The 129,972-nt window shown below is 51.7% G+C and overlaps 35 protein-coding genes across 35 annotated transcripts in view; 18 read left to right on the top strand and 17 right to left on the bottom strand.

Annotated features, from left to right (window-relative positions):
- Positions 1–489, top strand: part of STEHIDRAFT_94388 (uncharacterized protein) — a 5,393-nt gene extending 4,904 nt beyond the window's left edge. The window contains exons 16-17 of the mRNA XM_007302056.1: positions 36–135; positions 215–489. Of these exons, the coding sequence (XP_007302118.1) occupies positions 36–135; positions 215–279 (165 nt within the window). The 3' untranslated portion in view covers positions 280–489. The remainder of the gene's footprint in view (positions 1–35; positions 136–214) is intronic.
- Positions 490–566: 77 nt separating this feature from the next.
- On the bottom strand, positions 567–3,496 carry STEHIDRAFT_94387 (uncharacterized protein; the record flags this gene model as incomplete). The annotated part of the gene is made up of 4 exons (XM_007302055.1): positions 1,759–3,496; positions 1,542–1,698; positions 841–1,481; positions 567–768 (listed from the first exon to the last, which is right to left on the bottom strand). Exons 1-4 carry the CDS (start codon positions 3,411–3,413, stop codon positions 567–569), a joined length of 2,655 nt encoding a protein of 884 aa, XP_007302117.1. The 5' UTR covers positions 3,414–3,496.
- A 121-nt stretch (positions 3,497–3,617) lies between these two features.
- On the bottom strand, positions 3,618–4,019 carry STEHIDRAFT_53350 (uncharacterized protein; the record flags this gene model as incomplete). Its single annotated transcript, XM_007301494.1, has 1 exon — positions 3,618–4,019. A coding segment is annotated over one exon (402 nt), but the record flags the coding sequence as incomplete, so codon positions are not given.
- A 1,421-nt stretch (positions 4,020–5,440) lies between these two features.
- On the top strand, positions 5,441–6,841 carry STEHIDRAFT_167107 (kinase-like protein). Its single transcript, XM_007302054.1, has 4 exons — positions 5,441–5,500; positions 5,580–5,864; positions 5,945–6,179; positions 6,275–6,841. The coding sequence occupies exons 1-4, from the start codon at positions 5,447–5,449 to the stop codon at positions 6,817–6,819; spliced, it is 1,119 nt and encodes a 372-aa protein (XP_007302116.1). The 5' UTR covers positions 5,441–5,446; the 3' UTR covers positions 6,820–6,841.
- A 460-nt stretch (positions 6,842–7,301) lies between these two features.
- On the top strand, positions 7,302–12,614 carry STEHIDRAFT_119941 (uncharacterized protein). The gene is made up of 4 exons (XM_007302053.1): positions 7,302–7,699; positions 7,758–11,665; positions 11,739–11,974; positions 12,055–12,614. Exons 1-4 carry the CDS (start codon positions 7,360–7,362, stop codon positions 12,128–12,130), a joined length of 4,560 nt encoding a protein of 1,519 aa, XP_007302115.1. The 5' UTR covers positions 7,302–7,359; the 3' UTR covers positions 12,131–12,614.
- A 343-nt stretch (positions 12,615–12,957) lies between these two features.
- STEHIDRAFT_76174 (kinase-like protein) lies at positions 12,958–13,987 on the bottom strand (the record flags this gene model as incomplete). The annotated part of the gene is made up of 4 exons (XM_007301562.1): positions 13,894–13,987; positions 13,554–13,832; positions 13,260–13,485; positions 12,958–13,193 (listed from the first exon to the last, which is right to left on the bottom strand). Coding segments are annotated over exons 1-4 (795 nt in total), but the record flags the coding sequence as incomplete, so codon positions are not given.
- Positions 13,988–14,711: 724 nt separating this feature from the next.
- On the top strand, positions 14,712–17,740 carry STEHIDRAFT_154925 (uncharacterized protein; the record flags this gene model as incomplete). Its single annotated transcript, XM_007302052.1, has 2 exons — positions 14,712–15,091; positions 15,160–17,740. The coding sequence occupies 2 exons, from the start codon at positions 14,712–14,714 to the stop codon at positions 17,738–17,740; spliced, it is 2,961 nt and encodes a 986-aa protein (XP_007302114.1).
- A 2,240-nt stretch (positions 17,741–19,980) lies between these two features.
- STEHIDRAFT_129729 (TATA-box binding protein-like protein) lies at positions 19,981–21,180 on the bottom strand (the record flags this gene model as incomplete). Its single annotated transcript, XM_007302051.1, has 6 exons — positions 19,981–20,095; positions 20,182–20,254; positions 20,415–20,478; positions 20,545–20,802; positions 20,873–21,093; positions 21,162–21,180. The coding sequence occupies 6 exons, from the start codon at positions 21,178–21,180 to the stop codon at positions 19,981–19,983; spliced, it is 750 nt and encodes a 249-aa protein (XP_007302113.1).
- An 869-nt stretch (positions 21,181–22,049) lies between these two features.
- Positions 22,050–26,573, top strand: STEHIDRAFT_24006 (uncharacterized protein; the record flags this gene model as incomplete). The annotated part of the gene is made up of 12 exons (XM_007301403.1): positions 22,050–22,216; positions 22,338–22,506; positions 22,566–22,831; positions 22,899–23,349; positions 23,422–23,619; positions 23,678–23,894; positions 23,957–24,331; positions 24,394–24,792; positions 24,913–25,172; positions 25,689–26,210; positions 26,282–26,380; positions 26,436–26,573. Coding segments are annotated over 12 exons (3,261 nt in total), but the record flags the coding sequence as incomplete, so codon positions are not given.
- A 5,705-nt stretch (positions 26,574–32,278) lies between these two features.
- Positions 32,279–32,515, bottom strand: STEHIDRAFT_42932 (uncharacterized protein; the record flags this gene model as incomplete). The annotated part of the gene is made up of 1 exon (XM_007301419.1): positions 32,279–32,515. A coding segment is annotated over one exon (237 nt), but the record flags the coding sequence as incomplete, so codon positions are not given.
- Positions 32,516–37,945: 5,430 nt separating this feature from the next.
- On the bottom strand, positions 37,946–41,365 carry STEHIDRAFT_154920 (uncharacterized protein; the record flags this gene model as incomplete). Its single annotated transcript, XM_007302050.1, has 10 exons — positions 37,946–37,962; positions 38,028–38,157; positions 38,223–38,375; positions 38,450–38,680; positions 38,747–39,301; positions 39,361–40,489; positions 40,543–40,610; positions 40,670–40,810; positions 40,862–40,926; positions 41,020–41,365. The coding sequence occupies 10 exons, from the start codon at positions 41,363–41,365 to the stop codon at positions 37,946–37,948; spliced, it is 2,835 nt and encodes a 944-aa protein (XP_007302112.1).
- Positions 41,366–41,679: 314 nt separating this feature from the next.
- Positions 41,680–44,513, bottom strand: STEHIDRAFT_154919 (uncharacterized protein; the record flags this gene model as incomplete). Its single annotated transcript, XM_007302049.1, has 5 exons — positions 41,680–41,901; positions 41,995–42,169; positions 43,298–43,389; positions 43,444–44,080; positions 44,155–44,513. The coding sequence occupies 5 exons, from the start codon at positions 44,511–44,513 to the stop codon at positions 41,680–41,682; spliced, it is 1,485 nt and encodes a 494-aa protein (XP_007302111.1).
- A 1,711-nt stretch (positions 44,514–46,224) lies between these two features.
- Positions 46,225–55,691, top strand: STEHIDRAFT_109479 (uncharacterized protein; the record flags this gene model as incomplete). Its single annotated transcript, XM_007302048.1, is given in 28 exon segments — positions 46,225–46,524; positions 46,616–47,133; positions 47,292–47,420; positions 47,480–47,592; positions 47,654–48,866; positions 48,922–48,975; positions 49,075–49,171; positions 49,406–49,565; positions 49,830–49,948; positions 50,017–50,074; positions 50,290–50,345; positions 50,417–51,062; positions 51,121–51,189; positions 51,254–51,332; positions 51,521–51,867; positions 51,937–52,124; positions 52,187–52,300; positions 52,370–52,440; positions 52,496–52,728; positions 52,798–53,043; positions 53,103–53,276; positions 53,356–53,780; positions 53,836–54,021; positions 54,077–54,227; positions 54,281–55,240; positions 55,260–55,285; positions 55,421–55,444; positions 55,593–55,691. The coding sequence occupies 28 exon segments, from the start codon at positions 46,225–46,227 to the stop codon at positions 55,689–55,691; spliced, it is 6,855 nt and encodes a 2,284-aa protein (XP_007302110.1).
- Positions 55,692–56,655: 964 nt separating this feature from the next.
- On the top strand, positions 56,656–58,751 carry STEHIDRAFT_154915 (uncharacterized protein; the record flags this gene model as incomplete). The annotated part of the gene is made up of 4 exons (XM_007302047.1): positions 56,656–57,675; positions 57,736–58,376; positions 58,444–58,576; positions 58,719–58,751. 4 exons carry the CDS (start codon positions 56,656–56,658, stop codon positions 58,749–58,751), a joined length of 1,827 nt encoding a protein of 608 aa, XP_007302109.1.
- Positions 58,752–58,856: 105 nt separating this feature from the next.
- Positions 58,857–60,167, bottom strand: STEHIDRAFT_45584 (calcium-dependent phosphotriesterase; the record flags this gene model as incomplete). Its single annotated transcript, XM_007301427.1, has 5 exons — positions 58,857–59,118; positions 59,186–59,245; positions 59,314–59,466; positions 59,547–59,782; positions 59,892–60,167. Coding segments are annotated over 5 exons (987 nt in total), but the record flags the coding sequence as incomplete, so codon positions are not given.
- Positions 60,168–60,188: 21 nt separating this feature from the next.
- On the bottom strand, positions 60,189–63,156 carry STEHIDRAFT_138260 (calcium-dependent phosphotriesterase). Its single transcript, XM_007302046.1, has 7 exons — positions 62,603–63,156; positions 62,121–62,507; positions 61,814–62,049; positions 61,599–61,751; positions 61,482–61,544; positions 60,356–61,414; positions 60,189–60,272 (listed from the first exon to the last, which is right to left on the bottom strand). The coding sequence occupies exons 1-6, from the start codon at positions 62,846–62,848 to the stop codon at positions 61,111–61,113; spliced, it is 1,389 nt and encodes a 462-aa protein (XP_007302108.1). The 5' UTR covers positions 62,849–63,156; the 3' UTR covers positions 60,189–60,272; positions 60,356–61,110.
- A 525-nt stretch (positions 63,157–63,681) lies between these two features.
- STEHIDRAFT_53709 (NAD-P-binding protein) lies at positions 63,682–65,099 on the top strand (the record flags this gene model as incomplete). Its single annotated transcript, XM_007301517.1, has 7 exons — positions 63,682–63,742; positions 63,800–63,971; positions 64,050–64,057; positions 64,143–64,392; positions 64,475–64,490; positions 64,560–64,677; positions 64,741–65,099. 7 exons carry the CDS (start codon positions 63,682–63,684, stop codon positions 65,097–65,099), a joined length of 984 nt encoding a protein of 327 aa, XP_007301579.1.
- Positions 65,100–65,719: 620 nt separating this feature from the next.
- On the top strand, positions 65,720–66,941 carry STEHIDRAFT_167101 (uncharacterized protein; the record flags this gene model as incomplete). Its single annotated transcript, XM_007302045.1, has 2 exons — positions 65,720–66,234; positions 66,297–66,941. Exons 1-2 carry the CDS (start codon positions 66,055–66,057, stop codon positions 66,939–66,941), a joined length of 825 nt encoding a protein of 274 aa, XP_007302107.1. The 5' UTR covers positions 65,720–66,054.
- Positions 66,942–67,200: 259 nt separating this feature from the next.
- On the bottom strand, positions 67,201–68,208 carry STEHIDRAFT_154910 (uncharacterized protein; the record flags this gene model as incomplete). The annotated part of the gene is made up of 4 exons (XM_007302044.1): positions 67,201–67,331; positions 67,408–67,477; positions 67,587–67,811; positions 67,903–68,208. The coding sequence occupies 4 exons, from the start codon at positions 68,206–68,208 to the stop codon at positions 67,201–67,203; spliced, it is 732 nt and encodes a 243-aa protein (XP_007302106.1).
- A 722-nt stretch (positions 68,209–68,930) lies between these two features.
- Positions 68,931–75,886, top strand: STEHIDRAFT_76162 (uncharacterized protein). Its single transcript, XM_007301561.1, has 29 exons — positions 68,931–69,009; positions 69,080–69,249; positions 69,302–69,709; positions 69,762–70,075; positions 70,133–70,276; positions 70,349–70,580; positions 70,667–70,910; positions 71,023–71,295; positions 71,399–71,740; positions 71,809–71,868; positions 71,931–72,123; positions 72,186–72,277; positions 72,335–72,712; positions 72,774–72,910; positions 72,971–73,111; positions 73,183–73,282; positions 73,346–73,408; positions 73,467–73,528; positions 73,584–74,171; positions 74,227–74,332; positions 74,390–74,485; positions 74,552–74,895; positions 74,952–74,988; positions 75,053–75,131; positions 75,186–75,220; positions 75,275–75,301; positions 75,360–75,372; positions 75,430–75,488; positions 75,556–75,886. The coding sequence occupies exons 2-29, from the start codon at positions 69,110–69,112 to the stop codon at positions 75,805–75,807; spliced, it is 4,959 nt and encodes a 1,652-aa protein (XP_007301623.1). The 5' UTR covers positions 68,931–69,009; positions 69,080–69,109; the 3' UTR covers positions 75,808–75,886.
- A 146-nt stretch (positions 75,887–76,032) lies between these two features.
- Positions 76,033–78,820, top strand: STEHIDRAFT_119936 (alpha/beta-hydrolase). Its single transcript, XM_007302043.1, has 6 exons — positions 76,033–76,250; positions 76,322–76,627; positions 76,688–77,743; positions 77,811–78,014; positions 78,071–78,274; positions 78,372–78,820. Exons 1-6 carry the CDS (start codon positions 76,166–76,168, stop codon positions 78,773–78,775), a joined length of 2,259 nt encoding a protein of 752 aa, XP_007302105.1. The 5' UTR covers positions 76,033–76,165; the 3' UTR covers positions 78,776–78,820.
- A 3,906-nt stretch (positions 78,821–82,726) lies between these two features.
- STEHIDRAFT_119934 (HIT-like protein) lies at positions 82,727–83,875 on the bottom strand. Its single transcript, XM_007302042.1, has 7 exons — positions 83,741–83,875; positions 83,629–83,654; positions 83,514–83,553; positions 83,386–83,444; positions 83,179–83,288; positions 83,082–83,105; positions 82,727–83,022 (listed from the first exon to the last, which is right to left on the bottom strand). Exons 1-7 carry the CDS (start codon positions 83,767–83,769, stop codon positions 82,879–82,881), a joined length of 432 nt encoding a protein of 143 aa, XP_007302104.1. The 5' UTR covers positions 83,770–83,875; the 3' UTR covers positions 82,727–82,878.
- Positions 83,876–84,588: 713 nt separating this feature from the next.
- STEHIDRAFT_94360 (SAICAR synthase-like protein) lies at positions 84,589–88,690 on the bottom strand. The gene is made up of 4 exons (XM_007302041.1): positions 87,456–88,690; positions 87,326–87,405; positions 85,819–86,893; positions 84,589–85,757 (listed from the first exon to the last, which is right to left on the bottom strand). The coding sequence occupies exons 1-4, from the start codon at positions 88,467–88,469 to the stop codon at positions 85,650–85,652; spliced, it is 2,277 nt and encodes a 758-aa protein (XP_007302103.1). The 5' UTR covers positions 88,470–88,690; the 3' UTR covers positions 84,589–85,649.
- An 884-nt stretch (positions 88,691–89,574) lies between these two features.
- STEHIDRAFT_167095 (uncharacterized protein) lies at positions 89,575–91,243 on the top strand (the record flags this gene model as incomplete). Its single annotated transcript, XM_007302040.1, has 7 exons — positions 89,575–89,592; positions 89,668–89,919; positions 89,988–90,497; positions 90,607–90,623; positions 90,687–90,855; positions 90,948–91,099; positions 91,183–91,243. Exons 2-7 carry the CDS (start codon positions 89,782–89,784, stop codon positions 91,241–91,243), a joined length of 1,047 nt encoding a protein of 348 aa, XP_007302102.1. The 5' UTR covers positions 89,575–89,592; positions 89,668–89,781.
- Positions 91,244–91,593: 350 nt separating this feature from the next.
- Positions 91,594–93,203, bottom strand: STEHIDRAFT_52744 (uncharacterized protein; the record flags this gene model as incomplete). Its single annotated transcript, XM_007301445.1, has 8 exons — positions 91,594–91,793; positions 91,922–92,013; positions 92,102–92,239; positions 92,329–92,407; positions 92,643–92,722; positions 92,802–92,883; positions 92,953–92,987; positions 93,121–93,203. The coding sequence occupies 8 exons, from the start codon at positions 93,201–93,203 to the stop codon at positions 91,594–91,596; spliced, it is 789 nt and encodes a 262-aa protein (XP_007301507.1).
- Positions 93,204–94,264: 1,061 nt separating this feature from the next.
- Positions 94,265–96,144, top strand: STEHIDRAFT_76150 (DUF706-domain-containing protein). The gene is made up of 8 exons (XM_007301560.1): positions 94,265–94,339; positions 94,463–94,599; positions 94,669–94,803; positions 94,888–95,012; positions 95,082–95,234; positions 95,313–95,474; positions 95,555–95,634; positions 95,720–96,144. The coding sequence occupies exons 2-8, from the start codon at positions 94,518–94,520 to the stop codon at positions 95,904–95,906; spliced, it is 924 nt and encodes a 307-aa protein (XP_007301622.1). The 5' UTR covers positions 94,265–94,339; positions 94,463–94,517; the 3' UTR covers positions 95,907–96,144.
- Positions 96,145–97,005: 861 nt separating this feature from the next.
- STEHIDRAFT_53519 (uncharacterized protein) lies at positions 97,006–97,457 on the bottom strand (the record flags this gene model as incomplete). Its single annotated transcript, XM_007301506.1, has 3 exons — positions 97,006–97,052; positions 97,161–97,255; positions 97,366–97,457. Coding segments are annotated over 3 exons (234 nt in total), but the record flags the coding sequence as incomplete, so codon positions are not given.
- Positions 97,458–97,827: 370 nt separating this feature from the next.
- STEHIDRAFT_154902 (uncharacterized protein) lies at positions 97,828–100,341 on the bottom strand (the record flags this gene model as incomplete). Its single annotated transcript, XM_007302039.1, has 9 exons — positions 97,828–97,987; positions 98,049–98,263; positions 98,320–99,056; positions 99,112–99,227; positions 99,292–99,458; positions 99,518–99,749; positions 99,809–99,888; positions 99,968–100,168; positions 100,231–100,341. 9 exons carry the CDS (start codon positions 100,339–100,341, stop codon positions 97,828–97,830), a joined length of 2,019 nt encoding a protein of 672 aa, XP_007302101.1.
- A 279-nt stretch (positions 100,342–100,620) lies between these two features.
- On the top strand, positions 100,621–101,767 carry STEHIDRAFT_129720 (uncharacterized protein; the record flags this gene model as incomplete). Its single annotated transcript, XM_007302038.1, has 7 exons — positions 100,621–100,903; positions 100,963–101,009; positions 101,062–101,259; positions 101,327–101,383; positions 101,445–101,511; positions 101,570–101,667; positions 101,732–101,767. 7 exons carry the CDS (start codon positions 100,621–100,623, stop codon positions 101,765–101,767), a joined length of 786 nt encoding a protein of 261 aa, XP_007302100.1.
- A 2,000-nt stretch (positions 101,768–103,767) lies between these two features.
- STEHIDRAFT_76141 (uncharacterized protein) lies at positions 103,768–110,565 on the top strand. The gene is made up of 20 exons (XM_007301559.1): positions 103,768–103,872; positions 103,939–104,260; positions 104,321–104,691; positions 104,750–105,292; positions 105,368–105,568; positions 105,638–105,940; positions 106,010–106,346; positions 106,400–106,489; positions 106,555–106,662; positions 106,725–106,911; positions 106,976–107,132; positions 107,190–107,818; positions 107,880–107,956; positions 108,015–108,100; positions 108,161–108,254; positions 108,310–108,555; positions 108,608–109,236; positions 109,305–110,020; positions 110,083–110,247; positions 110,310–110,565. Exons 1-20 carry the CDS (start codon positions 103,774–103,776, stop codon positions 110,548–110,550), a joined length of 5,601 nt encoding a protein of 1,866 aa, XP_007301621.1. The 5' UTR covers positions 103,768–103,773; the 3' UTR covers positions 110,551–110,565.
- Positions 110,566–110,853: 288 nt separating this feature from the next.
- STEHIDRAFT_119931 (SWIRM-domain-containing protein) lies at positions 110,854–113,790 on the bottom strand. The gene is made up of 3 exons (XM_007302037.1): positions 113,741–113,790; positions 113,004–113,685; positions 110,854–112,613 (listed from the first exon to the last, which is right to left on the bottom strand). Exons 2-3 carry the CDS (start codon positions 113,676–113,678, stop codon positions 111,045–111,047), a joined length of 2,244 nt encoding a protein of 747 aa, XP_007302099.1. The 5' UTR covers positions 113,679–113,685; positions 113,741–113,790; the 3' UTR covers positions 110,854–111,044.
- A 375-nt stretch (positions 113,791–114,165) lies between these two features.
- STEHIDRAFT_154898 (uncharacterized protein) lies at positions 114,166–116,778 on the top strand (the record flags this gene model as incomplete). The annotated part of the gene is made up of 1 exon (XM_007302036.1): positions 114,166–116,778. One exon carries the CDS (start codon positions 114,166–114,168, stop codon positions 116,776–116,778), a length of 2,613 nt encoding a protein of 870 aa, XP_007302098.1.
- A 1,242-nt stretch (positions 116,779–118,020) lies between these two features.
- Positions 118,021–121,169, top strand: STEHIDRAFT_76135 (polysaccharide lyase family 8 protein). Its single transcript, XM_007301558.1, has 10 exons — positions 118,021–118,235; positions 118,293–118,405; positions 118,461–118,663; positions 118,721–119,064; positions 119,126–119,276; positions 119,333–119,376; positions 119,442–119,607; positions 119,665–119,748; positions 119,805–120,689; positions 120,765–121,169. Exons 1-10 carry the CDS (start codon positions 118,162–118,164, stop codon positions 121,041–121,043), a joined length of 2,343 nt encoding a protein of 780 aa, XP_007301620.1. The 5' UTR covers positions 118,021–118,161; the 3' UTR covers positions 121,044–121,169.
- Positions 121,170–123,975: 2,806 nt separating this feature from the next.
- STEHIDRAFT_53347 (Pkinase-domain-containing protein) lies at positions 123,976–125,069 on the bottom strand (the record flags this gene model as incomplete). Its single annotated transcript, XM_007301493.1, has 2 exons — positions 123,976–124,071; positions 124,137–125,069. Coding segments are annotated over 2 exons (1,029 nt in total), but the record flags the coding sequence as incomplete, so codon positions are not given.
- A 1,415-nt stretch (positions 125,070–126,484) lies between these two features.
- Positions 126,485–129,398, top strand: STEHIDRAFT_167087 (uncharacterized protein). The gene is made up of 3 exons (XM_007302035.1): positions 126,485–126,864; positions 126,942–127,126; positions 127,540–129,398. Exons 1-3 carry the CDS (start codon positions 126,559–126,561, stop codon positions 128,459–128,461), a joined length of 1,413 nt encoding a protein of 470 aa, XP_007302097.1. The 5' UTR covers positions 126,485–126,558; the 3' UTR covers positions 128,462–129,398.
- Positions 129,399–129,972: the final 574 nt, after the last annotated feature.

Raw genomic sequence — 129,972 nt, 5'->3', positions numbered from 1 at the left:
GCTAGTTTACTGACTGGTATTCTCTTGTTACACAGATCCTTGAAGAACATAAGCGACAGGGCGAGGAGGATCATGAGTTCGAAAAGCGGGTCGCAGGCAAGAAGAAGGCTGCCGCTAAGAAGCGCTCGACGAGGGGTGCGTATTGGACTCACGGCCTCTTCTTCATGTGGCGTTGGCTTAGCTGACGATTGGTCACTGCTTTTATTCGATCTAGCTCCTCCAAAAAGGAAAGGAAAGCCTTTGAAACAGGTGCAAGAAGAGGACGAAGAAGACGAGTAGATGACTAGTCATACACCGTTCCCGCTTTCTCGTCAACCATTATCCCTATATACCTTTATGCAATCTGCCTGCTGTTCACTCCCCTCTGCTGTCTGTTCTTTCCGTAGTACTTTGGTGTAATCACTAATTCGCTGTCTCCATGTTCCACGTTCCCCTTTCTTTTGCCTCATTTGTATGGTTCAATTACTATGTATTGAGTGATGTATGTTTATCCCGTGTTTTCCGTGCGACAGACATCGAAACTGGTTGACTCCACATTTCTGACGATCACCACGTCAGTTAACTACTTAAATTCCGTAATGTACAAATGTAGCCCATCGCTCAGGCCGTACTCCTTCCTCCCGTAACTGGCGCACGGCTTCATCAAGCCCATATGCAATTGAATCGAGGTCAATGTCCTGAGTAGAGGTCGATTCGTTGTCCTCTGTCTTGAATATTGCTTCATAAACAACGCGAGCCACCTTTGGTCCATCCGCATCAGCCATTGGCCTGAAATTATTCGATTATTCGAGACATCGTCATCAACATTAATAGTGACCAAACAGCAAGTTGAATGCGTACCACATCGTCGCAAGCACGCTTCTATACCCTACGAAGAGCATCGAAGCAGCCAGGTGCACCGTCTCATGAGGCTGACGCCTGTCGCCCATCGCAGACCCGCATGCGCTTAGAAATGCGAAGAAGGCATTAGGCATCTCGATCTGCATGAGTTTAGATATTGTGAGAAGACCGTCCTGCATAGCGAATCCGCTTTCCAGCGCATCGCGAGGATCTTGCTGTCCGTGGCATGCAAGGTGAAGGATGGAGGGTGATAGAGATGGATCGGAAGCTGAAAGGCCTGCGATGATACTACCGACGGTGGGTGTAGCACTGTCTTGTGGAAGTATTGATGATGGAGGTACTATGCGTGTTATTATGTCGATTTCGACAGACGTATTCTTGAGTGGCAGTAGGTTGGGTGCATTCGGGACTGCCACAGGCATGACCTTGACTTCGAATAGAGGGATCTTCTTGAGATTACGTCTTGCAGAAATTAGGGCAGCCAGGGTGGGCGTATAGGAAGAGACCATATAATCTGAACACGATTCGGTGACGCTGTCTTTTCTCTGAGGATGATATACGCCGGCAGCGTGCAGTGGGAGGAAACTAAACTCGGCGGTTGGACACCACCAGACCCTTGGACGATGGATACCGGATGATTTCTGGAAAAACACTGTTCAGTTTCATATGTAGGGAGAGCAAATAAGAGGTGTGAAACATACCGTGAGACCAAGAGCCTCGACGACGGGCTTGACGATCATCACCCATAGCTTAGCTAGCTGTTCAAAGTATGGGTCGAGGGCTTTCGGTCGGTGTTTCTTAATATATCGGTCTGCAGTCGATTCGTTTGGATCGTCAGAGAATGTTTGCTGCGTTCCGCTAAAAGTGTGACTATCAAGACCGGCTTGTAGAAAGTGAAAGATGGAGGTATCGACGTACTGCACATGTTCAATCCCTTCTCGCGTCATCGTGGCGCTTCTATTTTGAAGAGTATTTCTTGGGTTTAGCACATTCTGGAGTTTCTGAAGATCAACCTTTGGTACAGAGATTCGCACATGGATAGGCTTTTGGTCTGGAGATGCGACAACAATGGCATACTGGTGTACAAGCATCACAACCGGCCCGCACGAAGCTGCTTGAGAAAGACTGCTATACGTCTCGTTGAGCATGAGGCGCTCGAACCTAGGTATGCTGCGCGCTTCCGACAAAGTCGCGGAAAACGAAGCACTGAGATCACGGCGCCGTGCAGCCTCTCGGTCACTACGCAGGGCCTCATCCTGTGTTCTGTAGTACTCTTGATCCATAGCAGGCAAGATGGATGATGCGTCGTCTGTGGACAAGGTCTGACTTCCTCCAATAGGTGCCTTCAATTGTTGGCTTATAGAACGAAGCTTCTCTGCAAGGTCTGCGTTGACGAGCTCAAGATCGTCAACTGATGTCCTGAGGCGAAGAGCCTGCGTCCATATGACTGCACGGCCTGCTTCGAGTATCTCGATAGCTTCCTCCGATCGACCAAGGGCAAGCAGATGATTAGCACCGTACGCGATAATATCGTCCTCTTGCAAGGTTTCCCTCAAGGCGAGAAGCTGCGCGCTCGTACCCAGGTCGAAAGCCGCGATCTGAGGAAGGAGACCGATGGCATGCTTGTAAGCCGTGACAAGCTGCTCCCTTTGGTCAGCAGAGAGGACAAACTGCGACGCGATCCAGGACTCGGCATCGGCCAACCTACGTATGGCCATCTCAGCTCGTAAACGCGGAGTCGTCACCGAATCTTGTAAGTATTCATTTATGAGTTGTAGCCCGGACGTGAAGTCGGCCGCATCTGATTCCCGAGCGAGGTGGAGGCTTGCCATGGTGTCCATGACTGTTGCACGCATCGCGCTTCCAGTCGGTACTTCTGCAATCAATACCTTCTGCAACTCCAAAGCTCTGAGATAGTCACGACGTTCCCTGGTGATCTCAAAACGGGCAATCAATAACATGGACAAGAGATGGCGCAAAGTGTTCATAAGGGAATGATCATGAGGTAGTTCTCGTACAAGGCCGTCAGTGAGGCTGATAGACTCGTGGAGATCCTCGACATTGGCCCCCTTGCGCAAGTACTCGGTGTATAACACACTCGCGAGGTTCATGACTGATGTTGGATGGAAGACATGTCCACGAAAAAGGTCGGATGCTTCTCGCAAAAAGTCGATAGCTTCAGCAAGCTCCTCAGCTTTCTTCGATATCTGGTAGAATGAGCATTTGGCAATGGCAAAGTTCGTCAAAAAATGGGCTCGAGCTGAGTGCTCCGGAGCCAAGCGACCTAATGCCTGCTTGTAGAGTTCCAGAGAGACATATAGGTCCTGATGATCACCAGCATGTGTATACCGCACATGGAGTGAATCAGCGAGACCACGAAGGTAGTTAGGGTATTCGACATGGAACAGTGGCAGAACACGCAGCACCTCCCGACGAAGCTCAATAACCTCGTCGAGATCGGCCTGCTTCCGGAAGAGACGAAACTGACTGGTCAGAAATACGGAAAGATTGTACTGGTAGATTGGACGTTTCGAATGGCCCCTCGGAGAGAGTTCGATAGCCTCGCGACACATATCTATTGCAACGCGTAGGTCATTCTCTTGCCCGTGCTCGAGGAAGCGAGCGCGTAAATGATGTGAATATTGGCAGAGTACCTGTGGGCGATCCGGATGGTGGATATCGCTGGTCGATGACAGAGCTTCTTGGTCCAATAGGAGACACTGTTCGAGAAGTTCATACTTTCCACTCGTTTCGAATGAGAGGAAGACCAAGACTGCAAGATTAGAGACAGAAGACTCTCTGTCCGGGTTTCCGGGAGGTCGAAGGTGCAGAGCCTCTTGTTGTAGTTCAATCGCTTCCTGCAAGTACGGCTGACGATCACCTGGTGCCATGCGTTCGTATTGCAGACGAAGGGCAATCGCCAAGTTGTTCAGGCTAATATCGCGCGAAGTATGCCCAACAGGTCGTTGATCGAGTGCGGCACGGTGGAACTCTATGACTTCAGATAAATCCTCGGGCTGGCTAGCAACATGAAAGCGGGCAATGAGCGCCTCTGCATGAAGATTCAGCGCGCCCGGCCGGTCTATATGGCGTTCTGGGAGGAGGACTAAGGCCTGCTGGGATAGTACCACAGACTCGTCGACGTCGTCGATATTTCCGTGGTAACGGAAGCGTAGCATCAGGGCACAGGTCAGAGAATTAAGCGCTCTAAACCGATCGATACCGGAACTGTTTGAGAACAGGCTCAGGGCCTCCCTCAGAAGACGAATTGACTCGTTTATATCTCGAGGGCCGTTGAATCGTTCGCAACGAACCCAAAGAATGGCCCCGAGAGCGCGAAGAGCGTGCGGATATCGTGGATGTCCGATCGTGCGAATTGTTGCAACCTCACGGTGCCTATGAATCAAACGGATCAGTCAGGAGCTCGACGTGTCACAGGAATAGATAAACTTTCCTACTGATGGCCTCTTCGAGATCTGAGCGGTCTCCGCGATGTTCGAAACGGTCTGCCAGAGCTATTGCGAGATTATAAAGGCCTATAGCACGATAGTTATCCTTCTCGTGGAAGGAGTCCAATACCTCTCTATGCATAGAGATCGCCTGGTCCAGGCTATCAAGGTCAAGGACTTCGTTAAAATGGGTGTGCAAATCAACGGCCAGCTTACTCAATGCAGTGGCACGGCTGCAATGGCCTAGAGAGCTGAGATGCAGGACCTCCCTTCGGTAAGTCAAGACTTCATCCAGGCTGGCCAAGTCACGACTTAACTCGAAGCGGTCACCAAGGGCATCTGCCAATTTGCCCAGACTGACTACTCGTGAGAAGTCTTCCGATATACGAAGGGAAAGTTCCTCCCGATATAAAGAGATGGCCTGCTCGAGGTCAATTATATCGTTGGTCTGGATAAAGCGACCATAAGATGTCATCGCGCGGTCGTGGATGCTGTCCATCAAGTGATTGTCCGCGAGCCCTCGTCTTGATGATGAAAACCCATCCATAATCTTTCTGCTTAAGGACCTCACTGAATTAAATACCTGTACGTGTCAAGCCGTTGTTGTGACTCACAGACCTACAAAACAATGAAGAAATCGCTACTCACCGGCTTAGTACGTGTATGTTCTCGGTTCGGGTGAGAGCCAGACATATCGTTAAGGTCTAAACACTGATATCTTAGGCAGCAGATAAATCAAGACGAGGAAGGACGTGAGGGTAGCAGTAAAAGTGCAACTCTGGAAGGAGAGTTTCAAGTCGGGCTCATCGGACTCGCATCCGCGAGCGCTACTTTCGTGGGAAGTTGGAACCCATCACACGGCATCATCCGGACCACAAACGACGGCACCGCTTTTGGATGATTCCCTGGCACCTGGCCTGTTTCGCAAACACTTGCCTTGTAACCCTCGCCTTTGTACCAATTTCATAGGAAGGTGGACTTGATACTCTCGACGGCGCGCTCGTACCCACTTTGTTAATTCCGTATCGCGTTAGCCCTGTACCCTATCGTTTCAAGTTCGTTCCTCTACTTCGTCGGTACTTTGGCATCCTACGTGAGGTACTTACCTGAATATCTCTCGTTTTCGGGCTGCACGGAAACTCCTCGAAATTATCACTATGCCTGGACCGAAGTACAACATTCAGGAGAGTCAACTCGGTACAGGAGGCTATGTGAGTAGGCTCAACCAATATATCTCGATGACACCTCATACATACTAATAAGTACCTCGCTCACCATGCATCGTTACAGAGCCGTGTTTTCCCTGCAACAGACATGGACTCCGGCCGCGCCATCGCTCTCAAGAAATCTCGCTGCTCGCTCATCATAAAGAAACCACATCTCCGGCACGAAACTCGTATCCTTCAGCTTCTTCAGTCTCCGGGCCACCCCGCCATACCCATCATCTATGGATACGTCCATCTTCCACACTTTGAGTATCTGGCCATGGAGCTCCTTGGGCCAAGCGTTGCCAGAATGCAGCCGGACGGGACTATGATTGCGCCTAAGACGGTTGTTTCTGTTGTACTGCAGACTGTGAGTGTGCATTGTGATGTTCTGTGTGGTGTCATTTTCTATTTGATTCTGTCTATTTTTTTCTGTTCTGCGAAACGCAGATATCAGCACTTGAATATGTACACAAGATGGGGATCATGCACCGCGACGTAAAGCAGGGCAACTTGATGTGCACGCTCGACGACCCCTCGAAGATCAAACTCATCGATTTTGGACTCGCGCGCATGTTCTACAAAACCGAGCCTCGGAGAAATGAGTCCGACACGGCCGCTGAGGGACCTCCTAGGATAATCGGAACTTTGCAATTTGCTAGCTTGAATGCTCACAATGGTCTGCGTGCGTAAAGTCTACAACTGTCCCTATTCATCGACGCCATCGAATTGACGAGAATACTTACTTACATGGCTATGACTCTACTATTATTTATACAGCACTTTCGGCACGAGATGACCTCGAATCGCTGGCCTACGTTGCTCTGAACATACTCCGAGGCGATCTCCCATGGAGCAATCGGCCGTGGCTCGAACCTGAAAACCTTGCCCAAGAGGGTATTTTTGTTTCAAAACGCAATCACACGGCGGAGTGTCTAGGAGCTGGATTTCCTCCCGAGTTCGCGTATTTACTGACTTACAGCCGTTCCCTCGCATTCAATCAACTTCCGGACTATGATCGTCTCACAGCGCTGTTCACGGCTTTGGGTAAAAGGCTAGGACTGCGCCCTGACAGTGCACTCGACTGGACTCCCCAGCCTTACTCTCGGCCACCGCGCAAGACTAAGAGGTATTCCGGGCCGTTCGAAGAATGGGTCGACGACGGCGAGCCGCAGAGGACGCCTAGCTATATGGCGCCGGACTATGAGCTGTGGGATACACAGGGTGCAGAGTGCGAGGAGGACCTTATGTTGCCGGAGGATGTGGAGGAGAGGATGGATGCTTTGATTCCGATTATTGAAGATGTTCAGCCTCGCTGGTTTTGAATCATTCCTTGCGGCGTTTTCGTTCTGCTTTTGCTTTACCTACGGTTTATTTGTGGATTTCATACCTTGTCTCCTACGTTTTCTTTGAACAAAGTTATGGACCCGACATTGAACGTGAGGCGCAATACGTCCAATTATTTGTACTCTGGCCATGCCTGTGATTATTGCATTCATAGTCAAAGCAAGCAGAGTGCCGTAGATGAAACGAGCAGAGGAGAGACTCGAAAAACGAGATGCTGGAGTGGACCATCGAGACTATTGCTCGGTCTCAGGAGGTGCTTGAAGAAACATCTCCTCCATTGAAAGGACCGTTGATTTTTCGCATGGACAAAGAAATGTGTCGAGGAACCAAGATCTTATCTTATCTTCTTTGTTTGACCATGTTTATTTTTGTCATTTGGGTGTGGCCCAAATAAGCGCCCATAAGCGGAGAAACGGACATGACGCAGGTGGAAGACCGGAAAAGGCAGGCGGTCAAATGCTTGTGCAGGACGACTGCAGCATGCCCTGTGGCCTGCTCGCTCTTGCTCCTCAACGTCGATGACTATGCTGCCCTCAGATCATAACCAGCGTATATCTGGCGCAGTTCGCGTCGCGCCCTATCTCACACACGAAATTCGCCACCACGGCCAGGTCACGCTTATTCCGCCAGACAATGCAGGCCGGGTTCGAAAGGAGAAGGAGAAAAAGGCAAAGTCGTCTTCGAACCCACGGCCGAGATCTCAGCGTGCCGGACGAAGCAACGAGGAGCCTCGGTTCAACATTGGGCCTCCTGTGCGGTCGACTAGGCGAGCACAGGCAGATAGAGATAGACCGTCGAGAGTGGCGAGGAGGGGTAGTGCTGAGGAAAGGCCGAACAATGTAGCGCCCTTGGAAAGCGGTGGGTGCAATAAATTACTAACTTTCGTGACTTGTGAACTGATTGCTCGCATGTCTAGATGTGGCCATCCCAGACTATCCGCCGCCTTCGTTCGCAGAGGCCATGGCGTCTGCCGCGAGTACGAGCACCTCGAATCTGTCTCTGCCACCTGCCTCCCCTTTGCCCAGCACTCCCACACACCCTTGTCCATCTCCGACCTCCTCGCCTGTCCCACCTTCCATTGCACCCCAGCCCAGCCAATCATCGGTCGACTCCGATCGAAGTCAACCTCTCCCGGTCACCATTCCTCCCGTCGTCTCTCGCAGTCAGCTTGATCTTTCTCTTCCAGCAGCCACACCAAATCATCTTCGTTCTAGAAGCCAAATCAACCTATTGGGACCATCCCATCCGGAGCAGCCAGATGTCCGTTTCAGCACAGAAGCGGAGTACGATTCCGGGTCGGACGAAGCCTCAGAGCCAGACGTAGATCTCGTCTCGAGAGAAGATACAGGCCCCGAGGCCAATGAGTGGGAGCGAGACAGAGTCATGGGGTTCTCCCTCGAGGAGCGTGTCAGGCGAGAGAAACAACGACAGGTGGAAAGAGCAGGAACTGCGACCGCCACACCGGCCATGTCCATGCGGACCCTTGGTGCCTCTCGTTCTCAACTTACTCTCGCCCCCTCTGCTGCACGAAGTCCGAGCGGAGATGATTCTGCGGAGAATAACGTCCCGGCGTCTACGCCGTCGAGTCCTGGCGCGTCTGCAGAGTCTTCGTCCTCTTTCGCTGTTACACAGGAGAGTGCCACAAGTGCCACACATAGCGAAAGCCCTCTCAAGAAGAAACTACATCTGTTCTCCGGAGGCGGTGCCAGTAGCTCGTTAAAACATAGAAATCCCTCGTCTTCGCCTTCATCTCCCACCTTCTCAGCCTCCCAAATTTCTCTTCCTCTACAACAATTCTTATCTCGTCCAGGTAGCCCCGGAAACAAGTCACCCACGGGCGAGAGCTTCATATCGCGCAAGCTCTTCGGACACAAAGGGAAGGAAAAGGAAAAAGAGAAGGCGCAGAGTACCGAAACGTCTGAGGCCCTCGAATCATGGGAAATATTGGACGAGCCGGAGCCGTCTCCGATTCTCTCGACGCCAATCTCACAATATCCGCCCGGGACATCATACGCAAACTACTCCGCCCCCGCCCCATCATCCACCTTGTCCTCATCGGCTACACCAACCGCCCCGGCTCTCTCGTCATCGTCATTTTCCGCTCCGGCCTTCTACAATCTCGGCCAATCTTCTCACCCGGCTGGTCGTTCGACCGTTACGCTCGCCCCTGCACCGACGCCACGCACGGTCGCCAGTACTTCGAACCTTCACAAACGGCATTCGATGCTCGATAGACCTGTACCTACACCTGCTCCTTCTTCGCCTACCACCCCATCTTCGCGTCGACCGCCTCCCCCTCCACCACCGCCACGGAGGAAACCCCAGATGGCTCCCCTCTCATCATCTCCCTGTATTAATACAGACACGTCCAACACCACCGCTACATCGCCGTCGACAGCACCGACGACGGCGGTATCGGTATCGTCTAGTACAGACGAGCCCGCGACGCCCACTACGTCTACTGCGGCTACTACGCCCTCCACTTCCACGCCGACGATGGAACAGCAACAGAAACAGAAACCTGGTCTGCCGTATTCACCTTCGCCTTTTACGCGTTCGTTCAGGAATTCGGTGCAGAAGCCCCCAGTGTCTTCTACGCAACAAGCTGCTGCTGCTACACTTCCATCCCAAGGACAAGTACAGTCGAACCGGGATGTTGGTAAAACAGAATCACCAAGGAGCGTTCCGACTGCTGCTACTGCTATGGAGAAGGACGCGAAACAGTTCCCGGGCGATGTCAAGGTGCCCCCAGACCAACCCGCTCGGACTGCCACATCTCCTCCTCCTACTCCTACTCCCGCAGACGCTCATCCCCTTCAACCCTCTTTCTCCCCTCACCCCTCAAGGTCCCGGAGCCCAAGCCCAACAAGTCCCTACCCATACACCCCAACAACCCCAATCTCCCCTTCCGCAAGCCTCTACTCTAACTCTAAATTCTCCCCCTCATCGCCCTCATCTGTCCGGTCCGGCGTCACGTACATAGACTATCGCTCGTCTACGCCCGGGACCGGGACTGGGAATATGACCCCGAGGACGTCGACGCCTAGTACGCCTATGAGCGCGTTTTCGGTCGATAGCGTTGGGGGGGTGCCGAGGTTTGGGTTCGGGTATGGGTATGGTGGGGAGATGAACGGACCTGGACATGGGCACGGGAATTATGTGATTGGGAGTTCGCCGTTGCGGCCTAGGTCGAGGTCTGTGTCGCCTACCAAGGAATCGCGCGGCGCGGAGGTGGATCAGGATCAGGACGCTGATGGGATGGAAGAGAAGAAGAGTCGGATGGAGGGACAAGTGAATGAAGCGGAGGGCCCGCTGGCCGTTCCGTTCCCTACTCTCTCTGCTATTCACCCGCATCCATACCCACAGTCGCAGTCGCGCCCACCGTCCCAGCCACAAGTCCAAGCGCAATTAAATCCGTTTTCTCTAGGCCACAAACACAGCCAAAGCTTCGACCCCACCCTCTCATTCTCGCCGCCTGTAACGTTCCAGAAACCTTCTTCCATCCGTCGGTTCTCCCCTCCGAGCTCGAGTCCTTTGGCACAGAAAGCGATCAGTGCGCCTGAGCTTTCTGACCCGCCTGCACCACCATCCCCAGCGACCCCAAGTCAGAACGACGAAGACGAAGAGGAGGAGGAGGAGGATGATGATGACGATGACGGGTCATTGTTCTCGGCGCTGGAGGTTCCTTCGAGCCAATTAAGGGGGAGATCAGGAAACCGGGATTCTGCGGACACGGATTCGTTAATCGATCTCTACGACCATACGCCCTCTGTGAGCGATACGGAGCCGGTAACGTCCCAGATTCAGACTCAGAGCCAGAGCCAGAGTGAGAAGGCTGCGGGGAAGAGGCGAGGATACGAGGTGGCGGATGCGAAGGATATGGGTGGCCATGGTGCGGGTGGCGTGGCGAGAGAACATCATTATTCTGGGAGGCCGCTTCCACTTCCGCCTGGTGCGTCGGCGGATGTTCCGCAGACGCCGTTGGTGGTGGAATATTTCAGGGGAATTAGCGATGGGAAGGAGCTCGGGATGGACGACGAGAACGGGGATGCCAGCCAGGGTGGCGAACCTGAAGAGGATGAGGTAGATTTGATGTCGTTGGATGGAGAAGAATTCGTTACCGCGTCTTCGACTCTGAGGGAACAAGCACAGGCGGTTCTGGAGAGAGTGAAGAGCGAATCTGCGGGACAGGATGGAGAGAGGTCACCATTTGACGACGATGAGGACGACGATGAGGATGATGGTGGAGGAACGAATTCGACGATCATGGCGACGCCGTTGTCGACTTGGAAGCCTCTCATCCCACCGCCCTCTCCCTCTCCTCCGCGCACACCTTCTCACAACCAAACTCCCAATTATGCCAGTCATGGTTTTGGCATTCACACGCCTTCTTCTCCCTCTCGACCACCTTTGCCACCGCGCCCTCCATTGCTCAGCCCACAGCCTTCTGTATCCACGATTGGAAGTGGAAGTGGAGCTGAGACGCCTCTTCCGTCAACTCCCGGAGATCTCGAGGGCGAAGTCGAAGAACTGTTCCAGCTTCATCATCCCGCCCACTTTTCTCGCCCTCAGCGACAGGATCAGTCCCAATCGTCATACACAGAATCTCAGGTGTCTTCTGCGACTGGCACCTCTTCTCCAATGGTCAATTCGCCCTCTCTTGGACCTAGATACGACGTCCATGCTGCTGGGGCGAATGCCGTAGGAGGAGCTCAGCCGCAGCGTACTCCACCCTCGCCGAGGCCGTATATTGATTATACGGATCTGGACGTTCTAATTTCGAGGCTCGAGGAAGGGAACATGAGGGCTGGTGATAACTACGATGTAGGTTGTCTCTCCATAATCTCGTTCTCTTCCTATGGCTCACTTCTGTTGCTCCTTATTCTGATATATATAGAACCTCCTTCTCGTCGAAGATATCATCGGTCCCGCCAATAACAGCAACGAGCCTCCCCGTCGGCCTCACAGCCCGCCTATAGGTCGCATCGAGCTCATTCGGCGACGGGTGACGAAGGACGGGCGGGTCAAATTGAAGTTGGAATTGTTGGGCGTGCCGGTGGATAGGTGTACGATTTGTATGACGCAGTTTAGAGATGGGGAGTATGCGGGGTTGGGTACGGGGTGTAAGCATGCGTGAGTCTATTTTTCTTTCCCTAACCGATTTCTGTGTCGGCAATTGGAATTGGAATTGATATAGTTTGGTTATGGGATAGGTTCCATGAAACATGCTTGAGTCGCTGGTTGGCGCGGAACAGGACGTGTCCGGTTTGCAGGCTACCCTTCGCGTGATTCGTTTCTCTGTCCTTCGACTCTTTAGCGGTGTCCAAGCTGCCAATTAGCCTCACTCGTCCTCTTCCTCTCCGAGTGTAATCTTTGTGCTTTTTTTCTTGACTTGTATTCTGCAGGGCAGAACCGGTCGTGTCTTGTTTCTCTGTGTTCCAATTCGTAGTAGTAGTCAATGCCTTCGCTCGTGCTTTTCTTCTTCTCTTGTATGTCTTGTACGCTTGCTGTTGTACCCCGTCCTTTACGTTGATACGTCTCTCTGGAACACTCTTGTACAATGTCTCATTCTGCCGGCCCTTCTTTCCCTCATGCATACGTTGTCCGTGTATCATCGCCTGTGTCTGTCGTAGTATATTTTCCATTGTGCTCATCACTCCACCCTGCATCTCCTCATTCGACTCATGGACAATCAACTCCCTGTTATACTTTCTCTCAATACAACATCTGGAATGTACATATCTACTGTACACTTGTCTACGACATACACGCCCTTCGACGCAGCCCAGAGATAGAAATAGCGTGTCAAAACCAACGAGGCTGAACATCCGCAATGGTCGGGACCAAGCGGTCCATCCTCTTACATCGATTGGCAGCGTAAGATCCGAATCGCGCTCTGTATGTTGAGTGTCCCATAGCTCATAGTCCGGCGCCATGTAACTCATGCTGGGCTCTCTATAAGCTCCCTCATCGTCGTCTGGATCTTCGTCTGGTCCGGAGTACCTCATAATCTCGCGCGGTGGTCGAGACGAAGGCTGAGGGGACCAGTCGAGTGCACTGTCCGGGCGGAGTCCTAACCTTTGACCCAAAGTTTGGAATAGTGCTGTAAGATGACTGTAGTCTGGGAGTTGATTGAATCGGAGCGATCGACTGTAAGTGAGTAGAGAGGAGAATTCAGGGGGAAATCCCGCTCCTAGGGATTCCGCCGTGTGACTGCGCTTGGAGGCTCGCACTTCTTCTTGTGCAATCCTACGAGGTTCGAGCCAAGGTCGATAGCCCCATGGGAGATCCCCCCGGAGTAGATCGAGGGCAACATGGGCTAGTGATTCGAAGTCATCGCGTGCGGAAAGTGCTGTGTATAATCAAATATTCTCTTTCAGTATGATATCGACTAGAGAGTACTGTAATATACACGTACCTATGCCATCGTGCGCATTCAGGCTGGCCCAATCCAAAGTTCCGACCATTTTGTATCCCTTGGTCGCCGGGTCACGCCGCTTCGGCTCGCCCTCGTAGAACATCCGCGAAATGCCAAAATCGATGAGCTTAATCCTCGAGGGGTCGTTGAGGCTGCACATCAAATTTCCCTGCTTGATGTCACGGTGCACAATCCCCAGCTTGTGGATGTGTTGAAGTGCAGACATCTGTGTAAGAAGATACAGACAAACGGAAACATATCACAATCGAATTGAAGACTCGAAAGCGCGCTCACGGTCTGTAGCACGACGGAAACTACCGTCTTGGGAGCAATCTTTGTCCCATCCGGCTGCAAATCGGAGACACTTTCGCCAAGGAGCTCCATGGCCAGATATTCAAAGTGAGGAAGGTGGGCGTATCCATAGATAGCGGGTATGGCGGGGTGGGATTGAAGAAGCTGGAGAATACGGCTTTCATGCCGGAGATGTGGCTTCTTTATGACAAGCGAGCAACGAGATTTCTTGAGAGCGACGGCTCGACCACACCCCATGTCTGTCCCACGAAAAACACGGCTCTGGAATGATGGACCAAAGATTAGTAGCCGTCATCATATTCCTTCGGATTAACCAACTCACAAAGCCGCCTTTACCAATTTCGGGTTTGTGAATGGTGTACTCCATAGTAGGCATAACGACTATTTCGAAGAATTTGCGAGCGGCCAGAAACGGGAGAGGTTCTACCAGATTGCACGGTGCGAGGCAGGTGATAGAGTAGAGGGACGAGCTCTAAATGTCGAGCGCGGCGAACATTCAAAAGTTCCCAGCCGAGTCACGAGGCCGGCACCTGCCGAACTTGAACACACGAGCTGGCACGAGCCTGCGAGTGAAGGTCCAAGTTCTTCTTTACTACTACCCTCACGTCTGTCCTCGTCTAGATCTGTCCTCGTCTCGATTTGTCTGCTGCCAAAAAAACAGTGTTCAAACTCAACGCTATGTCTCGCTCTCACCCAAACCGAGAACACATCCGTAATCCAGTGAGTAACAAATTTGCCCACTGTTCCGAGGTAACGCGGCCGACCCAACCGCCTTCCTTTCTTGGACGCGCCCAGCCGCGCGGCTCCCGTCCGCCACACGCCTTTGCCACGCGAGCGCGGACTCCGCCTTTGTCTCGACGACGCCGCCTCGAGTCTCTCAATGCCTGACAATGTGCTCGCATATCTGTATATACTCCATACTACTGTATAAGAAGGAATTCCATAGTAATAAACATAACTCTGAGATAGTATGACAGCCTGCATAGTGAACACTGCAAGACAGGACCACCGGTACTGAGAAGTTTCAAATTTACCTATACAAACCGAGACATCTGGTAAGGCGTGCTCGTCCTCTTCAGCTTCAGCAGCCAGGACTACCCCTCACTCTACCCATCTTTATCTACCCTACATACAATCACAATGACCGCACCATCCAAGGCTTCAGCAGCATCTAAGCGAGGGGCGACCTTCGTCAACTACACACCGGCAGAGGCGCAGGGGGTCAAGAGCAAAAAAGGGCACGCACGCTGGCTCGCGACAGACATCCCTGTTGAGCAACTAGTCCAAACCGAAGCACAGCGTAAAGAAATCTCCGCAATTCACCAGCATGACCAGCTAGAAGACCATAGCTTTGAGGCCTCCGACTCGAAGGACCAGGTGATCGCCAATGCACTCCTCGCTCGCTACGGTCTTGACACGGCATCCTTGAACGATCTCAAGGCTCGTTGGAGTAGGCGGTGGTTCTGGACATCGAGAGGGTCCAAGGCTCATGAGCGCTACAATAGAGTTTTGTATCAATCGTGCGTACCTGTTTGTTTCGATAGTATCGAGCCCGAGGGAAACCTAACTATGGTATCTCGTTGTCCAGCAAATGTGGCTACGCCGAGGGAGAGGCAGGGACGAAGGAGAGACAGGTTCCTTTACCGTTCACCGAGTGTCTCGGACATGTAGAGGTCGCCAGGATGGAGTCGACCGGCAATATCATTCGCATACGTGGATACTTTGCCCACAACGAAGGATGTCGTATTGCAAGACTCGTCCGAGAGCCTACTCAACCCGTACAGCCCATCGTCTGGGATTTCGCACTTAGACAGCTTCGTGAGGGTGGTTCTTGGGATGATATTTTGGAAAGGAATCGAGAGATGGTGGAGGGGTGCTCTTACCCAGGGCAAGACACAGACTGGGCTCATTCCCGATTCCGCTGGATCCTAAACCCTAAGGATTCGAAGTCACTATACCGTCAACACCATCGGAAGGAGGGCGTACAAGTTCGCACCAAGCCACATCAGAACGTAGATGCCTGGCTCGACCCCAAATCCCCCGACTACAACAAGACATTCGCCGCCGCAATATTCCACTACAAAGCAAGGGTCGAGAAACATGAGCGTTTCGAGGCCTGTATTGCGACGGAGGAAATGAAAAGCGCGGCGTGGACTTACGGTCACGGTTCCCAACTTATCCTTGATGGGACCTTCGGTGTCTGCAACGACAAGCTTCTGCTGTTTATTCTCATGGCCGTGGACGAAGATCGGAAGGGCGTACCTCTCGCATTCCTCCTGTTCTCAGCACCATCAGGAAACCGATTCACAGCGGCTGGTTATGACACATCCATCCTCGCTCGTCTTCTCGCCAAATGGCGAGACTCGCTTGGTAAACAAAGTGACGAGCCGTTCTATCCTCCAGTCGCCATCACTGACACGGACGACAAGGAGAAAAATGCCCTCGCACAGGTTTTCCCCGGTATTTGGATCCTCAATTGCCGATTCCATCTGCGTCAGTGTTGGAGGAATCATCGTCGTCGAGAACTTAAAGGCGACTCACCCGCTCATTCGCAAATCGCTGGCCGCCTTCGTCGCCTGGAGGATGACCTCATCGAGACCGAAGTCCATTCCGATGCTCTCCAGAAGATCGAGGATGAACGCGCGGTCCTGCACCGCTTCAAGGTGTTGGATTCATCAGCGACACCTGCCGTTGAGGGAGGCGAGAAGCATCTGACGTACCTCATGGACTATTGGGTCAAAAAGGAAACAGTGTGGAAGAGCTGGTCGAAGCATGGACGTAAGGTTGCGGCCCAGCTGCTCGGATGTACCTTCGATTTTGTCCTTCCCACAACGAATCACCTCGAGCAGTTCAACGGCCTTCTGAAGAATAAGCACCTCAAACGGTGGCAGAGAAATAATCGACGCTTACGATTGGATGTCCTCATCCATCTCCTCATTACGAGGGTTCTTCCCGGCATCTTCAAGCAACGCACTCTTCAAGGAAAGCAGCGCCGGGGTTGGGACGATCTTCTCCATGCGGCCGGTGGAGCAGGCTTGATCCTTCGGCGAAAGACCGCGAGTGCAAAGACGAGCCCACCGAGCATCGCGTACATCATTCCCGATCCAAATCGTGATGCCGCCGCCACCACCATCTTCGCACAACGTCAAATCGGAGATCCAAAGCTTGAGAACAATAACAAACTCACCCTGACCTGTCATTCTTCAGTCGCATTCGAAGGAGATGACCGTTCCGAATCATACACGGTGACTCTTGAGTTTGATGGGGCAGGGAGCTGCTCGTGTCCTGACTTCTTCCACCGAGGCGGCGCCTGCAAGCACATCCGAGCGGCCATGTTATATCTGACAGCTTTACGAGAAAGCGGACGCAACGTACCCAGTATCACACTCCCCACAAGTGTTGAAGGGGCTCGTGCTCTTCAAGCCGCGCGGTTCTCCACCAATGTTCAAGCTCGAGCCGCAGAAGGGGAGCCATCGTCGTCGTCACCCATTGACGATGCCGCTCGACTTGTCGAGGATGTTCTCAAGGAGGGTGATGTATACGAGGAATTGGAGGAGTCAGTAGGCGGAGTCACCAAGGTTGATGACAAGGGGGAGAGCGACGAAGGAGAGGAAGAGGAAGATGACGATGAGAGAGAACGGACGATGGACGGCTTTAGTACGAATGCGGACTGGGAACTAGACTCAAGCTTCGACCGCGATGGATGGGTATCCGAACGTACGGATGGGAGCGAGTTTGGCGCCATAGATCCTCGGGACCTTGGGCTTGATGACGAGCCTGAGAACTTCTCCGAATCCGGACGATCAAGCGCCTTCTCTCTCAGAGACGGCGAGGCGGAGGAGAGCGTGAACGCTCATTTACTCGCACGTACGTTTCACGACCTGGACCGAACAACTCCCAGACTAAGGGCACTCGCTCAAACCCTCGAGGACGCCTACATCGACCCGGAGGCAGTCGATGACATACAGAGAGCCCAAGCAGCCTGCGAAGACTTAGACGCGCTGTGTAGACAACTTCGTCGGCTTTTCACAGCGTCTAAAGAAGCTCCCACAACAATGGAGGCGCCAGCTCACCATGAGAAATCCGTACAAACACTAGACGAGTCGCACCTCAGGCATACCATCAATACGTTACGTACGGACCAGGAAGGGTCGATGTTGTTACAGTAGAACGGGGCCTTAGGGAGGGGGGTCCAGGGATGATCCCGGTGGGATATCCTCGCTCTGGGCGCAGGATGTTCAGCGCGATGATCCCAAAATCATCCTCGCCCCCTCTTTGAGTCTTTCGGATGATGTACCAGCTTGTACCAGTCTGCGCACTAGGCCCGTGCCGGATGATCCCCCGAACATCCCGGAGAGATCCCAGCGTCCACAGCGCGGCGCCACACCGTTCCGGCGTCGTGCCACCCATGTATTCTCCCCTTCCTGCTCATGCATTGCTCGATTCTCTGTATGGCGTACTTGGTGTAGCTGGTATTCAATGTATTTACCCTTGCTCGAGAGGACTGTGATGGAACCTTGAGCCTTGCTAGGCGCATAGGGTGCCGCACACCATTGCAAGATCATCTCGCGAACATCTGTGCGAAGCCGGCTATTCTGGGCTCATCAAAACATCCCATCATCCTCGAGATGATCTGGGGATGATCTGGTATGTTTTTTCCTCGATTCTTTTGGGTTGTTTTCTGGTATTTGAGCACAGGTCGCGGACCCGTCGTATAATGCATGCTCAAAACACTCGTGTACTTAGCCCGTGGCAAGGGATAGATGATCCAGAGATGATCCAGGTATGTTTCCAGGCGGCGGCGGATATTGATGGCCCTGCCGATCCGACGTCATATCGACGCTCGAACATCTGCAGATGTTTTGAGGATCATTTTCGCTCGGGTTCGTAGCCTCGCCACCCGCCCCTGTATGTGATGACGAGCAGGCTTTACCATGCAATTCTCGGTATTTTCTTTCGCTTTCTTTTGTGCATTTCATGTATATGACCACTTTCATTCGTCCATGGTCTCAGAATGATTTTTAATGCGCAATTGAGATATATTTTCGACGGTTTAAGCTGTGTGGCCCAAAAAACATACATAACAACATACATTCATGCAGAAATAGATGTATCACTGGAGGTTCTGCTGATTGGTAATAATCAACATGGTAATAATCGAGTTGTGAAATCGTATTGGTGTTGCTGGGGTGCTGGGTGATGCATAGAGGAGAGATGGAGGCTTTGGGTGGGAAATATATAGACCGATCTTGGTCTCCAAAAAATCCCAAATACGAGAAAGACTGGGCAAGACGTCACTTGGGGAGCTTAAACTTGATTGGAGGCTTCAAGTTCGGATTGAGAGCCAAGGACATAAAAAGCAAGATTTGGACACTTGAATATGTGTAGATAATGGTCCTAAAGTTCGGTTGTGAACGGAGTGCGAAGGGAGCGGCAGTGATCATCGATGATGGGAAGGCGCAAGATCGGTGTTGCTCGACGTCGGCAAGACAATTAACAGCGTAATCCGAGGGCGTAATAAAGGTCGCAAAATGTAGGGATAGCATGCCCAGAGAGTAATGCTCAAAGTCCGAGGGAGAACGGTGCGGTAACGAGCAAGATGTCAGCAAAAGAGGTGATGTAAGAGGACAAAGCGGCGTGTGCTTTGAAAGACTCTGCGAGAGCGGGGATGATCGCAGAAACATATGGGGAGATAATCGTGAACATATCCACGGAGATGATCCCAAAGACATCCGCTGATGATCTCGTGTTGATCTGACGTTAGATTTTCAGGGTCACGTCGACCCGACACTTTATGAAAGAATTTAGATATGTAAGCCAGATCATCTGTGGGGATGATCTCAAAAACATCTGTGGATGATCTCGTGGTGAGGATTTCCTTTGAGGAGACCATCGCCGCCTCAGAATCCATTCGACTGTATAAATGATGTATATCCATCTCGCCTTGCAGTGAAGAATCCTCTCTGCTATGCTCAGACCTGACTATCTACCTGATACTTGGACTCATGATCAATGCTATGGCGGATATTTGCTCCGAAAATTTGCAGAGGACGTACTGGAACACAACTCCTTGCAATTCATGACCCCACCGTAACCACTTCAAAAATCACAAGCCTTCCCGAAGACGAAGAAGTAATATACAATTGCTAACAAGTTTAACTAATATGAGAGAGCGAATGTTGTTACACGATGTTGTCTGAAGAGCGAAAGGAAGGAAACATGTAGTGAATCATATTGTCAACATATTGTACAAATATCATTAAGTAATTGCGGTTGAAGACGGGTGGATAATGTTAGGACAGTAACAATGACAAAGGAGGTTCATGCATGGTGTATGAAAGGGGACTGATATAGGGGTGACAGAGCGAGAAGAGGGGATGATATGAAATGGGGGAGTAATAGAATGAGGTCAAGGTAACACACAACATAGGCAGGTAGTCCAAGGATAACCGAACAATGTCCAAAAGTGCCATGCGCCCTCGACTCCGAAAATTTGAAGCGCTCTGTATGGTTGCTCAAGTGAGCTGGGATATATAGAGGTGAATGACATGATACAAGGATCGATGCCGCGAAGGGGTGAAGGGCGAAGGAGAAGAACACGGTGGCAGACAGCGATGAGGGCTTGCGGAACTCGACAAGCACAGTGTAGACCGTGTTGAATGCGGTGTATATCTCTTCTCGGACTTGAAGGCCGATGCGAAGATGAAGAGGTCAGTATTATGTTCTCTGCAAGTGAGAACAATCAAGTGTGTGGGCTATCCTGACACAAAGCTCAGGAATGCGGACGCAGGTGAAGAACATAGACAAAAGTATGAAGAATAATTGTTCACCTTCGCATTTTACCTGAAACAAAGATGAGCAAGACTACTTTGGGCTTGATCATGCGGTAGATAAGACCAGGGAACAACTGTGCAGGAAGGTGAGTACAATAGAGAATAAGAAAGCGACAGAAACACGTACCTCAGTTCATAACTGCTGAACTACCCGTGATGTATGCCAGACCCTCAAGGCGAATGAAGAACTTGATGTCACAAGACCTGACGATGTTCTGGATCTTGAACTCGGAGAACTTGGCGTTGAACCCGAGCTTCTGCACGATCCTCGCATACTTGCGGGGAGCGAGACGCGAGTCGTCCTCAGACTTCGCATCCGTGACGATCATTTTGCCCGATGGAAAGATTAAAGCGGTCATCTTTGGGTCACGAATACACACAATGATGGCGGCGAAACACTAAACACAAAGAACAAGGGTAGCAGCATATTCATGCAGCTAGGGTGAGTCAAATAGGATAAATACCAGCCTTAGGAGTATACTCTGCATTCCTGGCGTGGAGGGCGATCGTCTTCAAGTCGAGTCGGCAGTCGAGGTTGACGGTGACCACAATGGTCTGCAGGGTAGGAACGATGCCCTCGATGGCAGTGATGTGCTGTTGCGCAAGTGTGAAAGGGCCAGCAACGACAATTTGCTGAGTGTTTGAGAGATTGGAGGAAAATGGGAACTCATTGGGCTGGTACGGGTTGACTGAAAGAGGCAGTACTTGACGATGCAATAGCTAGGATTCTCTGCGAAATAGGAACAATGATTTCAACAAGAGTGGCGCTCGAGCATAAGATGAGGAAAATAAAAGAGAGCAGAATAATGGCCGCATGAGGAAGATGATCTCGAAGATGATCTCAAAGATAATCTTGAACAGAGGCTCAAGATGATCTTGGGGATGATCTCAAGCTCGATGGATTTGAGATGATCTTAAAGATGACTCGGAGATAATCTCAAGGATGATCCGAAAGATGATCTCAAGGATGATCCGAAAGATGATCTCAAGGATGATCCGAAAGATGATCTCAAAGATGATCTTGAAGATTGAAGATGATCACTGTGGCGCCTTCAGCTCAGACTTCGATGATCTCCGTATGATACAGAAATGATCTTGGAGTACTTCTGTGTTACCTCTCAGGATTATCCATGGATGATACTGAGCCACAACAATAGCTGCTTTTGGGATGAATCATCACATCAGGCCTTGGTCGTTGTCGCTATCTCTAGTTCCTTCACCTGTAAGAGCTTTGCTGTCAATGGTTGGCGTTCCTCGCACTCCGTGTCCAAAGAAAACTTCGGCCAGAGGTTCTCGTCTAGTAAAGGGTCCACTTGGCGCTCAGTACCACACACCTCTACAGCGGAACAATGCCCGAAATCGAAAAAACAAGTCTGTTATGATTCCAGGGAGGAATGCCCGCTTGGACTCACTACGTCTCGAGATCGAGGCTCTGAAACTGGCAGCCACTCAAGAAGTGGTTCCTCTTCCAACTGTGCTGGACGATGATGAGTGGGAAGAGGTACAGGTAGACGAACCAATGGATATCTCCGTTGATCCAAGGATCGAGCCTGCAGCTGAAGACAGTGAACACCGTCCAGACGCCACTGACACCACTCCGAGAAGGAGAAACAAGCGTGAAGAGGCTCTTAGACTCAGTATTGCCTGGGAGGATCTGGTACCTCGGCTGATTGAGCCATTTCTGGATTACGTCTCAAAGTCCACAGGAATGCCAACACCACCAGCTCTCTCGGACAGGATCTCAACCTCATGCGTTGTTGGCACATGCTCTTCAGTCTCCGTCACGGTTCTCTGTCTTCATTGGGATCGTAAGTCACTCTATCATTTCTTTTCTGCCATATACGGTGTGCATGCTTATGGTTCAATCTCCAGATCACGAGTTTGTAGAGATTATGTACTGCGCAAATCATCCACTACAGGAGCAGATTGTTAGGTGTGGATTGTTTCCAACCTCTCCGACTGGACCACGCATGGCTGTTTCCATCCGGTTGCTTGAATTTTATTACGCCCTTTTTGAGAAGTCTGGTGATGCTGTGATGGCGCTCTCGGGAGCCCTAAAGAACTTCTATGTTCGATGTGGTTTTCCAGTTGTGACGAGCTCGGTGGGTCACATCTTCAATGATTCTATTAGCCCCCTCATCGCTGAATTGTCTTCTGGTAGGGTGATCCTATGGATAGCCCTTTTCGCAAGGGTCTGGCAGCCGCAATCCAATGGTTCGACAAAGTCCGCATTTCTACAGAACGAAGGGTCCAGTCTGCCATCGATTCTGCACTGGATCAGCTCAAAAATGCGCGATGCATACCCCCTGCGGCTGAACCGTCCCTCGACGGTCAGCAGTGTTGCCCACAGGACGAATGCAGCAAAATTTTACAGCGCCGTTGTCCCGCTTGTTTTGGAGGAAATACCTACGGGCGCAGTCTCGATGAGTGAGTTTCTGCGACTAGTCTCCATCTTTTCCCTGAGTTGACTATATTGACTTTTGATCTTTTGCAGAGGTGGCGATGTTCATTTGGCGATTGATGCAAACTTTCACCACCGCCATCGGGTCAGCGCTGGCGACACAAACTTCTACTATGATCCTGAATATTTCATCTCCAAGTCAGAGGTTGATGCTGTGGGAGAACGGATTGGACAAAAGCGCCCTTCCTCACGACGTCCTCAGCATCCAGTTCCACCTGATAATGTTGTTCAAAAATGCCAGGATAGCCATGATGCCGCAAATAACGCAGACAAGGCATCCGGGGATAATACCGATGACAAAGGTGTAGCTGCTTTGGTTTGTCGACATGACATCCCCATCTTCCTCGCAAATGTGGACACCCCGGGAGAGCAGCAAAAATACGCTGTTGCACTCATCGAGCACGTCATGTCTATGATCCCTGAAAACGCCACTGCGGTGTTCCTCTACGATATTGGGTGTGTTGTGGATCGATCTCTACATTTGGTCAGTCATTCAACTTTGTTTATCTGTGAGCTGTCATAACATTGCGTTGCTCATGCTGGCTACATATTGTAGTATGAAATTCTTCCCGACTCGATTTTAGACCGAATAATATTTGCTACGTCAGCAATGCATGCATATGGCCATGAATGGACCTGCCAGCTGGTATATAATCCACGTCTACGGAAGGGACTTGGCCTTACCGATGGTGAGGGTGTGGAACGGTTGTGGTCGAAACTACGCCGTCTAATCCCGCTGACACGGTCATCATCGGTAAGTCTGGATTTATGCTACAAAATCGGGAGAAAAGCTCTGACTGGTGGCTCGATAGCGCTCGCGTCGTATCTGGCTGTTGGACCGCCAGTGTCGAGTCATCCATCTTGAAATGCGGGACCATCTAGGCCATTGGATCAACAATCGGCTGCGTAAAGGAGTCCAAGGCCAAGGAGAAACTGCTCGCGAAGAACTTTCTGCTATTGGGATCTCTGAGCAGGAGCTGGGGGTGCAGTGGGAGTCTCAGAAAGCTGCACAACTAAGTGTGCGTGCACGTGAGTGCCTCCATAATGACTCCCTGCTTCAGCCGGTTTGGGCTAACAAATTCATCTACCAGATGCACCTGCTCGTTTACGCAAGGAAATCGATGCAGTTCTCACCTTACAAGCGGAGGTAGACCGCATTGAAACTGTCATAAGCAATACTCGGAATGCTATAAAGTCAGCCGCTGGTGCTGTGTCATCAGCTTCCTTCGAAATCCTTGAGATGCTCGAGAACCTACAGGGTGACCTTACGGAAAAAATTGATGGCCTGTATATCTCGCTCGACGTCCCGGAGCGCTTTCCTTCTCTCACAGGTGCCTCCCTGGAATTCGTACGGCTCCTGATTCTGGCCCGGGATCTGAAGACAAATATCAGGAAGCGTGCAATTGCCAGCTTTCTTGAATGGGAAAAGCTTGATCGGGCAGTCGGAGGACGTAGTCAACCTCTTGGTATACTTTCCAATTCTGTCTCTCTCAAAGTCGTTACTTAATAAGTTGATGCAATTTTGAAGGCACGAAACTTCACCAACAAACACGGAAAGCAATCACCAAACGTGCACCTGCACTTATTGCGGCCATTCGAAAATTCAATGCCTATTGCGACAAACTGGCTTCCCTTAAAACAACAACCTGCACTATACCTGTTCCTCATACCCTACCGACTAAACTGGAGGAACTCCGAAGCGATGAGCATCTCATGGAGGACGTGTGGGTCACTCCTATGCCCGGTGGCTGCCCCCGTTGGTTAGAAGATGCAGATGTGCGGAAAGGAATACTCGCGTTGTTGAAGCTAGACCGGACAAAAGAAGAAGAGACTAGGCTCTCTCGCGAATCCAGCAATCTTCTACGCTGGTTCAGTCTCGAACTCACAGCAATTGAGCTTGCGTTGATGGATCCTGCAAGTACGTACTGTCCGATAAAGCTTTCATATCTGTGCAGTTAACTTGAAGCTTATTGTTGAACCGGTATAATAGACGCGAGCTACCGAATTCTATTGTTGAAGTATCGTGAAAACCACATACTATCAAAAGCTCACTTTGCGAGCGTCTTCACACCAAAGGCATCCTTTGAAGCTGAAGTGCCATCTGCCTGGTACCGAGCATGCAGTCTTGCTCAGCAACTATTCAGCATCTCCGAGCCCGCTGCTCAACACGCACAACTGTCGTCGTCAAATGCAGCCTCATATGTTCAAACAAACTCCGTTCCACCAATGCAAATGCTGGACGATCGACTCAAAGATGATCCCAGTGGCCAGAACAATCTCAGCACTCCTAGTGAAGACTACCTTAAAGTCCACCATGTCGAGGAGCTTCATAACCACCTCGACAATATCCCTACCACTTCCACGAATCATCTTCAGGATTTTCTCGATGAAAGCCTGCGCTCGGAGTATGTTAGTAATGATGTTGCAGGAGAATTTGAGGACATGCTTGGTGGCCCGGAGGGAGAGGAGCATCACGATAGCTCCCAGATCATTCTAGCAGATATTTTACATGCAGAGGATGGTGAATTCGATGACCAGCCTCAGTGTGACGTAATTGAAGAAGATCGACACAGGGAGAGTAGTGTGGAGGTAACCGGCGACACCGAGGAAGATCGACACAGGGAGAGCAGCGTAGAGTTCATCGGCGACACGGAGGAGGATCAACACAGGGAGAGCAGCATAGAGTTCATCGGTGACACCGAGGAAGATCGACACAGGGAGAGCAGCGTAGAGTTCATTGGCGACACCGAGGAAGATCAACACAGGGAGAGCAGCGTAGAGTTCATCGGTTCGGACACCGAGGATGATACACTCAACATTCAGGCTACCGAAGATCTTGTTGAGATATCGCTCGATCTTTTCTGGGACGAGGATGTCTCACTGAGTTACGACTCCCTCGTTGACCTTCTCAGCTCCGACCAGCTCTCACTGCCCATACCAGCACTCCCACAAAGCTTTTGGCGACGTATACCAGGTGATGGACCTATCAGACAAATCGACATCGATGGAAGTTCTCTAATGAGACTTATCAAACCGACGGGATGGTTAAACGACGCTTGCATCAATGAAGGGGCATTGCTTCTCTGCTCACAAAGAGCCTCCATTGCCCGTGATGCATGCGCTATTTTCTCATCCACTGCGATTGGCGACTCAAAGCACCGGGATCATTTTCGGAAGTTCACGGAGGCGTACATGCGGCAGAAATATTGGGAGAAGGACATCTGGATTTTCCCTGTGAACCACCAAAATACGCATTGGCTGCTTTGTTGCGTAAATATGAGGAGTCGAACACTGGGTCTTTTCGACAGCTTTGCTGATGAGGACGTTTGGCATGAGCATTTACCTGTACGTTTGCTCTTATTGTTTGCTCTTACTGTATTTTGGCTGCTGACTATTTCATTCGACAATTCTGTTAGCCTATAATCCGGCTCATCAATGTATTGGTGAATGTCGCACAAGTCAAGGGTCAAACTGTCAAGTATTTCAAGAATGAATGGATCGCACGGCCACTGACGGTGCGTCGATGACAGTAACTAGCTTCCAGGACCCTGCTGAATCAAACATCTGCAGGTTCGCAAGCTTCAACACAACGGGTATGACTGTGGTGTATGGGTGTTAGCTGTTATTGCGGCTGTTCTGCGAGGCCATGACATGGTTTCCATAGAGGAAAATCAGATTCGCGCGTTCCGTAAGTATATGTCAAACCTGTTTTTGCATACGCCTGCATCACAGTCGCCAGGTTGATATAACACTCGAACGGCGTGGCCTTTACACTTTGATGAGCAACAAAAGCAGTTCATATAATTCGTTCTGGCATTCGAGTGAGGTATCCTTCGCAGGTTTTCCGAGGCACGAACACAGGGCGAAATTTCAACAGGAAGAACAATTTTATGGAACTTGGGAGTCTGGGACTGGTAGTGGTCAAAGTGGAATAGTGACCAGTAAGCAGAAACAACATAATATTCACAACAAGCCACCGCCACGCAAGAGCCTATGATTCAGCAAGCTCGAGGAACCCATGACACAGTGTTTTTGCACAGAGGGCAAAAAAAGGGCTTGCTATAGCAAACACTACGTCATGATGCAGCGCGGAGTCGAATGAGAACCCATGATCCACGGAGCCACGGGAAACCGCACGAAATAGCCCAGCAAAAAGATGCTCCCTTTATCAGTGCATATGAACCAGCGGACGTTAGAGAGCTAGACAGGTAATCAAAGAGTTCAGGCCAGACAGAGCCTGTGGATCAGGAGAGGACGGACGCGTCACAGGTGCGTTGGCCGAAGCGAGGGTGGTCCACGGAGTCCACAGAAAGCGCCCGAAGGGCGCGATTGAACTCCTCGAGACAGGCCTCTGTATATAGAGTTGTAGTCATGTAGATTTTCTTTGGCTCCAATATATGCTGCACTCTCGTGTCATCGACTCTGGTTGACTTCGGAATACATTTACGTCCAATGAGCGAGCCTTGGTGGTTGTGGAACGATACAAGATAGTGTGGCACCACTGGAGCACTGCCACTATCAACCACATCACGTGCTTTCAAACGCTTGTTGGCCGGCTCTCTTTGAGCCTGCTTCACACCCTCTCCTTCGGTTTTCGCCCTACTAGCCATACCTCTGCCCATTACGATAAACCAACTCCATCGGAGGAAACGACGGAAAGGCCTCTCGCTCTGTGCATGCACGACGATTTTGCCGTCCCGAGCTTCCTCGATGAGAGTACGCATCGTGCCATTGCGCACTTATAGTTCAGTCATTTACGCTGAGCGTACGTGGTCCTGCCTTGAGTATCTGTATAGTACATTATTGTCTTCTTCGCCGCTGCTGGCACGCGTCTCAACGCAGTCGTTGCGACGCGGAAGCTCCCCTTTGGCTTAAAGGACTCACGATCGGTACGTCCATGTCATTTTGCCACCTCTCCCAAAGCCGTTCTTAATCATCAACTTCGTTTTTCAACCACGTAGCATCGTATCTTTGAGTGTTTATGATGCCTTTGAACGCACTCGCGGTGTCCATTTACTCGTATGTGTTCTTGCTCCATCGGTATGCATACCCCTTCGCATCCCCTTCTTCCAAACATCAAATTAATTGACAAATTTTTCCTCACCATACAGCATCGTATTTCAGCGTCGCTTCAAGGGGTTTCGATGCCTGCAAATGTGTTCGCCGATTCCGCTGGGCCATATGTGCCATTGTTCACTCGCTATGTATGCCATCGTACGTATCTCCACGGCTCTGAACTCTCCCGTTATCAGCATGCTCATCGACAAAATAGAATCTGGATTCACCATCTCCGGACTCTTCACCAAGATGTCTGCCCACACACCAGCCTGCGCATCAGTTTGCACAGGTCACGGCCCGTTCGTTGCAACCATCGGTTTGAAGTGGTCATTCGACCGGTAAGCCCACCCTCCCCCCGGCTCAAATTCCGTCACTAGAATCCGTCTCCCTACTCAATCGCTGTACAACATATCTGAACCTCAGGGGATTGTCAATACTTATACATTTGCCCGTTAACTTCGCTTTGCCAGATGGTCCTCTCGCTCTGTGCCCTGTGCCGTGCGAAGGCAAGCTTTCTCACGGCCTTCAGCGACCCATAAATTACCACAGAGGTTCGCCAAATTTCTCTATCACTTTTATCCCCTCACTCACCCCCGCTTTTTGGTCTTCCGAAGCTGTCTGGGTTGTCAGATTTACGAGCGAAAGCCTCCCTCACCCTCACCTCCTGCTAAACCTATATATTTTCACAGAGGTTCGTAAACTCCCCCGATCTCTTTCGCCTTGTCGCTCACCCCCATTTTTAGGCCCTCCTAATCGACCTGGGTCGCCAGTTTGATGCGCGAAAGCCTTGTCGTCTGCATACGGCCCTCCCTGCCCCTCACCCCAGGCTCGCAACCTACATATTATCCCAGAGGTTCGTCAAGTCTGCCGCGCCTTCCTTTCAGTATCTCTTATACCTTGCTTATATAGGCCTCACAAACTCTCGCCCCTTCTACTACCTACGAATTGGAACCAGTCAACCCGAACGAGGATATCCGCCCCGGAACTCAAGTGGAACCCTCAAACGACCGGCGATCGCAACCGCCCCCTCCCGAATCGCCACAAGCCCCTCCAACACCACCTGCGAAAGGTCTCGTCTCTACTGGTGCCCCAATCCGACGACAGAGTCGTCCAGACTCACGCGCCTCCCACCCTTCATCCATTGACGCGTCCTCGACGTTCACGCGCAATGGTATCGCCTCGTTATCCATGTCCACCACCTCGCTCGGAGCGAGCATGTCTCCGACCAGTTCTCACATGCGCTCTATGACCATCTCGAAAGGCAACACTGTCTCCACCGGCTCATAACCACCGCTCTGGACGCTATCCAGGCTTCAAGAGATGCCAAGCGTTCACAACGTCTTCGCGAGAGCGTTCATCGGGCTCTGGAGCTCGTTCGAGCAGGGATGGGTGGAGATCGATCTCGCAAGATATTCGAACCTTTTCGACTGGCTTGCGAGACACGCAAGGAGAAACTAATTATCTCTAGCTTGGACTGTATCTCCAAACCTATCTCATACTCTTTCCTCGTTGAGATGAACCCTATCTCGCTCCCCTCATTCTGAACGGCCGTGCTTCAATCTCCAGCGCACACCCTCCAAACCTCCCCGAACCACCCTTGTTCGACCTCGTCGTAGACACCATCACCCAATGCCACACTGAAACCACCGCAGACGCCATCTCCCTCCAAGTCGTCAAAGCCCTTCTCGCGGGTCCTATCATCCACCATCCTCATCCACCAATCCTCACTCCTCAAAGCCGTCCGAACCGTCTACAATGTCTTCCTCATGAGCACAGACCCGGTCAACCAGACCGTCACGCAGGGCGGGTTGACACAGATGGTGCATCACACCTTTGGGAGGTGTAAGACTGTTGGATCTGGTGAAGGGGGCAACGGAGTTGACAGCTTCGTTGGCGGGGAAGGTGAAGATGGAGGGTGCGGTGTTCCTGAAGAGGGGAGTTCGTTTAGGCCTGCGACACCGGATACGGGCAAGCCCCAGTCTTTGTCTTCGAGAGATGAGGTTTCGAGCGTGGCGGACTTGTCTGCTAATGGAGAGGAGAAGACGGAGGAGCAGAGTGGGGAAGGGCCTGCGACAGCCGCCGCGAAAGGAGAGGCACAGCAGACGAAAGTATGCACGCTAAACCAAATGGCTCGCTGACGGCGAAAACGAGCGAAGCGGGCAATATGCCTCTATCGGCATCGTGAGTTTATTCCTTAAATTTCTTATGACCTCAGATGCTGATAGTTCATGCAGAGCCGTTGTAGAGGATGATGGGCTGTATGCCTCAGATGGTGATGACACCGGCTTGAACGCTGCGCATCGACCACTGACAACCTCAGAACTCTTCCTCAAGGACGCCTTCCTCATCTTCTATTCCATGTGTAAGCTCACCATGAAGTCTCTCGTCACCGAGAGGTATGTCCCCATTTTCTGAACCTTTTGCCCTCTGCTCTCAACCAAACACACACTAACATCTGCACCGCACCAGCGAACGTGAAATGAAGTCCCACGGCATGCGCTCAAAACTCCTCTCATTACACATGGTCCTCATCATCCTCAACTCCCACATGGACATCTTCGTCAACCCATACTTGATGGTCTACTCCAGCAGCTCTCGAGACCTGGTTCCGTCGATCTCCGCTGCCTCCCAACGCACTGCCAACGACCCGACCGCGAGCCCCGGTCTCCACCCCACCAAATCACAACACAACCACAGCTGCAATATCGCTCCTTCCCTCAGCACATCGGCACTCTCAGTTCCCGAATCTCTCGATACCACGACACTCGGACAGTCCAAACAGCAGCTCCAACGACAGGGGCTCGAGTCTCTGGTCGCCGTTTTGAGATCTTTGGTGGTTTGGGGAACAGCGTCGGGGAAGAGCGCGGCTGATGTGGCGAAGGAGGCGAGGGCTTCATCAGCTTCGGCGAGGGGTGAGATGATGTCGGAGGATAGAGATAGGGAGAGGAGCGGGAGTGCGAGCGGGAGCATGGCGGAGGGGATTTTGCCGGACCAATTGCAGTCGCAGTCGATGGAGAGGTCGAGTATGGCTGCTGTGGCTGCGAATGGGGCCAACGGAGCGAATAATGGGGCAGCGACGGATATGAGCGGGTCGACGAGGGCGAATACGCCGGATGTGTATGGGGCGGGGGCGTTGACGGAGGATGATCTGAGCAGGTTCAAAAGCGCGAAGCAGAAGAAGACAACCTTGTTGGAGGGTATCAAGAAGTCCAACTTCAAGCCGAAGAGGGTATGTTGTGCTCTGTTTCCAGCTCTGTTGCACATAGTTGACCTGTGTGGCGGTGGCGCAGGGTATCCCGTTCTTGATCGAGACGGGCTTCATTCCGAGCAAGGAACCGCAGGATACCACGAAGTTGCTTTTGAACACGGATGGGCTCAGCAAGACCATGATCAGCGAGTATCTCGGTGAAGGGTGCGTGCTCACTGGACTCTGTCGGCTCCATTTGCGTTCTGACCATCATCCTTTAATTCAGCGACGATGAGCACATTGCGACCATGCATGCCTTCGTTGACCTGATTGACCTCCGCAATATGCCTTTCGTCGATGCTCTCCGAGCATTCTTGCAAGTCTTCCGTCTCCCCGGCGAAGCACAGAAAATCGATCGGTTCTTGTTGAAGTTTGTGGAACGATACATCAAGGGCAACGCGAACTCGACGTTCGCCAACGCTGGTGTGTTATACTTATTTCTTCCCTTATTTGCTTTGACTGAAAACGTGTCCGACATTGTACAGATACCGCATACATCTTCTCGTTCTCCATCATCATGCTCAACACGGACGCCCATAATCCTCAGGTATAAAACCGGATGACAAAGGCTGACTTCGTGAAGAATAACCGTGGGATCAACGATGGGCAGTCGCTTCCCGAAGAGCTTCTGCACGCGATATACGACGATATTGATGCATTGTATGCTTCTTCATCCTCGAGTTGGAGCGCAACGCGCTCGTGACGACGCTCGCCAAGTCAACTTGGGCGAGATGAAAGTGAATATGCTGGCTTCGCCTGTTCGGGTTCAAGATGGGCTGTCTTCTTGGTGGGGATGATAGAACTTCTACGAGCTCGAAAGCGGGAGTCTGGGAGGTGAAGAGGGCCGGTACGTCTGGGCAGGAGGGTTCGTTCGACATACGCCAGCACCCAACACAACTAGTCTCTGCCGAGTCCTCATTCAAAGAGCCATGTATTTCGTGTCCCATTGAGCAATGGTAGTGTAGCGGATAATAAATACATTCATTTACGCTACTATACGTCTGGGAAACAGATCAAAACCACGGGCAACTCGCTCTGCCATTGAGCGCTTGAAGTCCTGTTGTTCGTCAACAGAAAGATCGGAGAATGATCGCCCATTCAGATCCCGCCACAGAAAAATTGAACCGTCAGTCCACGCCGTAAACGAATTCCTGACACCCGCCTCCTCCAGAATGGTGTTGTAGTGAGTGAAGCAAGCGGAGGGTATAAGAATAGGGATACCTGCTGCGATCTCGAACTCTAAACCGAGCTCGACGACCACGAGCCTCGCACCCTTTGTATGATCAAAAAGTAAGAAGGGAATAATCAAGCAAAGGCCCGGCAGATAGTTGAAGTAATCCTTATGCCTCAGGGATACCACAGCACCTACGTTCATTCCAATGGCAGCCCAAGGATAGAACAAAGCGTGCACCTCGGTGCCGGAGCTTCGCATGCGTTGCTGCACGAAATCCATCGTCTCTGTGTATCTTTCATAGACGCGAGGAAATACTTGGCGAAAAATTCCTGAGTCAAGGTTTTCTGAGTTAGAGAGCATGGTCAAGACGCACATCGAGATGTGAAAACAGACCTTCACAAAAGCTCCGGACTGGTTCAAGATCGTGCAGCATAGTGTCTATCGAGTCTTTATGGTTCCTGTACGATGCGGACATCATCGGGTTCTGACATCGTAATACGAGATCAGTTACACATTTAGCTCATACCCAATGCAAATGAAGTCACCTTAGCAGAACCACGATGGAGTCCAAAGTAATATTTCTTGAAGTTCCCTCGGGGACCGCCTGTGGAGCAAGGCCGAATATTTTCGAGAAAGCCAGCGGCAGTAGTGAGCAGATCGTTGACGAGAGTCCACCGAGCAGTCCGCTTGGGGCTAAATGCACGATAGAGGACCAGACGGTTCCTGCAGTCATAGATTTCTGCGCCCATACTACGAAACGATCAACAAGACAGTCGTGAGGCTTCGATTAGAATATGAGAGCTTACCCGTCTTCCATCGGAACAATAGTCGCCGAAGTTTGATCTACTGCTGTTGTACGATGACCTCGATACGCGCTGGTTTTGGCTGTAGCTGTGATATCTACAGTGCTTGTATAGGATATGCGGCGATTGTCGATGTGTTGCTGCGCGCGCAGGGCGGAGCGCTCCTTCTTGAAATCCGCTCGCGATGAGGAACTGTGCACAATGCACAAGACACAACGCACAATGCAGCATCAGAATATGGAACAGCGCGATATCACAGAGTCAATCACAGGAGGATAGCGCACCTTTGCATTGTGACTTCCTTGTGATCAATTTTTCTTGCAACTCGAGACATCGGTACAGTTCCTGGGTCTCCAGATCCACCAGCCCCGTTGGTGTCACCCTCAACACGCCCAGCAATGTTGTCATCGAGTAGTACACCAACCTCAACGCGTAGATCCTCCGGCTCCAGTTGCGACTGAGCTGCGTCGTCACCGTCATCAGCGTCCAGGAGGTTGTCGAGGGGAATTCCGACTTTCAGAAGGATGTCAGATATGCTGATATCCACGGTCTTCGTGAATAGCAGTAGAGAAGACCGTCGAAGACTAGAGTCTGTGGTTACTGATCCGAGCGTTCCGTTGTTGAGTGGGGCGGAGGTGGATTTGTCGTGGATATCCGGTGTAACATGCGAGGAAACTTGTTTGACCTTACGGCTAGGGCGCGGAGGCATGTCGATGTGAGACAAGACTAGGCGATGTCTGGTAGTTTGGGATGTGGCGGCCTAGTACAGCCCGTAAGTATACAACGATGTCAGGCCCTATTGGGCGGCAGACATACCTTCTTCTCGTCCAGGTTGGACAGGGATCCAGAGGAAGAAGCTTGCGACTGCTTATGGAAATTTCAGCTGAGGTTCAAGCCATAAAAAAAACATGAACACCTCACCTGTGAACGAGCACGTCGACTGGAAGCACGCCGTCGATTGGCAGCACTGCGAGCATCCAAGAGTTGAAGTATGTACGGAGAATGTCTGGTGCGCCAGCGTGTGGAGACCAGCTCACGCGCGAGAGTCCGCTGTTCCTTTGTGAGGCCAGCACGAAGGATAAGGCGGATGCGAAGAGCCTTGTGTATAGTCAAATGGGAAGTAATGTTCTTCGGCAAAGGAAAGTGCTCTTTGAGCAGGGATACTGTGAGAGCATTCAACAGATCTTCGTCGTCGACACCAGAAAAGCTAAGAGGGTGACGGGGGAGGGTCTTAGTTCGTGAAGACATGGCAGAATTACAGACTCAAGGCTGAATGCGACACTTTATATATATATATAATCATGACTTCGAGCTGAGCTGTGGCCCGTACGCTATGGCCTGTACGCTATGGCCCGCACTCATAAGTCCGGCTCGACTGACAAGCACAAGGCAGTAATGCCGACTGTGCCTTTGTTTTGGCATGCGATGGTTGTTCCCTAGATCACCAAGAACGAAACCATGCCATAGGTGGTATCTCGATCGGTGCCAGCGCCGGTTGCACCGATCGAGATACCACCTAAACAAAAGGCTTAGTGATCTGCAAACAATAGAGTCATGTGGCTATGAGCCCGTGAAACACTGCCTTGTCGTTTGCCTTGTCGCCTTGTCGCCTTGTCGATTTGAAACAGAGGGCTCAAGCAACTTGAACAAAGAATGGACGTGCTTGTTTACCTTGTTGCCTTGTCCGTTTGAAACAGGGGCTCAAGCAACAAAGAATGGACGTACCCGAAGCAAGCTCAGACCACATATATAAGAGGCCAGAGATGAGCGGAGAACGACCCCATCCCCCATCGTTCGCGATGCAGTCACTGGGTCCCTAGTTTGTCGATGACAAGCCTCCGGGTGTTGGTAGTCCGGCCCCAGATTAGCATGAGTCATCGCGAATGGAGACCTGAGGCTGTCGGGCGAGGGTGTTGGTAGTCTGGCCTCGCAGAATCTCAGAAGGTGCTGGTAGTCCGGCCCTTCAAGAGAGTCGGTGGTGACTTTGTCAACTGCAACGATTCCGAGGAAGCTGGTAGTCCGGCGCTGAGGATACAAGGGGAATGGTAGTCCGTTGCCCGAGCATTGTGTGTGGTGTGCTGACACTGGCAGTAGTTAGTAAGACTTATTGTTATAGGAGGCGTAGCTGGACTGCTGGGAGAATGGAGGTGTAAGGGCGACGATGAGCATGGGCCACATGTGACGCCACTTCAAAGCAGCTCACGCGTGAGCTGCATTCACCTTTTCATATTCATGCTTGCTTGGCTTGTGCAAGCAAGCACGATCTCTCTTATTCATGCTCGCGCTACCTGTGATGACATCTTATCTTCAACCTGTAAAACTTGTACCTACATTCTGGATGCATCCGCACCCAACACGGGAAAGGCGGGTACCTTTCAGCTTGGCGCAAACCTCAAGATCATGAGCTACTGACCTCCAACAGGAGGCTGAAGTATACGCAGCATGTTGACACAAATTTTCTCTGTCAAGAGTACGATTTCGAAAGAAAAGTGCTGATTTTCTGCACCTCTACCCCGAGTGGCACAACACCATCTGGGCCACAGTCTGTACTTCTGTAGCACAGACTCGTCTCTTCGGCTCAGCAGCTTTCACAACTCTATGTGTATCACATAACTCTCGGCTCACAAATTTAGCACTTTAGAAGGGTCATTGCTTCGTAATACTGTAAGTATTCCGGATAACTGCATGTCCTCGTAAATGTACACCGCCCATGTTCCCCGTCTAAACTAAGTCGCAAGCGTCAGATCACTCACTGGCAAGTGAGCGTGGCCATGAATTTGGAGGGTCTTAAGGAGCGGAAGGGTGCTTTGGAACAGCCTGAAACATCCAGGAGTCGGAAATGGCAGAGCGAGGAGCGAGATTGAAGAATATGTAGTACATTCGGTTGTAAGAGTCAGAGACCTAGAAGATAAACTAGCAGATTAGCGTCCAATTTTACAGCCACTAAAGAAAATCACCGTGCGAGAGCCCATAGATATTACAATGACACAGGAAAGTGATACTGGAGAAAAAGACCGAGAGAAAAAGATGAAAGGTGGAGAGGATGCAAGGACCGTAGGGAGTTCCTGGCTGAAGATCGCAAGCGATGTGTATTTGGAAGGCTGTGGATGAATGCGCGACTCTGATGAACAATGAATGGAGGTAAAAGGAAAAGAACATGCACTGACCTCCATCCTTGACCACTGGGTTCTCCCGTGCTCTGCACTGGCGCTCCTCCTCCTGCTCCATCTCGACATCATACAAAAGTCTTCGGCCAGGAGGGCGAGCGGCAGCGTCAACAGGGTACTTCTTCAAAGTCCATTGACCACCACCTGTGCGCTTGCAGACCTCGCTCTTCAATCGCAACAAATGATAGTTGAGCCCGCCGAGCTCACCGCCTACGGGAGAGGTAAATTTAGGTACGACGGAAGGGTCTAAGGGAGGTGGCAGGATGCGAACTCGCTGATGAATGGAGCACCGGTGCAGAGCAGCAACAGCAGGGGCAATGGATTGACCGTCGGGAGGGGCGAGAATGATGATAGATCTGCCTCTCGAGGTAGTGCGAAAGCGAGGAGAGGTTCTTCTTGGCGCCGGTCTTGTCGACCTTTCCAGCCCTGCTCTTCCCCACAAATGAAGATCCCCTCATCCTGCTGCCTCTGACCGGGCTGAACGTGCCCAAATTGTTGTGAACACGATTGATGGCAAATCCGAGGCCGGTTTCCGCGTCTGCACGTATGGTAGGGAGGATATCTGGGTTCGGCATGAGATGAACCTTCTTGAAGAAGGCTTCGCAGGGGCCGTTGGGGATGTACCGGATAGCGGCACCAAGGGGAATAGAGACAAGGCCGAGAGCGAGGGAGATTCCTCACTTGTGACCACCAATGCGGTGAACGGAAAAGGCAGCTCCTCCAACGAAAACGATAAGCACTTGGATGGCGATTTCTATTGTACGCGAAAGATAGTTAGCTCAGGTATGCATCGGAGGACGAGAAAACAAGAAAAGACAAACCAATCGCCGTAATCGAAATGAAATACCAGTTCCTGGTCACGCCTTCGAATATATTCAACTTATTATCCAGCCTGCGGCAATTCAACGAGTTCGTAATCTGGGCGAACACGAAGATATTGAAAACCAGCGTCTGCACCGTCGCGTCGTCCGAATCGTTACCCTCCGGGAAGCCCAAGATCTTGAGTCCCAAGAAGTGGAAGATGAGGATGATAATGATCTAATATATCGATTGGCCTAGGATCTGTTTGAGCATGTCGACCGAGAATAGTGGCGCCGTCTTGACATCCGGTTTGTGATCCAATAACGCCTTCGAAGCCGGATCCGTGGCTAAGGCCAGAGCAGCGAAGGTGTCCATGATGATGTTGATCCAGAGTAGTTGTACAGCGCTGAGCACCGAGCTCTCGCTCTGACTTGCGACGGCGGTGACGAAGGTAATAATGACGGCGGTAATGTTGGTGGAGAGCTGGAACTGGAGGAACTTCCGGACAGCGTCGTTAATGCAATGACCCCACATGATGGCCTTGACGATCGAGGAGAAGTTGTCGTCCATGAGAATGATGTCCGAGGCCTCCTTTGCGAGTTCTGTACCCGCGATACCCATGGAGAATCCGACGTTGGCCGTCTTGAGCGTAGGTCCATCATTTGTACCATCGCCAGTAACGCCAACAGCCTCGTCGAGTTCCTTGAGTCTCCACCAATATCTGTTTGTCCTTCGGTGACAAGCGAGCGAGGACATGAAGACGGGGAACGACAGCTTTCATGACATGAGGATCGAGGTTCCGGAAATGAAGGGCAGCTAGTCCAACGCCTCTAAGGCTCAAGCTCTGCTAGAATATATCAGTTCAGCCACACATATACTATGATGACCGACCAAAAACACCAAAAAACATACCGAAGTCCTCATACACCCCAATCTGATTCGGCTGCACACCATTCACCTTGATCCTAAGCGGGTCCGGCAGACTAGCAGAGAAAGCCGACGGCAGTGCATTCGAGTCCCAGAACGGTTGACCCCTCGCCGTCTGACAAGAGAACGATGATCAGGACTCGAACGAGCGAGTAAAACAAGAGAGGACAAGAAACATACCTGTCGATGTCGCCTCCGCGCATCATAAGCCCCCGCAAAGCCTTCGTCCACCTCCGCGACCGCACGGTCCATATCCGCCTTCTCGATCGTCCCGCTCGCCAAGTCGATATTATCCTGCACGAGGAGCATGATAACTGCGTCCGGGACCATTTGCTGTAGCACACAAAGGAATTAGGTGATTCAATCAGTCTCTCACTAGTAAGAACCACAAAGAAGAATGGACGCACGTTGCTAAATCCATGATCATTCAAGAACTGCCGCAGATGGTTCGAAAGGTTACTCCTCAACGGCTCCTTGCACGTCACCAGCGCGAGACTCCCCGCCAGCTTCTGCGCCATACTGTGTGCCGCGCCACGGAGTGTCTCCTCGTTTGGCTCCGTCGCGAAATCCTTCGCGACAAGCTCCCGAGTCGATATCCCCGCGATAGTGACCGAGCGCTCCACGACGGGAAGTATGATCTACAGGTCCCACCCAGATGAGCTCTACATCTCCTCAGGGAAAAGAGAAAAGAAGAACAAACACACCTCCCTCACAGACCGATCCACCGCCAACTGCACCGCCCTTTTAAACGCCGGATTACTCGGCAACGGCGCCAGCTGCCCACTAATCGTCACCCGGCCCACCAACTCGCCCAACAACACCTCAATCTGCGCTCCCACCGCCCTCGCCGCCGCCGTCTCGTTCGTCACATTCCCACCCCCTCCTACGCCACCACCTACGCCACCAACCCCAACCCCAGCTCCACCGCCGACGCCAGAGCCAGCACCACTGAGGGACAACAACTGCGCGTCTCCCACATGCATCTGCGCGTTCGGATCGTACCCTCCTCCTCCCCCCACTCCCCCAATTGGCAACGCCTCGATATCGCCCACATAATCCGGCAACCCCGGGCCCGCCATCGTCTCCATCCCGCCGATCGGCCGATGCCTCAATATCGACGTCGGCTCGATACTGTCCAGCGCAACAGACAAACTCGTGCAAAGCACCTCGATCTCGAACTTCTGGTTCAGCTTCAGTTCCGCGACATGGTAGAGCTCGGCGAGGAGCGCCATGACCGCCATCAGCCACGGGTCGGCGGCCTGAACACCGTCGACTTTGCTGCGGGCTCGAGCGTCTTGCAGATGAAGGGGATCGTGACGAGCAGACGCCCGGATTCGTAGCCTTCGATGAGCAGGTCTTTGAAGGACAGGTTCTTGTGCTTGATCGGTTTGTCGCGCGCGAGGGTGAGCGTACCGAGCCAGGAGCCAACGTTCTTGATGATTGAACGCTCCGAGGACGATTGCATCGTCTTTTCAGAGTTGAGCATGGAGGCGGACTTGACGATCGTTTCTTGCAACACGAACTTCGAGAGGACTTTCCGGTCGAGCGCGTCCAAAAACCTCAGATAAAGGGTGTGGTTGTTCGGCTCCGTGCTCACGCGCTGGTCGACGAGGTAATTCGCGAACCACCTTGCGTACTCATCCTTGAAACTCCCCTTCATATCCTCCAACTTCGCCTCGAAATTCATCGGCGCGAGGTTATTGACGATGAATAAAATCTTGTCCGACACCTCTTCCGGCGGCTCCTCCACCTCCTCCTCGAACTGGTCCGGACGAATCACATTGAACACAACGGGTGGTTCAGCAGGTCCAAGACTCAGTCCCCCGGGCGTACTCGACCCATGAACCGCAGCGGCCAACGCGCGCTGAATCGTCGCCCCGAGGTCCGGTCGCGCCTCCAACAGATGTGGGATATTCAACAACGCCTGACATAGCGGCTGCCACTCCGACAACCTCGACTCGAACCTCGACAGTGCCTGAATCCCAAACTTGAACAGGTTCGTCTCCGGCGGACAGTTCAGCGCGTCGATCACGTATCGGATCGCGATGCCGAGCGGAATATAGTCGACGAGCTGGAACTGAATGATCGACCCGAACAGGTATCCCGTCATCGCGAGCTCCCGGGCGGGGTACCACGTCTGGAAGAACTTGTATTCGTCGAAGAGGAAGAGGAGCATGCAGCTAAGAATCTCGTTCTCGCGCGGGTTCGTCGACGACTTGTTCCGCTCGAGCATCGCGATCACCTCGTCGATCGTGATCTGCTCGTCGTACATCTGCTTGAAGATCCCGTCCACTTCGGCCTCGATCTCGGGGGAGTAGTTGATGACAGTGAAGCCCGGTTCGGCGTCGGTGCCGGGAGCGAGGTTCATGAGACGGGGGTGGATTTGGAGACAGGCGTTTCGGATCTCGAGACAGTAGTCGACGTCGTTCGGGCGCATGCTGGTGGCACTATGGGCAGAACATAAATAAACGTGATTAAGTCGCATTTAAAAGCCACATACTTGTTACGGAGGAAGCGGAGGAAAATGGTGATCGTGAGAGGGTTGAGGGTCATGGTGCGCGACTCGACCTGAGGATCAGAAACCCGCGTCGTCTTCTCGGAGTACCAAGAGGACGAGTGGTGAAGACGTTGTCGCCGGTACACATCTTGACCTGGACTCCGGCCTTCTGACGGTTCGCCACAGCTTCTCGGATACCGTCTTGGAAAGAATCCTTGATTCCTGTGATACCTATGAGAGTTAGACCATTTGCCAGATGCTCGTATTCAACCTGATGACAAGTTATTAGCAAGGGAAAACGAGAAGAAAGAAAGAAACACACCTCATACCGTTCATCGATGTCGGCACCATTCGGCGGCCACTGCTCAAAGTTGCTGTAACAGAGCACTATAGTCCGCAACGACTGACTAGCTCAGAACGTGATTGTCCGAGAAATATTATCCGCTTCGAGCTCCCCTATCTCAGCTGTCTCTATCTGACCCTCCCCGTCCACCATGTCCTTCTCCCCAGTCACCTTCTTCCCGCCCTTCTTAGCCACGACAACGTGCCTCCTGCACCTCACCGTCAAAATCTTGCTGGCGCCCTTCAAGTGAATCCTCCACTTCTTCTTCTCGCCTGCCTTCAGCTGAACGACCACACCCATGGCCTTCCGTGCACTTGAGAACGGCACAACCTGAGCGACACCGTCGTCCCGTTCCGCATTATCCCGAACCTTGCGATACGACCTCCATCCCCTCTCCTTCGTAAACTTCAATAACGCCGTCTCCGTCTTACTGCCAATGAACACCATCTTGCCCGACCCCGGACCCTCGTCCTTAAACGCCATCGAATTAACCGATATCGACGCGCCCAAGAGCACGCGAAGCTCGAGCGAGATTTGTTCATTCAGGCCGTTCGAGTCCAGCGGGAAATACAGCAGGCGGCACAGAAGATGCCATCACACTTGCGACAGTGGTGTCTGCGCTCGAAGATGGAGAACCGCTTCGGGGCATCAAAAGAGGCAGGGTCAGAGATTGTGGCATTGGAGGACACGTCAGAGGGGAAGGAGCATGAAGAGGACGCAGAGGACGGCGAGTATTCTGCTGTGGCACGTGGTGTGTTGCGGATACTTGATAGTTTTGGAGGTGGTGGACGACCACATTAGTGGAAACAAGAGGTGACGATGAGAATTTGGCGGAGTCGACGATCTCCACTAGATCGTACAGATTGCTGCACGCGGGAATATGAAGGTGTGCGTGGAAAGGTGGACGAAATGAGAGAAGTCGAAGGCGGGCAGGCGAAGAGCGTAGCTTGTATAGATTGTGGGAAAGCTTGCCACAGTCTGGCATAGAGGCTGTCAGGCACAGTATATACGGACTTGGACTGGAGAATAAGAGTAGTAAATATTAGCGGATGCCAAGCTAACATGGACACCTCATATAGGAAAGGATAGAGATGATGATATACGTGACATACCTGCAGGGCGAGGACGCGTGCGGTGATGTTGGCGCAGCGGTCGTAGCATTGTAGTGGCAGCACGGTTGTATGGCGAACGGTCGGGGACCGATGTAGAAGGCTCAGAGCTGGGTGTTGACGGGGTCTTTGCGGTACTGTGATCTTGGTGGTAGGCCTCGGCAAGACAAAGAATGATCTAAGAAGGTCAACAATGTCAGCATTCTGTTCAAACACAGTTCGAAAAAAACAACCCTCGCCGCTGGTGTCATGCGCAAATCAGGGCGACACCAGACAAGGCACACGGATATTGGGTAGAGGGACACACCTTCTGACATGAAGGTCAATTGTGTTCGAGGGAGACTAGGGTTGAGCGGCTTGACCTCGTGTGCCATGTATGTGATTGGTTAGAGGAAAGAGCAAGAAACCAGTGTGCAGCCTGCAGTCTAAGCTCCAGGATAAACTCGCTGCCAGTAGATATATAAGAAAGGCTTGACTTCAGACCTGGAGAAGAGCCATTGTCGACTAGAACGAAGATGAGACCGATGAGAGTTGAAGTAACGAGGCTGTGGCGAACTCTTCGATAAGCTAAGTTCTGATTGGCTGCACCCAATCAGCTTATGTTATGTGGCACAGCGGTATTTACCACCGTGGGTGGCACCACTCGACTTCAGCGCTTTCGCGTCAGCCCCGAGTAATTCTCTGCTCTGCCTCTGTATATCAAGTACTTACATGCAAGGGTTTACATCCTTGTCTTTGCACCGGGCTGAATAGGGACTGGAGTGACGAGAATGGCACAATTTATAGAAATGACACAGAGGACAATAGGTAGAGGTATCAGTGAAAGCGCTTGTATAGAAGAATGAGAGAATAGTGGGCGATGACCAAAAAATGTATGAGTGACACGGCAATAGAGAAAGGGAACACGTTTAAAATTGGGAGGTAGAGGGTATACTGGAATAAACTTGCACCAAAAGGATACTGAGCTGGAAATGAACAGCGAAGAGCAGTCAGAAGGCGCCAAGAACAAGATACTAAATAACTCGAGATGATGACAAATGAGACATGTCCAAGAATATGTGACGGATGCACTGTTAACAAGAAAAGATAGACATAGAAGCCAAGAAGAATAGGCTCGACAATAACAAAATATCAAGAAGTGAGGACGACAGAACCACAACAGCACTCGGGATATGAAGTTGACAAGATACACTGGCTCGAAGCGATGTCTAGGTTAGTTGAGATAGTGTACGTCGAAGTCGTCAAAGCCAACCTGTCATAATCCCTCCTCCTATTCAGAATGCCCGGGCCGCCGAAGTGACCTTACATCCCGTTCCATCCATGATTGAAGTGAAAGTTGGCAGGGGGCGGAGCATACATATGCGGGGCTTGAGGGTGATGCGTGCCTGCTGCAAAGTTCTTTGGCAACGTCTGAGAGAAGCACGGAACAAGGTGAAGATGGAAAAAACTTACGAAGAATATATGTGGATAAGCTGGCGGAACGATTCCTGACACCGAGATGGAAAAGGGAGGGCTGGTGTTAGGATAATTTGGGCCTGAAAACCCGTGTCCAGTGAAAGGCGCCGTCCCAGATCCACCAGCTCCAGGTCCACGGGCACCAAATCCACCCGTCCCATCTCTGCCAGCACCTGGAAGCGGGTGGGATCCATCTCTGGAATCACCGTGTACGCTAGGAGGTTGTGAAGCAAACTCAGGACCTTCGCTGGCTGCATCTGGCCAAGCAGCATCAGAACCAGGATCTTGGTTATCGGCCATGTCGTTGGGGTTGCCAGTCGAGACGGAGTCCAACTCGCTGCCAACGGTAGCAGTGATTCTGGAGTAGAGCGTGTTCCCTTCCTCGTCAGTGGTGTTCTGGGATGCAGGTGGAGTGAGAGGGCGAGGGTTATGAAACGATAGTGGATGCTCGGAGGAGGATGGACGAGAGGTATAAGTGGGAACGGGGAATGGGGATGATGCAGAGACTGTGGTGAGGTTACCCATGCCGTGCTCTCGAAGGTGGTCGTACCAAGCGGAGGCGGCCTCTGCCTTTGTTGTGAAAGACTTGTAGCCATCGCCTTCGATATTGCCGTGTACGAAGGGTGGTGCTGAGCTATATGTATAATATCAGACTGACGAACGTGATACAGGAGGGTAGATAGCATAGTGATAAAGAAAATGGCCTACTTGATGTCAAAAACCCCTTGGTGAAGGCCTTTGAAAACGATGACCCAGCTACGCAGTATGTGCATCGGCCTATTAAGGGGCATTGGCGTCGGCGGTCGATTTTGGAGGAAGGTGGAAGGGGTGTTGATCTGGCCGCCATCGCTTTTCAGAGATGGAGAGGACGAGCGTTCATCAAAAGCCGCATCCTCATCAATGGCGCGCTGAGTAGTGATTAGGCGAGGCGGAACCATGGTAAATTGTGCGACGGTGTCGTCGTCGACTTCGACATCGCTCTCGTTGTTGTCAAGTTCAAACGAAGCAGCCAAAGACGGAGGAGGAGCAACGGGACTAAGAGGTGTAGATGTGTAGGTCTCTGCCATATGGAAGTCGGTTTGAGGTAGCGGAAAAAAGCAGTAGTGGAAGATGGTGGTGGTTAGAGTCCAGGTACGGTCATGAATCCCAGAAGGAGGGGGCAAGTTTATATATGCTGGACAGACCGTGAGTAGCTGTACAGAATTGTACAATTTGTATACCGATCTGTCGCCGCTGCGGGTGGCACCGGAACCTCGAAAAGGTTTACTTGGCTTCCATATTGAGTATATAGCAATCCCTATTTTTACACACAATCTCTGCCTACTTCACGTATTCGCCGTCTTTAATATTTCCCATTCGTTATCAGAAAAAATATTGTCTCAATAAAGGGTGTTAAGGAGCGACACACAGTACGATTAATTTGAGGAAAGGAAAGCAGAAAACAACACACAGATGAACCGAGAACGTAAAACACATTATCAAAAAGAGCAAAGCCACGCCGTGTCAGCCCGTCGGCAATCCTACAAAGACAGTCCTCGGTGTCTAGCCAGATGTCAATCAACTTATCGGTCTGCTCAAAGTGCTATGTCGTTCTAGAAGAAGTAGTTCAGCAAGAGTAGACTGCCTTTGAGAGCAAGGACATACGTTCGATGACCTCACAGTCTACCTAAGACAGCAGTAAGATAGTGCTACTTAGAGCCACAGAAATAACATACCATGCCACGACGACAAATACAAAGAATCTTGACTGTTGAGATGTGGCGAGCACCGAAGCGAACGTGCTGAATGATTTAAAGTTAGAAAAAGAAAGAAAGATTTCATCTAGGAATACATCCTACCTGGATAGGTGGACCCTCTCAGGTCTCGTTTGCATCGGGGGGCTGGCGTACAGTGCGGGTGCAGAACATATAATAAGCAGCATAGATAAGGATGATACAGTATACGCCGACTAGAAGCCCCATCAGTATGATCTCAGCAGTGGTCGCGTCTCCAAGGGGTTTCGATGACATTGAAAACGATGGGAAATGGTCCACAGGGAGTACCTGCAAGCAGTTTTGAAAGGATTGGCGAACGAGTGCTTCTGCGGGGCAGGCAGCGGAAGGTGGTGGTTTGTTCAAGGTGGAAAAGACGTATAGAATCTTACATATTAGATATAGGAAATTGTAGTCCTGAAGATGATGGATGTGACGTACATGACTAACATCATTCAACGAGCAAGTTGATGCAGCTGTTTATAGCACGGGCGTTTTGCAATGCGAACTGACGGACCTGCCCGGTTACATTGCAATGCGAACTGGCGGACCTGCCCAGTTACATTGCAATGTCTTTACCTCTGCGCTTCGCATGTCCAATGGAAGGTGGTGACATCGAGGTTTTGGTGCCCTGAGTCGGGATGCAAAGGCGCTTGTCTCCTCATCTGCCTTGCGCTTGAGGAAACAACCGTAGCCTGTAAGAAGAGGGACAAAGAGAATAAAGAGGAAAACATATTGTTGGCCACGAAAGGTTCAAGCGAGGCTCGGAATCTGCCGGCCTTCCAAGCTACCGACATCTATCGAGACACAGATCCTTGTTGCCTTCTTCTGGGCGCAATGATGATGGCCGCATTCGTGGAAATATTCACATCAAATCTTGTTATGGTATTGCCTGGTCCGCCCTGTCACACCTCGTGTTCTCCACTTGCGTTCTCCACTCGTGTTCTCCACTCGCGTTCTCCGTCTTCACTCTGGTTCTCCTCCCTCTCAGGCTTCGATTTGCTGACTCTATCAAATCCTTTGTCTCATGTCAGTCTCTTCTGAAGTTGAACCTAGAAAGCGTGGCCGGGGGAGTTGGGCTCATGGGAAAGCCAGAGAGTTCCTTCTCGCTCACCGAGATCAGTTCTGGGCTAGCGAGGGTAATAAGGCTGAACGTGGCACTTTCTACGATCGTGTTACAAATCTCTGGTTCCAGAATTTTGGACCTAATCAACCGTACAACGAAGCGCCTCCGGATGATATTGAACTGTCTTATGTTTTGAAACCTGGCGTTGTTAGACCAAGAGGCTCGGGGGAGTATACCAGGCATTGGGTGGCTATGCGAGATGTGCGTTCCTTCCTACTACAATCAATCCGCCAGTCTCATCATGATCATACTCTTGGTGACGGGTCTAACGATATGTGCTGTCAAATGTTAGCGTCTTGGAGCATGGATGCGGAATAATTTGGCCTATGGCGCTGAAGGGCAACAAATGACAAACGCCGCCACATCTGTCGCGCAAGACGGTGCCACTTCTGTCGAACAGGAATCTTCCTCGGGTAACTGGGTCGGGGGACTTCTTACTTTCTACAAGCAGCATCACTTTGAACGAATCAAGGATACATACAATCGCAAGTGGAGTCAAGCTCTGGCTGATTTCGATGACAGCATGGCCTCCGGTGGTGCACCTCAGCTGCCCAAACCCTCAAATTTCCATGCCATGAATGCCGCTGTCCCAGAGTGCTTCGATAACGAACCTGCGGAATTCAAGGAGGAGGTGACCAAAGCACACGCTGCGGCTGTTGCGGCGAAGGAGAAAAGGAAGGAGGTGGAGAAGGAGATCGCCCAAGGCCTACGCAGGAAGGCAAGGAGAGAGAAAACGAGAGCAAAGGAGAAGGCAAGGGCAAGGGCAAAGGAACTTGAGGTAATAGAAAGGACTCCGGAGGAGTACCAGAAGTGAGTTCTTTTTCGTTCCCCTTGTCCATCCTCATGAATTTGGGCCCCCTTTTCGTTACGCTTTCATCATGGTCTCATATTTTGCATTGTACTCTTAATCCTCCCATATCATTGAATCGTTGATTACATGTCGCTGGCACTGAGCACTGTGCTTTCAGAGAAATCGACGGCATATGCAATGAGTTACAGTTTACACTCGACAAAATCTATGCGAAGGCGGGGCTGTGCGCCACCATCACTCTTGCCGGCCCATGGCCCTCAAAAAATGGTCAAATCCAATATTTGACGTGAGGATTTTTCGCTACAGTCTTCGTCGCCCTTACGCTCAACAAACACATTTTATCAGACTTCAAAATAACAACGGCCATGGTGGAGTAGGTCGTCGATGGGACGAAGTTGATCAAGCGGGGTGGAAAGCGGCTGCTACATCGTTTGTGGCTACAATAAGCCCACTTTACAGTCAGTTCACCACTCTTGTACTACATCTCGAGCATCTCACTGACTTGCGGTGCTTACTTAGGTCCTGAGATTTGCAATCGCCGCGCACTTAAAAGCAGTGTGGCCTCGCAGCTCAAGCCTGAACAGACCTGGGCCACCCAAACTGACTCACATATACGCGAGCCTGGTCCTAGCACAGCACAATCAGACATGATTAAGGCTCTGTCCACGCCACTCCTCGAACTAGATATCACTCCATCGACAACTTCCACATGGCGCCACACACAACGAGATCGGTCGACGCTGTCACAGAAGCCGGATGCATCCAGTTCATCACTGAACTCGGATCTTTCTTCCTCACATACACTGAACACGCCCCCGGCATTCGACCCCATATCTTCTCAGTGCATAGCCAATCCCACGGTCGCCACCATGACCAAACCGACCTCCATGCTCGCCACCTTCACTAAACCGTCAAGTTCCGTCACGAGGAACTGCTCTGTGCTCCAAACCGTTCATGGTGATCCTGCGGACCTGGGTGTGTCAAATTTGCCTTCTGACTTGAGTCTGTCTGAGTCAGGCACTACGGACACTCCCTCGTCGACCGCTTCCTATCCCACTCAGCTCACAGCCAGCCCCATAATCGCCACTCCAAACGATCCAGCCTCCGTAATCGCCACTCCAAACGATCCTGCCTCCGTCCTCGCCAACTCCTTCACCGTACCTTCGAGCTCTGCCACACAGGACCTCCCTCCAATCCAAGCCATTTACGGCGATGATATGGCTGTCGCCAGTGACCCATTCTCCGACAAGAGCATTGTTGATCCATTCCTCAGTGCTCCCGGAATGCTCGAGCCTCCAAGCAACCTGTTTGGTGCTGGATTCGTATGGCCTGGCCTGGTTGCAAATATGGGACTGGACGCCTCCTACCTCTTTGACGGTGATGTCCCACTAGTAGGGGTTGGCTCGCCAGAATCAAGGCTGGATCAGTTCCCGCATACATCCTCTGACTTTGACGAACTCATGGACGCATCGGGTTTCTCTTTGGGCATGCGGACTCGGGCAACGAACAACTTCTATATCCCCGATGTTCTCAATTGCCGATCAGAGTGGACGGAATTAAACAGCCATGCGTACCCCAGCACGCCCATAGAAGGAGATGATGCACGTAAAGATGAGGAGAACGGGGATGTAGATGAGGAGGAAGACGGCGATGGCGACGGAGAAGGGGAAGAGGAAGAGAAGGAAGAATTGGAGGTATCGGAGAGCGTTGCGTACAGTAGGAAACGGAAAAGGTAGGTTTTATTAACATCAATATACAATGTCACTCATATCCCTGTCTCCTTTCAGTTGTGATACAATATCCACTTATCCGGCTTTTGAGAAACGGCTGTGCCACAGGTGGTAGGTGGGTCTCTGTGTGGCGAGGGTTTGTTTGTTCGTGATCTTGTGGCGTTTATTCCACCAGTCAGATAATTGATCCTAGTGGTGTCGCTTGTCCAGCCGTTGCTTTGTGGCCCTACAAATTGACAAGCCTCGAGCATCTTTTCTTGGAGATATGCAAATGTTCCTCGTCATGCAATTTTCTTCCTATATTAGGGTAACGTGTGGCGATTGAAATATCGGCCTTGGACTGGTGGCACTTTGACTGTTGTTCAACCGCTTACGATGACATTTACTAATTTTCTAATGTTAATTGCGGCCTCTGCACCTTGGCCATCATTCAAGTATGAAGGAGATTGAGCAAAAAACACTCTGACCTTATTTCAAACGCAAGACTCAGGGTGTCACCCATCGACGCCACTCTTATTATGTCATCTCTTCATTTGAACAGTGTATCAGAGCAGTGTGGCAACACACACTGGGCCTTCCTCACGTCCTTTCCTTCACATTTCTAGTTGATCAGGTCTTGCCTCACATATCGTACATGGATACGATTAGTCCCCCATGTATCCAACATTCTTACATCAAGCCAGTCCATCAGCAGTACTATCGTAAGCTATCGGTGCGCAAGCGGTGTTTTCGAAATCCTGATTTAGTAGACCGCAGGCTATGTACATCAATGGACAGGTAATACATTTCCTCGGTCACGAGCAGAGGATCAACAACCCTGAATTTTCTCACCATGCCCTCTTGCCCTTGCCCTCCGTCGCCCTCCGTCTTGTCACCACCACATCTCCACCTCGTACTACCCTCACTCATTTTTAACACTCAAAAATCCTAGCACTTGTTCTAGGGACGAAAATCCTGTCTATTAGGTGTGTCCTTGAGCATTTGTTTCTATTCCGATGGCCCTGCTGAACCTCGTATTAATCACCGCTTCTGGCACTTTCGACCAGCCCGCCGTCCTCCAAGCCTGCAAGAGCTCAATATCGTGGTTTGTTCATACTGTCCGTAATCTCTTTCTCTCAGATGAAGTCATCAATAAAGATTTATTCCATTTAGAACATCCAAATTGCAGACGCGTTGCTCGCTGAAGTAGACGCGACGATATTACAAACGCGTCAGTCCTTGTCCGTCTCCAGGTTGCATACTCCTCAATGACGTGTCGTCACATTGTCTCTACCCTGGGCCATGCTCAGACACATCAGGCTAAGGTAGTCAAGCCACCCTTACTCAAAGGGAGCGACCTGTTTCCTCTTCTCTGCCACTAGGTCTTCCGCCTCGGTGAGCTTCAGCTTTATATGCTTCGCATATCCTTCTAATATTGGTACACAGGCTATTTTTACTGCCAGGTTTTTTTCGGCCAGACTCAAACCCGTGCTTGGAGTTCTGTAAGTTATGACTCCAGCTTATGACTATGAAATTCGTTCACGATTGTCATATTGAACCTGTTCCTTGTCAGGCTTACATCCTTCTGATGGCGGATTCTGAACGACGCTACCGCACTCGCTCACTAAGCCGGGCGGAATCACAACCTCGCAGTCCTTCTCGTGGTGACCAGAACGGTACCCTTCAACCTACGACTCGGAACACCAATTACAGCCAGGCCATGGGTCAAAGTGATGACTTATTCTTGAATGCTCATACAACAGGCACTCGTCTCGCATCTCTTCGCTCCTTCTCTGCCATTCCGGAATCACCCTCTCAGGATCTAGGCTTTCCGCCTCTGGAACCGGAGTCTCCGACAGATATTGTCTTGGAAAATCGCCAAAAACGCCAAAACGCAAACCGCCTCAAGCAGCAGCCTGTTCTTTCTCATCTTGATGACTCTGCTCACCAGACAAATCTCCTTCCGATACGTTTCGCTCAACTTCCAGCCAAGTCCTCTCAGAGTTCCAGCACTGGTTTCACAACAAATGTGCCGCATACCCTTGTACCACACGTCGAGGGAGACAACAAGCACCTTCCACCAATTACTTCCAGCCAGCTTCCAGAAAATGGCGGCGATATGCCACATCGACGACACTATGTCTCAAAAGTCCCCGAACACTCTCCAATATTTGAGGACCCACACCAGGAATATGAATCGCTTGGCTCGCCAGCTGAAGGTATGCAAATTTTAAGTCATTGTATACATCGGTCTTCGAACTGAGCCCTGTCACACAGGCCCATCAGTTCATAACCCGACAAATGCCATCGAACCTCATCCACTTCGAGTACATGATATTAGAGACGGTAAGATAGAGTTCGTTGATCAATAGACATATTTCAATGCTCTGATAATACATCACAACTCTAGACAGTACCGTGAAAGAAGCGACCCATAGCTCAAACAAGTCACTCGGCGAACACCAAGTAGGGAGATCCACTGGTCACGAGTAAGTCAAAATCATGATGTCTTGTAAAAGTTCTATCCCCTCATTTGTCAACAGAGGCACCGAACGTTCCAAGCACGAAGTGAGTTTGGCAGGTGAAATTGACGTGTCTGTATCCGGGTATGCTTTCTCATTACAGTCATATGTCGTATGCAGGCAAGCTGAGGTAGATTAATGCTGCGTTTTGATAGGAACGACAAGGATAACGAGGCAAACCGGTCTGACAGTGGTAGTGATAGAGATGACAGCTCAGAAGATGACAGTGACAGCATACTACATGTTGCCCGCACAACGACCGGTCGCGTCTCTCATGCAACCTCTGCCATTTTGAGCCAGGGCTTTGCGCAAATCGATGAACTATTCGGTGATCTTGAGCAGCAATCTAAAATGTCTGCTCAGCGACTGCTTCGGCACTACAACAACCACCGGAATTTGAATGGAGGTGCTCGTGCCACAAATCACTGGAATCTTTATCAACCATACTTTCGGCAACATCAGGATGAGGAACGTGCTCAATTGGAAAGTGATGAACTCCAAGGTGTGTTTCGGACCTCATGGAACGGTAAAGCATAATGCTGTGGACACCTACTAACATCCCATAATTCAGGGTGCACAGAGGCCCAAATTGTGAAATATTGTTACGACAAGTTTCAGAAACGTTATTCACGAAACGACGCATGGAAAATAATACTCGAGCGGTGGGAGGAGTTTGAGGAGGCCGCTGATCAGGGTGTTACAAGTATAGCTGACAGGACTCGCCTCTTTAATAAGTCTGTGTCGAGCATGGAGGAAATCGTGAGTCATGTCACTCATCTGGCACACTGATAATCTGTTAACCTGGCCCCTTGTTGCAATAGGCTAATCGTGAATCAAGCTTGAATAAATTTGAATACTTGATACTTGCGTGCGGTGCGCTTGTTAACAGTGATGGAAGTCTGGTACGGGTCTCTGGCACACCACTCACGCACGGGGTACGATTGACTATATCAATTTTTTCGACTGCTCTCATCCGTCAAAACTGAGTATTCATCCTCCCGCAGTTCCTACAGAAACTTCTTTTGCCCGGAATTGATGTTGATGAGCTACAGGGGCACTTTAAGACCCATGTTTAGTACGTCTTATAGACTAGCGGTATCGTGGTCATCTACTAATGCAATGGTATATAGTGAGCAAAATAGGGTCGAGCGTCTCAAGTTTTTGAACTCACAGGTCGCAGTCATGAACGCTGTTCCTCTCGCATCCACTTCAGCCGTCTTACGCCTGCTTCCTGACGTCAAATCGGACAACCTCAACGTCGACAACAAGCCTATTCCTTCGAGCGAGGCTATCGTCGCTGATCAGGCAGAGGCATACGATAGCACTGCTGACAGAATCAGAGACTGGGTGCGCCGTCAGATGAGTAAGCACACTCACAATAAGAGACTTAAATACACTCTTCAGATGGCGTGGACTGATTATTTTGTCACAGGTGCCGCCGGTGTCAATCCAAAATCGCTCAAAAAGTTGGCATGGAGAAAGCTTCCCTCTGAATTTGGTTCCAATGGTCTATACTGGAAGAACTACCCGGAAGACGTACGATTTCCGCCTGAAGTAGCTGCTGGCAGAGGCATCTCAGCGTTGACAAAGAGAGAGATGGAGGTACTGTGTATGCAGATGAATGACCCGACTCATCCTATGGCTATACTGAAAGATACAGCCCGAAACGGTGTTAGAGGTGCGTCTTTTTGTCTGATCACAAGATATCATCTACTAATGAAAAGGCTTCATCTTCAGGCCATCTTTCAGAGGAAATGGTCGTCATCGAAGGCGTGCCCCCTGATTCGGAGTCCAAGCTTGCCTTTGGTCGAGTGCTCTATAGAACTGGCAAATCTGCACGGAAAGGATTGCCTCGTCTGCAGCCTAACCCTCCGGATCAATCGAGGGAATCTATGGACAATACCGGGCCAGGTATGTTCTGATATGGTGTTCTTCATGAGCGGTCACAAGTCAAACAATTGTGAAACGAGTAATCTTACACCCGGCATAGATCTTGCAGAAGGGTCAGGCGGTCCCGCCACTACGGACGACTCACCAGCTGGTGATCAGATGCAAACTAAGGGGAAAGAAACCGAGGTCGTATCAACACAAGGGCTGAGCGTAGACAATGACGCACAGTCCAACCCGAAGCGTCCTCGATCTCCTAGCCAGCAGGAGCACCTCTCTGAGCCTCCCACAAAGATACCGCGACAAGATTCTTCTCAAAGTGTCGCACGATCATCCCATATTGCCAAACCAGACACCACCTCCCATAAAAGTTCGACATCCCGCAGCAAGACACTCAAATTCTCCGTAGCGTTACCCTCTCAGCCTCATCCGGAGGCAACTGGTGGTGCGGGCAGCGAGAAAGCACAGTGGCGTATGACCGAGATGACAGATGAACGCATAGACTCTCCCCCGGGTGTAACGGAAACAGTACGTGGCCGTCACGGTACGGTTTGCCTCTGGAGTACACTAACAGATGCGATAGACTCGTGTTCATACCGTTGTCGAGCCCAAAAATGCAGTGTCCGCTCAGCCCACATCACCATCCCACCCGCACACCAATGTAACTTCTGACCAGCCCCATTCTCGACCCCGTCCACGACCTATCCACAAGGGTTCAAATCGGACAGAACTGTTAAAGCGTAACGAAGAGCATCAAGGGACTTCAAATGTCAGTTTTGTGGTTTCTGTGGACGAATACCTAATCTCTAATGCCCTTCACACAGAACGATGGCAGCATCATTGACGGACCTAGTATGCAACATTTGGTTACATCGCTGATGACAGATGAGATACCAAAGAGCGACATCCCAATCCTCCCGCCCTCAAATTCCTCAGGCATGAGAGATGAGCGTGGCGAACTCTTTCCAGAGAACGGTAAATTCACCCTCGTCATATTGATAAATATCTCGTGACAAGTCTGCTCTTAGGGGTAATACGTCAACACAACAAACTTCATACCCCACAGCCCCAGGTCTTGACCTTTCCAGCCTCAACATTAGCATCGACTACACGCCCTACCTCGTCAATGTCATTTGACCCTTCAACTGCAGCCTCTCATAACTCGTCTTCTCGTTCACGTGGGCCTTCTCGCCCTCCATCTATTCGCCCTCCATCAGCCCGGGGATCTTTTACACATCCTACATTTCCGCACCTATCGTTCATGCCTGGGCCACATAGACAAGGCAGTGCATCGACATATCATCATCCTACTGTTGGACCTACACTGCCACCTATATCGGAAATGACCGATTTTTCTGCGGACTGGTACACCTCACCACGAAATTTGGACGGCCCGGCCACTCAAGGCGTACACCATACTATGTTTCCAGGTATTCAAAGTGCCCGTGGCCAGGATAATTACCACTCTGAGATGGGCCACACTCCTCACTACCTTAGCGCTGAACGAGCACCCTCCACAGCGCCTTTCGATCACCATTCACATCCCATACTCAGACATGGAAACCAGAACGTCGGAGGTTATTATCGCCCGCAGACCGGCTTTTCAATGCATCACGGCCCTTATTCCGACCATACCGATTCTGTGCACATGCGTACCGATGTCGACATGCATATGAACCAGTTCGTCCCATCCATGATGAACATGCACCACAACAATATCCATACGTTCGACATGTCAAATGTCCTCAGCGAAGAGTCCATGAGCACTGCTGGCCATGGGTATTTCTCAGCGGATGACGGTGCTGGTCCGGGTGGCGATACCGGCGTAGCAGGCCCTGGGCCATCCACAATGAGTCACTTACATCAAGAGACTCGTTTACGCCAGGCTGACCCTGTGATCTCAATCCCTTCGACCCTCGGAGAGGTCTATGATCATGGGCCACAAGAACGCCTGGATGGCTCATCTACATCCATGAGTTGGAATAATGGTATGAAGTGATGACGAAGAATCATTGTACGAGACCCCTATTGCGGTGAGTGCCAGTCGGGATTGTAGACCACAACTTTGGCTGACGTCTATCTCCACCACCTACTGTTCCTGTGTGATACCTGCCGTTCCGATATCTGGCACGTTTTTGCTTGCGGACCATGACTTTTTTGAAACGTAGGTGATGGTGATTCGTATCTTTGAAGTATGTGAGGAGGCCATGACTTATATTTTCTTGGTGTCTATGTTCGACAAGTTTGATGTGCAGTCCTTGTTTTGGTGTTCCAAAATTTGTGCTCGATAGCTTTAATACGACGTTAGTTTCTTGATTATTTGTGTTGTGTATTGTCTAGCTGCACGATTCCCCAGCACTACAAAATGGCATTTGGCCTGTATATCCCATGCCACGGCTGGCAAATTTATATGCTCACCAAAAGACGTCAAGATCTTGACTTTTTTTAATCTCAGGTGTTTATCCGGAGGCAACCCCGGAACGTTTAAAAAAAATCTTGTTCACCATCCTGACATGATCCCGCGATGTTTCTCCCAAATCATCCTGAGATGCTTCCGGGGTGTTTTCTCGAGTATCATACCTCAAATCATCCTGAGATAATGCTAAGGAGTATCAAAGGTATTATCATCAGTCCATCCTGGGATGATCGAGATGATAGTAAACCATCCATAAGCATCCCAGAAATTATCCTCAAATCATCGGTGAACATCCTAGAGATCATCATCATATTTCCCTGTGATTATCGCGAGGAAAATCTCGATTCAATGATATATAAAAGGCAGGACCATCGCGAGATGTCTGGCTAACAGGTCCTCTTTTACTGTAACAACATCAAACCAAACAGGACGACACGTAAGCGATTGTTGGCATCCATGGGATGACGAGTCGCCATCGACACCACCTCCAGTGCGAAAACGCCCAAGGACAAGCTACATTCCGAGACCAACGATAGCTTTGACCCCAGAGAAAAAGAAGCAGCACCGACACGAAAGTTATGGATCATAATACTTCCGTTCAATCCTTTGCTATCCTTTGTTCGTTCAACTTCCGAAGACTTGCCGTATGCGAGTTTTACATAATTCTCGACTACTTAGTCCGCTTTTGTTATTTTTGTTGTAATTTTTGTTGCAATTCACACAATCTTGATGTTAAAGACACCCCTCAGCTATTTTATACACCCGTTGTTGCTATACATCTGCGTAGGACATAGTACAACACATTGAGAGACTCGAGGCGGCGTCGTCGAGACGAAGGCAGAGTCCGCGCTCGCGTGGCAAAGGCGTGTGGCGGACGGGAGCCGCGCGGCTGGGCGCGTCCAAGAAAGGAAGGCGGTTGGGTCGGCCGCGTTACCTATTACTGAATACCTACAAGACTTGGTGACGACTCCGCGTTTACGAGTTGAGATGGCCATACGCAGGTTGGCTGACGCTGAGTCCTGGATCTCGCCACAGTTTGTCCTCTCTGCTGACCAAAGGGAGCAGCTTGTCACGGCTTACAAGCATGCCATCGTTCTCCTTCCTCGGATCGCGGCTTTCGACCTGGGTACGAGCGCGCAGCTTCTCGCCTTGAGGGAAACGTTGCAAGCGGACGACATTGTCGCGCACTGTGCTAGCCATCTGCTTGCACTTGGTCGATCGGAGGAAGCTGTCGAGATACTCGAAGCAGGCCGTGCAGTCATATGGTCGCAGGCTCTCCGCCTCAGGACGTCAGTTGACAACCTGAAAGTCGTTAACGCGGACCTTGCAGACAAACTTCGTTCTATAAGTCAACAATTGAAGACATCTTTTGGAGGAAGTCAGACCTTGATCACGGACGACGCATCGTCTATCTTGTCTGCCATGGACCAAGAGTACTACAGGACACAGAATGAGGCCTTGCGTAGTGACCGTGAGGCTGCACGGCGCCGTGATCTCAGTGCTTCGTTTTCCGCGACTTTGTCGGAAGCGCGCAGCATACCTGGGTTCGAGCTACTCATGCTCAATGAGACGTATAGCAGTCTTTCTCGAGCAGCTTCGTGCGGGCCGGTTGTGATGCTTGTACACCAGTATGCCATTGTTGTTGCATCTCCGGACCAAAGGCCTATCCATGTGCGAATCTCTGTACCAAAGGTTGATCTTCAAAAACTCCAGAACGTATTAAACCCAAGAAACGCTCTTCAAGAAAGGAGCGCCACGATGACGCGAGAAGGGATTGAATATGTGCAGTACGTCGAGGCCCCCATCTTTCACTTCCTACTAGCCGGTCTTGATAGTTACACTTCTAGCGGAACGGAGCAGACATTCTCTGACAACAGTCTAAACGAATCGAATGCAGACCGATATATCAAGAAACACCGATCGAAAGCCCTCGACCCATACTTTGAACAGCTAGCTAAGCTATGGGTGATGATCGTCAAGCCCGTCGTCGAGACTCTTGGTCTCACGGTATGTCTCACACCTCTAACTTGCTATCCCTACATATGAAACTGAAAAGTGTTTTTCCAGAAATCATCCGGTATCCATCGTCCCAGGGTCTGGTGGTGTCCAACCGCCGAATTTAGTTTCCTACCACTGCACGCTGCCGGAGTGTATCATCCTCAGAGGAAAGACAGCGTCATCGAATCGTGCTCAGATTATATGGTCTCTTCTTATACACCCACCCTGGCTGCCCTAATCTCTGCAAGACGTAATCTCAAGACGATACCTCTATCGGAAGTCAAGATCATGCCTGTGGCAGTCCCGAATGCACCCAAACTACTACCACTCAAGAATACATCTGTCGAAATCGACATCATATCGCGCATAGTGCCTCCGTCATCAATACTTCCACAAGACAGTGCTGCACCCACCGTCCGTAGTATCATCACGGCTCTTTCGGCTTCCGATCCATCTCTATCACCCTCCATCCTTCATCTTGCGTGCCACGGACAGCAAGACCCTCGCGATGCTCTGGAAAGCGGATTCGCTATGCAGGACGGGCTTCTTACGATATCTAAACTCATGCAAATCGAGATGCCTAATGCCTTCTTCGCATTTCTAAGCGCATGCGGGTCTGCGATGGGAGACAGGCGTCAGCCTCATGAGACGGTGCACCTGGCTGCTTCGATGCTCTTCGTAGGGTTCAGAAGTGTGCTTGCGACGATGTGGTACGCTCGTTCAACTTTCTGTTTGGTCACTATAGCATTGACGATGATGTCTCGAATAATCGTTCAGGCCAATGGCTGACGCGGATGGACCAAAGGTGGCTCGCGTTGTTTATGAAGCAATATTCAAGACAGAGGACAACGAATCGACCTCTACTCTGGAGATTGACCTCGATTCAATTGCATATGGGCTTGATGAAGCGGTACGCCAGTTACGGGAGGAAGGAGTACGGCCTGAGCGATGGGCTACATTTGTACATTACGGAATTTAGTTGAGATGTAGAGGATACTTTATGCTCTGACTGTGATCAAGACTAAAGCACATTTTCCAATATGTTTTGTTAGCTGCGAGGTCAACGTCCCGTCATGTTTGCGTAAAACTTTTGTGAAGAGTATACATCTGCTCAACTGCTACATACTTCCATTACAATTCAAGGTTCAAGCGCCAAAGCTTGCCAAATCCAAACCCTCCGAAACCATCCCCTCCACTAGATAAATCGCCGTCTCCCCCATAATCACCAACTTCCCCGGCCCCGCAAACACCATATTCGCACTCGTCGTTCCCAAGAAGAACTTCCCCAGCAGCGTGCCCTCGTCGTTCCACACCTGCACACCGTCGCCACAGCCGGCGAAGACATTGCCGTTCGTGTCGATTTGGATGCCATCGGGGACGCCGGTGTCTGCATAAGCAAATGTGCGGCGGTTGGAGAAGGAGCCTGATTTGGGGTCTACGTCGTACTTGTAGCTGTGGGATGAACCATCGTAAATTCTATGAATAACTCAAAACTATGAGGTGCGAGAGTGAGACATACATGGTGGCTACCTCTGTCTGGTTATTCCCCAAGAAACCGCCTGATGAGCCGGTATCCGTCCTAGAAGCAGATACAAAAATTAATACATAAGCTGAGGATAGGGATGGACAAAACTCAAACCGACGTACACATATGCCGTCTTCCCATCCCCACTGAACGCAACCCCGTTGTTTTTATCGAACTGATCCGCCACGACCTTCACCGCTCGTGTATCAGGATCGAGCATGTATACCTGATTCGGCAACAAAGGCATCGGCCTGAAGTGGTTCAACCATCCGTATCTGCGAACAATAGTAAGCAACCTGTATGGCGAGCCTTGCCGCACCGAAAACGAACCCGAAGAAAAGGCAGGACAACTTACACCACATCCGTGAAGAATATCTTCCCACTTGTAGGGTGCACCTTTACGTCGTTCAAAGAGTTAAACTGCCGTCCAAAGAAGTTGTCCAGAAGGACTGTAGTATTATGTGGCGGCGATGGGTTCACGAGAACGACGGATGGTGGACGCGTGCCACGGCCAGATGTGGTGAGGATTAGATTACCCCTGAAAGGACCTGTTCCTCCGTTCGTCATCTGGATAGTCTCTGGTAGGTCGAGCTATAAAAATATGGAACTAATTATCAGCTTATACTCTTACCAGTCGCCACCGCCACACCAACAATGCGTGACAATGAAATCAACCAGTTTGGAATTCGGGAATGCTTACTTCAGTAACGGTCACCTCTACCGCCTCCGTCCCATTCGCATTCGCCAGAGCACTCTCCACCTCTGTGATATTGATCTGCCCAACTTTACTGTTATGATCCAGATCGCTCATCCCCAATGCGCCCCCATCGTTACTCGTAAATGTGACCACATTCGTCTCGGGATTCCATATCGGCGCCTCGTGAGCGAAGGAGAACGTCGCGTTTGACGCTACGGAGCGGATGGTGGCGTTGGGGCCGATGATGGTGGTGAGGAAGGATGGGTCGAAGACTTGGAAGAAGGGAGGGGTTGAATTTGTGGGGTTGAAGAAGGAGGTGAAGGAGGAGTCGCGGAAGAGGGTGTTATTTTCGCCTAGGGCTGCGAAGGAGAGAGGGTCTACGAGCTGTGTACATACGCATGCGTGGAAGAACAATTCCTGTTTAGACAGACCTTTTTTTTTCAGAAGGAGGGATAGTGGGTACATACCACGGCTTGAGCTGGAGTCTGAGTGACATTATCCGCCGCACGTGCAAGGGTGGCAAATGCGACCACAGCGGAAGCGAGTAGGCCAGTTGGCATGGTCATGGTCTCTGACAGACGAAAGCCAGGGATGTCGTACCCGACCGTCGAACCATCCGGCCATCTTTATAGCCTGAGCGCGTCGATGCATCTCATCTCCTATTCCCGCCAATTATGACGGCAAAAGCTCGAGGCAAGTCAAGTGAGCCAAGGACGTTTGGCATGGAAGATATATTCTTGTCCGCGGTATAGGAATTCCCAGTACATGGACCGAGCACCTGATCGCACTGCGGGACAAAAAATATCCTCGTGAATGAAATATAGGAAGTTGTGTTGGCGATGACGACGTTGAAAGGGACACAGGGGCATCATGAGATATCTGGCTGAGATGGCTTGAGAAGAAAGAAGCAGGAGAGAAGCCAAGGCGGACCGCCGTGCCATTCGCTGTCAAGCTTTTCGGACCTTTGTTCGGACTTCTTGAACGCGTATATAGTTCGTGGGTAGAATGTTGATCCTGGAAAGGAATAGTACGCGGTGGGGAGTTGATGATCAGCAGAAAGTCAAATACTTTTATATGAAAAGGACGTCGGGGAGTCGGGGCCATTGTCAGTCGTAATTTCGGACGTCAGCTATAGTGAAGCACGTATCGTATCATCTACAAAGCCCACATACGAGCCCTCATCGACGAGGGCCTTCTCTCTCCATCTCATGCCCTCACATGCCTACACAAACCCCGCAAGGTCCAACCCACCGACCCTCAATCCACTAACCAAGTAGACCTCCGTCTCTGCCATGATCACCATCCTTCCCTTGCCCGCAAACACCATATTCGCACTAGTCTTCCCCACGAAGAACTTGCCCAACAGTACACCATCAGGGTTGAAAACGTGTACTCCATCGCCACACCCGGCGTAGAGGTTTCCTTGGGTGTCAAACTGGAGACCGTCTGGGATTCCTGTGTCGATGTAGGCGAAGACGCGACGGTCGCGGAAGGTGCCTGTGCGAGGATCGACGTCGTATTCATATCTGTATGAAGGTAAGGGATGGTAGAATAGTCAGGTTAGGAAGTCAGTGAATAGTGGGCGTTGCGTACATCGAAGCAGGATCGGCGTGATTCTTTCCGAGGCGGAGACCACCCGCTGAACCTGTGTCGGCTCTATACAAACATCGTCAGAGAAATCCCGAAGACGTAGTCATTGATATAACATACACGTATGCTTTCTTGCCGTCAGCACTGAATGCAAGTCCATTACACTTGTCGAAATCGTCCGCCACAGCTCGTACTATACCCGTCTTGGGATCGAAGCTGTACAGTTGTATAGGCAATATGGGTTGAGGTCTGAAGTGGTACAACCATCCATAGCTATGTTGTTGACATCATGTTAGTGACCTGGCGCTGGTTCATACAGCGGGAGACGGGCTCACATAACATCGGTGAAGTAAAACTTGCCGTTGGTCGGGTGAAGTTTGATGTCATTCAGCGAGTTGAATTGGCGGCCGTAGAAGTTGTCCAGTAGGACAGTGAGATTGTGTGGTGGTTTCGGATTGACGAGGACAATATTGGGAGGCCGTGTGCCCCGTCCAGAGTTGATGAGCACCAAATCGCCTTTATAAGGCCCAGTTCCTCCGTTCGTCATCTGCACCTCCTCTGGGAGATCAACCTATTCACAACCGAAATCAGAGCCACATTTCATATTCGGACACACGAAGGTGCAATGCAAAATGTACTCACTTGCGTCACACCGACCTCAATCGCTCCCCTATCCTCTTCTCCCAAGAACTCCAACGCCATCTCCACCTCCCCAAGGTCAACCCTACTAACCACACTATTTCTATGCCAATCACTCATCCCCAACGCTCCCCCCGCATTGCTCGCGAACCAGACCTGGTCCGTCTCAGGGTCCCATATCGGTGCCTCATGGGCAAACGAGAATGTTGAATTTGATGCGATGGAGCGGATGACGGCGTTGGGTCCGAGGACAGAAGTGAGGAATGAAGGATGGAAGATCTGGAAGAAAGGTGGTGTGGAGTTTGTTGGGTTGAAGAGGGTGGTGAAGGAGTCGTTGCGGGAGGCTGGGCTGTGTTCGCCCAGGACGGCGAACGAGAGGGGGTCGACGAACTGCGATATTTTTTCAGGTAAATGTCAGCTTCACCGTCAAGAATAAAATGGATGGACACGGAATGAGTTTGAATGGATGATGTATGAACACGCACGACTGCCTGGGGTGGAATACCCTCGAAGACGTCCTCCTTGCCCATCAACCTCTCAACGAGACTCTCACCAAACCCACTGCCTAAATCATACAACCCCGTATAAGACAACGCAGCGGCGGCACCAACGCCAATAACGCACGCCACGACATAACTTGACGTCGAGCGACCTGAATCGGAAGTCAACTTCGCACTCCGTTGGGGTGGTCGTCCAGAGGCGGTTTTTTGTCGTATTTTCCTGGCAGACATAATACGTCGCTAAAGTCGATCAAGACGATGGAGATGGTAGCAGTTATGTTGCAAAGAAGAAGTCTGGCAGCCGAATTTTTGGGGGAAGTTACTGGTGGACCTCCTTATCCACATCACCCCCACCCCGCATCAAGCCATCCTATCTCTCCCAGTCGTCGAGCCAATGAACGAGCTCGCAAAATTAAAACCAATTTAGGAACACCGCCAAGGGCCTTTCATTGCGCTGCCGACGGAATAGTATGGCTGGTTTGTCGCTACCTGGAAATTTCGAAAGGGGAGAGTACATATTGGCACGCGTACGATGAGGTATAAAGTCAGGCGGTGTTCGAACTTCGCGTTGTTTCCGGGCCTTTGTCTTCCATCACAACACGGCCAATTGCACCCTGTCCCACCACGCTTTGAACTACTGTCTGCCTTTCATTTCAATACCATCTACTTTTTGTTTGATCTTATGCTTAGAAATGGCTAGTGTCTCTCGGTCGGCATGATGGGTATCATTCCCCCGGGCCCTTGGTTCAACATATCTGGCTTCAGCTTGCGCTCAGACTCGGGCGGCTGTTTTGACACTGGCATTATTGGATCATATTCCGTATGGCAGTGTTCATCTGAACCCCTTTAAACCCCCAGTTCAAAGAGGCAGCTCTGTAGAAAGCGCTCGTAGACGCATTTTCTCTGTCTTCTCTTGTACCACTCTCCTTTACCCCAATCTTTTTGGAGCGATGTCAAAGACCTCACTCAAGTCTGTCCTTATAACCGGGTGGGTCTACTAATATGTTTCTGCATGGACCGAATAGGCAATAACACTGAACGATACCTTCTTCCGCGCTCGTGTTATGCATAGTTGTAGCGAAGGTGGTCTCGGCGAGGCCCTCGTCAGAGAGTTCCAACGTAGAGGTAAGCCCAGATCTCATCTCCCAATGCCCAACCACTCAAGTCATGTTATGTTGGTAGGCTATAAGGTGTTCGCCACAGCACGAAGGACCGAGTCTATGCAGACTTTGGACGAGCTGCCTAATGTTACACAGCTGTTTCTGGACGTTACCGATCTCGGCAGTATACGGGGGGCTAAGATCTTAATCGAAGAAGAGACGGGAGGGAGGTTGGATGTGTTGGTGAATAATGCGTGAGTATACAGCTTTCATTCTGTCCATTTCTATCTATCCGTCTATGCATGCACCACTGATGTCGTCTTCGTCCTCAGTGGCATAGGTACGCTGATCCGGAAGACAACATCTGCACCGTACAGCTGACCGACCTTCCATCTCTTGTTCCTCACTCATGCAAACTACCATAGCCCATCCCTACGCCATAACCGACTGCTCCCTCTCCGACGTCAAGCACGTCTTCGACGTCAATGTCTTCTCCCAATTCACGATGGTCCAAGAATTTCTTCCCCTCCTGCGTGCATCCGACGATGCGCGTATCATACTCGTTGGGAGTCAAGCAGGAATCGCGCCCGTTCCGTTTGGGGCTGCCTATAATGCAAGTAAGGCAGCATTGATCTCGTTTGGGGATACGTTGAGGGTTGAGTTGAAGCCGTTTGGGTGAGTGTATTTTGTATGGTCTACGTGGTTCATGCCTTTCGCTGATACGAATTCTGCTTCGCATGCTTGGCTGGCCACACAGCATCAAAGTCATCACCGTAAGTCTTACAGCTGGGGCTCTAAGCCAAAACTCGTCCCGCCTACCGCCTTACTGACACACTTCACAGACTGTCCTGGGCAATGTTCGAACTAATATCATCAATGCCAATATCAAACTCCCCCAAGACTCGATCTACGACCCTATCCGCGCAGAATACCAGGCCAGCCGGATCGACCACTTCCAAGGTAAACACCTACGCTTCTCGACGGTGCCACTACAATAACTAGGCCGGTTTTCTCATGATACAGACGATGCCGTCCCACGAGACCTCGCCGCCCGCCAAGTTGTCGATGGCGCACTTCGGGCAAGTCCTGCGGCGCTGGTATGGGGAGGCGCGAACGTATGGTTGGTTTGGTTTATGAGTACGTTCTTGCTGAAGACGGTCTTTGTGGGTTTCTTTCGCTATTCCACTATCGGTTTACTTTGTTGCGCACTGCTGGGTAACTTTGCTGACTTTGTCTTATTGGGATGTGCAGGACGGACCGCTGAGTCGAAGGTTTGGTCTCACAAAATTGACTGCGTTTCTGGAACTTCAGCCCGAGAGGAAGAGTGCATGATGATGACACCTCCGCATACATGGACGTTCTTTATTTATGCCTATGTGTAGGTTGCTGCAGCACTTATACTGATGTTTGCGGACAACATGCAGCCGTGGCCGCCACATTGTACGACGCCACTGGCGCCGCGTATCTGGTCTGGAAGTTGCCGGTGACGTTTCCGGGGCTCTAATTGGCTGTCTGAGTCTCGGCTTTCCATCGAACAGCAACTTGACAGCGCCGATTTGGGGGTCGACTTTTTCTTGTTCCTTGGGCCTTGATTTCATCTCGACGACGAGCAGGCTGTGGTTGTTTTCTCTCCACCTCTTCAGAATCATGAGGACCTATTACGCTGCTAGCTTTGAAATATTCAAGGCTCTTACGGTGGGTGGATGGTAGGAAACGCCAGCCGTCGGCTATCTCAGCGTCCATGGCAAGGGACTGATGCCCATTGCCAAACAACCAACTGCGAGTTGGGGAGGCAGTCCTGAGTCCATCCTATTTGTCGTGACAACTGGCCAACCCAGGCCCCGAAGCTTTCCTGCTGCTGCGTGGTTGGTTACTGCTGCTAAGTCAATCGGGATTCGGAAGTGAATGCTGTCCCATTATCAGCTTTAAGCCCCTCGTAACTTCGCTTCCTGCATACCTCTCCTCTTTTCCCTTCCTCTCTTTCCAGTACGCTCATTTTCGTGTCTCTGGTCCCGCTGGCGGTCTGTCGTAATCTGTTCGGCTTCGTTCGTTGATATCGTCGCAGTGCTCGTGTTATCCATCTGACAGCCTCCTCCACGCCCGATCAACAGTCCACCATCTAGCCTTCCCCGTCCGGGACCTTTCCTCAACCACCTTTCCATTTCCTGTCTATTCTGTATCAGCCTCCATTTCCTTTACTGGGTTTTATCAACACTCGAGATCGGACTATTACATCTTATCTCCCCCCTGCCTTCCGTCATTCGAGGCCTCGACCATCCGTTCATTATCATTTGGGATTCTCCTTGCACGTTTAGAACTATATATAAAACTCGAACGATGTCGCATTCGCATTCACATTCGCACTCGCGCTCACCTCATTCTCAACTTTCCCGGCCAAGGACTATTACTCGGACTTCTTCTCGTGCCACTTCGAATATCAACGCTCCTGTCGTCGTATCGCCCACTCGTCTTATATCACTAGTTACGCAAATTGTTGGTGTATTGGGTATCGCGATGGTACGTCTCCGTTTTTCTTTCGCAATATTGTCTGAACATGCGGCTGACGGTATTTGGTTCAGAGCGTAGCAGCACACATCATCACCATGTTTACCTCGCACGTCTCCTCTCCTCACGTCTTCGACTCTCCCTCATCATCGAGAGCATCGACACCTTCTTCGACCCCTTCGTCATCGAGATCTTCATCAAGAGCGTCCTCTCCCACACCACCCATCACTACCTGTTCCGAGTCGTCGTCGTCCTCATCGACATCTGTCGTGCCTCAATCCTTATCCTCATCGTCGTCTCCTCCCCCCACGCGAATTAAACGCGAACGAAGACATACACGCTCATATAAACGTACCTTATCCTCATCGGCACCTCTCTCTATCGCCGTCTCCTCTACACCAACTACTAGCCTCAACAACACCTCCTCTAACTACACCTCCACCTCCACCTCCACCTCCAACGAAAAGCCTCTGATGGCGCTTCAACCACCATCCTCGTCGAAGAGACACACCACCAGAAGACACTCGAGGTCTTCTTCTTCGAAGAGGCTGAGATTGGGGAGGGGACGATCGACGCATAGGGAGTTTAGGATCGCGGTGTGTCCGGGGTTGGAGGTCATTCTTGAGTTGGATGAATTGGATGATTTTGAGGGGTTTGAGGAGGTGGGGCTATGCGATGAGTTTGAGGGGGAGGAGGATGGGAGCGAGGATTCAGGATGAGCTCTGTGTTTCAGTGGAGTATCGCGTGTTTGAGTGGGGGGTCGCATGTTTGAGTGAGGGGTCGCATGTTTGAGTGGGGGATATTATTCATGGACTTCTCCCTCGGTCACAGCTTTGATAAAGGTTTGTATACCAGTCTCGCATATGATGGTGCCTCCTTCCTACTGTGTTTTTCGAAGTAGCTGGAGTCAGGCCCAGTACAGAAGACACTATGGCACAAGAACAGAGAATCAAAGGACAAAAGGACATGGGTGATAGTCTACCAAGGCAACTCCTTCCCATCGAACCTGAAGAATTTACCCGTGTGCTCTTCAGTCACCTCGTCCAAGAACTTGAGTAGGTATGCCACCGAGGTTTCGGGCTCGAGGTCGGCGTTTAAGCCACCCATGTCTATTCATACGGGATAAGAAGTGAGCGTTAGACGTTACGGCGAGTTTAGCTTGGCTGGAGGACCGGGAAGACATACCGGTTCTGACCCAGCCTGGGTCGATACAGAAGCATATGAGATCCGGACGTTCGCTTGCTTGTTTGTAAGTCTATATCCATGCACCCACCACCAAACACAACATCACCCGCACCAACCGTTACCGTTAGCGCCTTACTTCATATCCATCCACAAAGTATGTGAGCACTCGGCAGACTTACGAGCATGTTGATCGCCGTTTTGCTGATACTATAACTCGCGTTCTTCTTTCCGTGTTCCAGAGCAATACTTCCCAAACCACTGGTCATGTTCATGATTACCTTCCGCTTGCTACGTTCGACATATGGAAGGTAGGTTTGTGCCACGCAGACGGGGCCGCCGACGTTGATGGTTAAGGTACGTGTAAGATCGGCTATAGTCATCGTGAACGCCGTGTCGTCTTCCAACTACAAATTACGGCCAAAAGGTCCACCCAGTTCAGCAAATTGGGGGAGAAAGGACGAAAGAATGGAGATGAGAGTGAGGGAGAATACGCACCACTCCTGCACTGTTGATCAAATAGTCCAATCCATGCACACCCAACACATCCCTGACTACCTTCAACTTCGCGCTCGCCTCAATAGCATCGATGCTGGACACGTCGAGCGGGATGATGTGCATCGTGCCTGGAGTTTTGGTGCCGAGGCGTTGGAGAGCGGTGGCCGTGAATGGGTCGCGACAGGTGGCGAGGACGATGTTGGAGGGATCGGTCGTGAGTTGGCGGACGAGTTCGAGGCCGAGGCCGCGGGAGCAGCTGGGTGGGGAAGTTGGGATGGATTGGTCAGTTGAGATAATGGCGTGCATGGGAAAAATGGTGTATTTACCCTGTTATGAGCCAGGTGTAGGTGTGAGAGGTCATGTCAGTGGGGGAGGAGAGGTAGATTGTCGATGGTGAGATATTCGGAGTTTACTCATACCATTGTCGACACGTGGCTATAGTATACTTATAGACCATGATAGCATCCGATGTGCAGATCTATGACGATGAGATCATGGTAAACAGCCATTTAGCTGCAGGATGCGGCATGTTCGGAAACCCAGGAGAATCCTCGGTGCTAGTGCGTGGCAAAGTGGTGTTGCATTCAGGCAAGCTGGGTGGGAGCAAAACTGGAGGGAAAAAAACCATTCTTCGATGCGATAAACGTCGCAAAGGATGCGTATGATATAAAGCAATACATGAGTCACTTGGGGAGATGTGATGAGATGCCCTGCGGGTCCTAGCAGCCTGTCAGTCAGACGCATTTTGTGAATGAAGCTAGCCTGAGATGTTCGTAGAGAGAACCAAAGACTGCCCAGAGCTCCAATCCACCGCAGACAGCTGCCTAAGATTTAGCCAAGTATATCACTAGAATTCCGTATTTCGAGCAAGTAGTCGTTGAAAACAAAAAGAACACGAAAGGTTATAAGTACCGACGCGTCGCGTCGAAACAGAACAAGTCACGCGCACAGCGCGTATCGAGCTGCGCGACGTGGCGCAGACGTGGCGCATCTCTCCTCTCCTCCACAACTTGTGGCGTGCAAGGCTTGGATTTCGTATACACTAGGCCCTTCATATTGAATCCCTACTTACTTTTTGCCCGATTCGATTGGCTTGCTCAGTAAAGGGTAAGCCTATGGTGACAGTTATTACAACGAAAGCAATCATACTAACGGCCAGCGCCTGATGATGATACAGGAATTCTGCTCTTAGAGGGCTTGCTCTATAATGCGAGCCGGACGTGTGCTAGGCAGCTCTGTAGTGGGGCTGCTGTGTACCGTAGGTCATGGTGCCAGAGCTGCTTCACCTCCCGTGAAGGTGGCCTTACGGTCTTCATGGCCCTCTCCACCTTTCCTGTTAGAGTTAATGTGCGTGGCCAGTCCAGTACATATCTTATCAAGTAATTAACATATACTTCAGAGAGACAATCGCGCTCGAAGATCCCTCTGCATATTTTCCCGTCCTGGACATCCTCACAGACCCCACAACCTTACCCTCCACAACTCCTCTCTCACACGAAGCTCTCCATCAACTCGCCTTTCAGTCGACCGTTTCACTTGGATATCTGTCAAAGCCCGGCGCACCAGAATATGCGGAGATGCAACTTGCATTGCATGCTGCGACACCCAAAATAGAGGCTTTCTACCAGCATTACACCGACACGACCCGAGGAAGAATATTGGATACTGAGCAGGGTGAAGAGGGCGGTGCGAAGTGCGGAAGTTGGGTGGACTGGTATGGTGAAGTTGTATGTGATGTGGAACGGTTAGCGCATTTGGCTGGTCCAGAGACGATTGACGCGGAGAGTTATGAAGGGTCGGCCCATTCGTGAGTTATTTCGTAGCATATGAACGCAGACTTTTGGCTGAAGCGCTCGTAGAGACATGTTCCCTCGTCCTCATATTCTCCCGTTTGACCATATATACCCTGCACTCTCTCAGTCGTCGATACACCCTCCGCGTACGGCTATCTTCCATGCCGACCTTTCTTCACCCAATTTCCGAGAACTGCATACCTACCTCATGCGGCTATCTTCGGCACCATCTCCTCGTATCGAATATGTCTTCAGGCCTATCCCTCCACCGAATCGAGACTCGAAAGAAAAGACGTATCTGTCTGGGTATGGTGTGGCCATGGATTTGAAGAAAATGGATTACCTGGCCCTGGATGATAGGCGGTCTCGTGGTTCTCAAGGTTCGTTGTCGTAATTTTCTCGACATCGGTAGAACCAGGAGACTGAGACTTGGATAGAATCCAGCCAAGAGGAAAAGAATAGCGAGGAAGACAAGCCTGGAATATCTCTACGCTCTGAACAGATCGTTTCCCTCATCGAAAAATATCCACTCAACACAACTCTCGAACCCACCGAACCTCTGACCTCGGATGAGCTCATGCGTTCGTCTCTTTCTGTTCACTTTCACCTTGTCATACTCCTAGTCTAATGTGTTCTGCCCTGATGTGCTACAGTCATCGGCTTCCAAGCAACCCAACTAATCGCCGATTCGCCGACACCTTTCTCCACCTTGAAAGAGCTCATCCAAGACTTTCCTCAATACGCTACCGCCATCGCACGCCACGTCGAGGTCAGCGAAGGGCTAGCGGTAGAAGTATACATGAACTCGCAGAAGGCGACGCCAGGAACCAGTATGGTTTGGTTGAATGGCCTTGCTGTGGGAGATGTGGACATGAACCCTGCCTCGTAAGTCCTCCCACCCACCTCTATGATGGCTTCAGCTTCAAGGCGCTATATGGACTCACTAATATTTACATGGCGGATGGAGGAAGGTTATTGAAGATACTACGCAAAGAACGCGACTTCATGCTCTCGCTCACCTCTCTCGGCCTCTCATCCTCACAAGCCCTCGACCTCATCTCCCACAACGCTATCGAGGCCGCAAATGGAGGCAGTGACCTTCTCGACGGATTATTCGATGCTAGCGACAGACCTGAAGACGGTGACTTGATTCTGTGGTGGAACGATCTCGAGAAGGATAGTAAATACGCGAGGTGGCCGCCCAGCATCTTTGCTGTACGTCTCCTCCCTGCTCGCCTTCCAATTTCCTCGTTTGCCCGCTTTGTTTGAAACTCGTCCCATTTATTGCGTTGTCTGGTGGATGGCAATGCTAATGATAATGATACAGCTCATGCGCCAAACCTACCCAGGCCAAATGCCCGCCGCCCGTCTCAACCTCTTCAACGTCGTCCTAGTCCTCGACTTCTCCCAACCCGGCTCTCTATACTACATCGCGAGCACTATCTCCAATATCATCCAGCGTGGGAACCCGATTAGGTTCGGTGTCGTTCCAATGGCGGTGGAGGGGGAGAGGAAGGAGGAGGGAGAGAGAATGGCGAGGTTGATTTGGTATCTTGTGGACAGGTATGGGAGGGCGAAGACGATGGGGTTCTTGAAGAACGTGAGCTTTTCTTTGGAGACTAGGATCTCTTTTGGCTACAGGAAGGTTGCAGTCTTGAGAACGATGCTGACGGGCAGGATTTTGTGGCGGTGGCGTCGTGCAGATCCTCCAACTCCCAAAACCTGCAAAGGACCTCCCCACGAACATCGATTGGTCACTCGTCCGCTCCGAGTTCGAATCGCTCCATGAACAATTCCCGCCGCTCAATGGAACCACTATTCTACCGTACGATTCCGTCATCACACCCAATGCGAACGCAGGCGCAAGTGAAGGCCAAGATGAAGGAAAGGAGACAGAGGCGGAGCAAATTTATGCAGTAGAGATGCATGAGAGGTTGGAGAAGGCGGCGACGTATGGAAAGAGGTTGGGTGTGGTGCCTGCTGTAGGGGTAAAGAATCCGAAAGGGCAAGCGTTCGTGAATGGGAGGCACTTCTATATGAACGATGTGAGTGTTGCCGTGGTCGTTGCGCTATCTGCGGATGACATCCTAACGGAAGCGTAATGGTTTTCCAGGCATTCTTGTCATCGCTCCAAGAAGAAGTAACCAAGATGATCCAGTTCTTCCAGCAGCAGGTCTATATCCATTATTCGTCCTCGTTTCTAAATTATGGTACTGACTTTGTGGGTGGGGACAGATCTACGAAGGCCTCATCACCGAAGAGACTGCCGTCGGCGTCGACTTCTCTACCTTTTTCTACGACTTCCCTAGTACGCAGGCGAGGAGGAATAAGTATGTCTTCCCGAAGAGCGACGTTAAGATCTTCAGCGTGCCGAATTTGTTGGAAAAGGCTGGGGCGGAGGAGTTGGGCGATGTATTTGTTTATCCAGGTATGGTAACTCATGTTTTTTGGATAGCATACGCTGTGGTGGTGCTTATAATCTGTGCACAGAGGCTGAGACGGTGCCGATGACGGTCTACGTTGTTGCGGACCTCGATAGTCCGAAGGGCTTGTCCGTCGTCAGGAACGCTCTTGAATTCGCGGTGCGTTATTACCAGCATCTGATATCTCCTCGTTCTCTGAAGTCGGGTGGCCTTTAGGAATCCTCCGAAGTCAGACTCGCGTTTATCCACAATCCCAACTCCAGCACATCCGGCTCCGCAGGCGCGCATCACCAAATCTCATCCTTGTTCTCCCATCTCCACGCGAAATCCTACAACGGCGTCACGCCTACCCGTCTCCTTCGAGCCCTCGGTCTCGATCACACACACTCCCGTCATACATCGGAGCAAAGTCAGCATGAGCAGATTGTGTTGAGCCCGAGCACTGACGAAGCGCTGCACGAGTTGATGAATGGGGTCGATTTGGCTGAGGTTATGAAGTCAGGTGTGTATGAGGAGTTTGTTGATGTGGGGAAGAGAGTGGTGAAGGAGCTGGGACTGAGCGAGGGAGAGGCAGGGTTAGTTGTCAATGGACGGGTGAGTCTTCAGTGGCTCGAGTATGTAGGCATACGTTGGTGCTGATGTGAGGTGAACTAAGCTTGTCGGGCCGTTCGATAGCGATGAATTCGGCGTCGAGGATTTCAAAGTCTTGGAATCGTACGAAATGGCCAGGCGAGCTGGACCTGTCTTGGAAGCTTTGGAGTCCGTAGGGATCTCTTCTGAGAATCTTGATCGGTACGTAGTTCCTTTTTCATTTCCTATAAGAGCTCAACACTAATGAGTCTTTCCAAACAGTGCATCCTACGCCAACCTCGTCTCCTCGGCGTCTTCGATCATTGCCAACATGCACATCCCTGACCCCTCTGAAGCTGGATTGTTCAACACACCGCCGACGACTAGGAACACGAGATATAAACATATGGAGGGAAAGTACTCGTGCGTTATAGCCTACGCCGTCTATCAGTGACTCTCGTGGTTTAACTCTTTTGATGGTTTTTCGATATCAGTGCATTCGAAATGGGTGATAGCGAGACGGCGTTGCATCGGTTTGCTGTCGTTCTAGATCCGTTGAGTGAGCATGCCCAGAGATGGGTCAGTTTGTTCGAGGCGAGTCCATCTTTCCATATTATCTATCAATGGTGGAGCTTGACTGACCATTCAATTGTTTAGTGGATGCTTTATCTTCCGTCCGTCCACGTCACATTCTACATTCATCCCGCAGCATATAATGAGGTGAGCTCGGCTCCTCTAAGTGGGTGCCTCTATGTTGATGCGTATATATCGGCTGCAGATCCCTCTGAAACGCTTCTACCGTTACAACCTCGTTCCTACCCTCGACTTCGATGACAATGGGTATGTACTCTGCCTTTTCGTAGTACTATAACGGTCTAACCTGAAGGACAATCAGTCGCGAGCTTCCCACCACAGCTGTCTTCGACAATCTACCGATAGATCCCATCTATACCCTTGGCCTCGACGAGCCTTCTGCATGGATTGTCCGACCCCGTGAAGCGCTCTACGACCTCGACAACATCCAACTCGGCGTCCTCTCCGGCGAAGAACGGATCCGTGGCGTCGAAGTCGTGTACGAACTCGACTACCTCGTCGTCGGAGGTCACGCTCGCGATCTCTCTTCCAGCGCTCCGCCGCGCGGCCTCCAACTGCAACTGACCACATCTGACGGCACAGCCATCGCCGATACCCTCGTTGCGGCCAACCTCGGCTATCTGCAATTCAAGGTCACGCCCGGCGTGTATCAGTTGCAGATCAGGGAAGGACGGGGCAGAGATATTTTCGAGATGCAGAGTGTCGGGAATGAAGGATTCGTTAGTCCAAGCGTGGAGGAAGTTGGTTATGAGGTCACGGTCACGAGCTTTGAAGGCCTGACGTTGTATCCGAGGTTGGTAAGGAAGCCGGGGATGCAGAATCAGGATGTGTTGCATGTGCCTGAAGAGGAAGAGGAGCCTAAGGGTATCGTTGGGGACATCATCAATAAGTTAGCCGAAAGTCCAATAACCCCTTCAAACAATGCTCATTACTCTTTCGTATAGGGTTTCGTCGTTATTCGGTTCTTCTAAGAGCACCGAGTTGGCGGTCGTACCTCAGAGGCATGCTGACATCAACATCTTTACCGTGGCCTCGGGTTTGCTGTATGAAGTGAGTCTTCAACGCCGCGTCGTAATATTACTGTACTGACGGGAGCTCCTGGAATAGCGTTTTGCCTCTATCATGATTCTAAGTGTCCTGAGGAACACAAACCATACTGTCAAGTTCTGGTTTATCGAAAACTTCCTCTCTCCATCCTTCCTAGTACGTCCCTCTTTTAGACCTCTCACCCTATTTACGTAGGTATACTGATACCGCGGCCTTTGTCAGGAATTCATCCCCCATTTTGCTGAGGAGTACGGCTTCAAATACGAGCTCGTGACCTACAAATGGCCAACTTGGCTCCGCGCCCAACGCGAGAAACAGCGTATCATATGGGCCTACAAGATCCTCTTCCTCGACGTTCTCTTCCCCATGGACCTGGACAAAGTCATATTCGTCGACGCAGACCAGATCGTCCGTGCGGATCTCAAGGAGCTGATTGACCTAGATTTGCACGGAGCCCCGTACGGATATACGCCTATGGGAGACGATAATACAGACATGGAGGGCTTCAGATTCTGGAAGACTGGATATTGGGCGTCGTTCTTGAGGGGCAGGCCGTATCATATCAGGTGAGCTCTGCAGGCGCGCTACTGTTGGGACGTACACTGACTGTCTTGGATTGTAGTGCACTTTATGTCGTCGACCTTGTTCGCTTCCGTCTGGTCAGCTTCTTAGTGTTTGTTACACACGGCACAGGACGGTATTGACTTGGAATTGTCCGAACAGATGGCTGCCGGAGACGTTCTTCGAAGTCACTACCACCAGCTGTCGGCAGACCCTAACTCTCTGTCCAACTTAGATCAAGGTTCGCGTCTGTCATTCTCGTCCATGAATTTGTATTGAATCGCGGAATGTACAGATCTGCCGAACAATCTGCAAGCTCAGGTCCCGATTGTAAGATAATTTGGACCCTGTGTGTTCGAACACTTACTGACTCGTACTTTCCAGTATTCGCTCCATGAGGATTGGCTTTGGGTGCGCCGCGACTGCTTTATTACAGTTGTACATACGATTAACGCCTTTTTATTTACAGTGTGAAACATGGTGTAAGTAGCATGTTATATCGAGTGCATTGTCGAGCTAACTCGACTCCTTGTGAACAGGCAGCAAAGATCGACTTGACCGCGCCAAGACCATCGATCTTTGCCAAAATCCCTTGACTGTGCGTTTTCTCACCTATGTTCTTGCTTTCCACTCTGACTGATATCTTACACCTTCCCCTTGAACAGAAAGAGCCCAAGCTTTCGCGTGCGCGTCAAATTCCAGAATGGGAGGAATACGATTCAGAGATTGCACGATTCACCCGAAAACTAGCGGCTGAGGGCCGGATACACGCCAGTGCAGCTGCCGCTGATATCAACGAGCTCGCGAATTCAGCTTCATCCATACCTACCGTAGAGAGCGAATCGTCGGACGTGAAAGACATGGGGGAGGATGCAGCGAAGGATACAGAGGACAGTCATGCGCGGGATGAGCTGTGAGGAAGTAGAGTATGTTGGTACAGAATCTATGGATCGTTTGTCGTGGGGTGTCGTAAGATATGCTTGCTTTGAATGAGCGTACTGGGATGTAGTGGAACAAGTCATAAAGATTTCCGTCAGCGTAAAAAACCAACACCGTTCATGTTCAACTACGGGACATTCAAACTCCGCCACTCCCCATCACCGGAAGGCTCCCGGATAGCGTTCCGACCGCCTTCGACAAGTGCCACCATCACCAGTCCTCTTGCCAGGCGATTCTCATTGAGCATCACTCGCAGGTCTGTCTGGCATGCATTTCTTGCGCCATTGGACTACTATTCAAAGATGCATCAGACCGCAACCTAGATATCTTAACTCAATGACTACCACACGCGGGAAAGACATTTACAAGAGTCTCACGGGTCTGCCATCTTACACATCGGCCCAGTTCGCAGGAGACGGTGGTCAGTCAAACCATGAACATCGAATGGGTTTCCGAATAGCTTCTGATCATAACCTTCCTGTGTTTGTGTAGTTATCATCGTGACATCGTCTGTCCAAGATCACCTCCGCAACACTAAGCGCTCGTTCACTAAGACACTGCTCTATGCGCCCGGAAAGTCCGAGTCTGATCTCAAGGTCTCAAGGTCTTTACCGCAGGATACATCTTCGGACGTGAAGTCTACCCTTCACTCGCCTTCGGGAGCATCTATCGCAATCCTTCGTGAGACTTCTGGCGACAGCGGTAAGAAGCGGTTCGTCGAGATCTGGTCTGCTGCGAACTCCCAATTGGAAGCACAACTCGAAGTTACCTCTGTACATGGCGCTTTCTATAGCTCTCGTGAGATCTTCTCGAATTCTCACATACAAGTTTACAGGCTGACTTCGTATCTCTTTCTAGCCGACTTTCATTCCCTCTCTTTCTCGCCTTCAGAGACTGCTCTCGTGTACACCGCAGAAGCGAACGACCCAACCGCCGAGAACGAAGATCCATACGCCCGCTTTCGTTATGTTCCAGATGGTGGGGAGAGTATGACTGGCCTGAAGCGACCTACTCTCTTCGTTGCCCGTTGGAGGATCGGATCAGACTCGGCGTCGACTACGACGGAAGAAGGGCCAGACATGACAATTCTCACTCTCGAGCTTCCCAACGATAAAAACCTCAAATCACCCGTCATATTTGGTCAGGCCGTCTTCGCTGGGGAGGATAGTGTTGTCGCCACAGGATATAAATACACCGAGGACTTCCGTCGTCTCGGGACTAAAGGATGTTTTAATCGCCCTTCAGCGATATGGGAACTCAAATTCGATGCAGCGACCCTCTCGAAAGCATCGACGGCGGAGCCAGCTCAGAAGGAGAAGAAATCATCCGCATTGACTGTGACTTCATCGGCCATCGTCTCCGACTCCAGTCTCTCTGCTCGCTCTCCTCGCGTCCACACAGACAAGATCTCGGGAAAGACTACCGTCTTCTGGCTGGCTCATGTCACGGGTGGCCCACATGCCGCATGTTCCGCTCTCCATTCCTTCGACCTTGAGACTCGCAAACACACAAGCCTTATTCCTATCGTATCTAAGCCTGATACCTTCTTCATGGATGGTTTCGTAGGCTTGTTCCCAGACAGTGGTCTACCCAGTCGCCCATTCCTCTCATTCAGCGGGAAAAGGTACTTGATCACACCATCGGCGGAAGGTGCAAGGTCAAATGTCATTCTCATCGATGCCGACAAGCCGTGTAGTGTCACGCACCTTACTCGTAAGACAACGATCACCCAGGCGGAGGACCCCGTAGATTGGAGTTGGAACGTCTTGGGGACAGACGGAGAGAAGAGCGTGTTGTGTTGGAGAAGCACGGCGAGCCATGCCCCGGAGTTAGTGCTTGGGATAGTGGATGCTAGCTCTTCGTCGCCCACGGTTCGATGGCGGACTATCGACAAGGTAAACATTCCGGAGAAGCGTGCGTCAAGATAACTTGTTCGTCCTCGCTATCTGAATACTTATCTCCCCACCCTTCGACCTTTTAGTCAAGGCTGCACTCTCCTCACTGAAGGTCTCCATCGTGCCAATTCCCGATCGCTCACCCTTCGAGACGATATTGATCGAGCACGGGGAAGCTGATCAACAGTCAAAGGCCAAACGCCCATTAATTACTGTCGTACACGGAGGACCTCATGGATCTAACCAGGCATCGTTCAACCCTGCAATCCTCGCACTCGCCCTCCAAGGCTGTACGTCCTTACCAGCAACCTGCTTCCGAGAATATCACTCATCATGGGCTCTTCAGATACCGTCTCTTTACCTAATTTCACAGGATCATTGGGATATGGCGATGAGTTCGTGCAACAACTAGTGGGAAAGTGTGGTACGCTAGATGTAGACGATGTGATGGCGTCGATCAAGTATCTCCTTGAGATTGGCGTGGCCGTGGAGGGTCCCGGGAAACAGTTCGTTCAGGGCGGAAGTCATGGCGGGTTCATCACCGGACATCGTACGCTCACCTTCCCCTTCATATCGACGGTCCATATCACTGATAAAATACCTCTCCTCTATTCTTACACACGAAACCAAACATATCTCTGCTGCAGTACTCGGACAGTACCCTGGTTTCTTCAGCGCGGCGGTCCTCCGCAACCCCGTCATCACTCCGGAACCTTCATCGACCGACATCCCAGAATGGTACTACTACGAATTTGGGCTTCCATTCTCCGCCACCACTCTCTTAACACCATCCGAATACGGAAAACTTTGGCCCATGTCCCCCATCTCGCATGTCGACAAGGTGAAAGCTCCGGTGTTACTGTGTCTAGGATTGGAAGATAGGAGGGTGGCGAATACCCACGGTATGGCCTTCTATCACGCGTTGAAGGGGAGAGGAAGGGATGTAGAAATGCTGCAGTTCAAGGGGGAGAGTCATCCGCTTGAGGGAGTGGAGGCGTCGAGAGTGAGCTGGGAGGCGGGTGCTGACTTGTTTGAGAAGCATAGAATATGATAGACGGTCGATATATCAACGCTCAGCTTAGACATCGATTGGTGCAAAAGTCAAAAGCAGCTTGTCGAAATCAGGGTGATTAAGATCAGCTACTTATATTACGAATAGTGCGAAGAGGCGGACTGCGATTTCGGACTTACTTCCAAGATTTTGAAGTACCCAACCCACTATCAAAGTTCCCAAATAAGCTCCTTCGCGATACCCTCGAACAAAGGCGTGTATTTCTGGCGAATGATACCTCCACGCCATTCGAGTGTCTGTATATTTCGGGTTTCTGCTACGCAGCGAAGTTTGGCCGCGAGGTCTTGGATATTGTCTTGCACCCTGGTCTCTTCTGCTGGCGGCGGAACACGTTGTTCTTCCCTGAGGACTTGCTCACGTGAGAAAGTCGAAGTAAAATGAATGCTGGTTAAATGGGGAAGAATGTTGCTGTTCGAAGTCATTGCCAAGATCATATCTGAGCAACGATGAGCATCGGTGAAGAATAATCTCCTCGTCTCGGGGAAGTGATCCAGAGCCTGAGCGTAAGATGATTCGTCCATAGTAAGAGGTCCGCTACCGAATTTGTGTGTGTTAGGATGACCACCCCATCGTAGGTCGTGTACCTGGAGGCAAGGCACGAACACGGAAACCGCACGCAAGATCTCGACGAGTTTACGCGTTTGCTGTCGTTCCACAGCATTGTCTTCTCCAGGATGCGGGTGGTGATGGAGGAACAACCCCTGTGGAATCCCCTGCATAGGCAGACCGTGTCGCAAAAAGGGCTCCGGGGTTATAACGCCGGACCTGATTCGGACCGCAATAACGTGCGTTATAACGTGCGCTGTAACCGGGTTAGAACGACCCCAGTTCCGTTGGCACGTCCGGCTCGGCGAGATGACGCTCGATAAGATAACAACGCGGGTTATAACGCGTCCATTGTCCGTTACAACGGGTGGTATATCGGAAAACTGAAATCGGGCCTATAAAGCCGGTAGGTGGCACCGTCCTGCTCCCCAATTAGGCATGCGCGCGTCGACCCACCCAACTCTAAAACACCCTCAAACTCACTCAGATGAACAGTTGCGATGTCGCTCTATGGCCACAACCTACGAAAGTGACCATCCATCCAATAGCCCGTGCCCATCCGGCGAGGTTTTGAGATGGACCACCATCAGTGAAATGTTCTCGGTTTGCAGGCAGGCCACACCCCTGCCCAATGGACACGGCCTGATGACAAATAAGGTTGAAGAACACCGGTCTCGCTTGTGTGATACTCGCGACTACACGGGCGCTCCGTTAACCCTGACAGTCAGAGGTCAAACTGTCTCGAGAAGTTCTCAAGACTGCCCAAAGATAATCTTATGACTTGGCAACCAAGATGTTCCCGAGTCGATCAGTCTTGGGCTGAGATGGTGAGAACTGCAGGGTCTGCCGTAAGGTGCAAGATGAGGGATCCGGCGGAACCCGGCTTCCCAAGGCGACAAAAATTTGCCCGCAGAGCATAACGAAGTAGCGTTACGCACAGCCTGGCGAGCGTTGTATCCAACTGCGCCAAAGGCCTTTGCTTAAACACGCCCGTAACTGGAATATATCCAGAATTCGACCATCTTGTTCTCATTGTACCACTTTCAATACTCAAATACTTCGCTTGTTAACCCTCAGAGAGTACTCAGAGGGTACCCGTAATGCTTCCTCACATGCCTCGACATTTTTGCAAACCTTACAAAAAGCCCATACAAAGGGGACTTGGTGAGCTCTCCAAGGGAAACGCGACTTGTGAAGTTTCGCGAGTCGCTTGCGCGGAAGCCGGATACGGGCCGAACAACACGTCCAGAGAGGTCCAGAGATAATCTTGGAACTACCGTGCTTCGGTCGTTCTCAAAACTGATCTTAGACATTCTTAAGATCGTTCTCGAGAAAATCTTGTGACCTTCCGGCTTGAGATACTCTCAAGATCACCCCATGATATTCTTATGACATGGCAGCCAAGATTCTGTCGGATCGTTTGCCTTATGATTTGCCTGGAAACGACGGCTGGCCGTGTAGCCCCGGAAGTGACCCCCGGATTTACCGGCCAGTATGGCATGCGTTACAACGCGCTACGAGTCCGGGTAGACCAGTTATACCGCCCCGGGGTGCCGTCCTAGCCGTTTAAGGCAGTATAACGCGTTATAATGCCGATGCCGGTTTTGCGACACGTTGTAAGCTGCCGGAGATGGCCACGGAATCGCAAAACTCAGTGCAACTCGTGGGTTATCGAGGTGTTCGGGTGCGTATGCGTGTGCAGGGAGTGTATGATCCCAGCATCGAATATGCAAGGTACAGTCAATGTTATTCGCAAGCGTGATCTCCAAAGTCTTCATAACTGAGAGAGGGATGATTGGGTGTATGAGCTTCGACGCGCATTCTGCCACTTTGTCGGGGACTTCGTCCTCACGAAGAATTACTTCGGATCGTATCGTGGTACGTTGGGAGATGTCAAGGCGCGATGTAAGCGCGGCAATCTCTGTCAGGCCGCCCGACAAAATCAAGGATGAGAGTCGAGGAAGTTGCACAGATGAGTGCTCTTGTTCGTGATTCAAAAAATAGGGCGATGTCCCGGGCGGTAGTCTGGCGTAGAGGGTTGGGAAAGCAAGGGATAGAGTCTCGAGATGATGCATTTCCTGAAGTGCATCAAGCACGAGTCGAAAAGGAATCCTAGAATTGGAGTCCTCGCCGTTCATTTGTTGCACAACCAACGTCAGACTGACAAATCCACGGAGGGTCGGCGAGGGCCACAGAGCTTCGAATGAGAAAGGCCCGATGAGACTCAAGTGCTTCAAAGCTGGTGCGCATCTGCCAAGGAATTGGGCAGGAACGGACATTATACTGGTGTTGGAGTAGGGGAGACCTCCGACGATCTGTAATGTTTCAACAAGGGGAGCGGGCCGCAGTAAGACACTGTTCCAGAGCGTGGAGGTCGAGCTGCTCATATAGGAGGGGTGCAAGGATAGATGTTTTGGCTGAATCGTATGAAATAGGCGAGAAACCAGAAAGTCGATGTTGTCTGTAGATTTCTTGCTATTATTGGCAACCATGGGGGCTGTCGCCCATCCCACAGAATGGGGCCATCGCCCTAGTGGCTGCATGACAGTGAGAGGCGCACCACTCGAACGTAAAAGCATCTCGTGCATCCAAGGTGTGTTATCTATCCATAGAATGGACCATAACGTTGAGTGCTCGAGCGCCACATTGCGCCATCTGCGGCAAACATGGGATGCAGCAATCAGGGAACGCGTGCATGCTCCCACCTCGGTTGTACTGTCGTCATGTGCATGCGATGCGTCAGGATGTTGTAGCTCGACCACCGGTAAGAGGAAACGAAAGATGGAGGCAAGTATTTCGGAGGGAAATTGAATGACAGAGAGCAGTGCGTTTCTGTGCGCACTGAGATCTTGTACGTAGGCCTGAGCAAAGGCGATCTCGTCATCGCAGTCTTTGATTGTGAGTTGAACGTCGCCTCCTCCATCTTGGAGCGTTTCGGGAATCCTAGAGGCTTTGAGAAGATTCCAAAATGTTTCACTGTCACAGTGCAAACGGTATCGGAAGTAGAAACATGAATTGTTGAGGACGTCTACGCGCAAAGGCAATAAATGCAAGACATTACCGCGACATGGGGGGCGATTCCGACATGATCTTCGAGTCCAGTTCAGCGGCACCTGATCGATAAGGTCAATAACGAACTGACCAGTATTCACAGTGATACATACAGTAAAGAGGAAACCGATCGTGAGTAGTATGAGGTTCAAGTGCCAGAGAACGTCGTACAGTATACTTGAACTTGAGTGTCAAGAGCAGGTCGTGGTCGTCTGGAGGCACACTGATGCGTTCCTCGGCTGAGCCCGGCCTGAGACGCCACAACGCCACAATATCATCCTCGCCGTGGCCCGTGACACTTATGACGAGTATCAATTGAACAGGGCACTCAGATTCACAGTGCCACCGTGAGTAGCCACCAATAAACAGACAGGTACACTGATATACAATGTAGTAAATATCTCCCTTATGAATAGTGCTCTGGTGCCGGCTTTCTACTTGAAGACACTCCGGGCCTTGAGCATCACTCAACGCGCCACCTTCTATTACAACTTGTTCCTAATTCTCTCCGCTGTAGCAGCCAGAGCATCCTTATCCAATGGCTTCTGGGGCCAATTCTGCTCTCCTATGATCAGGCCTTCTTTCTCGTTCGGCTTGGGAACGACGTGAAAGTGGACGTGGAAGACGTGCTGGGAAGTATTCCAGCCATTGTCAATACGGTCTGGGGTCCGCTGAAGGTAATACATACCTGGAACGCGAGCTTTCCATTATTCTATAGAGTGTACAAGTGAGTCAAAAAAAATGCCAACAACTCTGACTGTAAGAGATGCGGCTAGCAGACACACCTGAACGATATTGTACTGCGGCACACCCGTGGCCAATGCAACCTTCTTAGCCACAGGGAGCAGCTTGCTAAGGACATCGTCCGGAAGATCACCCAATGTCTCTCCGTGATCTAGGAAGCCGAAGAGTCCGCGAAGCGATGGATCAGGTCAAACCGATCAGCTTAAGGCGGCCACGGCGCGGGAAGAGGAATCAAACCCAGGACACACATTTCGGTATCACAAGCATATGTCCGTCCGCGATCGGGTTGATGTCAAGAAACACAAAACTTGACCAAGAATAAATATCAGAGACCCGTTCGAAATTTCGCCGTATGAGCAGAATAAGATATTCGTACGTGTGCTCGTCCTCGTAGATCTTGAAGCTGGGTATCGTCCCTAGATAATCATACAGAACGTCCTCGTCAGAATAATATCCCAAATTACGGAATGAATTTGATCACTTTCACCGACCTTTGACGATCTTACAAAACAGACAGCTGAGACGAGCCCATAGCTGAGCAAGCAGATACCGACTCTGGACGACGACTTGACCGGGGTCAAAACATGGCAAGTTTCGGCTTACTTTTCGTCAACATGAATCGTAGTAGTCATCCTTCCGTGTCTGCTGCCACCGAGGAAGAACCAGTAAATATCAAGTGAACACTTGGAAGGTAGTGGTTGAGAGCAGAAGCACGACCAGGATCATGTTCAGTACCCCACGGGGAGAAAGGCGTTTCACTAGGTTTCACTGATGTCAGCTAGTATCGAATAAGCGCCCCGGCTCGCCCCGGGCTCAAAGTACCTTCCTTAGTCGGACGCCGTCATCCTGCGACACAAATCTCCAAACTCAAGCTCGACTTCTTCATAGCTTAAACCATCGCGCAGACCGCTCAACCAACCTCCTCAGTATATGTGTGAAAGAAAATATCCGATTCGATTCTAGGTACCAGAAAAGAGTAAAGACTATAAAACGACATCCCATCCCATCCCATCCCATCCCATCCCATCCCATCCCATCCCATCCCATCCCAACCCATCCGATTCACAGAGCCTGAGACCGAGACCGAGACTGATGACACACAAGAGTATTGAAGAATACGGAACACGGAAATACTACGAAAAAAGATGGGGAACACTGTACTACTTATACTGCAACATCACAGTCACATCACTTCACAGCACGCGTACGCACACGACCGCCGATCATCGTCCGTCCAAAATACTGAACACCGGAGTACCGAAACCGAAACCGAAGCCATGACCAAGATAGAGAATGAGGAAAGAGAAATGAGGCAGACCGAAACCCGACAGCTACTTGAGAGTCCGCGGGAGACGAAGAGACGAAGAAAATCGAAGAGAAGAGAACAAATAAAGGGAGAATGTCTGGCTCCAGCCTCCGAGAAAAGTAGGATAGGAATAAACAGGGGATGCGGGGTGCGAAGTGTGAGTGGGTGGGTGGCTATAGGGAGATGCGGGAGAAGGAAATGCTAATACGCTCTGGACTAGAAAGCGAAATAACTCGGACTGCGTGCGAGGGTGCTCGGTCTCAGGCGATGCAAAGCAGAGGACAAGGTCGAAGGTCGGGAATAGTGGAGGGGGATGGCGGTGTGACGGATACTAACGCACAACGAAGGACAAAAAAGGATAGGAAAAGAGCGGGATCCAAAGGAGTGTGTGTGTGGGTGTGAGTGTGGCACAAATGAGATTGAACACAGAATAGATAGATAGATCACGGACGATGAGAGAGAGAGAGGGAGAGAAGTAAGACAAAGGAATGTGTGGCGCAGACGAGCGGATCGTGCGGAGGAGGATCAGAGAAAACGGTGTGGCGTGGTGACCATAATGAGTGTGGTGTGGATGGCGGGGGCGGAGTAGAGGGAGTAGGAGGGAGAGGAGGAAGACACGGTGGAAGAAGAGAAGAGTGAAAGGGTGGTTGATTTCGGTGACAAGGTCTGGGCGGTAAACAACGGGAACGGGGAAGGGACGGTCATGATCATAGAGGTGAGACGGATACGACGGTGATGTGTGATTCGGATTCGACAGGCATATATGATCATGTACAGGCAGGGATTGTATGCGTACGGTGTGGAAGGACGGATGAGGCGCATAGCTAGAAAAGGGATAATGACAGGTTCAAGTTGCGAGGAGAGGAGAAGAATGTGTGTTGCTCCGGGAGGGCAAAGCAGTGAATGAATATGACGAAAGGCGAAATTGCGATGGGTGAGTCGGAGTCGGAAGCGAAAGGTTAATAGATATAGATATAAACTGGTAAACAAAAGTGGACAAATCTGCTGAATTGCGAGTGCGAAAGAGGTATACTGATGGAACGTGGCGAATATAATCGGGTGGATGGCTGAGATACTGTGCGGAGACAAAGACAGAACGGGAGGGATGGCACAGAGAACCGGAAGATGGCACAGAGAACGAGAATGGAAGGTCGTGGCAGAAAAGAAGGCGAAGGAGGTAGAGAGAGAGAAGTAGAGCAGCAAAAATCACTCGCTCTTGAACTTCTCGCCACCCTCGCCGCCCCGCATGATAGCCTTCATGAACGCAAAGAACCTATCCCCATATTCATGCGGCGGCACCGGACTGATTTTATGCTATAACAATTATCAGCAACCACATCCTTCAAGTTTAAGACCAATTAAACAAAGGACATACCCTATCCGCGCTCAACCCCTTCCATATCCCCTCAATCTGCTTCTTCACCGTCCACGGCGTCAAGATATCAATCACACCGAGGTAATAGATCATATCCATCGACTCGTTCCGTTCGTCCGTCGCCTGTAGACCTCCATCGTCCTGGTAGAAGATGAAGTGCTGTCTGTCGCCCGTGTCTTCCTCGGGCAGTTGGAGTGAATCGGACCCGGCGCCCAGGTCTTGGAGGTTGTTGGAGTCGCGCATGGCTCGGCGGACGGCGATGGCTGAGGGCGTCATCTTTGAGTGTGTGGGCTTGCGTGGTAGGCGAGGGACGTCGGGCTGTGGCACCAATCCATCGTCAATTGACCATCCAAGGATACGAGGAAAGGGTCTGGTAAAAAATAAACGTACCGAAAACACTTTGAGCGTATTCCGTCTAACATTATCCCTATTCCCTCTCCGTTTATTATGTATCCCCACCAAAAGACTATAATCCATCACCCCCAACTCCTTACAAAACTCCGCGTCCCTCCTCAACTGCTCCGTCAACAACGACCTCTTATACGGGCCCAACTCGAGACTCTTCCCCCTATTAATCCAATTCAAATCCTTCAACGTCGCCCTCGGATTCTCCCTCGCCTTCTCCTCGGGGTACAATCTCCCAATCGTACTCCCCTTCAAATCATACGTCTCATGAATATCCTTATGCGCCGGAAACAAATTATTCATGATCACGAAATGGATTTTCTTCCCCCTCGGCAGCTTCACCCTATGCAATCCATAAAACCTACTCAAAAGCGTATGCGGGTTCTCCTTCACGTGCTTGTGGTACGTCTTCAGCACCGAGAGCAGGTACTTATGCTCGTTATGATGGATCGTCTTGATGATGAACCGATAGTCGCGCGAGAAGTAGAAGAAGGAGCCGGATTTGCCCGGAGAGCCGAGTTCGGAGAGGATGTACTTGGCCGTGAGGGAGAGGAGGTAGTCGGCTGGGTCGAGGTGGAAGGTGTCTTCTCGGAGGTCGCGGAAGACCCAGGGCGCGTAGTCTTTGAATTTGAAGTCGTATTTCGCGCTTGGGGTCAGCTCGTTTCCGACTCTGCGAACACACAAAAACACAAAGAAGAGTGGGTCAGCGGGTAAACTCGGCGTACGTGCCACGCATATCGGAAGTGTGTGGAGTGTTGGCTTGGTGTTGTGGGGAAAGTCAATTGGAGGGCTATTTTTGAGGGGATGGAAACCCGAGAGGCCCCATACGGGATAACTCGAGCCGAGCGGTGCAGCACTGAGAGAGAGCCCCGGAAAGGTTACGCAACGAGCATCACGCCAGCTCATAGCTGCGGACGAATCGCTAAATATGGACTTGCACGAATGACCTCGGCGAAACTGCCAATGCAACGTCTCTGGTTCGTCTACGACAGGGGAGCGCGCTCGAACACGCCGCAGTGATGACAAGCATGCCAAGACTGTATGTGGAGCACAAAGAAAGAGAGAAAGGAAATCGAATGAAGAGAAAAGAAAGGAAACGCACATATCAAAGGAGTACTTATGCCGTGCTGTAAAGTCCTCGTCCGTCAGCGGCCGCTTGATTTTTGCTTGACATCTCGAGACCTGCAAAAGGTCAGAGAAAATACAGGAAAAAAAGTGGGAAGCAAACACACCGCTATTCGAATACCCGTAAGCATGTTATACATCATAACATAGTTTGCGTGCCCCTCTCCAATCAAGTTTCCGACAAGCACCTTCTCGTCATCCTCCTTCCGCGTCGGTTGTGCTCTCGTGAGCGCCTCCTCCGCTTCCCGCTGCTGCTGGGCCCTCCTGTTCTGCTTCTCTCGCCTGATCTGCTCCGCCTGAAGCTTAATATCGTCCGCGAGTTCATTCTCGATGTCGGGCTGATCGACGCTCGTCGAGTGTGCTCTCGCGCGGATCTTCGACGGTGCCGAGTCGGTCGTATGGCGACGGGAGGGACGAGCGGTGAACGACGAGGGTGGCTGGAGATAGCCGTCCGCGGACGTGTTTAGCGGTGTTGCTTTCGAAGGAGCGGAAGAGGAAATGGAGAAGACGCCGGTATCAGTGTCTGTGGCCGTGTTGTCTGTGTGATGACCAGGTGGTGACCGTGAGGTCGAGGAACGCGCGAGAGCAGACGCCGGCGCCGAGTCCGTCGACGTGCGGGTGTGGTAGCTCGACGTCGACGGCCCTGCGACCGACGAGGACGCCTGAATTGCGAATGGCGGCCGCTGTGGAGGTTCTGGGCCGGGTTCTGAGCGGGTGTATTTCATCGGCGGAGGTAAGGGGAGGGTATCTGCCGTATCTTGCTCTTCGCTCGCTGGTGGCGACGGCGGCGGGGGCCCAACTGCTGCTAGATCATGACCGTCCGTGTCCTGGCCATCGGGGTCACTCCTGGTAACAACACGGAGGAGCTGGCCGCCTACTTTATTGAAGACGGACTGGGGCGGTGTGCCGGCGCGCACGCGGACGGCGTCGTCTGTCACTTTGATGACATGGACCTCTGCTGAGCCGGGCGCTGCGCCCTGGGTGATAGCATGGATTGGGTTCACGTCGGGGCTGCTGGGATGGTCGTGGGCGAACTGAAGGTCGTCGGTGACGGACTTTCCGGAGCGCTGTGGGGCGGTCTTGAGCGAGGTAGGGGCACTGGCAGAGACGAGGGCCGCCATGGGCAGCGCGGTGACGGAGATGCGGATAGGTGTGTTCGTCGTCGCCGTCGCTGTTGTGGACGATGTCGACGGTGGTGAGGGATAGAAAAGAGCGCTTGGGGCTGTTGTGGCTTCGTCGTCGACGGTGAGACCGTCGGTCGCTTATCCCGGTACGGTTATTCACAAAGGCTGTGCCTCAAAATTCGTCGCGCCGAGCCGACCTAGCGGGGCTCTCCTGAGAGCCCAAAAAATACTGTCTGTCGCGAGAAAAATAGGGAGAGGCAAGAGAAGCGAGTGTGGGTCTATTTGACGATATATGAGCACGAATGCTGTCTTTGATTGAGATGAACGACGTCCTTGATGTCCAACACAGCGCTAGTCGCACACCCATAAACAGCGTGCCCGGGTGGCGTTCGGGTCGTCCCTCGCCTTACGTCACTTCACCGCTTTCCCCTACTAGGAACAACATGGGCCACACGACGATATTCGAGAGCAGTGCTTTCTAGATTTTGGGAAAATAAAATGATTCCAATTTTATCCAGAAGACCGCCTATCTTATACATAGGATGGAGTACTGCAGGTTGTTATCAGAGGTAAGTACTTTCCTTATGAGCGCAGAATGTAATTCACTTATCTGCATGATGACTCAGTCGTACAGGATAAATTCGTGACAGAGACTCCCGAGCAGAGGAATATTTATCACCCGCAACGGCCTGCGACGGTAACAAACCTGTACCAAAACCTGGACCACAGCAGTTCGCCGCGACACCGCGTGAGAAAGTGCCGCAGAGGCCCTCGGGCTCTGCCGGAACGCAACTCTGCACGAACTTGAACTTGCAACCCCTCACAGACATTTGGCAAAGATTCGACTTCATCTCACTCGGCGACAGAACCTACCTGCGTCGACATGGAGGCTTATAACTTATACACACTGCTGCACCGTACAAGTACTCACTCCTCGAAATCATGGTGTAAGGACATGTATTGCCCCGAGTCCGCGGTCTTTGTCACTGGTAGCGACCACACAAGTATCGGTATCCTAGGGCGCTAAATTCATCTCTTTTTATACCACCACCACTACCATCATTGTTTTTTTCTTCTTGCGACGTCGTTGATAGACCTCAAGCGCGTCTAGGATTTATATGTGCGTCTGTATGTTCCACGAACTCGTGTTCGTCGAACTGATGTCCTTGACATTGATCGCGACTCTATATTTTAGGTGCGGTGGCAGGTCGCACTCTAACAAGACGCGCCTATCACCCGTCGAGGTGCTCTATATATCTCAACGCGACTAATCCTCGTATAACGTCAACAATAACCCGTAAACTGGTCAATGCTACCCTGCCCAGCATGCGACACCTCGTTCGGTAGTCCGGACGAGCTGCAGAGACACACAGACCTGAACCATTTATGGGTGTGCTTTAACTGCGGAGGAACCTTCCCGAGTGAGAATATGAGGAAACGACATCAAGTGGGTCCTCATCTTACGCTCCTCCAAACATCCCTCACAGACTACGATGACTGACTTTCGTCACACAGGCTGACACTCGACACGGTGTCTATGTCGCGATTTCTACCATTACTGTCGTAGTCGATCCCTCTTCATCACTTGATTTGGATAACATCGGGGTTCGGCCCACTTCTACGGTACAAGGGCCACTGTCACTTCCAGACTTTCCGTTCGATCAGGAAGCAGACATCTCGGACGCTTCACTGCCACCTATCCACCTCTCAGACTCGACCGGGAACGACGTGGTTCGATACTACCCACCACCAACCCCTACCATCTCCTATCCACCTCCACCACCACCTCCACCACCGCCACAGTCGGATATAAGCCATGGTCTTAACCTAACAGAGTCTGAGCATGCGAACGGACCACCAACCGAACATCGGCTGGTTAGCGCATACCTCGCGTTCTTCTCTGCTATGCACTTCGTCTTCAAGACGTTCACGTACCACACGGAATTGAATTCTGCGCAGCATTCGCACGCGTACGAGGAAATTTTGAAGAAGAGTCTAGTCGAGTGGTACACAGTCGGCGCTTTCGTGAGTCGTTTCGTTTGTCTTCTCTCCCGCCGCCCGTTCACTACTACTTACTGTACTTATCAACCTGTTACTCACTTCGACACAATTTAAACTCTGCACGCCTGCTTAGCTCCTCGGAAATGCTGCGTACGTCGATTCTGTTCCTGTCTTCCACTAGCGCAACTTAATTTAACTTCGATGCCATACCAGGATCGACGCCACCGTATTCGGCTTCTCCGCCGGCTCCTCCACGCTCTTCACAGTCGACGGTCTCGCTAAAGACGCAGTAGCGGCCTCGTCCGTATCCTGCGGCCTGGGAATCATCCTCGACGCCTGTTTTCTGTTCAAATACGGACACAGCAACGGCCACGATTTCGCGGTATGTACATCTCACCCGCCTCTAATTCCTCCGTCTCTCTGACAACTTCGAACCAATCGGCTGATGTGTGTGTGTGTGTGCGTGCGTTTCAGAGATTATCAAAGGACATAAACGGCTCCTTCCTCCTCTTCTGCATCACCTCCCGACTGCCGACGGCCCTGCTCCTCCTCTCAGGCTTCTGCACCTCCCTGTTTCTGATCGTCGTTGCGTGGACGGTTTCGCCCGCGACTGTGGGGTTGCTTGTGTGTGGTGTTGGGCTACTTTGTGTTGTACCTTATTTTGTGTGGGCGCGAAGGCGTGTTTATGTGTGATTTATTTGAGAATAAGAATGTTGGAGTTGGAGGACGATGCGAGTTTAATTGGGAGTTGTTCGTTTGAGATGGCCTAAGCGTTGGAACCGTGCGCTGCGAGGACTTTCCCTATGAATGTGTGGGTGTGGTGATGGGCTTCACTCACAAAGCAAAAGCGGGGATTGTGTGTATTGAATTGAACCGTGATGGCGTTGCCGGTCACGTATGTATCCTTCCTAATCCTAACAAACAAGATGATTACACTTCTATGGACCCTTCGTTCCCTAGTCCTTCTACTACAATTTATCCCTTCCATCTTCTAATCTTTCTTCCCTTTCACTCGCTCTCAGCATACACCAACTTCCACGACCGAAATCATCCGCACCACGCACCCGGCTCTCATCTCATCCGCGTCTCTCCACCCCGTCTTCGCCTCGTCACCTGAATCTCAACACCTCCCCTTCCCCAACACCTCCTCCCGTGTCTTCTCCCCCTCCACAACACTCCTCACCACCTTCGTCGCCTCACTAAAATCAGGGAAAAGGATGTGCTTGATGCCCTCCCTGTTGCAGTACGCAGCCAGGTCGTTGTCGCCGTCGGGTTTTTCTTTGACGAAGAGGATGTCGGCGTGTTTCGCGGCGGACATGTCTGTACAGCGGACGCCGTGGTCGTGGGCAGGAGGGTGCGATACACCGTGGTGAGGGAGGGAGGGAGGAGTGCAAAGTCAGGGAGGGGTTCAAAGAGAAGCAAGATGAGGAAGATGAGGAGAAACTGACCGGAGACGCCGTCGCCAAAGAAGAACAGCGTAGGAGGGTTTTCGAGGCGGCGGTAGGGAAGGATAGCCTGCGACTTGTCGTGGCCGAAACCACTAGGGTAGAGTAAAGCACGAGAAGCCGAAAATCAATGTCGGAGTAGAGCCACGAGTTCGTGGCATAGAAATTCGTGGAGCACTGTACCTGCTCGGGTGACGATACTGGATCTCCCATTTCCCGTCAGGCTTGACGACCGCGGTGTTCGAGATGATCTCGATGTCCTTTCCGTCTTCTTCGCCGATGAGTTTGGACAGCACGGCGCGGATGAGGGGTTCCATTCCACTATCACCAAGAATGAGTGTGATGTGAATAAGATTGTATAATGTGGACGGAGGCAGTATGTATGTGGTGAAGGTGGAAGGAGAGGTTACCTGGAGACGATGATGACGGGGATGTCTTTGCTCTTGCAGAACTGGTAGAAGTCCTTGAAGCCGGAGTCCAGTTTGATGTCTGAATCAGAGGAAGCGTGTTTGTGAATATTATTAAACGGCAGAGACAGACAGGCTTTATTGGCCTATTTGGTCCAAAGAAGATAGTCGAGAGATACTAGCACAAGTGCTTTGGCTAGTAGTGATATAACCTGGGCCGCCATGAGCGCAGCACAATGAAGAGTTCCCTCATGAAAACGTCCTCTCATGATAGCCAACACAGACACAAATCGAACGGATGAGGAAATGAGACGCACTGTTCTTCAGAACTTCCTTGCACTCCTCGAAGGTATGTCCGTTGGCGGAAACACTTTCCAACATCTCACGGAACGCATCGCTACAGAGAATCCAGGTTGAGACCGTAGTTTCTGGGTAGGCTATGACCGGGAGGTATAGGAGATGCAGACGAGACATACCGGAAGGTTTCTCTACCAGACAGGATCTCTAGGTTACCCTGCCTTCTCTTCTCCTTCCCGAATCCAAGGAAATCCGTCATGTCTATTCATCCATCAGTCTCTAAGCACATAGCTCTCGAACAATAATTTGACGTATCGAAATGAGACTCACAATCATTCGAATCGTAAGTGGTGATGGTGCCATCCCTGTGCCATTCATGGGCAAATCATTGCCGCCACAAGTCAGTGTACCGTTCCTGCCAGTATAACCAAAAGCAGGGGAAAGTCGTAACGGACGCAAGTTGGACGTGATCAATGATGCCGAGAGATCTACACAAACCAGTCGGAGAGAACAACGAATTTCTTGTCTTTGTGGACGGGTGGGTAGGGAAGGGTGCTTTCTGGTGCTTCGATATCGGCCATGGTAAGACTGGGGGGTTACTGAATATTACTCAGGTGAGGGACTTCGGGACGAACGGGATGCTCGTTGAGGTGATGAATGGGCCACCCGGATCACTCTTTCCATATGTTCGTCGGCTAATTGCGAAGACGTACTGGCCCGATTTGGATGCTCGGGACTCGGACCGACTGCCTTGCTGTCCGTTAGTCGCTTCGTCCTTGTCGAGAATCCTGCAACTCTGTTGAACGCAATCATATGATGCACTCCTGTCCATCTTATCATGCCCGAGGAAAAGGTACTGGGAAGCTGTGATATCACCGAGATCGTCCTTGCCAAAATTCAAGTATCAACGCATAAAGACAGGCTCTTGGTGAGGAGGATCGTATGGAGTAGATACAGTGTCGACGATAGATTGGATAGCGGTGGTAAATTGGTGAGTTCCTTTATTTCAGTGACATATTGTTCGCTCAATTCGTACGATCAATATGGTGTCTTGTGCCTAGACACCATCCAGGAAAAATATGACTGCAAGTTGTGTCCACAAGACCAACAACGACTCTGGACAGGTCCAAATTCAATCAGCTGAGCAGAAACAAGCACTTCTAGTGAACGAATACACCCTCCGTCCCTGTGTTCTCGACATTTCTACGGAATCATACATCTCCGTAGCTTGCGTCTTCAAAACCTTGACTGACTTCACAATGCTCGCTCCACTCCACGCACTGCCATTCATCATGCAACCAAGGCACAGCCGCACCGCGGCCTACCCCGCGTAGTTTTTTTTTCCGGCGCCACACTACCACCCCGACACAGCGCTGTCAGCGGCCTAATGACCACACCGTTTCCTCTCACCGCTCACATCCGCACAACCATATTGGCAGATACCTCGAATCTTCTCTTAGATCTCGCATGAACATTTGAGCTCCCCCACTCTTTCATTTCCAATTTGCACCTGGTTTTTGACCCCACGTTACCTTGGCTTCCGGTCCGCTCGATCCTCAGCATCTTTAAAAGACCGCTTCTTCGAACTTGCTTCAACTCATCCCCCAGCCCAGCTCCTCTCGTCTCGTCTCACAAGCCTCATCTTTGGCCCCTCGATCCGCTTGCATCTGTATAACTCCCGCCGGATTTTCCCCTTATCGAATTGATTGTCCAAGCGGTTAGTGACACCACAGGCCCACACTGCGCGTTGATGTCGATCACCTCCTCGAGTCGTGGTGCCTTTGCCATTGTTTCATGATTGACGCTGACGTCTCTTGTATATATACGACCTTGTCTATAGGAACGTCTCTTTGCCGCCTATCTACCCGACATCTTTCCATTTCCTACCTTCAGCCATGCATATCATCTACGCTCCTGAGGAGGCCATGAACCGCGACGGAAAGGCTTTCGATGAAGTCTCCGACGCCGTCGATGAAGGTCAGTCGAAAATTTCAGCCACAGTGCTAACTATAAACTCAACTTTATATTCTTTTTATTTTAAAATAGTCAACGTCCTTAAGTTGAAGCAGAAGCAAGCATGGGACGAGAAGTCTAAGTTTGACACTGAGAAAGATAAGGCCACGTTCAGGAATTACGAGGAGGCTTGCGACCGCGTCAAAAACTTCTACAAGGAGCAACACGGTAGGTCTCCTGCGCCACTTACCCTTCATTCCTTCATGGCATAAACGCTAACGAACGTTTGTCTGAACTTTATATTGCCTATAGAGAAGCAGACCGTGGACTTCAACATCAAGTCTCGTGTTGAATTCAAGCAGAAGAAGAGAGCCCGTATGGGTATCTGGGACGCCATGGAGATGCTCAACAAGCTTGTGGACGAGTCAGACCCCGATGTACGTCGAACACCTTTCGTGGTCTCTTTACCCCCCGTCGGACACTCTAATAACATCGTGGCTTTACAGACAAGCGTTTCTCAGATCGAGCATCTGCTCCAGACCGCCGAGGCTATGCGTCGCGACAACAAGCCGGACTGGATGCAAGTCACCGGTCTCGTCCACGACCTTGGCAAACTTCTATTCATGTTCGGGTCTGAGGGACAGTGGGATGTCGTCGGCGTGAGTAGACTATTCATATCGCCTCGATGTGCTTGGTACTCGATCTTAATATCTTCGATTGCCTGATGGGTGGTACAGGATACCTTCGTCGTCGGCTGTGGCTTCTCCGAGAAGATCATATACCCCGAGACGTTCAAGGGTAACCCAGACTACAATGACCCCGTCTTTTCGTCCGAGTATGGGATTTACCAGCCGCACTGTGGATTGGACAACGTTATGCTTTCATGGGGACACGATGAGGTTAGTCTGACATTCATCTAGGCTTCATCCACAATCAATACTTCTCTTTTCGATGATGATACTGACGGCCGGTTGCATAGTACCTCTACCACGTCCTCAAAGCCCAAAGCTCCCTCCCCGAGGAAGGTCTCGCCATGATCCGCTACCACAGCTTCTACCCGTACGTCTTCTCTCCTTCGTTACATTTCCCTCCTCCACCGCCCCTGAACATTCATGCCCATCATCGACATCCCTCCATTCCACAGATGGCACCGCGAAGGCGCCTACGCCCACCTCACGAACGAGAAAGACCTCAAATCCCTCGCAGCCGTGAAAGCGTTCAACCCGTACGACCTCTACTCCAAGGACGATGACCCCGTCGACCCGGTCAAGTTGAGGCCGTACTATGAGGGATTGATCGCGAAGTACTTCCCTGAGGAGATTGACTGGTAGATGGAGGGGTTTCCTTGGAGTGGTGGTGGCGGGAAATAGACGGTGGCAGCATATGATGGCGATTCGGGATGTAAAGCGGGTGCTTTCTGTATGATCTGTGTATATTAGACGATTTCGTTCTTTTTTCTCCATTTCCTTTCGACATGTCTCTTGCTTGTTCTCGTTCTCGTCCTCGTTACACCTTATATATAGATGTTGAGACGCCTAACACAGCCAGCGGTTGTTGTCTCTACTCTCGTCCTTCATACCTTGCCCGACAAGTACGAAACTTCAAGCCTCAAGCTTCATAGCTCGAGCACGTTTTGACGGAACAGTCGCAGCGTCCGAGCGCCCAGCATCGACGCGGATCGCCCAGAACCACCAGCTCAACGCCTCGAGCGCTCAAACCAGATAAAATATTTGTGCCGAAGTATTCTACTGTAACGGTGCACGTCAGTCAGACGGGATAATTGACGTTCACGAATCGCCGAGCTTCTTGACAATACGCAGGCAGAAAAGCATCATGCTGTACATTTTCGGAACACAATGCTTATACAGCGCCCGAGAGGAGTACACAGGATCACTGAGGGCGTCACCCACCATAAATCCACGGAGGAGCAAGATTGATTCTTAGCGCTTGCGCCACAGGTCAGTCCAACCGGTTATAAACAATGGTGCGCGGTGCAGCCATGTCCATCGAGAAAGCAGACCGAGGATACAGCCTGAAGGAATAGGTTTCTAAGGGCCGAGGAATTCGACTATAGCTTGAGATATCATGCGTCGACAAATACCGCGTTTCGGTTGACGCCATAGTAGAAGGATGGGTGTCGTAGTCGTACGGGGTGGCGTACGAAGGCTCGAAAGACGTATTGAAAGTGGAGACGCATGGTAGTTGGATTAGGGACGATGGTGAGGGGAGCGACAAGGAGAAGTAGACAGAGCCTAACCCGATAATATCTTGTCCTGTTCTGCTCCAAGAGTTTGGCTCGCCGTCGCCGTTGTCTCTCGCCAAGGGCCAACACCACATTAGTCGTATAAACCAGATACAATTGACACGGACCGCGCATCACATGTCAAATCAATACTCTTACACAGCAACGACGACAAAGCAGAACGAGAACTATGACTGGGCCATGTAATCCCTCTTGTCTTTTGTGCGCTCCATGGCTGAAGAACGAAAGGACGATATGTCATCAGCACTGTGAAAAGGAAAAGACCAGAACGGCCAGCACGCAAGCGTAGGGTGTGGATGGCGCAGAGAGAGCCAAGACGCACGGTTATAATGGAGAAGTTTTTCGATGAGGTCGACGTGGGTCAAGACCATCCGCCGACAACAGTATCGCTTCAGTTGCAGCTCGTCCAGCGCCTCACTAAGCACGCGTGTCGACCAATCCATAATTGTGCATTTGATGATTTCGAATAACATGTCCGTGATGTGTCAGTCAGATGTGCAAGAGGAAGAGTAGCGAAAGAGCCGCACCCTTCGCTCTTGTCCTGCGAAAGCAGTTCAAGGTAGGCATTCCATTTGTCACCGATGACCTTTCCACACGAGAAACAGCGAACTGGAATGATCTAGTAGTGCATATGCGAACAACGTGAGAGGGTAGCAGAAAGGTAAGAGACCGTATACGCACCATGCTGGAAGGCTGGTGAAGAGAGTTGCGCGTAAAGTCGAGAAATTCGGATTCATGGGAGGCGGCGGAAATAGCCGTGTGGCCCATGCGCCGAGTTTTGGCGCATCCGTTCTGTGGCATGGACACCAGCGCCTATGTGTCGTTCTTTCTGAGGACTGCACAAGCAACGAAAGGTACCACGACATTTATTCAACTCATTACAAGATCTCATACACAGTCGCTATAAGCTCATAAAAGATCGATATCACTAGATCTCTAAGGGTCGTACGTAATACAACTAACGCGCTGGTCCAACGCTGGTCCAGAGTTCACTTCTTCATCACCTTCGCGAACCCTTGCTCTAGCCACAGTTTCTCCGTTTCTTTGAGGTTTTTATTGCTACCAGGAGGGAGAAGAGCGACCGCGTGAGGAACATAAGGAGGGCTTTGTGGGTCCCGCTCATGGTTATGGCCTTCTCGCAGGTCGTTTCTGCGATGTCTTCATATGGATGTGAGTAGACCATCAGAACGAAGGAGTGAGAAGGACTAACTCATGCTTCAGATGGACCACCAGTTCCGGCATTAAAAGCGACATCCTCTTGTTAGCAGGACAGAATAAACACTGCCAGAGCGAGAGCTTCTCATGAGCCTCGCGTGAGGTCTTCTCGGTCTCCTTCGTGAGGGTCCGAGCGAGCTTCGTCTCTTCCTCGCCTGCAAGTCGTAGATCAAGGTTTCCTGTGATATGCGTTGTTGACATGTGGTGAAACTGCAAGAAAAAATCAGTGCGCGGTTGAGGAAATGCTACCCATAAAAACAACACACAGCAGTACGCCAACCCATTATCATGCCCCGAACCTTGTTCTTACATGAATGACACTGCACGAAGAAACCCGCCTGGTCCATGTCCTGTGCTCTTCCCTGGGCGGGGTCTATACTGCCCAGCTCCATCAGGTGCTTCATGGCTCCCGAATCCCAATGGAGTTTCAGGTGCCCGAATTTCCAAGGGGCGAACTGGAATACCTCACGGACAGCGTAGTCATAAGCACCACCGGGAACCTTTTCGAGTAGGCACAACTTTCTAGGCGTAAAACGATCGCACAAGCATGGATGCATGGCGGTTATGGATGTGAGGGGATTCGTCTTCCCAGCATTACATGAATCATGGTAACACATGAAGAGGGCAAGGGGGTGGTCCTTCAGCGATTGATCCCTGTGTTGCTTTACGACGGAGGGGAAGTTTCGGGACAAACGCCATTCAAAGTCTCGTCGAAGCTTTTGGACCGTCAACTTCCCGCGTATGGTATCGAGCACCTCTGGACTAAGCTCGCCGGCGCCAGGGAACTGGCGGATTTTGTCCTTTACGTCCGAGTCCATGGCGAAATTGGCATAGTGACAGGAAGGAATGTTGGCGAGGTCCTCGTCAGAGGTCGCCACCTCTTCTATCAGGGACTTTAGTTGAACAAGGCGCAGAACCAGCACGTCTTTGCGGCGGTGTTCTGCCACTTTGATACACAGGTCATTTAGTATAGGATTGAGCTCCTTGCGCAGGTCGCTCCATTCTGAATGACTCGGCGTCAGTAAGAGTACAGAGGTACAGGAAAGCAAGGAACGAACCTTTGTCTACGAATTGGCGCTCCTGATTGACGCTTTGCCTCTGACGCACCAAAGAGGTGTATACTTCCACATTCAAGACGTCGTCGAATCCTGCTTCGGTTAATTTCGCCTTGATGCTATTTCAGTCGTCCATCATTGTAGTCTTCATTTCGGTGATAAATTCGAGAGAGAATGGCTTACGCTTCCCACCGCTTCTCCACAGCCGCTTTCCTCTTGCTCTCCCGTTCTCGTTCCAACTTGAGCGACAATTCGAGGTTCTTCTGGTAGGCCTTCTGCTCGATGGCATGCCGTTCCTCGGCTGCGACCGTATACCGGCCGTATAGCCACACGGAATGGACACCGTTGTTCTATCACAGGAAGGCAGTATGTGAGAAAAGCGATAAACGATAAATACGGCGCATGCTACCTCCTTGGCTCTTTGCCCTACAATGAGTCCCATCATCTTAGCTAGTTCCCCTACCGACATCCCGGGAACTACTTCCTTCAGGAGTTTAATTTCTCTCACCGCGTATCGAGTTGCGCCTCTGATTAGTCCATAATGATAGCGCCTCTCGTCAGGTTGCCAGATTTTGATGGCCATCAGTTTTTCATAGCCGTACATATTCGGCATAAGAAAGTTAGGAAGGGTCGCTCTGTAGCTGAAGAGTGGCGCGATTACGTCAGGTGAGAGATGTTGTGGAGAACAAGGAGCACATACTGGGTCTTGATACAACGGCGGCACAAACGTTCTCGTGCAGCCCATAACACCGTGTTGTAACCATCGTCCTCGCCACACCGCTACATATTGCATGAAATCAATAATATGATCGCGTTGACAATCAGTACGAGAGAGGGAGATAAGTCTCAAGAGGCATACTTCGCAGTGTTGATCCATCATCAGGCTAACGTATCGTCGGAGATCTAGATCATCTGGGCAGGGCGGTAACCCCTCACTCTGCTCGTTTTGAGCGGCTTGTTTCCAGCAAGATGAAGCAGAACGGCTGAAGAAAACACCATGAAGCCATTTATTGGCTCGACTGAGATTGAGAAGGTCAACGAGGTCGCAGTAGGACCCGACCTTCCGTCGTAAATTTGATCAGCTCACAACCAGATGTGTAGAGTAGGTGGCAGTGAACGTACCTCGAGGAATAGCTCGACCGATAGATTTGCTACCGCGCACTTAACTACTTGGCGTTCATCTGGGGTTTCTTTCACTACCTTCCTTTTTTTAGATTTATTCGCACCCAACATTTTGGGCTGTGCCCCATTAGTGGAAACAGAGGCGACTGTTGGATCCTGCGACTCTTTTTTCGCTGTGGTGGATCGCCTGGAGCTCCTACGGGGCGGCATCTGTGACGAAAACGAGATTGTGCTGAGGAACCAGTCGTGATGGCGTCGAGACAGGAAAGAACGCGTCGCGCTTATCTTGACGCGACGCGTCTAATTTGTTTTTGTTCGATGCTTTGGTTCTGTTTGGCTCTGTTCGGTTCCGTGAGCTCGCCACAGTCCCACGACGGTAACCTCTTCTCAATGCCACCACCACCAACGCCACACCGAACACCCCTCCGTCGCGTCTCTCAAGGCTCACTCTTCCGTCTCTCTCGTTCAGACCAGGCCGATCCGTCTGCGCCCTACGGACTGGGGTTTCTTGATCCTGCACTTGCAGAACTAGCTGACGAGGCAGAAGCGCTATATTCTAATGTCGAAGGGCTGAAGCAGCTGGGAGCCTCGTTGGAGGAGTTTAATGAGAGTTTTGCGAGTTGGTTATATGTGATGAACATGAATGCTTTGACGGTAGACTGGCCACAGGTGCGTACTTCCAATCTACCAGAGAGACAGGGTAGTTCTGAGCGTAGCTGCCTGGATGAATAGGCCCCGACCGAGGCTTCGTTCGAGTTGGCGAAACGAAGAGCAGGTACGTTCATTTGATTCTCTCCACCTACTCTTGCATGAACCACACGTGCTGCAGAGAAAGACGCGCGAGCTGCTCTCTCAGCTCTACAGTCGCCTAGCCCTGAGAAAACCACGACCGAAACACTCGGGGATACGACAATAGGAGACACCACCATGGCGGAGACTACTCTCCAGTCGGGGACGAAGTCTGCTACAAAGATAATGAAGAAGAAGGGCAAGCCAAAGATGACTGCGAAAGAGAAGAAGGAACGTTCGGTGAGTGTTACGAATTTCAATCGACTGGTTCTGCTCCTGAACCGCGAATGGGCCCATGGCGTTGCAGATCCTGGTTGACAAGGCAGTCTCGTGTTTGCCGCTCGAATTTCGTGGTAGCGATCCTGTGCGTATATTTTCATTTGCTTTGCACGCTCCATAGCAGCATGCTCATACACCACACGTAGGGCCTACGTCGAAATATTGATACTATCGTTGAACACCTCATGGACAACGAAGGACGTGGTGTCAAGAGTAGGCATCTGAGTTTTCATCCTTGCACTATAGCTTTCATTGATTCGCAACTTTACAGTTCTCGATCTTATCAGACCCGATTGCAACCAAGCTCGCGTCAACAAATGTCTCATCGCGCTCGTCAACCGTAAGATCGTTCTAAAGGAGAACAGCACGGTAGGTCTCATTGTCCTATATGGGCTCTCACAAAAGGTCCTTCACGCTGACATTGTCCCACCAGGGGACTGTATTATACCATTGGCAAGGCATTCCCTGATAACGTTACCTTCCCGTCCTCGATGTATCTTCCTGTATCATCTGCGACCCCCTGTGTATCTTTAGCCGCGGCAGGATATATACCCGTGCTCATGGAGCGCACACGTAGTGCAAACCCGTACAAGGAACAGGCGTTCGCGTAGAACATCCGTCTTTGGGGCATGCAACATGGCTACGTGGATGGGGAGGCAGCTCTTGACACTCAAGGGGTCTCATCCGGCGTGCGAGGACCTTGACGACAAAACAAATTCGTGGAACATCGTCACAACGATTAGGACAATCGCACACAGGAAAACATATTGACCAACTTAGGGGCGCCATAATAGACCACCGACCCTAAAATCAACAAGGCCGCAACGGTAGCGACGATAGCGACGGCAACGGGATTAGAGAGTTTGCGGAGCGTAGAAGCTGCACTCAGCCTGCCTGAAAAATTCTGAATATATTCAAGAGTATTGTCTAAACAGACTGCCGCTTATCTTAGAACTATTTATCGCGGGAAGCGGAGGATGATGACAGTACATGGTGAACAGAATTTAGCAGAGGTGGTCTCCGGCAACGAAGGTTGACACTCGGGATGATCCGGATGATCCCAAGCCACGGTCACGTGCAGTCAGGTTCACCAAGACGCGTCTGGAATTCAATTGTCTCGCATTTTGACCGTCGACGTCCATCCTTCCTACTCTTCCACTCTCCCTCATAATCAGTCATGCCTCCGAAGACTTCTTCAACAAGACAGGCGACTAAGAGACAACCTGTGAGGTCGAAAACTATCACTCAGATTTCCACTCCCGACGAACTAGCAGACAAACTCGCGTTGAAACTGGCTATCTCCAATGGAACACCCAGCGACGATCTTTCACCAGAAGAAACGGAGAAGAAACGCATAGGTGCAATGCGCATAATCAATGCCACCTCTCAAGCGCTTAGCGCCATCGTCCAATCCGGCTGGAAAGCCTCGAAACCTGAGCCACAGACGAAGGGACCGGAGCCATCGACGTTGCTAGTAGACGGTCGGACGGCATTAAGGGACCTACGGGGTGTTAGTCCGGGTAGCCTGAATACGGAGAGGGCGGCATCTAGTCTTTCCGGAAAATTCATCGCGTTGGAATTGGTGAGTGCATTGCTTCGATGTCGAATGCCGTTTTGGTTAACTAGTCACTGCAGTATGAAGAGGCGCTAGATATTTTGAGCGACATGCACGAGAACCTTCCTCCTCTCTATACCTCTGTAGGGACAGTAATCCCACCTCGGTCTCGGTTACCGACGAAAGGCGGCAGACCGGCCGCCTTACCTTCGCTCGCTTTGCAGGATCATCTACAGATCCTGTCCATTCCTCTGCCCTCGCCACAATCCCAGTGGGATCCGACTCTGCTCACACTTCTCACAACATATCTCTCACAGTGCCTTATCTCTATTTCCTACACCATTTTTGCTCAACGGCCCTCTCCAGCCATGAACGACCTCGTATCCTCATTTGCGAAGATTCTTTCTTCCACATCTGAATCGCAAACGAACGCTACCCTCGTTCCATGGATTCAATCTCCAGTGCTCACCCCATGCTTACCGTTTCTTCCTGCAAAGTATCTCGACTCCCTCCTTACCCGGACCTATACTGCCTTGGCCAAATCTTCGTCATCTACCACCGCCATCCCCCAACGAACGATTACCCAACCCCATCCATCGCACATCTTGCTCATTCGAACTTACGGACTACATTGTCTCCTGTTAACAGCTCCGTCGACGATCGCTTCCACGACATTCTGGGACCAAATGGTCAAGTTTGTTGTTCAATTCGCTCGCGCGATCCCCGCACTTCGACTCTCGAATCCGAATACCGATGCCCCCACCCCTCTAGCGTCGGATACTAAGTCCAATGTGGTCAAAGGAAAGAAAGTGGCGGGAACGAAGACAATGGGTGTGAACCGTGCGGTGAAGGGTCCGGAGCCTAGTAAGGAGGATGCTGAGGCTGAGGCGACGAAACAGGCAACAAAGGTGCTTCATGAGATGTATGAGAGGGCTAGACTGCGGGAAGACCACGAGAAGTTCTTGAGTGGGAAGGGGTTCGTCGGATTTTGTGAATATTGGATGGGATTTTGCAAGAGGGTATGTCACAGACTCCCACCGACCTCTCAGCTGCGGCTGCATAGCTCACATGAGTCGTTGACCTAGGCTGGTGATATCAACGCTCTCGACAAAGTGGCCGGTGTCATGCACGCCGTTCAACTAGACGTCTCGTCATCGGCGGCCTCAGTCAACGATTCGTCGCTCCCCGTCAATCCATCGTCATCAACATCTCCATCAAAGTCTGCTTCACATAGCGCCAAGGCAGAGCAAGGAGATACTCCCGAAGAAGATGGACGTTCAAGGTCAAGTAGTCGGCGGCGAGGAGGTGCGGGAGAATCGACCAGCCAGGCGCTCGAGTTGGCGAAAGTATGCGCGTCTCTATCTCAGGCAACAATGCTGCTTGAGACTAACATGAGCGACGACAAAGGTAAGACGCCAAAACCGGAACTGGTTTCAAAAAGGAAACTGACGTAGACATGATTCATAGCCTCGACCGACGACGAAGACCTCTCATCACGCTTGTCCGAAGCACTCTCCGCCATTCTTCGTGCAAGCAAGCTTGTCTCATTGTCACCGCCGAAGACATCGGCTACTCCGTCGTCTTCCGCGACGCCTTCGGCCAGCACTGTCTCGAGTCGAAGTTCAGAGGACGATGTTTCGAGAGCTGAAGCCAAGCTTTTGCGAGCCGTCGAACGACTTCGAAGAGTTACGATCAAGGCACTCGAGTCCTCATCCGCATCATCCCAATCCTCTTCGACGTCAAGTTCAGGCTCCCCTGCAAGAAGCGATCCATTGACAAGGGCAGAGATTGCCCTTCTTCAGGGTATCGTCAACTTCTTGGAAGGCGTTTGCCAAGAGGTATGTGTACCTATGAAATTGGTTTCTTGTTCGGAAAGTTGACATATCGGAATAATAGCGTCCAAACGAAGATACAATTACCTCCGTACTCGATACGCTCTTCATGCTTGCCCGCACTGCGCTCTCTCCTTCCAATCCCGACAGTCATATATCCTCATTCGATATTTTATCCCAGGCCTGCCGCATACTCGGCATCGTCCTTCACGGCACTCACGATCCACCCACATATGTCGCCACCGCCACACCGACGGCAACACCTTCCTCCACCCATACGCCCAACTCCGAACCGTTTCTACCGCCTGACATCCCTCTGAGGGTGTATGCGAATTACATGCGATGCGTGAGCGGTGCGTTTTATAGCTTAGCGGCGATGTTGTATCAGAAGGAGAAGTATGGGGCGGGTAGTAGGTTTTTGAGGCAGGGTTGTGTGCTAGGGAGAGAGGCGTTGATGCTTTGGGGGAAGTGTCAGCTTGAAGGCGTTGGTGGCGATGTTGAAGAGGGCAAGGAAGGAGAGGAGGGGGTGTGGAAGAGTTTACAGGGTGGGATGGGGAAGAGGTGGGAGTTGCTGGGCGTTTGTTATTCGAAAATTGGGGATAGGAAGGTCAGCATTCTCGGCTTCGTAATTTCATTCCAGTCCCATGCTCACCCTGTTTTTGTGACGTGTGACCCATTATAGCTTGCCTACGATGCTTTCATAGACTGCCTCAGATCCTTCAAGGCCAACGACTCCGTTCTGAGTGTCATCAGAGTCAAGGGTGGGAAGGTTGCCTTCGAGACATGTCCGGACTTGAAGCAGGTGGGAATCATTGTCGATCGAGTGACTTACATGGCCACTTGTGAGCTGTTGCGAGATCCTGCAGAGGTATCGCTGCTCTCCGTCTTGCAGCAGCCGGAGAGTTCCACACCCACAGCAGTGCCAACATCAGCACCCACGAAGTCGACCAAGGGCAAACAGAAGGCCGCACCGCTGAATCCAGAACAAGAGAACTGGGCGTGTCTTCTCGGTGCTGTTCTCGAGCGCCAGATCGACAGCCTGGAGAGTTGTAGATGGAAGGATACAGGGAAGACGGCCACCGCAAGGTTGTTGAGCGACTGCATCAGCGTGTACGAGGCGGCGAAGAGGCCTATCAGGAGAGTCGGTGTGTTGCTGAGGTGTTTAGAGTTCGAGTATTATACCGGGAACGTGAAGGGCGTACGGTTTAATCCGGAGACGGTCGGTCAGAACGTGGAGGCGTTATTGTCTGGCTTGGTATGTCACGCTTCCAACGCCGTGGACTCTTTTGCATCGCTTGTTGATTGAATGTATCTTCTCTTATAGGACCTGGGCTTCGATAAAGACCTCTCCCACCTCCGCACTCAATACCAAGCTACCACCCACCTTTGGCTCGCACTCCACGCACATCGTCGACAGGACCCACAGCAAGGCGAATATATCATTCGCCACGTAGATGAAGCTTGTCGGGTCCTCAAGACATTAATCCCCTCGCAACCACCGCCTTCGGCGCAGGTCAGTCCTCAGAAAGCTGCTTCCGGCAAGCCAGCCGCGGCTGCCACGAAGAGAGGAGGCCTGAGAGGTGCGGTGAAGGCACCCGTTGCATCGGCAAAGGCAAGAGTGCAAAGAATGATGAAGAAGGCTCCAGCTAAAGGGGTTAAAGGTATATATCGTTTCTATCTCGATAGATAGCGAAGAGTCTCACATTTAAGATAGATCAGAACGCCGCACCACCCACGCCGGCTGAGGTCATCAACAAGGTCGAAGACAATTTCGACGACTTTCAGAAGGTGGTCAACTTGATCCGTGAGTGACTCGTCTGTAGGGTGTGTTATTGCGCGTTGCTGAGCTTTTCCGCTTTCGCTCTGCAGAAATGACTACCCAGTTGGTGGGGCTACTCGGTTACATTCTTGCAAAGGTTCAGTTGCTGCAAGTTCTCAGACGTCTGTGTCGGCGATATGGGAGCACTGCTGAAGACCGTGAGTCTTGCGATCTTCGAACAACTACCGGCTAAACTCGAAGCTAAACGGATGCGTTTCAGACTACATCAAGGCCTGCATCGACCTCGCCCATGAGTATGTCAAGCTGGGCAGGACTGAGAAGGCAGGAGGGCTATACAATCACGCAGTCGGTCTCGTCAAACAGCCAACTGCAGGCGATCAGCTCCGAATTTTGTTCTTTCTGCGATACACTGAGTCCCTCGCTCTGACCGGAAACGTTCGACAGAGGCATGTTATTTCTTGGTTCAGAATAAAAACCTGTCTAACCTGTTTTCGATTTTCATTTCCTCAGTTCCAGCATGTATTGCGAGGCTTTGGCGCTCTGCGATTCGGTAGACGTGGAAGAGAAGAAGAACATGTCTACTATTGAGCGTATAAGGATACGGACGCAGAAATTGGAGCGCGCTGCTCTTGCTGCTAGCGCATTTTCTGGAATTCAGCTTTCCCGAGTGAGCCTCACATTCGAACTCCTCCTGATATACAGTCACTGAGGGCATTTCTTTCAGGACGATCCCACCACCTCTGTTGTTGGACTCCTTCAAGCACTACGCCTTTGGAATCGTGCCACGAGTGCTCTCGCACGATTGGATCCGCCACCAGAGCCACGCAAGACAGATCCCGAAGCGGATAACCCATTCAACATGACCGAAGTGAAGAACGCTTTGCCCTCTGCCGGTAATGACGCAGCTGCCAAATATGATTCCATGCGTCCGAGACCCAATATGGACGGCCTCGAATGGCGCATCGCCGAGGGCCTTCTATCCACCTTACACTCTCTCGCTCAAGCTTACTTTTCCCAAGGTTCACCTCGCGCTGCGGAATACTTCATTGAGCAGATGCACGATCTTGCTAAATCGCTGAACTGTCCGGCGATGGTGAGCCGCGCATTGGCGAAGAAGGGAGAGCTGAAGCTGCACCTTGGACAGCTTGAGGAGGGACACGAGATGCTGGTGCAGGCTGCGGAGTTGTTGATGGATATGCCAGGTCCAGAGGCAGCTGATATTCGAAGGTTGAAGGGTGATTATAGTCAGTTGAACGAACAGGACAGAGACGCGGAGGCTCTGTACTCCGAGGCAGCAGACATCTTGGAAGAGCTCGACAAGATGTTCTCAGCGATGGACGGGCAAGGTGTCAGGTATGTTGTTTCTCTTCAATAATTCCTTCATAACAACGATATTAATTCTGAGACCCCCCAGGCGCTCCAGTATAACACTACAAGGGGCAGCTGGACCACTTGTTCCTAGTCTGCAGTCTGCAGTGCTTCGGCAACACAGTTCGTCCCTTCGATTTGGTCACGAGCACCGGATTTCTCACATAATTGCTCATTTTAGTCTGGCTCTTGCGTAACGATGTTGGGGAGGAGTATCAAGAACTACTCAACCGCTTCTTAGACTTACCCTCCACCCCAGAAACAAAGGTACGTCCCACTTTCTGTCAGTCAACACCGGATAGCACGGAACTGACGAGCAACCTCAAGGCGGAGGAAACGGCGCTGCTTGCGAAGCTCGCTCTTTATGACGTCCATGACCGCTTCCAAGACGACATCTTTCTCAGCAGCCTCGCGGAGTCTAGTACGTCTCTTTCGCTGCGCCCTCCGCTATGGACTACTCTGACGTTATGTCATAGCTATCGCTCTTCCCATGGGCATGTCCGGCAATAAGTCATACGCTGCATCTGCCTCCGTCCAAGAGATTCTCGGCATCCTGGCCAATGCGGAGAAGCTCTTTTGGTCGAATCTGTCCGCAATCGCACGACGTGGACGAGTGGTTCAGGTTCGCGACGCCGCCGGGTCCTTGGCGCTCATCCAACTTTATCAAACTTCCCTGGGCAAGTCAGGCGCCGAAGGTGCGGTCATGGTAGCCAATCTTCTGGGTAAGCGCTCGAGAATGTTGTTCTATTCGAATTTTGCTGATACGTACGACAGATGCAAGTGCAAGCGTTACTCTTCGACGCGAGATGCTGGAGGTCATACGAAATAAGTTCCCTGATTATGCATCCCTGGATGATCTTCAATGGCCTCGTATCACCAACAACGGGTCACCTATCGCTCCCTCAAAACCCTCGGTCAAGCGCGTTCTTCAATTCGACTCCGATGGTGAAGATGACACCGACGTGGACGCGGCTAGTTTGAAGAAATATTGGGAGTCTGTCCAAGCTCGATATCTCGCGCAGACTCTCGACGCAGAGAGTCTCCTTCGTTCCAAGACCGACCGCCTGCCAGAACACTGGACTGTCGCTCACATTTATATTACCGAGGACAAGAACACGATATTCATCACTCGTCAGCGGGCTGGCCGAGATCCATTAACCTTCTGCCTGCCGCTCAAGGGAAGGAACGCCATGGAGGACGAGGAACATCTCACCTTCAATGACGCTGTCGCTGGACTGAAAGAGATCATCAGGCTCAGTGATGTGAGCGCGAAAGAGGCAATCAACGTCAAGGCTGATGATAAGGATGCGAGGGCAGCTTGGTGGGCCGACCGGACAGAATTGGACCGACGGTTGAAGGAATTGCTCGAAAATATTGAGTTCTGTTGGCTTGGAGTATTTAAGGTCTATTCAATGCGCAATCTGTTTCGTTGTGTGCTCTTGGAGACTGATGATTTTTCACTTACATCCAGACCATTCTAAGCCGACCACATGATATTCCTGCGGACGCCCTGGAAGATCTCCGAGGCCGCCTTGAAGGCCTCTTCCAGCGGAGTCTCGTCTCCCACAGCAAGACCAATAAGAAGCAGAAGTCCCGCGTGCGGCTCGACGAATCCATCGTCGAATGCTTTTCCTACTTGTCGCCAAAATGTCGCGACGAAGAGTTGGAAGACTTCCTCTACTTCATACTGGACCTATACCAATTTCACGGCGTCTCGGTGGCTATCGCTGAAGTCGACGTGGATCATGTCGTTGTGGATCTCCGTACCCTTTTGGAAGAACACACGAGCAGGACTCGAGGCCGAGTCGTGCCCCAAGAGGATAGCCATTTGTTTTTGGTCCTTGACAAGAACGTGTTGGGTTTGCCTTGGGAATCTCTACCGATCCTTCGCGGGCAGAGTGTCAGCAGGATACCAAGTATCGATTTCCTAATTGACCGACTGGACTACGAGGAGTGGCGCCGGAAGGATGCATCGTCTGGTGCTGGCCATTCCCCCATTGACCGTGCGAAAATCAATCCTCGAAGCACATACTACGTGTTGAATCCCAGCGGCGATCTCGCCGCCACCCAAGGCCGGTTCAGCCCCTGGCTCAAGGAGATGCACAGTGTTGGTTGGCAAGGAGTTGTTGGGAAGGCGCCTAGCGAACAACAGGTCCTAAACGCAATGTCTCAAAATGATCTCTTCATGTCCGTCCCTTGCCTTTATCTACTCCATCAGATTTGTTCGGCTAACATGTCCGTTTCTGTAGTTACTTCGGTCATGGCGGTGGCGAACAATATGTCCGTTCCCAAAAGATCCGTCACCTTCCTCGATGTGCTGCGACCATGCTCTGGGGCTGTTCCTCTGGGGACCTCAAGGAACTGGGTGAGTTCGACCGCACAGGCACCCCATATCACTACATTCTGGCTGGATGGTAAGTCTCATCTCTCTCATTCGATGCTCTGAGATATCTGACGACAAATCATCGTAACACAGCCCGACGCTTGTCGCCAATCTATGGGACGTGACAGACCGGGATATCGACAAGTTCGCGCAGTCAGTTTTCGATAAACTCCATCTCACCGCGCGAGACGTCAAGAAGCACTCGTCTGGGAAGTCTTCGTCGGCTAGTGAGACGTCCGTCGTCGCGGCCGTGTCTGAGGCTAGGGAAGCGTGCAAGTTGAAGTATCTGACCGGTGCTGCGCCTGTCGTGTATGGCATACCATTTTACCTGTAGATTCACACTCTCAATCGTATAATACCCTCATCATGTATCATTATTTCGGAGAAGGCATCTGTATCTATACTGTCAGTTTGGTTTGTATCTAAATCTTCAGTGCTGAGTCCGTCATGCGTTCTAGCTCGCGTTTGTTCCTACGTTACGAAACCATCTAAACGGAATCGCATTTGGCTCGTCGGCCGTTTCAACGAGGACGAAGCTGTGGACCATCATTTATGTAGACGAGGACGTCGAAGTCTGTACGTGCCTGACGAAGGCGAGGTCGACGTTGTAAATAAGATGGCGTTCTCTTCCAGTTCATATGCACACCAGACGATCTGATTGGTTTTACAAGAACAAGGCGATAAAGTAATACGATAGACAAGACAGAGCAAACAAAGAACGCAAAGACAGGAACTCATCATCTTCAGACAAGTATACACAAAAACCAACTCCAACTCGACCATCGGACTCAGAATAAGGCTCGGAGAAAGAAAAAAAATGCAGTCCTCTTAAGAAAGCGCCACCACATTCCCACCATTCAACGGACCCCCATCCCCCTCCATCGCCATCCCGTCCAGGGAAATATCCTGCATTCTGGTACCCTGACTCGACGTTCCCATATTTGCCTGCGACGCCGCGGCGACAATCCCTTGCATATTCCCAGCCCCGCCCGCTCCCTGATTCTGCGCGTGCTTTGATAACTCTCCTCTCACGTTCTCCAGGTTCTTCTTCAGCGTCATCCTCTCGCTGACCAAAGCCAGTCTCGCGCCCTCGAGTGCTCTTCGTTCCTCCTCCAATAAATCCTCCAGTTCTTCGAATTGTGACATCTTGAGCTCGAGTTTCGTAAGTTGGAGCTTGATCACGGCCGCGAGAGTTGAACGGATGTTGGTTTCTTCGGCAGATACCAGTGAAGATGCGGCTTTCGCGGACGCCTTCAGGGCAAGATTGGCGGCGCGGACCACCTTGGAATGCGGAACGCCAGGGCCAGGTTTTTCTGCTGCAGGTGACGAAGTCGCCTGAGCGTCGCTCGATTCCGCGCCCGTTGCAGCAGGAGTCGTCGGCTTGCTCGATGAGGCCTCCGCCTTTTCAGGCTGTTGAGGCGTAGATAGTTCTCCCTCCACCTTATCCTCATCCATCTTGTCGTCTTCGTTATCCTTGTGTCCCCCTTCTTCGCCCTCCACCGTAGCAGCCTTCTCTCCCTCTTTCTCCTTTTCTTTCTCCTCCTTGTCCGACTCCGGCACCTTGCTCTCCTTCTCTTCTCCCTTCGTCAGCTCTCCTAACGCTGTCTTCGCCGCCTCAGCCGCGACCCCGGGTCCAACCACCCCCGCCAAAAACGCGACGACACTCATGACCGGATTATCCGCCTGCTCAAACGGCACTCTCGCGTACCTCATCGCCCCCATATCTCCCTCGCTCTCGAGGTACGGATCCTCGATCGGCAGCTCCAAAAACTTGCGCACGCACTGCTGCGCCGACCGCGTCCCGACGTGCTCCTCGATCAACGACCAGTCGTCGTCGTACATCTCCACGCCCTCGAGCAAGAGCAGCAATTCCTGGTCGGACCATGCGTCCCCTCCGTTCGCTGCAGAGTGCTGGTTCCCGCTGACGGACGCCGAGTTCGTCAGGCGCACGAAGTCGCCGCTGAACATGGTCGAAGGGAACCTCCCGTCGAGATAACAAGGCTGACAGAGCTCGAAATCCTTAACTTTGAGGGAATGGTACCGCACCGCCGTACAATCCACGCCACACGTGTCACACTTATAGGTAACGGCGTTCGTGGGACGGGCATTCGAGCCAGCAGATGTGGTGCCGTTGGCGAGGATAGCAGCCTCGGATTCGGAGACTTGGCGGGCGGATTTGGACGTGGTTTGGTAGATGCTAGAGCGGAGTTCGAGGGAGGCGGGGGTGGGGCCGGAAGATCGTTTGGTGGTTGAGCCGTTGGGGCCTTGGCCGCCTGGGTGTTGAGAGGGGCGGGAGCCGGGGTGAAGGGATTGAAGGCCGCGGGGGGTGTCGAGAATGACGCGGAAGTGACCGGTGAAAGGAGGGGCGAGGGCGGCGGGGCGCTGGTCTGGGTCGATCTGTGGGTGAGAGCGGAAGGACAACATTTAATGCGATGGTCCAAATGAGAGTGAACACAGACATGATCTGGAGCACAAGTCTCCAGTAAGAAAGAGGCAGTTTCCAAATGTGTGTGGTGAGGAAACGCAGAAGTGGTTTGAGCCGTGAGCCCTATTGCTCTCAACATCAAGGTTGGTGTTATATGAACCACACCATGTGTCGTGAACGGGCATGGCGGCTATCGAGGGCTGGTCGGTGGACCTGCGCCATGTTCGCACACCGGGAGAAGTAGTGCGACAAAAGTCGAAAGATATAACACTAGCCTAAGAGCACTGAAGATATGCCCTTCGTACAAGCCACCGCCACCACGAACAGACTGAGAAGGGACGAAGAGGGGGAAAGAAACGCACCTGGTAGTTTATTAATCCCCATTGCTCCAAGAAGGCATGTACACGCATAATAGCGCACACGTCTCCAGCAAGATTCCTCCGACAAGCAGTAACTGTGAGGTATTCTGTGGGGCGAAGACGGTAGGTATTGACCATAAAGTCGCGATAGTCCTTGTAGATGGCAGGCGTCTTAGACCTGTTCTTGCCGTTGAAGAACTCGGGTAAGGCGCGTCGCTCGACCGCATGGATAGCAGACATGTCGAACCAGGCGGAATAAGAGGGAATGATGACTTGATGCGTCTGTGCAGCCAGGTATTTGCGCGCCTGTTCCTCCAGTCTCTGCCTATTCGCCTCGAGTTGGGCGGGATCTTCGTCGTCATTATCGTCTCCCGACTCGCCATCGTCATCCTGACCATCTCCCATCTCGACGTCGGCATTGTCGTCGTCCACGCCCTCGCCTTCTGGCTTGAGCAAGGTGACCTTGCCTCCAGTTTCTGGTCCTGGTGAAGACGGGGGGTAGTTGGGAATGTTACCGAGTTCGCCGCCCTGGATGGGGTCGAGCTCGCTACGCTTGCCTTGAGCGTTTTCAGGGTCCACAGGAGATGCACCTTGATTTTGTTGTGGCACGGTTAGCCTAATACGCTTCGACTCGGATGCGTCTGGAGAGGGAGACGCGGTCCGTTTGGGAGAGTCCATCGTGAAACTAGCTCGTAAACGCGTCAGAAATGTATCAGCAGCGGTACAAACGACTTGCTCACTGTTGTTGACAGCGACAGAGGTGATTTCAACAATATTTCGGAATGGTGGAAGCTGAACGAGACGGAGCAACAAGACCAGCAAAGCACTGCTATTGGAACAAAGTCACGTGGCATTGCTTTCTCGCGCGCAATATTTTCAAATAATTTCTTAGTATTTTCTTGCCCAACCTCTACTCGTTGTCTTCGCCAGCGCCGAAAGGCACTCGCGTTACGTCTTTGTGGAAATAGGTGGAAACACAATTAATGTTCATTTTGACGTATAACTCATCTTCATCGACTGCTTTAGATTGTTTGGTGGCCTCGTATTGTCTAGCATCTGTGGGGGTGACGACGACATCGAAGCTGGCACAAGCTCGGTATACATTTTTCTTTCTTTTTGAAGCACGAGATGGGCGAGATGATCTTACATATATCTGTAGACTTTCATGACCGCTGTGCCACTAGCCCTTGGTCGCTTATCCCTCTCGTTCAAGCTCCCATGGCGGAACAACTTTCTGAACTCCAGATTCCTTCTCAATCCGGCATACGTCCCCTCCAGAACCTTCTCCGACGGCGATACTCCAGGAAAAGTCGCCTTTCGAGCCGTCCACTATCCCGACACCCATCCCGATCCGAGTCTATTCGAAGATGAAGACGAGGAATATGCTTCCATCTCTCTCCCTCTCAAGTCGCACCATACTGCGTCCATTCCAACTGGACATCCATGCGACCCACTCAGTCGACTCGTTCAGGTCCAAAACTTTAGGGAAGCAGAGAATATACGCTCGGAGCTAGTCAGTATGGGCATACCCATCGTTCCTCGCACGCGATACTTCCGAGCTGCGCTGCACGTTTTGAACGACCCCAACAATCCCAATCGCTACGCCTCATTCCTCAACTGGTTCTCCCTCGTTATACCAGCCAAGGCTAGCAGAAGCCCTTACCTTAACACCATCACCCGCCGTTTATTCTTCAATAGCGCGATCCCTCTCGACGTTGCCGTTGACTTTGGCCTCATCTGCGCCTCGAAAGGATACGCACCCCTCGTGGGTCAAACCGTGGTAGGCCACATCGCGCGATATGCAGAATTCTCCGTGACGCGCCGGTTTCTTCATGAATTCTATGATGCGTTCAAAGGCTGCGAAGTGGAGACCCATCCACACAGTCTCAGATCGCGTGTCGAAAAGCGTAGCAGATGGTGGAGCTATGCCATTCGTACTCAATGTTTTGCGAGAAGGCCTCAGCAAGCTCTCGAGTTGCTACGAGAAGCCTACACACTTCGTATCGCGATCAACCAACACACCGTCGAATATGTCGTCAATTCCCTAGCGGCCGAAGGCGAAACGGAGCTCCTTGATCAGATGGAAGCTATCGGATACACTTTCAATAACCCTTCCGTACCTCTCACACGAGCTCTCTTGACCATCTCCAAAGACCGGCCCGTCGAAGACAACATCGCCATCGCTCTGCGTATCCTCTCACAGAAGCACATGTCCGTCACGTCTCTCATCCCCTTCTTCGAGATCTACAGCCCAGAATCCGACCGTCGAAACCCCAATATCCTCGCTGCCCCAGAAATCAACATGTTACGGACCAAAGCGTATCGTTTCTCGCTGAACGCTCTTTCCTGGGTCATCCACGCCGAAATGATTTATCACCACCGTCGTTCCGAGTGGAAACATGTCCTCCATCTCTATCATAAATATTTCCATCACATTAGCGTCCCTGAAGACATCGTACAACGTCTACTGTATCGTCGCTACCATTTTTCAGCGAAACGCCAGATCCAGCCAAGACGAAACGGAGCCTTACCGATGTCCGTGGAGTTAGCGACTTTCAATATCCCGCATAAATTATGGGCAGATGGATATATCACTTCGCTCGCTTGGAACGCGATCGTTAGGTTGACGAGGACCGAGCGAGAGGTACACATGCTTTTTGGACGGTTCACGGAGGTACTGGAGTGGCATCAGCCGCATTACCCTAATAAACTTCTAGAGTCTGCTTCCCTTCCCGATCCCGCTCCTTTATCATTACCACCACCTCCATCACCCTCTTCTTCACTCGAACCCAGTTCTCCCTCCACCTCAACAGTCGCGCTCGCCACCGCCGCCACCGCCTCTCCCATTCTTCCCTCCCAATTCCGTCATCACTCGATCCCACCTTCCCCCACTCCAGCCGACCACTTCGACAACGGGCACTTCCTCCCCTTCCTCCGCACCTTCTGCTTCTACCACAACTTCTCTATGTCCTTCCGCATCCTCGACCACATGTTCGAGAAGGGCATAAACCCCAATGTCGCGGCCCTCGGGACCGTGGCGGGTAAAGTCGCATTAGCCGGAAAAGCGGAGAAGGCGATGAAGCTGGTGGTGCAGATGGAGCGGTTGGAGGCGGAGAGGTTAGGATTGGGAGAGGATTTTTTGGTCTTGGCGCAGGATGAGAGCGGAGGGATAGAGGGTGGAAGCGCGATAGAGACGGGGGTAAAGGCTGGTGCAGGTGCGGGTGCTAAAGGGCCGTGGAGTACACCGGCGGGAAGGCGTGAGTCGAAGGAGTTGGTGAAAGCGTTCACTAATGTGATGAGTGGGTTCAAGGCGAAGGGAATGACGGATAATGCGAGGGTTATCCGCGACAGGATGCGATATCCGTGGGGCTTTCCCTTTCCGGATGACATGTCGGATACTGCCAGTCCCATTGATCTCACCAAGCCGAATCCGACTCAGACTGCAGCCGATGACATAGGCGAAGTTCAAGCATTGGACGTGGATGGAGCAGACGTTCGACCAAGCTCGGCCACAGCAACGGGAGCCAGTGCTGCTCCCAAGAGCGAGAGGCTCGGCGATTTAGCAGATCGGAGACAGGTCGAGTTGGTCAGACGTATCTCGCAGGAACTGGACCAGCCGGAGAGGAGGAAGGTGTACTATCAGGCGGATTGGAGGGTCAAACAATATTCGAGCGAGAAGACGTCAGGGTTTGGGCTCAAGTGGGGTCCGTCTGCGGTGGCGGCGACGTCAGTGCAAGGCGGTGAAAAACAGTCAGGCTCAGCGGATTCGTCTTCGTAACCGAGCAGCTCTTGCTGTTTGAGGTGGGTCTTTCACTCCCTTTTTGTCATTCGCTCTGTCTTCCTACGAAAATCCAAGTTAATCAAGTACGTTCATAGACTACCGACTGTGTGGCCTACACCGGACATTATACCGCGAACACCTACCAGCCGGCCCTCCCCAAGTTCACACTGGCGTCGGCATCAATTTGTGTGGCGTTCTGCTGCACAACCAACCCACAAACACACTACTCGTTTGTGTGCTTATAGCCGCCCCACCTCGGTCCCCGCGCCTCCCTCCCAAGCTTTCGCCGATGGAGGTCGACGTCTGGTAGATTCACGTCACAATGACCTCTCGGTCCGCCAGGCCTGGCGGACGGAGGTTTATGTTCCATCTGGTGGTTTTTGTGGCGTGTACGCTAGCAATAGCGGATGCAATATGTGCTTCGTGAACCGTGATAGGAGAGAATAGGAGATACTACGTCGACGGCCTTTCCCGAGGCGCTGTGTGTTCGAATACACAAGCATTTTAGCCGAATAACGAATTGCGTTCGAACTCCTCAAAAATTCTTGATGCCGCTGTTCCGTTTGATGTCGATTTGAGTTCTGTGCTTTTGGCCTTACTTCCGAACTCACACTTTTGACCCCGAGTACTTCTTGTCTTTTTCAACATATTCGCATGTCCTGCGACTTCCCGGTACCCAAGCGGTCGCAAGCGGACCGTGCGCAGTCACCAGGCGAGGTCTCGGGATTGGCTTGCGAACCCTCGAGCGTCTTACCTTCACCGCGTGCGCCTCAGCTGGCAGAACGAGTTGCCACAACCTTCCATATATCGTCATGGCACAGATGGAACAGCCCACCGTCGGAAGAGTTATATTAAGACGGGCGGTAGTGAAGGCCGTCTAAAACCCTTTCGCACGCCGTAAGCTCGCTTTTTGCAATGGAACACCTCCGTCCATGGCTATAAAGTTCAAAGGTCGGATGTGTGAAGTCTTTCATCTCTGCGCTTCTATCTTCTTCCTCCCATTCGATGGGCACAATCATGGGCTCGCGATCTGTCCTGCGAGTCTTGTGTTTGAGCTTCATTACCTATTATTGTCTGTGTTCGCATGCTATGTTGGCTGCAGCTTCGTCTTTGGAGAGCTTACAACAGGGTACATTCGGTGCGAACAGCACGGTTCTGGCCTCCACAATCTCGTCTGCCAGTGGAGGATCAATCTTGGCAACACAATTCTCTGCTTCTGCTACGTCTTCATCCATTCTACCAAACACTCCTTCGACTGTTACCAGCTCTACCTCAAACATATCCGCTAGTTCGACTTCTGCCGTGTCGTTGTCCAATACTACCAGTACCACCATTGTCCCCACCCCGACGTCTTTTGTCGATTCGCAAACATTGCAAGCTATGTCGACGGTCCTCAATGGAAGACTATCATTCATAACCGCAAGCATCACCAATGTTTCGAACATCTCTGCATGGTAAGAATCAATTACAAGGACATTAGTTTGATCGGCAGGCTTATATCTTTACGATAGGCTTTCCACCCTCGGACCAGACGGTCAATGGCCCACGTCTGAGATCGATTACACCACAGGCTGCGATGCTCAACGCGCCAATTGGCCTGCGGGGGATCATTGGACGCGTATATGTAGGTAGCGCTCACCTTGTATGAACCAGAGCGGGCGCTGATCCGCTAATTGCAGTGACCATGAGCGCTGCGTGGCACGGTGGCATACCAGGAGAAGAACAATGGGTCAACGACTCGAGTCTGGCAACTGTGATCTCCTCTGCCATGAATTACTGGTTTGCGAACGACTTCACCGTGGCGGCGTGTCTTGACGAAGGCGGAACGGATGAGTGCCCTTGCGGCACACCAGGACTGTGGAACACCAACTGGTTTTCGAATGTATGCGAGTTATTGTTTCTTGAATTGATCTATCATCACTCATCTTCTTCGTCCAAGGTTATTCTCGTTCCTAAACTGGTCGATGAGAGCTGCCTCCTCTTCAATGCGGCCCTATCCTCCTCTGAATTCTCAAGTTGCGCCAGTATCTCAGCACGATCCTATGATACATTTTATAATGGCTCCAAGTCATACCTCTCCGGGGCCAATATCCTCGACGTGGCCAAAATTGGGATCGACGTCGCTCTTTTGACGACCAATGCTACTCTCATTACCGAGGCGTACGGGAGGATCAACGCAGAGGTGGTCGTCGAGCCTGGTATCAAAGTCGACGGGATCAAGCCCGATGGAAGCTTCGGGCAACATACCGGGTTGCTGTATAACGGCAACTATGGCAAGGATTAGTGAGTGTCCCATCGCTTGCCGAGCGTCTTTGCATTCTAAACGATACCATGCTCGGTTTAGTTCCAATGATGTACTCGAACTAGAGATAGACGCAGGCAATTCCCAGTTCTCCGCTAATGATTCGTCGAAGACCGCCTTCGAGACATTGATCGACGGAGATCAATGGATGATATACCGAAACGTCCTCACCGGCACGCTCCACTGGGATTTCGTTAGTACATTTCATCAACCTGAATCGTTTGATTATCTGCTGAACAATCTTTCAAGAGCTCTCTTCCGCGTTTCATCTCCTTCGCTGTAGCCGATCAGATGTGAGTATAACATAGATTTCTGGGCAGTGGTCTGTGTATTGACTAGGGCATCATCACGGACACAGGGCAACAGGCAGCTTGAACCTCAATCTCACCGAGATTCAGCAGCTAGGCGAGCTATGGAACTCGTCGAGCATGGTTGATGTCTATAACGCCCTGGTCAAGAACACATCGGATGCAAACGCCGGGGCGCTCTACGGCAATCGCAACTTTTACAGCAACGATTACATGGTTAGCCTCTTCTCTTATCACATCCAATTCTGCTTCAATCTCTTGACATAATGATAGGTGCAACGCGGGAAAGGTTACGTGACTACCCTCAAGATGTACTCCAACCGCACGAAAAACACCGAATGCACTAATACTCAGAATGTACGCCTTCAGCTTGTTCGCTCTCGAGGTCCTGACAGCTCACGGATATATGTTAGCCCTACGGATTCCACTTGTCAGACGGTACACTCTACACCTACCTTGTCGGAAATGAATACGAAGATATCGCCGCCTCATGGGACTGGAATCTCATTCCCGGCACAACCACCGATTACGGCGCCACACCACTCTCGTGCAGCTCTGCGACCTTCACCGGTCTTGAGTCCTTTGTTGGTGGTGTCACATATCCTTCTACGGCAGGAAAGACGGAAGGTGGAGTCGGTATTGCAGTCATGCGGTATACGAATCCGTACACGAAGTCTCTCAGCTGGCGAAAGGCTTGGTTCTTCGTGGGTGGGGACGTTCAGAGGGTCATGGTCACGAATGTGACGCAAGCGTGGAACGCGACGGGGAACTCGACCACTCCGCCCCCAGTATACTCCGTTTTGGACCAGCGGTTGCACAGTGGGCACGTATACGTAGATGGGAAGAAGATACAGCCGGGTGGCGGGAACTGGACCAATGCCAAATCGTTGTGGCACGGTGGGGTCGGATACATTTTCTCTTCCGAGCACAATCGGGAACACGATAACTCCTCATCTTGGAACTCTTCCTACCACAGACCCGACTCCCCATTCGGCTTGACCGTCTCAACGGGTCCAAAGACCGGAAATTGGTCTTCGATCGGAACGTCAACCCAACCGCCCACAACCGTCGATCTCTTCTCCGCATACATTCACCACCCATCTTCTTCTCTTTCGGATCCCTTGGAATACACAATCTACCCGGCTACGTCGTCCTTCGGTGCTTTCGAAAAGAAAAGTGGCAAGCGGCAAGACTCGCTCCGTACGTTGAGGAACGACGGTGAGGTGATGGCAGTATGGGATCAGGAAGCAGCGACGCTGTTCGTGGTATTTTGGGATGCAGACGGTGGGACGCTTGTAGTCTCGGCGGAAGACCTAGGAATTCCCTGTCTCTCTGCCTTTGTCCCCGATTCCTCCGAGGAAACACGCTCTGAGTCCGGGGACGCCCAACGGCGGAGAAACGAGGAGTTCAGTATCTCGTCCGATGCAAACTCCGTCCTTGTCTACGCCGTCAGTAAACGTGAAATAGCCGTCTCGGATCCCTCCCAGACCCTGAATAACCTACGACTCACTCTCGAGGTCTGTTCCAAGGACACAAAATCCTCTGGTAGACGTTCGGATGCAGACGAAGAATGGAGCCGGACCTTCGCTGTCGCATTACCTTCCGGGCCTGGTGGGAATGCGGGAAGTAACGTCATGGTCGACGTGAGCTGATGAAAATGATGGGCAGTTTTTCTTTTGATTTGATTTGATTGAGCAGCGGCGCTCGAATCCTGACGATTTACTTACACACTCCTTACTACATTATATTACTGACGTCTGTCGCAACCTGTCTTTAACTCAATCTCTTCAACGACTGAAAATATAAATTTCGCACGACATAGCTTTGCTCCATAACTGTGACGTTGACTCGGTCGAGTTCGCGCGGACCAAACACTATTACCTATAATTATCTAACACGGGCAAGCCCATGCGATATCCCGACAGACACTGACGTGACACTATTGGCACAACACACTGTTTCCTCATCAACCATAGATTGAATGTATGAATGTGGACATAGCTTCAAGAAAATGAATGGGGGGTAATACAATAATGCCACGTCGCAGCCTGAGTACATATAACTGAATCTAAGTCTAGAGATATGATCATGACGGTGTGACGGCCGTACGTACAGTCTAGTATACATGTGAGGGATGGGGGCATCTGCCAGGTCGGTACGATGCGACGACCGCGACTCCCAGCGGCATTGAATGAGTCAAAATGAGGTCCAAGGAGACATAGACGAGAGAGCGAACGAGCGGCTCCTCCCTACGCCCAAGCCCTAACCCCATCCGCCCCAACCCCCAACGACATCGTCTGCGGCCCAGGCGAATACATCCCTCCTTCGCCTCCCGCACCATACCCACCAACACCGCCCATCCACTCCTCCCTCACCTTCTGAAACACGAGCCTAAACGTCGACGCCGCCCCCTTCTCATGCACCAACACGATCGCGCACTGACACTCCCCTCCCCCTCCCCCTCCACCCTGCATCCCACTCCCTCCACTGGTATAGCCGCTCCTGCTGGAATACCCAGAAGCAGAAGACGCAGAAAGCGGCGGGCTCATCATCGGACTATCGCCGCCGCTGCCGCTGCCTCGCAAGCTAGTAAAAGCGTGGTGGTGGTTCGGGTTGGGCGTCGGAGCGTTCGAAGAGGACGAGATCGGGCCATAGCCAGGTCTATGGAACTCAACTCTAAACTTCACGTATTTCCTCACCAAACCCCCCGAATTCGAATCGTACGCGTCCTCGATCCTGCACTTCAACCATCCACCCCCTCCTCCACCCACACCACCCTGAATCCCGCCGGAACTGGTCCCAGAGTCGCCGAGGACGAGCTCGACGGGGATCCCGAAGCTCTCAAGCAGACGTTTGACTTCGGCTCGTGTTGCGGAGGGCGAGAGTGACGAGGGCAGGGAGACGGATTGGGTCTTCCAGTTGAAGAGGTTGGAGAACCAGCCTTTGAATTCGCCGACGGGGGAGTTGAGGAGTGAGGCGGCGGCGGTACCGGTGAGAGGAGGAGAACCGAGCATGTCGGAGAAAGCGGAGCGGGGGGTGAGGTTGATGTTGGTCGTGTGCAGGTCGAGAGGCGTGGCTGAAAACGAACGCAAGAAGAAGTCAGTACAGATGTTCAGACCGCCATAACGGAGAGAAAGAGAGGGAAAACGCACGTTTCGCCTTCCTCCCCTTAGCCGCCCATTGCCCCTGCGGCATCCCCGCATACACGGCCCCCATATTCCCCACCTCCTTAAACCCCAACCCATCAATGATCTCCATCTCCTCGCTATCGAAGCTCGAGTCCATCTTGGCGCACCCACCGTGACTGCCCTTCCCACTGGCACCATCGTATTGAATCCCCGCATTCTCCTTATCGCCCCCACCATTGGCACCCGAACCGCGCGTCGGAGGCTCGTTCTCATCCACCTGCATATTATGCTGCTCCCGTTGCTCCCTATGCGAAAGCTGCCTGCGTTGCTCCGGCGCATACACCGCCGGCGGAACAGCAACAGCGACATTCGCACTCGGCTCTGCGTACATCGGGGCCGTATGTGCAGGCGCGTGCTGCCACTGAATCTGCTGTGCCTGCTGGACTTGAACCGGATGATGATACGCATTCCTCTGCGTCGGATGATAAGGCAACACCGGACTCTGCAACGCGTTCGCCTGCCTGCTCATAGTAACCTGACCCTGGCCCTGCTGAGCCTCGACCTGCGACCTCGCAAACTCCGCGTGCAAGAAATTCATTCTCCCCGCGATATCGTCAATCGTCCGCTGGAAGGTCGCATCGCCCACTCTCGGCGCGGTGATCGGTGCGGCAGCAACAGCAGGCGGATTGGCGTTCTGTCGAGGAGACGGAACGAAGGGGTTGTTGGCCGCGTTATTGAGCCCGAAGCCGACGGGGAATAGGCCGTGCGTGGTCGTGGTAGCTGTGGCGGCGTTCGAGTTGGCGTTGGCGTTGGAGGAGCCGTTGGAAAGAGGAACGGCGCCAAACATCGATCGCGCGCCGGCCGGGGACCTCGACGCAGACTCCGTGCCCGAGCGTCCACGAGTCCCGTGCGGGTGTAAGCTCAGAGGCTGGCCGAGAGGTTGAACGGGTGAGGACGTCGGACGTGTGCGATGCGTCCTCGGACCAGAAGGAGACGGGCCTCTCGAACGTCTGGGTGACTCTGGCGTAGGAGCGTTCGTTGAAGCACGGGAGGTAGTGGATGGCGCAGGAGCAGTGTTGTTTCGTATCAAAGGTGGAGGCGCCAACGTCTTCGGCGCGCCACCGACATCCATCGTCAACGGTCGAACTTTCTTCGCCGATAACGGCGTGATATAAAGCTTCGTGATCTTCTTCGGCCCTCTCCTCCTCCCCTCACCCATCGCACCTCCGACATTCGCCATAACGTCATAGAACGCCTCATCGACGTCCATAATGATTCCACTATCCTGGAGCGTCTGCTCGCGATGCTTAAGGAGGAGGAAATAGAATGCCTTGGCGAGGGTGCCCTGGCCGGCGGGAGAGAGGAGGTCGCGTTTGATGGCGTCGGAGTCGGCGTGGCGGCCCCAGATGATGCAGAGGGAGGAAAAGACGTCGATGTCGACGTGGGCGAAGGAACGAAGGGGACGAGCGAGTTCGGTGACGGAAGGCGCGGGGACGTAGTTGATGCCCGGGGTGGGGTTGGCGAACCAGGGATGAGCGAGAATCTCGGGAATCTGGGAGGTCAAGAAGGTTAGAGTCATAAGAAAGGATAGTGTGACGCGGGGAAGAGGCCACGTACGGTGATACGCTTGTGGACGTCGACGACGAGCATGCGGTTGACGAGGTCGCGAGCCTGAGCGTCGACCCAGATCGGAAGGTCGTACTTGCCCGCCTTGACCTTGCTCAACAACGTCCTCACGTTCTTATCGTCAAACGGGAGCCTGCCCGTAAGAAGCGCGAATAAAATGACCCCACAACTCCAGATATCCGTTGCCGTGCCCTCGTACTTATGTCCGTGCACGATCTCAGGACTCGCATAATGCGGACTCCCACAGCTCGTCTCGAGCTCGAGACTCGGCGGGGCGAACGCGGCCATGCCCCAATCCGCGATCTTGACGAGCGGCGGGTTGAGCGAGTGGATGAGGATGTTCTCCGGCTTGAGGTCGCGGTGGATGATGGAGAACGCATGGGCGTAGTTCAACCCATAGATAATCTGCTTGAAATAAGCCAACGCCTCGGCGCTCGCCAACCTGCCCCTATTGACCAAAAAATCAAACAACTCCCCTCCCTCAACATACTCCAAAATCAAATAAAGCTCATTCTCGCCCTCATACACATCATAAATGCGCATAATATTCGGATGATTCATGAGCTTCATCATGATAATCTCACGATCGATTCCGAGTCTTTGCTTGTCCGACTTGGCCTGCTGCGTGCGGAGCGACGTGCGCGAGCTGAAGACGAAATCGAGCGGGAGGATCTTCACGGCCGCGAGCTGGCCCGTCTTGCGGTGTTTCGCGATCTTGACGTGCCCAGAGGCGCCCTTCCCGACGCATTCGCCGATGATCCACGGTCCGACGTATTTCGCGTCTTCGGGGTACTCGAACGCGCCGGCGCCAGCGGCGGCCTTTTCTTTCTGCCAGCGGGTGCCGTGGCGGGCTTCGTATTTGATTGGGGGTGCGCGGGGTGGGCTGCCAGAGACGGCGGGGGAGCGGTCGGCGACGGAGGGCATGGCGGCGGTAATAGTTGGTATGGGTATGTGGATGAGTATGAGTAGGAAAATGAGAACGTAGCGTGATTAGAAAATAGAAAAAACGAAAGTAAGAAGAGAAAGCGGAGTAGTAGGCGCGAGCGAGGCGAACGACTAGCGTTGGCGAGGCTGGGCTGAGGGGATAGAGCAGATGGTGGTCGGTCTTGAAGAGGCGGTTGGACGCCACAACACGCCGCCGCGCGTTCAAGTGGTTCGACGGAACGGGCCACGTGGTCGCGTTCCGGTGGTTCAACTTCGGGGTCCGATGCCCGGGTGCCGCCGGAGCGATGTCATTCTGATTCCTCGATTCGAACCAAGGTTGAACCAAGGCGGATGCATCGCGAGGTTCGACTCTGCCTAGAACTCTCGATAGGAGGCATGGAACGAGGACCAAGCGAGCGAGGTGGCAAAGAGCACCGCAAGGGGAGAAATAGTACAGAGACACAGTGTAGAAACGGATGACAGATGCGAGATTTGTGTACACAGGGAGTTCCGCCACGAGGGAGACAGACAAGATTTATCACAAAAGATTGAGTGTGCCAGCGCAAGAACAGGGTAAAACATATGACAGTCCAGATCCGTGCTCAGGTGATTCTATAGAGACTAAGCTTCTCTCTTAGCCACGCGAGCTGTTATATTTTCCTCAATCGTAGGCACCATCCTCTAGTACCACTAGAAAACATTGCCTCAGCTGTCCTCACCATCACCTAGTACAGAAGCTGACTCTGGTTGCGACATCCGTTTCATGTTGGTTTCATGAGACACCCCGGCAGGAGCCTTAGTGACAGCTGAGCACGATCAAGTTGGGGAGTCGGGCGACCTAACTTGGACGGATCGATGTGCTGGCATCGCCGGCGCTTGTGGTGGTATCACCATGTCGAAAAGTTACCAGCTAGACGGCACGGAACCTGAATATGTTAGTTGAGTGGCCATAAATTTCGAGAGAACGAGAGGACGGACCTTGAAGCTTAAGGAGGTCTTATCTTGGAGCCTCTGCAGTAGCATTGGATAGACGGAAATACGACAAGAACGCCACTAGCCTGCTCCAATGTTCACATCATGCAAATCGTAGTTGAAGCTGTCGAGGCCCGGCACAGCCAGTCCACGTTTCGCAGTCGTCCTCGAGTGAGAGCGCAGACATTTGAAACGATCGGGAGATGAACGAGGCTCGTCGACGTCTACCCCAGAGGCGCAGCAGCTGAGACGGTGGGGGATCTGCAGCAGAGAGCACGAGCAGGGTGCATGTACAAGTTGGAGCGGCTGGTGAGAGCGAATGTGGCACGCGTGCTGTGGCTTGCGAGGTCACGCCACGCCACTGACAGCCGAATTGGTACCGCGGAGTGCTGGCCGTCATCGAAGCTTGCCACTCCGCCTCCCCTTCCTTCTCTCCACCATCTTCCCTTTTCCTTTTCTTTCTGTATCCCCAACTTCAATCAAGCGCACGAGTGTCGGACGCTCTTCAACGACGTTCATGCCATCGCCGCCAGCACACCATCCCCTCCGGCTCGCGTTCGCACTCACTCTCTCCCTCTCCGCCCTCGGGCCCAGACTCGTCAGAGCCTACTCATGGCAGTTCGACGGCACACCCACCCAGTGCTCGAATGTGTCCCTCAGCATCACAGGCTCGGGCGGCACAGCGCCCTACACCATGCTCATGGTCCCGAGCGGTCCGAGTCCGCTGTCCATCGAAGCCAGGAGAATTCAGCAGTTTACATTTGACGGCACGAGTCTCACATTCGATGTCAATTATCCGGAGAATTCAGAGTTCATTGCTGTCGTGCGTCTCTTATTTTCTTTTTTGTGTGTGTTATATGTGCTATTTACTGATGAATGGGTTGCGACGTCGTTTGACAGGTGAGTGATGCGTCGGGGTTCGGATCGGGTGGCACCAGTGCGCCCGTCGCGGTCGCTTCCTCGAGCGACTCCAGTTGTTACGACTCTACGACTGCCGTCAAGGGAGCATGGACGTTCAGTACCGACGGCACGACAAATCAGTGTGACACGGTGCGATTATGGTGGGAGCAGGAGAATATCAATGGGTATGTCTCATTTCTCTCCGATCGCCTTTTCGTCTCGAATGTTCCTCCGTCTGCATTTTCTTCTTTTCCTGTGGTCATTTTGCGCTCGAGAGTGAGCTGGATGTGGATAGTATGGACTCGAAACGCCGTCCGAGAACCTCCATGCATACCTCCGTGTGCGTCCCGCGCTACGCGAGGTAGCTCCTGAGCGTCCGGTCTCGCATGCCCGTGCTTCCTTCCCAACCATACCTGTCCCGCCGTTCGTGAGCACAAAACAAAAGTCCAAGAGCACGCACCATGCTCTTCCGTTCCGAGAATCATCCTTGATCGATATCCACCCCTAACTCACATCTCCGTCGCAAATTAACTGATCACATGTTCCCCTTCTCCCCATCGCCACCTCCACCCCCGCCCCCCACTTCCACTTCACACAGCTCAACAAACTTCCTCGGCGTAATCCCCCACGGTGACTCCTTCTCCATCCCCAACGGCACCACCTCCACCAACACCGCAACCGGCACCGGCTTCAACTGGACCGTCAACATCGCCGCCGGCACCAATTTCTTCATCGTCGCCGGTGACGACTCTGGTGCCGGCGCCGGCGGCAGCGGTACCTTCACCGTCGGCTACTCCAGCGACAGCTCCTGCTTAAACTCGGACAGCCCCACCTCGACCACGGGTGATCCGGCTGGTGGTACTTATCCCACTAGTACCGACGGCGCCAGCACCGGTGGCGGGAGTGGCAGCAGTGGAAGCGGTAGTGGGAGTGGGAGTGGGGGAGGTGGAGGGAGCGATGTGGGCGCGATTGTGGGGGGTGTGGTGGGGGGTGTGGCGGGTCTGATTGCGATATTGCTCGTTTGTCTGTTTTTTGTGAGGAGGCGGAGGTTCCATCAACATACGAAGGAACGGCCCGTCGATCTTACGGATGATGCGGATGGGGACGACGGGAATGCGCAAGTGCCGCATTATTATGCGCCGGAACCGTTCCTCGTTCCGGATCCGACGCTCGCCGGTACAACCACAGACGGAGGCCGATCCTCAACCGATGGAACATCACGATACGGGTATGGTGTTGGAGCCGGTGCGGGTGCGGCTGCTGCTGGGAGGGCGGCGAGTTCGAGGCCGAGCAGTTTTACGGAGACGGATCCGCTGAGGCCTGGAACGCCGGGGACGAGTTCGTTTGGAGGGACGGATGGGGGAGGGAGGATGATGAGGAAGAGCCCGTTGCCGCCTAGTATGAGGCCGGTGAATATTATACAGCATGATGATGCGGGGCCGAGCGTGCCTGGGGAGGAGGGGGCTGGGGAGAACGAGACGATCGAGTTGCCGCCTGCGTATACGAATATTAGAAAGTAGGTGGGGGATTCGTGTGCGCTTGGGTGTGCGTGTGGAACAGGGAGGGAGAGGGGGAGGAGGGAGGTGGTGGTGGTGGCGACGGACGCTATCGCTCAAAAAGTTGTCGTTGTCCTTGTATACCATACCATATCCGACGAGCCGAGGGACAGTTAGTTTACTTGCGCCTTTCTACTACTTACTTACTGCTATTACTACGTTCATTGCATATTCTCATATTTCTTTTTTTTTTTTTCAGTTCTGAGCCTCGGACTCCCTTCCCTTCACCTTTCGTTTGCACTTTAGCTTTCTTTCTACTTTCTTTGTCATTCCGTTCTAGCGTTCCAGTTCCATGGCCAGCAACCCAATTCACGGCGTGAATAGTCCGTTCTTTTCGTCCTGTTATTCTTTTTCTTTTTGATTGATCGATATCGCTGTCTCTATTCACATTTCCATTTCAAGCTTTCACGTATTTTGACTCGCCTGATCCTGACAGCTCGATGTTGAACGTGTACGATACCCTACATTCATATTCGTATTCACTCTTCTTCGCGCCGTCGTTGAGGCTGTTCGTCGTTCACATAGTTTACACACGTCCTTGTCCTCATTTGTTGACGCCCCTTTCTGACGCCGTCACCACCCCCGGGCCCCACCCCTACGCTTTACGCACCTCGACGCACGGCGCCACACTTCCTTCCGCCTTCAAGACCTTTTCAAGCCTTTCAAACCCTTCCGATTCAAACGACCAGTCTCTCGGCGATACATATTCTACGGCCGGAGACACTAACACCAATCTTCATCCATCCAACTTCATCATCATGACTGACTACAAATATCATTACTCCCCTATAGTCCAAGTCTATGCCTCCTCCATGTCTCGCAGTTGCAATTGCAGTCAACTTTCAAGCCTGGTTATTTCTTTCTCTTCTTTTATCGCTTTCTCGATTCGTCTTTTTTGTTCGTTTATTGCTTCTATTTTCCTCTTTTCCCCCCTCAGCTTCAACTTCGTTGTACTCTTCCTTTCCTTGCCTTCAAGATTCTTCGATTTCAGCATTCACGTCTCTACGTCAAAGGTCTCTACGTTCCACTCCTCTTAGTTTAAGTTTCAGTTTCAGTTCACGCTTCCCGCTTCCAGCAATCGATTGCAGTATGCAAACAACTCAACTTGAATAAGATGCGGTAGTCACAGGCGTCTGCCTCTGACATGCGTGAGCGTTTGTAGTTGACGCTCATGTGGCACTCGAGCTAGTGGTGTGATGAAGGTTGGATAAGGAGCAGATATTTCTTCCGAGTTCAAGGCCGAGTTTGGCGGAACCGTGACACGAACAATGACATACCCGAGTTTGATTCCAAGAGCCAATCAGTCGGATCGGCACGCCGGCGGACCTGCCCCAAGCGCCCGGGATCACCCGAGCCCATTCAAAAGTCGCACAACCGCCTCCGAACTCGCTCACGTCAACGTCGAACTTAAAGCTTGAAGACGCCGTGCTTCGTTGACAAGCAATCGCGCCCTCCTCTGGCTCGTCTTGGTTATT

Source organism: Stereum hirsutum (genome assembly GCF_000264905.1).
Source record: "Stereum hirsutum FP-91666 SS1 unplaced genomic scaffold STEHIscaffold_4, whole genome shotgun sequence".
NCBI lineage: Eukaryota > Fungi > Basidiomycota > Agaricomycetes > Russulales > Stereaceae > Stereum > Stereum hirsutum.
The sequence above is the reverse complement of the archived record's forward strand: the minus strand, read 5'-3'. Positions and strand labels throughout refer to the sequence as shown.

What these genes read in the sequence shown, in the direction of transcription:
- STEHIDRAFT_167107 (XM_007302054.1), top strand. Translation starts at nt 5,447, where the DNA reads ATGCCTGGACCGAAGTACAACATTCAGGAGAGTCAACTCGGTACAGGA. An exon ending in AACTCGGTACAGGAGGCTAT is followed by an intron (nt 5,501 to 5,579) that starts GTGAGTAGGCTC and finishes GCATCGTTACAG; the next exon opens with AGCCGTGTTTTCCCTGCAAC. An exon ending in TTTCTGTTGTACTGCAGACT is followed by an intron (nt 5,865 to 5,944) that starts GTGAGTGTGCAT and finishes TGCGAAACGCAG; the next exon opens with ATATCAGCACTTGAATATGT.
- STEHIDRAFT_119941 (XM_007302053.1), top strand. Translation starts at nt 7,360, where the DNA reads ATGACTATGCTGCCCTCAGATCATAACCAGCGTATATCTGGCGCAGTT. An exon ending in GGGCTGGTGATAACTACGAT is followed by an intron (nt 11,666 to 11,738) that starts GTAGGTTGTCTC and finishes TGATATATATAG; the next exon opens with AACCTCCTTCTCGTCGAAGA. An exon ending in GGTACGGGGTGTAAGCATGC is followed by an intron (nt 11,975 to 12,054) that starts GTGAGTCTATTT and finishes GTTATGGGATAG; the next exon opens with GTTCCATGAAACATGCTTGA.
- STEHIDRAFT_138260 (XM_007302046.1), bottom strand. Translation starts at nt 62,848, where the DNA reads ATGTCTGCCAGGAAAATACGACAAAAAACCGCCTCTGGACGACCACCC. An exon ending in TTGAGGTCGGTGTGACGCAA is followed by an intron (nt 62,050 to 62,120) that starts GTGAGTACATTT and finishes GGTTGTGAATAG; the next exon opens with GTTGATCTCCCAGAGGAGGT. An exon ending in GACGGCAAGAAAGCATACGT is followed by an intron (nt 61,545 to 61,598) that starts GTATGTTATATC and finishes ATGTTTGTATAG; the next exon opens with AGCCGACACAGGTTCAGCGG.
- STEHIDRAFT_76162 (XM_007301561.1), top strand. Translation starts at nt 69,110, where the DNA reads ATGCGAGCCGGACGTGTGCTAGGCAGCTCTGTAGTGGGGCTGCTGTGT. An exon ending in CTCGACTTCGATGACAATGG is followed by an intron (nt 73,529 to 73,583) that starts GTATGTACTCTG and finishes AAGGACAATCAG; the next exon opens with TCGCGAGCTTCCCACCACAG. An exon ending in CCTCGGGTTTGCTGTATGAA is followed by an intron (nt 74,333 to 74,389) that starts GTGAGTCTTCAA and finishes CTCCTGGAATAG; the next exon opens with CGTTTTGCCTCTATCATGAT.
- STEHIDRAFT_119936 (XM_007302043.1), top strand. Translation starts at nt 76,166, where the DNA reads ATGACTACCACACGCGGGAAAGACATTTACAAGAGTCTCACGGGTCTG. An exon ending in CCAGTTCGCAGGAGACGGTG is followed by an intron (nt 76,251 to 76,321) that starts GTCAGTCAAACC and finishes GTGTTTGTGTAG; the next exon opens with TTATCATCGTGACATCGTCT. An exon ending in GGTAAACATTCCGGAGAAGC is followed by an intron (nt 77,744 to 77,810) that starts GTGCGTCAAGAT and finishes TCGACCTTTTAG; the next exon opens with TCAAGGCTGCACTCTCCTCA.
- STEHIDRAFT_119934 (XM_007302042.1), bottom strand. Translation starts at nt 83,769, where the DNA reads ATGACTACTACGATTCATGTTGACGAAAA. An exon ending in TATGCTTGTGATACCGAAAT is followed by an intron (nt 83,289 to 83,385) that starts GTGTGTCCTGGG and finishes TCGGCTTCCTAG; the next exon opens with ATCACGGAGAGACATTGGGT. An exon ending in ATGGAAAGCTCGCGTTCCAG is followed by an intron (nt 83,023 to 83,081) that starts GTATGTATTACC and finishes AATACTTCCCAG; the next exon opens with CACGTCTTCCACGTCCACTT.
- STEHIDRAFT_94360 (XM_007302041.1), bottom strand. Translation starts at nt 88,469, where the DNA reads ATGGCGGCCCTCGTCTCTGCCAGTGCCCCTACCTCGCTCAAGACCGCC. An exon ending in TTACGGGTATTCGAATAGCG is followed by an intron (nt 87,406 to 87,455) that starts GTGTGTTTGCTT and finishes GACCTTTTGCAG; the next exon opens with GTCTCGAGATGTCAAGCAAA. An exon ending in CATAAGTACTCCTTTGATAT is followed by an intron (nt 86,894 to 87,325) that starts GTGCGTTTCCTT and finishes GTGTGTTCGCAG; the next exon opens with AGTCGGAAACGAGCTGACCC.
- STEHIDRAFT_76150 (XM_007301560.1), top strand. Translation starts at nt 94,518, where the DNA reads ATGCATATCATCTACGCTCCTGAGGAGGCCATGAACCGCGACGGAAAG. An exon ending in CTCCGACGCCGTCGATGAAG is followed by an intron (nt 94,600 to 94,668) that starts GTCAGTCGAAAA and finishes ATTTTAAAATAG; the next exon opens with TCAACGTCCTTAAGTTGAAG. An exon ending in CGCTACCACAGCTTCTACCC is followed by an intron (nt 95,635 to 95,719) that starts GTACGTCTTCTC and finishes TCCATTCCACAG; the next exon opens with ATGGCACCGCGAAGGCGCCT.
- STEHIDRAFT_76141 (XM_007301559.1), top strand. Translation starts at nt 103,774, where the DNA reads ATGTATGAGAGGGCTAGACTGCGGGAAGACCACGAGAAGTTCTTGAGT. An exon ending in GAAGGTGGTCAACTTGATCC is followed by an intron (nt 106,490 to 106,554) that starts GTGAGTGACTCG and finishes TTCGCTCTGCAG; the next exon opens with AAATGACTACCCAGTTGGTG. An exon ending in CATGGTAGCCAATCTTCTGG is followed by an intron (nt 108,556 to 108,607) that starts GTAAGCGCTCGA and finishes TACGTACGACAG; the next exon opens with ATGCAAGTGCAAGCGTTACT.
- STEHIDRAFT_119931 (XM_007302037.1), bottom strand. Translation starts at nt 113,678, where the DNA reads ATGGACTCTCCCAAACGGACCGCGTCTCCCTCTCCAGACGCATCCGAG. An exon ending in GGGGATTAATAAACTACCAG is followed by an intron (nt 112,614 to 113,003) that starts GTGCGTTTCTTT and finishes TCTCACCCACAG; the next exon opens with ATCGACCCAGACCAGCGCCC.
- STEHIDRAFT_76135 (XM_007301558.1), top strand. Translation starts at nt 118,162, where the DNA reads ATGTCGACGGTCCTCAATGGAAGACTATCATTCATAACCGCAAGCATC. An exon ending in GGCAACTATGGCAAGGATTA is followed by an intron (nt 119,065 to 119,125) that starts GTGAGTGTCCCA and finishes TGCTCGGTTTAG; the next exon opens with TTCCAATGATGTACTCGAAC. An exon ending in AATGCACTAATACTCAGAAT is followed by an intron (nt 119,749 to 119,804) that starts GTACGCCTTCAG and finishes GATATATGTTAG; the next exon opens with CCCTACGGATTCCACTTGTC.
- STEHIDRAFT_167087 (XM_007302035.1), top strand. Translation starts at nt 126,559, where the DNA reads ATGCCATCGCCGCCAGCACACCATCCCCTCCGGCTCGCGTTCGCACTC. An exon ending in ATTCAGAGTTCATTGCTGTC is followed by an intron (nt 126,865 to 126,941) that starts GTGCGTCTCTTA and finishes GTCGTTTGACAG; the next exon opens with GTGAGTGATGCGTCGGGGTT. An exon ending in GAGCAGGAGAATATCAATGG is followed by an intron (nt 127,127 to 127,539) that starts GTATGTCTCATT and finishes CACTTCACACAG; the next exon opens with CTCAACAAACTTCCTCGGCG.